This window comes from Biomphalaria glabrata, chromosome 3, assembly GCF_947242115.1.
Source record: "Biomphalaria glabrata chromosome 3, xgBioGlab47.1, whole genome shotgun sequence".
NCBI lineage: Eukaryota > Metazoa > Mollusca > Gastropoda > Planorbidae > Biomphalaria > Biomphalaria glabrata.
In genome coordinates, this window is record NC_074713.1 from 7940378 (window position 1) to 8084556 (window position 144179).

The 144179-nt window shown below is 34.7% G+C and overlaps 10 protein-coding genes and 1 non-coding gene across 25 annotated transcripts in view; 5 read left to right on the top strand and 6 right to left on the bottom strand.

The window, feature by feature from the left end:
• Nucleotides 1-249: 249 nt before the first annotated feature.
• On the bottom strand, nt 250-23053 carry LOC106055944 (ankyrin repeat and SOCS box protein 3-like). Its single transcript, XM_056023167.1, has 9 exons — nt 22885-23053; nt 10973-11119; nt 10296-10394; nt 10052-10204; nt 8472-8614; nt 8248-8362; nt 7648-7828; nt 5154-5932; nt 250-3463 (listed from the first exon to the last, which is right to left on the bottom strand). The coding sequence occupies exons 2-9, from the start codon at nt 11070-11072 to the stop codon at nt 3291-3293; spliced, it is 1743 nt and encodes a 580-aa protein (XP_055879142.1). The 5' UTR covers nt 11073-11119; nt 22885-23053; the 3' UTR covers nt 250-3290.
• Nucleotides 16424-21885, bottom strand: LOC129925036 (uncharacterized). 3 transcript variants are annotated; one of them, XM_056023164.1, is made up of 5 exons: nt 21339-21885; nt 17189-19649; nt 16996-17060; nt 16750-16831; nt 16424-16639 (listed from the first exon to the last, which is right to left on the bottom strand). In XM_056023164.1, exons 2-5 carry the CDS (start codon nt 19638-19640, stop codon nt 16443-16445), a joined length of 2796 nt encoding a protein of 931 aa, XP_055879139.1. In that variant the 5' UTR covers nt 19641-19649; nt 21339-21885; the 3' UTR covers nt 16424-16442. The 3 variants fall into 3 exon arrangements, with proteins under 3 accessions (XP_055879139.1, XP_055879141.1, XP_055879140.1); XM_056023166.1 differs by having other exon boundaries at nt 20499-21885; XM_056023165.1 differs by having other exon boundaries at nt 17189-21885.
• A 1976-nt stretch (nt 23054-25029) lies between the features above and the next one.
• Nucleotides 25030-41414, top strand: LOC106071077 (menin-like). Its single transcript, XM_013231118.2, has 6 exons — nt 25030-25458; nt 26262-26414; nt 26562-26746; nt 28857-28897; nt 29958-30182; nt 32932-41414. The coding sequence occupies exons 1-6, from the start codon at nt 25050-25052 to the stop codon at nt 34193-34195; spliced, it is 2277 nt and encodes a 758-aa protein (XP_013086572.1). The 5' UTR covers nt 25030-25049; the 3' UTR covers nt 34196-41414.
• Nucleotides 41415-56250: 14836 nt separating this feature from the next.
• On the bottom strand, nt 56251-64183 carry LOC106068667 (uncharacterized). 5 transcript variants are annotated; one of them, XM_013228126.2, is made up of 4 exons: nt 64024-64182; nt 63357-63490; nt 62061-62226; nt 56251-61913 (listed from the first exon to the last, which is right to left on the bottom strand). In XM_013228126.2, exon 4 carries the CDS (start codon nt 61910-61912, stop codon nt 60746-60748), a length of 1167 nt encoding a protein of 388 aa, XP_013083580.1. In that variant the 5' UTR covers nt 61913; nt 62061-62226; nt 63357-63490; nt 64024-64182; the 3' UTR covers nt 56251-60745. The 5 variants fall into 5 exon arrangements, with proteins under 5 accessions (XP_013083580.1, XP_055879143.1, XP_013083581.1 ...); XM_056023168.1 differs by having other exon boundaries at nt 62588-63490; XM_013228127.2 differs by lacking the exon at nt 62061-62226.
• A 3611-nt stretch (nt 64184-67794) lies between these two features.
• On the bottom strand, nt 67795-83658 carry LOC106068664 (SNW domain-containing protein 1-like). The gene is made up of 14 exons (XM_056023555.1): nt 83581-83658; nt 79507-79585; nt 79313-79384; nt 79005-79166; nt 77770-77969; nt 75128-75232; nt 74801-74870; nt 73907-73972; nt 73683-73799; nt 72792-72933; nt 72125-72224; nt 71360-71483; nt 70861-71018; nt 67795-70181 (listed from the first exon to the last, which is right to left on the bottom strand). The coding sequence occupies exons 1-14, from the start codon at nt 83595-83597 to the stop codon at nt 69971-69973; spliced, it is 1623 nt and encodes a 540-aa protein (XP_055879530.1). The 5' UTR covers nt 83598-83658; the 3' UTR covers nt 67795-69970.
• Nucleotides 83659-84964: 1306 nt separating this feature from the next.
• Nucleotides 84965-85036, top strand: Trnap-cgg (transfer RNA proline (anticodon CGG)). Its single transcript has one exon. It is a non-coding gene; the product is annotated as a tRNA-Pro (tRNA).
• Nucleotides 85037-89702: 4666 nt separating this feature from the next.
• Nucleotides 89703-97125, top strand: LOC106068666 (tRNA 2'-phosphotransferase 1-like). Its single transcript, XM_056024730.1, has 8 exons — nt 89703-89772; nt 90640-90742; nt 91753-91922; nt 92356-92454; nt 93473-93545; nt 95699-95755; nt 95934-96049; nt 96847-97125. The coding sequence occupies exons 1-8, from the start codon at nt 89749-89751 to the stop codon at nt 96970-96972; spliced, it is 768 nt and encodes a 255-aa protein (XP_055880705.1). The 5' UTR covers nt 89703-89748; the 3' UTR covers nt 96973-97125.
• A 4841-nt stretch (nt 97126-101966) lies between these two features.
• Nucleotides 101967-107403, top strand: LOC106068665 (uncharacterized). Its single transcript, XM_013228123.2, has 5 exons — nt 101967-102422; nt 103232-103376; nt 104857-105032; nt 105319-105763; nt 106734-107403. Exons 1-5 carry the CDS (start codon nt 102147-102149, stop codon nt 106802-106804), a joined length of 1113 nt encoding a protein of 370 aa, XP_013083577.2. The 5' UTR covers nt 101967-102146; the 3' UTR covers nt 106805-107403.
• A 436-nt stretch (nt 107404-107839) lies between these two features.
• On the bottom strand, nt 107840-122097 carry LOC106072473 (fibropellin-1-like). The gene is made up of 9 exons (XM_056024270.1): nt 121594-122097; nt 120195-120314; nt 117031-117141; nt 115723-115941; nt 114468-114578; nt 113830-114024; nt 112913-113056; nt 110169-110318; nt 107840-109775 (listed from the first exon to the last, which is right to left on the bottom strand). Exons 1-9 carry the CDS (start codon nt 121697-121699, stop codon nt 109465-109467), a joined length of 1467 nt encoding a protein of 488 aa, XP_055880245.1. The 5' UTR covers nt 121700-122097; the 3' UTR covers nt 107840-109464.
• Nucleotides 122098-125488: 3391 nt separating this feature from the next.
• LOC106072475 (uncharacterized) lies at nt 125489-138167 on the top strand. Its single transcript, XM_056023192.1, has 10 exons — nt 125489-125708; nt 125984-126077; nt 126775-126956; nt 127753-127911; nt 128579-128793; nt 130643-130789; nt 131667-131891; nt 134089-134185; nt 135558-135749; nt 137468-138167. Exons 1-10 carry the CDS (start codon nt 125628-125630, stop codon nt 137708-137710), a joined length of 1635 nt encoding a protein of 544 aa, XP_055879167.1. The 5' UTR covers nt 125489-125627; the 3' UTR covers nt 137711-138167.
• The window catches only part of LOC106072474 (uncharacterized), a 29547-nt gene continuing 23331 nt past the window's right edge, over nt 137964-144179 (bottom strand). For all 9 annotated transcript variants that reach the window (XM_056023182.1, XM_056023183.1, XM_056023190.1 and 6 more), the window contains 3 exons: nt 143158-143334; nt 140065-140214; nt 137964-139443 (listed from right to left, as the gene is read on the bottom strand). In XM_056023182.1, coding sequence (XP_055879157.1) covers nt 138466-139443; nt 140065-140214; nt 143158-143334 — 1305 coding nt within the window. In that variant the 3' untranslated portion in view covers nt 137964-138465. The remainder of the gene's footprint in view (nt 139444-140064; nt 140215-143157; nt 143335-144179) is intronic.

Below are 144179 nucleotides of genomic sequence, written 5' to 3' on the forward strand. Positions count from 1 at the left end.
ACAAAGGCATTGAATTCTTCAGTTTCACTCTTTATTGCTCATGTAGGCACATTCTTAATGTTGCATTCAGTATAGATTTTTAAAATAGCTGAAAATTTAAATCTATTTTAGTTACAAAAATGATCACGAGAAACATTATTTTATTTGATAATAGGCCACAGAAACTGATGAACATTACATCATCTGCCCTATAGACTGAAAGAGGAACTTTACCTTTACTTTAATAGGGTTTCTGGTGATTCCATTCTATTTGTTTTTACACTCAAGATTAGCAACAGGAACATCTTGCTTAACTGAAGATTATGTTAATTTCTTTCATACCTCTACAAAAGATGTATATAAATAACTCTTGACAGCAGAAATCAATATCTGCACTATTCAGGAGCCAACAAAACCTGTTGATTGTGACTATTTTTCTATTTAAAAAAACAACAACTTTGTCATACCAAATAAATACTGAAAGTTATGAAAGGGATTTAGATCTAAGTTTGTATGCTATAAGAAGCTGCACACGTAACTTTGTGGTAAAATGGTGCAGGGTAGTGCAAATGTTTGCATAAAAGTTATGACATTAGAGGAAAATGACATAGAAGAGCCACCAATAAGATTGCTGATAATGTGGATTTTAATCTTATTGTTATAACATTTCTAATTTAAAATCCACTAGAGGTCTTATTTGTTTTGGTACATGTGGTAGTGTAAGATAAAGTTAAAACTATGCATCACATCTTGGATCTAATAACCCATCATCACACTAAGAATGTGTAGGGGAATATGACAAAGTACTAAGACCTTGTACAATACTACACAAAAGTGTACAACGACAAACTTGTCAAGTTTCAACAGACAGATCCAAGTTTGGCTGCTTGTTGCTTTTATTATTATAGCTTTTATATAGCGCTACTTTCATGCTTATAGCATGCTCAGAGCGCTTTTGGTCCAATCTCATTTGTGGACCAGTGGGGGGAGGGGGTATCTAGGAGTTGGTTTTCCGTGCTGCCTTTAGGCGCTAAGCAAACACAACTCTGCCTGAGTCAGGTGTCAAACCTAAAAAAGTAGCTAAGCCAAGTTCAAGCGCACTTGGCCTCTCGACCACGCTTTAGCAACTATTTCATGCTCGTATACTGCACTTTCCTCTCATTCCATTGATAGATGATTATTGTGTCACTGTAATTGTTTCAGGATCATGTCTGGATTATCTAAACCTGATTTTTAAATGTTCTAGTTGTAATTAAAATTTGTAATAAAACAACTAATTAAATATCAAAAAAAAGCTTTCTAATAAGAAGTTTTCTATCTTGAAAATTATCAGTTACAACAATTTAAAAAGAAAATCAAAACATTTTTTAAAAAAATGACAGTCAAGTTCTATTTACAAAACAATTGAAAGGAGATTCTAATGTCTCAGAAATGTAAAAAATGAAATCAGAAAACATTCAAGTTCATTATAAGCCATTATAAGGATGTAGCCTAAAAACAAACAAGAAAAAGAAATGAATAAATTTTCATATTGCCCAAAAACACAATTTTAGAATACACTTACAGCACTAGCAATTAAAATCATTTGCTAAAAAGTTGACATTCTGTCAATAAAATTGATTAGCTAATTCATTTTGTACCCTATCATACTTATGATACCTGGACCATACTTGACATGATGATTATATTTAGACCATTGATCAAACAATATATAAAAAATATAAAATTTCAACAAATCATTCAATGTGATTAATCAGTACTTAGCTAAGGAAATCATAATATCATTTTAAAACATTCAATTATTTATTAACATAATAATCCAGATTTTTGCCTAGAGCAGGACACAGCTGGATGAGGCGACACATTTTTAGGAAGATAAAAAAACGGAAGCAGCAACGTGTCATTGTGGAGTGGCACCATAGAATTAAGAATATATAATTTAAAAAAAAAATAACTATCTATCTAAAAACAATCCCAACACACAAGAAGTTTGCACTGTTGATCTATCAAGTGATTGCAAAGTTGAACTGAGCCCAATATTACTATTGAATTTAAAATGCAGGCAGGTACCTGACATTAGTTGGGGAAAAGTAAAGATGGTTGGTCATTGTGCTGGCCAAATGACACCATCGTTAGCCATGGACCACAGAAACAGATAACCTTTACATCATCTGCCCTATAGATGGCAAGATCTGAAATGGGAACTTTAAGAGATTAATTAATTAATTTTCATCTTACTATTAGAGTAAAAACTAATTTCTGTATGTAGAGCATGAGCAAAAATAGAATAATATCAAACAGAAATCTTATTCCATATCATTCAGATTATTTGCTATCACAAAAATTATCAGTTATAGTTAAAGTTGGGAAAAAAAAAAAGGGGGGGGTGGGGGGTCTTTGGTTGTACTTGTCAGACATACATACAAAATATATGTCATTTAAACAACAGAAATAAAAATCAAATGTATCTAGATGAAAAGTAAGGTCATAGATCTATTTCTAAAATAACCATTCTTTACCAAGCCCTCATACCAAACCTAACTCTTTAACACTAATCACATAAACTAAACTCAATCCAATATAATTCTAGTTCTCAACTGGAGCCTAACACTATCCCTAAATTATTACTAGCAATGAAACTAAAACCAAACACCAATATTTAAATTGAACAGATTCTAAGGAAAATTTTGAATGCAAATTGTAATGCTGTTGTCCTGGTCTTACTTGAAAAAAAAAAAAAAAAAAAAAAAGCACTTTCTCTATTTAGCAGTCTAGTGTTTTTGTAAAAAAAGTAGTCTTCAGAGTACTCAATTGTTGGATTCAAACATACTGCATAGAACTGAGAGGTTGCTGTACTGCTCTGAATGGTTTTTAAAATTGGTACATCTTTTTGATGAACCAAGTTGAAAATTTTACTATTGACAACTTAAACTTCAACAGTTTATGGTTAAATAAAGGTCAGTATAAACCTTTTTTTTTTAAAAATAGCCTAATTTGATGTGTATAAAAAACTAAAACAATTGAAAAGCAAGTAGTGCAGAGATATTGGTTTACCATTTTAAGCAAGCAATGCTCAGAAAGTTTTACTATATTAATGAAGTCATTTCAAAGAAGATACAAAAATGTACTTGTAAAAGTTGGACTGGAATGATTGATTCTATTATTCTTTAAATTTCCTTTAAATCTTTTAAATTAAAACAGTTTGATGTTGTCTGCCAGTGCAGGAGCATCATCAAAAAAAAAAAAAGACAAATTTACATACATGAAGTAAATGTAGGTCAATAATGTTCCTCTAGGCCAACAATAATAAATTAAAGAATCCTATCTTGAAGGGGGAGCTCCAGCTCTTCCATGAACATCAGATAGTCATGTAACATGGAGGGTATTCGAAGGTTTTCCACTGAAGAACGACTGTATTTATTTTCCTTACCCAAGTTGAGAACAATAATTCTTCGACAACGATGAGACAGCAAGTTTGTTTTTTCTGTGGAAAAAATTAGTAAATAAATACACATTTTAACCATTTAAGTAGATTTTAGTAAAATTAAAAAAAAAAAAAAAAAAAACAAGTGAAACTGCTTGTCTATTAGTTACAAAGTAAGACAAATGTGTAAGCATATATATATATAGAGAGAGAGAGATCTAGATCCAAATGCTTTTTTTTTTTACAAATTTCATTTTAATCAACATTAAGTAATTTTTTATTACAGATGCATCCCTTCTTTTCCACTTAAATTTTATTCCTCCTCCTCCCCCCCTCCCCCGACACACACACCTGCTATATCCAAATTTAATTCTACTTTTTTTATACTTTTCAGTCTAATCCTGGCCACTGATCATTGTTAAAATTGTTTAACATAAATGTTTTCTACTGAATTGTATCTAAGTTCTTTTTTTTTTTTTTTTGTAATGCGTAACCTAAGTTACATTATAAGTATAACATTATTCTCTACCAACAAGACTAAAGGAGCATATTTTGGGCTAAAAGTTTACTGCAATATTTATACCAAAAGGTTAAAACCATTTTAAAACAGTACAAATTACTTAATTATATAATATATAGAATGATAGTTGAATGATAAGGTGTAGAAAGCTACATATGTCCTCTCAAATATTGATATTAGTACTGGTTTAAATTAAAACACACAGTCTCATCTGTTGCTAAAAGGGTTTTGAAAAAGTCAAGTTGTGTGTAGTTTCAGATATTTGAAAAATAATTAGTTGGTCCCTTGATGTTTGATCTTAATAAGTTTCAATTTATTTCATAAGATGTTTGCAACATTGTACATCTACAATAACTTTGTGATGAATTTAATTACCTATTTACTAAATAGGAAATGGTTAAGATAAGATTAGAGGTTGTATGAAAAAAGATCAATAAAGGATGGAAAGGCTTTGTAAAGCTGTAAATTCAATTTACATAAGTTACTACAATAAACAATGGTCCTACTCCATCTCCTTGCCACCCTGTGTGCAGAACAGTAAGTCATCACATGATTCAACTATTTTTTTTAACAAGTCACTCCCAAGAACATGAGAAGCAGCAGGATGATTAAAAGATTTAGAAAACCAAAAGACAAATCTTGTGAAAATCAAGATTTTCTCTTTTGAAAGGATGTATAATTTATATAGCAGATGTGAGCTTTAACATGGACTGACTTAGTACTGGTATGAAAAAAATATTGTCAACATGAAAAATAGATGCTTAATTTAAAGCCCAAAACGTGTTAACAAGAGAAGCTGAAAAATCAACATTCAACAGTGCATTCATTAAATATGTGAAAGGGAATTTGAAATTTATGCCTATTTTTATCGTGTACTGGGTTTTATTGTAAAAGATCAGAAAAATCATCTGCACAAAGATAGTAAATTACTAAATTAAAAATTATTTTTTTCATGGATTTCCATTTGAGTTCATTTCCAGTAGTTTAGTTTTTACTTAATATTAGCAGCTAAATGTAATTTTTTTTATTCGAAAAGATACATTTTAAAGTCGTTTATTTTGAAAGAAATGGATTCTTTTCTAATTTATAGGGAGTTAAAAGGTCAGTAAATAAAAAAAAATCTTGCCATAAAGAAATACTTAAAATGTATATGCCTATTTTGCAAGGACATATTGTGAAATTAAGTAGATAATAATGACCTTCAGAATAAAGAATGTAGCATGTACTTACCAGCTATGTTTTGTAACACCTTCCTTTGGTTCTGTTCAAACTGTGCAAGAATATGACGAGGTAAACTGGCATGATCACTAATACACATCAGCAGTGCAAGGACTGGGACTAAGTTCTCCTTGCGGTGAAACATGTAAAACATTAATCCAAATAAGTTTGTGATTGCCGGACTGCCGCAGTTCTCTCCATTCATGGGATCACAGAGGTCAAACAAGGAATGAGACTCTCCACCCGCTAAGAAAAGCTGCCAGATGTAAAAAATCTGAAAATTGGGCTGTTTAGAGTTCCTCACAAAGGCAGACAGATCACGTTCAAGTTCCAAATCTTTTTGGAAGGCCAGAAGCATGGCCACATTTCCTGTCACATTGGTATGATACACATTCGGGGATGCCCCATGGCGGAGGAGCAGCTGAAAAAATAAATCTCGTTTTGTCCACAAAGCTACCAGCAGTGGCGCAAGTTCATCATCAGTATTAGTTATATTAGGGCTGACCCCATTCTGAAGTAGATACTCTGCACCAGCCAAGGGCCAGTCTGATTCTATCAAACAAAGTAGAGAACAGGTTCTAGCTGGCACTAGTGCACTGGCCAGGTGACCTAGTTCTAGCCTGAGATAGGATGGGATGTTGGACGTCCGATTAATGGTCAAGTGACCATGTAACAGTCTGAGTATTGTTGTATCCTGATGTTTAAGAGCCCGGACAAGAGGGTGCATGGAGTCAAAATCTCCTGTTTCAAACACAGTCATATCTGTGTAGGGAAGTAACAACTCTACACAACTGAGGAGACAGAGAATACACGTTTAGATCAGTAACACTTTATATTGTATAAGGTAATGTTAACTACAAATGCATACAAATATACAACTTGTTTAGTCACAATGAGTTTGGTTTAGTCATTCCCAAAGTGGTCTATATAGACCCTCAGGGGTCTATGACAAAATCCAGGGGGGTGTATGTAAGTGAAAAAATGAATTGGGGGGTCTATGGAAAATAAACAAGGGGTTTAATGATAGTGGATTGCATTTAAGCAGGTTGTGATTTTAATTTTGTTTTCCCATTAATAGAATTACACAAATATATATATATGATTAGCACTTTATGTGGATGAGTAATCTTGCCTCGTAATGAAATATCATAACTGGCATATGATCTTTTTATAATGGATAGAGAAATCCATGAAAAGCTGCTCTTTGTGAAAGCTTTGACAAATCAGTTTAAAAAAAAATGATGAATTCACAAAGCAGGGATCTACAGGAAACCAGAAGACATAGCAAGGGTCTAAAAGACAAAGAAAAGTTTGGGAACCACTGTTTAAAAATGTAACTGAAAACTTTGCACATGTAGGTAATTTTTACATTTAAAAAATATCTAACCCCTAACCCTTTTTATTTTCCTTCAAAGACAACATAGCTTTAAAGGGTTAATGCTACAGATCTATGTCTATGGTAAGGGTTACTTTGGCACCTAGAAGAGGGCAAAGCTTTACAAAGGAGAGCACAATGGTAAAAAAACTAGATAAAGAAATCTTTAAAAACTAACCACTGATGAAGCGTGTCAGGAAATCAAAGGCTGTAAACAATACAGTACTAAACTCTCTTTCTGGTGAGTCTATTTCCTTTTGGCCCACTGGGCATTGATCAGAAGAAAAAAAATGCTCTTTCAACTTTAGCATTATGCCCAGATATAAAAATCAAAAGCATCTTCAGATGTCATCAGTAACTGGTTTCTCTTGAGAAGCTTAGAAAAATGAACACATTTTCAAGAGGGAGGTTGTCCGAAAATATATCTTTCTGCTGTCTATGACTGAGTTTGTGTTTTTAATCTTAAAGAATTTGAACTTGACGGATAACATCCTTTAAAAAAAGCCAGACATTTTTCTCACTTTAGACCAATGCCTGCCACAACCCTAAAAAGGAGGTTACATCCTCCAAATGCTGGATGTATGATAAACTCTATCATTAATTTTATGCATATGTCTGCAGTATTGTAATTTGTTATTTGGCACATCACCACTTCTCACAACATTCATGTATGTATATATATATTTCTGATATCATTACAGATACTTAAAACCAAAATTAAACAGCATCATCCTTTTGTGATAAACACACCAAATAATAAATATAGTGCTAAACATTTAACACCATTGTCAGGAATGAGTTGTATTCATTTCACTTGCTTAATTCACAGGAAGGAGGGGGGGTGTTAGGAAGACATTATTAAGAAAGGAGTTAAAAACGGGAATAAGTAAGTAATGTTTGGTTTGATAAAAGAAGTATTATTAAAGACTTTTTTATTTTTTTTATTTTTGGTTTTAATCAATATAAATAATAAAGAAAGATAGAAAGGAAAAAAAAAAAGTCAAATAGCATTATAGCCTTGAGTTTGATTCAAATTCATTTTGAAGTGAGACAAGTGTTTAACTATTAGAACAAAACTTAATTGACAGTCTACTGATGCTATAACAAAATACAAACAACAACATAATTTACCGATAGTGACCGTTAAGCACTGCATACTGAAGAGCCACTGCGTTCTCTCCATCAGCAGGGATATTCGCATCAGCACCATAATGAAGGAGGATGGCAACAATGGCTGCATACCCTTCCTGGGCTGCTATCAGCAAGGGTGTAGCATTGTCTGAGGCAGCAGCATTGACAATGTGCATGACGCCTGAGGTGAAAGGAAAAACTGTAAGTAACTTACAATTGTTTAATTAAGGAAAACAAAGATGAAATGCCCTAGTGAACTCCACATGCCCATCCAGGAACAAAGATGAAATGCCCTAGTGAACCCACACATGTCCCTCCTTTTCTTTTAGTTGTGCCCCATTTTTCAGTACAAGGACGAAAGGAAATTGCTCCCTAATGAGTGCATACAAATGAAATACTTCACTAAAAAGAAACATGATCTCTACCTATTCAAAAATTATTCAGATTAGCTTGCCATTCTTAGTAAAAAGATTTCTGCTATATTTTCATACACCTTTAACCTATGTTATGTTTGCTAACAGAACTATATAGATTAAATTATCAATAATTATTATTGTTGTATTACAAAAGTTTTCTTATCAAGGCTTTAAATTCACTAACCTCTATCTTTAGCAAATTTTATTAGAAGTTTCACACAGTCTGTGTGACCTTTATGTGCTGCTAAAAATAAGGGAGACAAATTATGATCAGCATAGACATCTAGCTCTGCTCCATGCTGAAAAAAAAACATCAAAAAGCCAAATTGTAATATGCGTAAATACTAATGTTTAAGTAAAAAGCTTGAGTCTTTGTAAAGAGTGATTCTCTAGAAAAAAAAATGTTACCTGAAGTAAAAGGCTGACAAAATGAGCCAGTCCTTTCTCTGCTGCTAAATGTAATGGGGAGTAACGAGTATAGACTCTTGCATTGACATCTGCTTCTTTTTTAATTAGTGTGCGGAAACATGGAAAGCTTCCAGAATTGATAGCTAAAAAAAAGTTTTGAATTATGACCGATTTAGAGTACATTGCTTGAGACCTCAAAATTATGAAGTAGATGACTTTGAAAAGTCACAATCTTAAAAACAATTATTATTAACATGTAAATAATATTTTCATAAACATAAAAAAATGTTTTTACATACAGGAACATTTCTATGAAGGAGAAAAAGTGATTATTATGACCAGTTGAGATGATTATTTCAATCATATACATGTGTAGGAGGCGCAGTGCTAAGCGGTAAAGCGATTGGCTGCTGAACCGGGGTACAGGGTTCGAATCCTGATGAAGACTGATTTCTTATTTCGTGTTCTTTGGGCGCCTCTGAGTCCACCCAGCTATAATGGGTACCTGACATTAGTTGGGGAAAAGTAAAGGCGGTTGGTTGTTGTGTTGTCCACATGACACACTCATTAACTGTAGGTCAAAGAAACAGATGACCTTTCCATCTGTCCTATAGACCACAAGGTCTGAAAGGGAAACTTTACATTAATATGCATCTGTCACCCAGTTTGTAATGTAAATGTTAAGATGTTAAGTGCTTCTTACTAACAATGAAGCAATGATCAATCGAAAGTAAACTATCTAAACTTAAACAGCTACTTTATTAGTGTCAAAATAATTTTATTAAGTGGGTGATTTCCTTTGATTTTTTTACAAAAGATTAGCAGGGGGGAGAAATTTATATTTAGAAAAAAGGGAGAGTATCTTCTATGATTGAAATGTATGTATATCCAGGACCAAGAGTTCCATTCCCCTGTGTACACTTAAAATCACCTGTTAAACAGTAATGATAACTTAAAGGACTATTGTAGCTGAAAACAAAGTTTTAATTCAAAATAATTGTGTACCATTTTTATTTATAAAAATATTTCCCATTGTTTGTTGTTTTAAAAAAACATACTGTGAGACAACATTTTTGCTAAAATATTGAACCCTAAAATGTGTACAATTCTATTTTCAAGTACTTCAGTATGTAGGTTTGCACATTGGATATAGGAAAGTGATAATTATATATAAGTACATTTTAATTAGATTGCAATTAAGATGAGTCACAAAACATCTGTAGTAAAAAAAAAAAGATATATAGGCTTAGGGAACTAAAAGAGATGCTCAGACAAGGTTTACTGATGGGCAGTGAATGAGTGGACTTGAAAAGTTTAAAAAAAAAACAACACTGATGACTTTACAAATAGCACTTTATAAATGACAGTCATGAGATTAATAGTAATTTTATTTACTATAATGAATATTTTCTTATTTTTTTATGCAAATGTAAATATTTAGCTCTAACAATTCTATAAACTTTAGACCTAAATAGACACAAAAAGAAAGAGAAAAGATTTTCTAGATTAGCCAGAAATTTTAACTATTCCAACTAACATCTCTAAAACTAACAACAACATATGTAAATCTGTACAGCTACCTTCCCATAAAGGTGTGTATCCCTCATTGGTAGTAAAGTCAATATCAGCTCTTGCATTGATTAAGGTGTTAAGAGCATCATGCTGGCCTTGCCTTGCTGCCAAAATTAAAGGTGTTTCTTTGGCATGCGTTGTCCAATCAGGGTCAACTTCAGCTGTAAAGAAGAAATGAAATCAAAAGAACCGTTTATTTACCTACAAGTGTGGATTATTATATACATCAAATCACATAAACATAAAACGTACGTTGTCTCAATAAGAATTCCAAACAACCAGTGTTCCCATGATATGCTGCTTCATGAAGTGGACTCCATCCTCTGTTGTCAAAAACATCTATTGGTCTCCCTATAACAGATATTAAAATAATTTTTTTTTTTGTTGAAAATTTTTTATGCAAATGATATTCTAGAAATTTAAAATAAAAATAAATAAATATGAATTCTGTAGCCAAAACAACAACAATTTAATGTAATAATATTATAGGATACAATGACATAACTGTAGAGTGATGATTTAGTTGTAGATAGTGATTACTAAATCAAAGTCTTTAAAACCTCATGGGATAGGTATTTTTACAGAACTTTTTAAGATAAACCATTTTAAATATGGATGTCTACTATTGTGGATCTGAAAGCAATTGGTTTTAGTGCTGAACCAATAATATTTTTATAAACATTAAAGATACTTTAAACATTTTTTTTTTTTAGAATCTCAATTTCCTGGCTAGGATGGATGTTTAAGAAGATCCTAGGTACAAATGAAGAAATTCCAAATGGGCCCAACAATGACCTTCTGGCCATAAATAGTCAAAAAAATGGGCAAGCCAGTCATTTGAAATATTTGACAGTGAAATGAATATCCAGAGCAAACTACAAATAAGCATCATTACAAAACAACATGAAATCAACTACAAACTGACTTACCATGCCAGACCATTTCCTGAAGTCCCATAAGATCACCCAACCTGGCTGCAACCCCCACAGTGGCATACTTGTGGGGGTCCTGTTGTAACTCTGACTGCATGTGGTAGTCTCAAACTTCATATAGCATCCACTTAAAGTACAAACACCCTTAAATGGAAATAAATATTGACAGAAATTCAGTATTTTTTAAAACTGGTATAGTTTCATAATATCCACCCCAAGACTTCTCTACTAAGCAAATAAAATAAAAAGATTATAAACACTGCTGAGATACAGCTCCTGAACCAAAGAACAAACAAAACAGACAAAACAATATCAAGGCATTAGTGAGCATTAGAGTAACATTCTAATGATAAAAACTTTGACAACATCAATGAATAGACCAATCTCTCTCAAGGAAATATCAAAGTAAAGCAGAAACAGCAGCATCATAAAATGGGGGAACCACTTTTCCTTTCCAAAATCTGTGAATGGATAAGGGGTACATAGTTGGTGACCCACAAAGAGACAAAATTCTAAGTTTGTTTTGTTGTTCATGTTCCTCACTACAGTTTGGCATGTAACGAGACAAGATCAGAATCTTCTAGTTTTTTTTGTTTGTCCCATTAAGAGCTACAACCTTTGATTGTCATAAAGTTAGCATTGTGTTGTCTTCAGCCGGACTTTAGAAATTGATATAAAGATTAGAATAGTCAGGTCAGAGAGTCAAAAGGAGAATGTCTAGTGTGTATACTGAAGTCTTTTTTGCTAGCATTACATCTAAGTTTTTCAAGTTCAACTGGCAGTTCAATAATAGTCAAAAGTTTGTACACGTTATTTCTTCCACACCCAATCTCAGATCTAGCTGAAATTTTGCACATTTTTTTTCTTTTACCTGACAATAAAAGAATCAATAATAATAAAAAAAAAACAACAGTTAACTACTGGTAATAAATTATTTTGTTTGGTATCTCGAACAAGGGAAAGAAATAGTGGTATAAACTGAATTAGTCCCCTTTATAGAACGTTATTAGAGTCTTAGTAAACACAAACCTGAAAAATAGGTCTAGATTATAGAAACAAATAACTATACAATCTTCCATGTTCATAAGCTCTACACTAAAAGAGTGGTTACCATCTTGGCTTGAGAAGCCTGAGAAGGCTTGAGCCATGAGTTTGAATTCAGGTTGTTTCCCCTTTTAAAATATTTTTATTAATGCTTTTTTTATTGTTAGTCTATATCTATTACAAATTTAGTTACATGACTAATCCAAACTAATTGATATAAATACGCTTAATATAAGCTTTGTGATTTTTTTTTTTATTTTCTTCTTTTGTTTTCTGAAAGCAAATCATTTAATTTGTAAAATTACAAGCAGTATTTTCATAAAAATACACCAATATTACAACTATTCACAGTTTTTTTCATAAAATACACCAATATTACAACTATTCACACAGTTTTTTCATAAAATACACCAATATTACAACTATTCACACAGTTTTTTCATAAAATACACCAATATTACAACTATTCACACAGTTTTTTTCATAAAAATACATCAATATTACATTAATAATATTACATCAATATTAAAACTATTCACTATTCACACAGTTTTTTCATAAAAATACACCAATATTACAACTATTCAATATTCACATAGTTTTTCCATAAAATTACACCAATCGCACACAACACTACCATATTTAAATGAACTTTTTGAACAAAATATGTAAGAAAAAAATCGAAAAAATCTTTGAAGACAACAGCCACCCGCTCCAGCATAACTATGCTAAGTCGTCGCAAAGTGGGCAACTTCTGTCAATCAAGACTAGAACCAAGTGATACAAAAACTTTTTTGTTCCTTACTCTGTCAGACTATATCAATGCCACTCATTGATCAGGATCAAGATGTCTGTGTGTATTCACTCAATGAACTCTTTATGTTGTGTCTGTTCTATTTATGTGAATGTTTGTGTTGTGTTGTCTTTATATGAGAAAAGAGTCCTTGTAATCAGAACAAATTTACATAAGGATCAATGAAGCAGTCTTAGTCTTCTTCTTTGAGGCCTTGAATTAGAGATTGACCCTTTATAAAACCAATAAGATGATCATTCAATAACATCAGTTAGGCCAGGGTCACTTTGAACCATATGTATTCAAAACATACTGTTCATTGAATAGATATCGATATTAACAATGTAATAATAATTATACATCACTGTGCCCTGTGGTATCATGCCCAAGTCAGCCTAACAATACAATAATATTAATATCAACAACACATTTAACACACACGTCTCTTCTTTTGTGTAAGGACAGAGATAAGGTTGTGGTTGTTGATAGCTTGTAGTTCTTAGCTTCTGATATTCATGCTGAAAATTATTGAAACCTGCATATTTACCTGCTTTAATGGGGGCAATTCTGAGTTTGTGTTTTCACACAAACTATCTTTGTAACAAGGACATTGTAAGGCTTGTTATTGTCCAATAAGGGCTGAAGAGTTATCAGATAATCAAATGAGATATTCCCTTTTTACCATTGCCCATCAAAAAATAATCAAGTATTCTAGATCTAGACATTTTAGGGTCTAGATCATAATATAGACCTAATAAATTATAATTTTACACATTATTAAATTATTACACACATATTGAAATATTGATTTAATTATCATATAATATGCAAGATTTAAGACACAGAAAAGAAACTAGAATCTAGTAGACAGGAGTCTGACAGGACTATATCTATACAGGATAGGACAGGACTATACACTATACAGTATACCAACACTATTAATACTATCATGATAATAAATATAGATCTAGTACTATGGTCTAGGGGATGCGGTGGCTGAGTGGGATCTTTGGGAGTCTAATCAGCTCTAATGGGTACCTGTCATTAGTTGAGAAAAGTAAAGGAAGTCAGTCATTGTGTTGACTACATGATACCCTTGTAAACCGAGTGCTATAGAAACAGAAGACATTTACATCATCTGCGATGACCTGCCCCACATTTACAGATTGCAAGGTTTGAATGGAGAACTTTACTTTCTTTACTATGGTCTAGATCTATCTTATCTACACATTACTCAGTACTCTAATTCTAAGTGAAGACTGAAAATGAAGTATTGAACTGTATTTGGTGATGTATTACTTTAGAGTGACTAGACTAGACCTAGAATAATTTCTATAGAAATCTAAAAAATCTATCATCTAGATTCTAGTTCTAGCTAGTGATTACAATGTTCAGACTAGAATCTAGTCCAGTGGCGTAGCTAGGGTGGTGGGAGGAGGGGGGAAGAATTTGAAATCCCCCCCCCAGCCCCAAATGAATGTTTTTTACAATAAAAATTGAATATATAATATTACAAAAAATGCAGGGGCTCCTAAAGAGCTACGCCCCTCATCTAGTCCTAGTCAATTGACAGATTGACTCAATTACAGAACAGTCATCTAATCTAGTAGATAGAGTACTTTATGTTATTCAAACACCTATAGGCCAAAAATTCAAAGTTTGACATTGACAGCGCATTATTTGATAATGGTTTGACATAGAAAAGAAAATGAAGTATCAAAATCTTCTTTAGTTTAAGGAGAATAAGGATGATTACTTTTATTTGTGCCCCAAACCTATATTTGTTATTAAATTTAATGTCAAAGAAGCCATGTGTTTTCATTTAATTCAAACTAATTTTGTCACACATCATTTGATCCCAAATACCAACATTTTTTCAGTCTATATTTTGGCATCAATAAACTCTGATTTTAATTCTATATTGATATTAACTAAATTTTAAGATCGCCAGGCATAGCCCCTCACATGAAATCATTAAAAAGATGTTTTCAAATTATGCATAAATACGAACACAAAATATAAAAATATGAACACACTTATTCTACCAAAATTAGGTCACTGGGATAGTGACTTCTACATCGACTTTTAGAAATTTTATGTTTGCATGATTAGATGTGTGTTGAATGTTTGTCTTTTTTGTTTATTCATTTCTAATACATATGATCTTTTGTAGTATAGTACAGGCCAGGATGGCCATTCTTGCCTAAATAGTTGAATATTCTATATTCTCTATATATAAATCTAGATATATCTAGCAGGTCTAGATCTAGGCATTTAACTTTAACTCCATTCAATGTATCAAGCTCACCCCAAACATTTGCCCATTTATTCTCTATAAAAAACAACAAAAAACAAACGAATACAATATATATTATAACATCATTAACACTGATGTCCGAAACTGGCTGTTTGAAATAAATTTTGGTAAGAAAATCGTAATTTAATACAAACACCCTATTAAATATTTTTTTATAGAATCAAACAACTTGGCTTATGAATCAAATAAATCAGCTCCAAAAACAGAATAAATATTGCCTGGCTCATTAGCATAGACTAAGTCTTAGCCAGTCTTAACCAACCAAAAAATATACTAATATAGTCTTAGTCCTAGGAAGAGGTAAAGTCATCCTGGTAACATAGGAAAAAACAACAACCTGACTTACAAATTTGAAAATCTTTTTTCTTACATAAAGACAGCTAAATGGAAGGAAATTTAGTCAGAATCATTGGAAAATGGACACGCACATAATACAGCATGCTAGTTTCATATTAAATATCAAAATAAAGATGTAACAGTAATGACCACAAAAACAGTAAATTGGATTCATGTAATGTCCGGAATAAATAAACTACTCTAGTTAACTCTAGTCGAGTCTAGTAGAGTTAAATTATTTATGAGTGTTTCTCCAGTACTGGTGCCAAAAAGTGTCACATTATGCTAAAAATTAAAGTTGAAGTTTTTGGTTTCATTTCAACTGTATTCACTTCTTCAACCAGTTCACTTTAAGAATTTATCAATAGAAAATGAATTGCAAGATGTAGATTTTGACAGCAGTGTCTATTCAAGGGGTACCCCCTTTTGCGTCACAGGTGCATCACCGGGACACCACTTGATAATTTAAGAACTACCAATTGATAAATTCATTGTATTTTAGCATAATATAACTGTCTTTATTGTTACTAGTCTTTAGATACTGAAATTTATGCTTTTGTATAAAAAAAGTGGATTTGAGCTCAATTCAAAAATTGGGACACCGTAGCACCTGTGACACTACAAGTTAAAGTTTTTTAAAAAGATATTCTGTGAGAATATAGAAATTATTTTATTTTTGCACTAGAGTGATCCATTAGACTTATTATTAAGTTCACTATTCTAGTCATAAAGTACCCATTTGTAAAAATGCTGCTTCAATTTCACAAAATGTTGCGGGTGCTTCATGGGACACCATTTTTTAAAATAATGTTTAAAAGTTTAAATTTTTGTTTTATCTGTGCACAAGTAAATTGTCATTAATATTTTTAATGATTGACAAATATATATTTTATATGTTTTGTTAGTTTTAACACACAGAAAAAGGTTTAAAAAAAAAAAAGAAAGAAAAAAGGCATAAAACTGTACACAAATTTTATTCAGAAATCAAAACCTTCCACTCTCCACTCTCTCAAACTATTGCCATTTGGTATCAACATCACTTCAGTAACAATCATGTCTGCATACACTAATTGTATGTCCTGCACTTCTGGGTATACAAATATATCTCTTTTATTTCTGTGCCTTTTTAAAAAATTTATTCTGCGCTGATCATCCAGGACTTCTGTCACAACTCCTGTTAGAAAAAATTACCAGCAATGTTGAAAAAGTTAATACTTCAATCTAAAACATACTTTGAACTTGTTTATTGAATGTAAAAGGTACACAGTACAAAAAAAATTATACCTGGATAGAATATTTCCCCATACTTGACAATCACACAGCTATTTACAATGTACTTTTGATTTGTGGAGGACAATGTTTGGGCCTGAAAAAACAACAACATGGGGCTGAAATACTTAAATTCGACTGAAATGAGTCAAAAATTATTTAGCAGGGTATATTATTAAAAAAACAACTTATACAATACAGGTAACATAAGATTCAATGAAAAATGTTAAAATGCTTATACTGTATGTAAAAGCTCTTTACCTTTGAATTTGAGCATATGGGACTGACATCCAAAGAGGATTCAAGATTTGATTGAGATTGCACCACTGAAGAAAAAGAAACAATTACATTTAGAAATCAGTTAAGTAATTTTAAAAAGAATAATATGTTTTCTCGGATAATTGTAAAATGGCTATTTAAAAAATAAATAAATAAATAAAAGTACAGTACTTACCATTCTGTTTCTGAAGTTTGAACATATTCCAAGATCCACATATTTCATCATGCAGGCACTGACTGCCATCTGAATTTCTGCAAGGAAAGCAGAAACAGCTTCTTTTTCTGTAGGCAATATTGTAAGGTGTAATACCTCTCACTGCATGGACTGACCTCGATCCCTGAAGGCTTCGAATCTTTTCGTTGGACCTGTCAGGCCTGTCTCGATTGATTTCTCCTTGTTCCACAAGGAAAAATGTTCTTTTACTTGTAGGCTCTGCCTTTGTCATGTATTCTTTTGCCCAAAGGAATAGCCCCTTTGCATCAGAAATAATGGCCATTCTTCTTTTAATGGCCAATGTAGCATTTTTTTTAACAACACCTATTTCAGCATCGCATGGCCCTTTTCCATGGCGACTACCGAAATAGTGCCTCTCTATGGACACATTTGTATCTTCCTTTGAGAAAGATAAGTCTACAAAATTTAATTTTCCTTTGTACTGTGCTGCACATCCATCACTAAAACTGATAACTTTAGTGAAAGCATGACCACGATTAGCTAACTCATAAATCACTTTCATTTGAAAGTGTTGTGATGCATGGCCATCATGTTTTAGGTCATTTGATAAAAAAACCATGCTTTCTTTGACTATCAAATCTTTGTCTCTGTAGTAGCTCACTACTGGGTGAATAGTGACCTCTGTTCGAGCCCAGTGTGCACCTTGGATTTCATCCTGGTGGTGGCATGTGAAATTTTGACCAAAATCAGAAACTAGCAAAAGCCAGTCACATGGTAAATCTTGTTTCAAATCTGCAAACTGCTGCTGTTGCCAGTTAGCTGTAAAAAGATGAAGGCTGAATTTTTCCAAATCTTTCTGCATTGATGTTACTAGGTCATTGAAAGGGCCTTCTTTATTTACTGGTCGCCACTTTATTACCTTTCGCAGTGTACCATCACTCTGAACATACTCATCTGTCATCTTTGACCAGATGCTCCATTCTGCTAATTCATCCATGCAATTTTTTAAAGGCTCAAAATACTTGTTAATTAAATCCACACCACAGTTGCTACATGATCTTTCAATGCACTGCAGCTTATGAAAACAATTGGCATTAGTTCTTGGGCATAGAGTTAAGTCAAGTGATGAAGCTGGATTTTTTAATGTCAGCTCTCTGTGTCCTTTTTTGATTAGAAACTTATTAATGCCCTCCATATAAAGAAAAATCTTCATACAGAACTCACATAAGCAAGACTGCATCTTATTATGTTGAGTAGCTTTTGTCATAAATGGTTTCAATTTAGCAAACTTTGAGAACGATACCTTTAATGTGGGTGCATGAGTACTCAATTGAGTATATGCCTCCTTCAGCGTTTTCTGCATGAAGCGTTTAGGTTTTCCAGTTCGTGCACTCACAGATGATTGAGATGGATCAGTTCTTGAGACATCCTCTCTGCTGTAAAAGTTGTGAATTGTTTCCAAGGCATTTTGTGTAATGCAATCACTTCGTTTTTTTCTTGCTATGTTTTGTGATTTGCACTTGGACATAAAACTTCTTGAAAAACCAAAATGTTTGAAATGAGTAGCACAACCTCTGAATTTGTTATACTTAGTAAGGATGTTGCAGAGTACTTGTCTGCGAGCATTAGACATCTGACTCCTTTTTTTGCTGGTAGAGTGTAGATAGGTTTTGATGCTTTCATTAATGTTGTTTAGAAAGATGAGCTTTCTTCTCTCAGGTAGACGCAGAAAGCCTATGTCTTGGAGAGCTTTACTTCTTCTTGGGGAGCGTATTTGTGAGAGACCTTCAACAACTGCAGCATATTTCTTAGGTGATCTAGGTAATTTCATCAAAGCCCTTGAAACAGCCATTCTTTTTGCCACTGGAGTCTGGAATCCAGTACCAAGTGATTCGCCAACCTCTGCAGAGTTGACACAAAGGGGACTATTAGCTTGTGGACTATTAGCTTGCTGTTTTCTTTCTTTGCGTTTTCTGTTTATCCAGGCTTTTTCATGTGGGCTTAACTTGGCCCTGTATGCAGCTTTTCTCAACCTCTCTTTTTCTCTTCGCTCTAAAACAGCAGCACGTGTTTCAGGTTTTACTTTTTTTTCATTAAGAGGGAGACCTAGTTCTTTCTTTTTTTGTCTGCATTTTTGTGTTCTTAAATTACTTAAAAGTCGAGCTCTTTCTCTCTTTTCTGGTGTAATATTTTGTCTGTAAAGCACACTTCGTTTTCTATCCTTTTCCTTGAAAGCAGCAAATTTTTCTGGATCAGCTTGTAGTTTTTCCCTGTGTCTTCTATACCTTATAGCACTAGGTGTCAACCCAGAAACATTATTTTGAGTGACATTTTTTAGCGACACAGGCTCTGGTACTAGTACATTTAGAAATGACTCAGGCTCTGATGCTTGTATATTTAGAGAGTCTTTCTTGGCTTGTAAACGCTTTGAAACTCTAACAGATAGCTCCATTACTGAAATCTGTAATTGATAAAAATTTATTAGTATCAAAATAATTAGATCTATTATGTACTAATAGCACTCGTAAACATATAATATATATTGGTGCATTATTTAAATCTAGTCTAGTAATGCCCATAATTGCTTTATAGGGATAGACTCAATGGTGTAGGACTAGTACAGTTAATTCATATTATATAACTTAAGTTACAATCATTCAGTGGTAGACTAAAAGAGCTGAATACAATATTCTGTATAAAAAATACAATGGAAATTAAGTTAAGGTTAAACCAAAATTTTCTAGATACAATCTACATTTCAATATAGGTCTATAAAAAATACTATAATATAGAATTATAGATCTAGATTATTCTAGAGATACTTGTCTATTGAAAGAAAGAATCTATTATTTATTATCTATAATTAGATTCTAAATCTAGTCATTAATGACCTAGTCTAGAGTCACGAGTCTAGATTCATTATAAGATCTAATCTAATTCCCTAATAATCTACTTATTTCCACTATCTAGTCTAGATCTAAAGTCTAAATCTTGATAATGAATTACATAATTAGATCTAGGTTTAGAGTAAATCTAGAATAATCTAGATAATGAATTACATAATTAGATCTAGGTCTAGAGTAAATCTAGAATAATCTAGATAATGAATTACATAATTAGATCTAGGTCTAGTCTAGAGTAAATCTAGATGATGAATTACATAATTAGATCTAGATCTAGGTCTAGTCTAGAGTAAATCTAGATGATGAATTACATAATTAGATCTAGGTCTAGTCTAGAGTAAATCTATATGATGAATTACATAATTAGATCTAGGTCTAGTCTAGAGTAAATCTAGATGATGAATTACATAATTAGGTCTAGATCATTAGGTCTAGATCTAGACTAGATTAAGTTTTAAAGACAAGTGTCCGAGATGCGCCTCAAACGGAAAATCAATTAGATCTAAATATTCTTTACAGTATTAAGTACAAATTTTTAATTATTTAATATTTCTTAAACACTATCGTTTTATTTATTTAATGTAGCTAATATTATCTGATACTGTAAAATCTTTAACAAAATATCACTAAAATCTATTTGGACTTAACAGACGCAAACTAGGACACCATTTGTAAACAAACGAAGTGTTGTCCACTGAAACGCCCCAAACGATGATAAGTAAAATTTCAAAAAAATATATATTGAAATATATCAAAAAATGTTCATTTAAAATTATTAATTATGAAAATATTTTATTACATACATAAAAATCATTTAATCTTGATTGAAACTTTCCATGAATAAAGAAAACTTAATATACCCTGAACTCGTACTAGACGCTACACGTGACGTCATAATTTATGCATGGAAAACACCAACACGGGGTCCCATGGAACGCCTCAATGCCTAACCCAATTTACTTCTCAAAATAAAAAAATGTAGATTATTTTTAATTCTTTCACACGTCTACTATTACATCAACATAATTGTTTAGGAAATATAAACTTTTTGTTTAGTAACAGGCTTTAAAATTGATTAACTTTACGATTTAAGACTAAATTGTATTCAAGACGCTTCACGTGACGTCATGATTGAATGGCTAAATCTAGTAACCTCGTTCTAAAAAAAGCACTTCGATTAGGATATTGCAATCAAACTTATTCGTAATAAGCTTAAATTTCAGTAGAATAATGAAATATCTACGTACCTGATGGGTTGTTGTTCCACAAAAGATCACAAAAAACAGTTTAAATGAGATGTTTGTACAAGATTGCCGGCGATTGATCGTGTCGACGCTTGGGGCGCATCAATGGTTAATTGTGGGACACGCTATTGTTTAAGTACTCCTGTTAATTACTACGCTAGTATTTCCAGCGGAAGCGGCACTTTTTTTGTTCTACACAATACCTGTGATGCTCAAAAGAACTCTCATTCATAAAAAGTAGTGTCGTGGGAAAAATAATCCCATTCTTAACACACGCAGCACAGGCGCTTCATCTGGGACGCCTCGACCTATTTTAAGCTCGTTATGCATGTTTAGAAAGCTTTTAACAAAAAAAATACTTTAAAAGAAATCTTTAATGCTTGTTGTAACAGAAATGCAATGTTGAGCATATTATTTATTTCTTGTTTACAATTCATAGAGGATTGTAATTCCGTATAAAGTGGGACACATCGCGATGCGCCTCAAACGCCTTTTTGTGGCCGTGTTTAATCAATACTTTGATAACCTTGAGAAAAACTAAATAATGACATTGAAACATGAGGATCTTGTTAACATATCCCAACAAAGATGGAAGTTTTATGCCCCTTGGTTTTAGTACGATATTAATTCAATCATACTATGGTGTTCCGTGTTACATCAAAAGCCGCCATTTTGGGTAGTAATTTCACACATTTTTTACAATTTCAATATTTCCCTAGCACCTTATGAGCTCAAAATATCAAAATTTATAGATTAACCATTTCTTAATGCAATGTAATGCAAATTGTCATATTTGAATAACAATCTTATGAAATACAGACTTTTTAGTGAACCAACACCTAGTTGTAACCAGTACTGGAGAAACACTCTTATATCTCTTGACTATTTTAGATAGTTACAATAGACTGAATAGAGCCTAGGGGATCTGCTTTGAATTTGAACTTCATACTCAAGTCCCAACTATTTGAACTAAATTGTCTAAATCGTCTTGCTAAGTGACACTAAGTCTGATAGACTAAGTCTAAGGAAGGAAGAGTTACCTTCTACTAAAATTAAGTAAAAAATGAAGTCCTAAGACCTAGATCTAAGATCTGGTCTACACTAAGTCTAAGTGAGTAAGTCGTCTACTAGATGATAGATCTAATTTTAGACTAGATTCTAGATTAGATCTAATTAAATCTAATTCTAAACTCTATTTAAGTTTAAGTAAGACTAAGACTACTAGATAGATCTAGATTTTAAGACTCATTTTTAGACTAACTACTCTTAGTTAACTCTGACTCTGAGGCCTCTACCTCTAGCTCTACTAGCGGCTAGCCTCTCTACTCTAGAGTCTAGACCTAGTATTACTTAGTAGTTACTTAGTAGTATAATAGTATTAAAGTAATATTAAATTGTCTTAATTGTTACTAGATCTACTTGTAAGACTGAGTGTGAGACTCAGTGAGACTAGTCGTAAGTCAGTAGTGAGTAGTCTATCAAAATCAAAAATCTAAATAAAAAAGTCTAAGAAGTAAAAAAAAGAATCTAGATCTGCACTAACACTTACTTAAATCAACATTAGATCTATGTCTAGAAACCTAGTTAAAATTCAAACACAAGGTAATTCTAGATTTAGATAATCTAGATCTAGAAATCTAGATCAATGCTTTGATAAAGTTTACAGTGAAATATTTGTCTGTCTTCTCACGTTCATTTCAGTGATCAGCACTTACTGACACCGGAAGTTTGTATAAGGAATGAAAAACGGTGAATTATAAGTATTTTGGCACTGTAACAATTGACCTACGGTACTAAGATAGTCCAAAAAAAGTGACCGGAGCAGACCCATGTTTAGTTGCTAGATGGATGGAATAGCTGAATATAATAATTATAATAATAATAGGCCTAATATATATAATCTAACACATTGCATAAGTATAGCCAGTGCTTTTTAAAAAAAAAAAAAAAAAAAAATAGGTGCCGGTACTCAGTGATGGATTGCCTAACTTTTAAATACTAATAAATTAGTAATAAACGTTAAAATACGAGAAATAAAACACGTAATACCATTTCCCCACATTAAAAAAGTGCCGGTGCGTACCATATAAAAAAAAAAGCACTGAGTATAGCTATTTATCATTGCTAATAACCACTTTTGTAACAAGCCAATGTATTAATTACTCATTACTTAGATTGACTTATAGGCCCTATATAAATTTAGGGGGATTCGAGAATTAAGAAATATTGGTCAAAAATATTATGCAGAACTATTTCTAGAACTGGATTTAATTCAACCATATTATTAGTAAGGAAAGAAGTCGACTAGATCTATATAAGTGGCAAAGCAATTTCTAAGCAGGGTGCAGCGTGCAAGGTTACCCAAGAACTCGACTATAAAATGGGCATATACATTGTTTTTTCTTTTAATAATTAGACTTTAAGTGTTTGTCTTGAAATCAATGCTGCCAATTTTCTCCATTCACAGATCCTGCTTGTTTTGTGTTTTTTTTAAATAGATCTAGGCCTACCTATAGCATGTTGACTTAAATTATATTGTGAGTCATAAACAGCTCATCTTTGACAAATACTTGTCTTTGTAATGCTCATGTTGAATGATTCGAATCACTTGAATTTGTGCAAATGAATCAATTATGAATCCTCACCTATACATGTATTACTGTACCATTTATTAATACCTGTACGATCAATAGGCCTTGATATATGGATAACTATAGCATTATCCACCGGCTACGCAAGCCGGACATCCACCCCAGCCACCAAGCGATTCCCTGCATTCTAAGATGCAGATAGATCCATGCATATAATGCATAATGCAATATATAAGGCAGAATAAGTAGCACTGATTACTTCAACAGCATCTAGATTTTAACTATAAAATAGGGTATACGTACTATAGATATTTTAAAAAAATATTGCGATTGATGCAGTATTTGAACTGTGTATATATATTATATATGAGCTGACTTTATATTATTAAAGTAATTTAAATAAGCTTTTTTTTTATCAGCATAGACTTCATAGAGCAATCTAGATCTAGTCTGCTATATATATAGCCTATCTTATCTTCTTATCTTATGTAATACAGAGAGATTATAGTGTCGTGCTAATAGTAGGCCTATTCTAGATCTAGACTAATTTGTTTTAGCATTAGAGCAGTGAGATTCATAACAAACGAATATTCACACTTGACTAGAGTAGGCCTATAACAAACACCTTTAGTAAAATCACTAAATTTAGAAAGCATTCAGGATAGAAGACTCAAAAGTAAAGTAGCAATTAGACTCTATATATAAAACACCGAACCATTTTCTTCAAATACAAAAACAAAATTTAATAAAATACTCAGAAAGACACAAAGATAAACGCACATTCCTCGTCCCATATGCTAGGACAAATTTGTACAAATACTTCTTCTTCCCCAGTGCTATTAGAGCATGGAATGGGTTGCCTGAGCTAGCCAGGAAAACCAGTGATTTGGCAGAATTTAATGTATTTTAATTTAATATGCATGACTGAATGCATGACGCTTAGGACGTAATCATCTTTTTTTGAAGTAACGTCTGTATTATATAAGATAAGATAAATACCGTATTCTGATTCAAACGAATAGTTGAATGAGTCGTTTTGTGAGAGTTAGATTCGGATCATTTTAAATCGGTCGCCTAAATTGAATGCATCACTTGCCACAACATTTATTAATCAGCATCAAAGATGGCGTGCTTTCGAGATAAAGTAAAGAAACATTTTCCGCTCACTGACATTAAAAGTGTAATTAATCTTTTCAAAGAGCAACTTGAGTCAAACGAAGAGCCAAATCTTGCCCTGCTTTCCATTGTATTAGGTTGCATAGAAAACACATTGACTTTGAATAGAGCTGTCCCAACTAACGATGATACTAAGTTGCTGCGTCCAATATTTCCAATTGTTGACTTCAGTACAGTGGATGCTTTGTATACCCAATTTGAAACATTGGTCAAAGGTTCGGTTGACTTAACAAAATACCCCAGTGGATATTCAAATAGAGATTTAGTGAAAAAAATTTCGGATGTCATATGGAGCTCTTTATCAAGAAGCTTCAAAGACAAAGCTCATTTACAATCATTGTACAGTTTCCTGACAGGTACTGGATTATAGTGGATAGTCACTGTAGAATACTGTAGATTAAGATTTAAGATAGAATCTAGGTTCTAGATCTAGACTATTCGCTATTATTTATTATAACTAGATCTAATCTAGATATCTATATATAGAGTCTATAATTTAAATGATAGATCTAGAGATACATTTTTACTAGATTCTAGATTTAACTCAGAAAGACACAAAGATAAAGGCACATTCCTCGTTCCATATGATCATATGCTAGGACAAGTTTGTACAAAAGTTTTCAAAAGCTCCTTCTTCCCTAGCGGAAGCTGGAAGGATTCAAAATCAAAACCATCGTGATGACACTCTTATAACACAACATACTTAGATACCATAGGACCTGACAGCCATACAAGTGACTCGTTACTACCTTCCATTATAAATAAAAATAAGGCCTGTCTTCGAGTCCTAAGATTAGTGAGGAATGCAGTATTTTCTGTGGCTGTGCAGCCCCAGCTGTGACCTCCATATTTTGCCACATCATGGGCAAGCAACCTGAACCTTCCGTTATAACTTATTTTTAAAAGTTACTGGTCCTGTTGACAAATTTTTCTAAGTTGTACAGTAACTATTTCATTGTACACTGGCTAGTGATTAACTTTTCTATTAAATGATTTATACAAACTTTTATTTTTACTATGGTAAACAAACATTTTTCTAGAAGTTAGCCATGTGTAAGGATTAAAATGTCAATTAAAAGTTATTATTTTATATTGTAAGTACAAAAAAAGATATTGTAAGTACAAAAAAAGATATTTGATTATAATTGATATTTTGAAGGAAATAAACTGGACTGTTTTGGTGTTGCTTTTGGGGTGGTAGCTGCTGCACAATTGTTGGGTCGCAATGACATCCATTTGTCACTATCTGAAGATCATGCATGGGTGATATTTGGAGAAGATGGAACAGATACTGCAGAAGTCACATGGCATGGTAAGATGTTTCTAAATTAATTTATCTTTTTTAATTTCTTTCCCCTTTTCAATATTATGTTATTGTAACATAAATTATTTTTAAAAACTCCATTATAAATAAGTGATTATGAATACTCTGGAACTTTTTTTTTCTAATATGGCACAGGTAAAGGCAATGAAGATAAAAGAGGTCAGTCTATTGCTTTGAGTGTGGCAGAGAAGTCTTGGTTGTACCTCAATGGTCATCCAGTCATTTGTAATCGTATGATTGAGGTCGCCGCCATTGTGTCTGCAGCAAATCCATCCATCAATTTTACAACAGACAGTATTGAAATGGGAGCACTACAACAGGTAATGTAACTAACACTTTGATTACGTATGTATTGCTTTATTTCTCGTTCAACTAGTCCATAGAAATGCTGTTAAAAATAATAGTCATTAGTTTAACAGACCTGCCTACCGTTACGCAAAATGCGTATTCGTTAAGTAAAATCTCCCAAAAATGACCGTCAGTACGCAAATACGCATTGAACCCGTCGCGTTACACATTTCGTATCTTTTTTTTCCCTCTCTTGACTAGCTTACGAGTGGTCACGGAAGTCACGCTAAGCTGTCCTGTGGGGGGGGGGGGGGGGGACAGAAAAGGTGGGGGAACACATTGTGTCCAGATCTATACGTTGATTGGTTCTTAAAAGCAATTAGATTTAGTCTAGAAATGAAGAACGCGAGAGTGAGGGAGTGGCGGGTTGGTACCATCAGTTAGCTGATACACCAACGTGACTTTTTTTTTTTAAACTTCATTAGTAGAAATTAATTATGTTGAATCCCTGATTCCCGTATTCATTTGTATAGAAAAAAATATCGAAGTGCTATCGATTCAAAACACATTGAGTGACATTGTAGATATCTAGTCTAGATCTAGATCTGGATTCTAGATCTAGAATCTAGATAACTTGAAACTTGTTATACAGGAGTAGATCTAGAATCTAGAGTCTAGCTAGTCATTACGCTATGTCATGATTCTCTACATTACTCTACAATCTAGATCCAATTTAGTTGTAGTATGATTTAGATTAACTACATCTAGATCGATAAACATCTACTACCATCTAGTCTAGATCTAGACTAGATATATATATATATATATATATATATGACTATTATGTCAAAATAGTGGATCGCGTAAGTCACAGTAAGTGTTACGCATTTAGGTGCCAAAATATGCATTTTGACCATCAGCGTTACGCATTTGGACTTTTTTTGGTAAGCAGGTCTGGTTTAAGGTTTAGATTTTATATTTTTTAAAAGTTTGCCCTGCGATGTTGTATGTTGACCATATTAATTAGCAACACCTCTTCTTCTGCATTTTCATTTCCATGTTGGAGAGTTTAGATAACCAGTTCTAAATCTGAAATGGACTGGTTTCCAGATCAGGGAGCTCTCCGTACAATATTTTTTCTAAAGTAGTATCTTGGGGCCAGTGTCTTGTTTGTGCCAGTCTGTAAAGTAAGCAGCTTTGAAGCATGTGGTCAGCATTCTCTGGAGACACCTCACGCAGGGCATATTTCCCTAGATCCCCTTAATAGCTTCTCAAACATTCTGTTGTGCCCTGTTTGAAGGAGAAAAATTATTTGTCCATTATCACTGAAATATCCCATTTGTATCGATAGCATCATCATCACAAAATTTTTACAAACACAATAAAAATATCCATTATACCATATGACACCTTTTGCTGTTTTCTTGGCCCTATGTTAATTACTTACTTACTTAGTACTTACTTAGGTCCTCCCGCGCCGTTCGGCGCATTGGGCGGCAAGCTGTCTCCATAATGATCTGTCACTGGCAATGTCTGAAGCCTCTTCCCATCTGGTGTCCACTGTTCTGAGGTCCTCCATGAAGGTGTGTCGCCAGGTAATACGAGGACGTCCCTGTTTGCGCTTTCCTCGTTTTGGCTTCCATGTTATCGCAACTCTTGGTGTGCGTAATTCATTTTGACGTAGAACATGTCCCGCAAACCTCATGCGACGCTCAGTCACAACCTCACTAAGTGTTCGATTTCTGTTACCAGAATGTTAATTACAACAGAATTTTAGGATTTTATGTACCTGAACAAGATGTACCTATTCCTTTTAGTCCAGACTGTGTTTTAATATCTAGGACAATTACAGAAAACCTTGATATATGATGACATTATCATTAAATTTATTCCAAATGGCAAAAAAATGTTTTATCTATGCTTCTTATAAATGACATGAATTTCAACCATTGGATTCTTTCCAGGCATCTTCTACTACCTCCTTACAGTATTTTTAACTACAGGAATTATTATCTTCAGTCTAAAGGAGCATGTAGACAGTTGAAAACATAACAAAATAAAAGCTTAACATTAATTAATAAATTTATATTTTTTGTAGCCAAATTTGTTATTATTTTTTTTATTTTTTTTATTGCTTTTTAGGAGTTGTTATGGCTCTTATATGATAAAGGACATCTCTCCAAGTAAGATTTTTTTCCTTAACAAATATATATGCTTTAAGATTATTAGACTTAAGCATTTCATTTTTGGTATTTAAGCAAAAATTCGGATGTAATTTATGGAAAATTTTTCTTGGTTATCAAGATAGAACAAAAGACATAAAGAAGAAAAAAAAATTGTATTTATTCAAATAAACCACAAAAATGCAAATTTTTTATAGTCATCACCTGTCCCTAAGTCTGATGGACCAATGATCCACACATGATCTGTTGACTTGTTCTCTCCATTCCTTTCTGTTACCAGAATTAGTCACTTCCATTGTATAAATGGGATTTGTGGCCCATTGTATAATCTATTATTAGTTTTTTTTCTAATTTAAACGCTGTATATAAAAATAATTCTAGATTGTAGCCTACTTGCAAATTCAGCGTTGAATGCGCCCTCATAGAGGGGTTAGGATTAGCTAAGGCTTTGTCATTGCCCTCCATGATAATTACAGCAGCTGGCTTGTTTAGTCTGCACATATTAATACATTATCATCAGTTGGTATCCCATGATGTTCTAATACTGAGTCTGATTTTCGCAGCAATTAGACCAGTTCCAGTAGGCATTCAATTTGCTAGAATATTATTCCCCAAATCTTATGCATCATGATGTGCCACAAACCAGACTTGCTGCAGCAGTTAAGTCATTCTAGACCTGAAGCAGCTTATGGACTGCATCTAGTAATGTTTTGGTTTTCACAAGACTTTAGGTAGAGAATATATATCCCATAGCAATCAATTTTCAAAGGTTTTCTCTAAGATGTTCAAGTCACTCAATCTTTAGAAACTTCTGAAGCATATCTGGATTTCTGTCATATCAGATTTTTAGCGATAATGCATTGAATAGGCTATGTCAGCATGTTATAAAGTAATATAATGAAATTAAAAGAGCAGTTATTGAATAGAAAGTACATTTAGGTTCTTTTTTTTTTTTTTCAATTGTTGTGCTGTGAAATCAATAATACCTGTAAGTAAGCTCTTTTATAATAGAGCCCTAATTATTTATACTATTATTTGTGTAACAAAATGTTTGTTTCAGATATCCCATGGCTCTAGGTAACTTGGGTGATTTAGAAGAAATCTCTCCCACTCCAGGCCGACCACCACCTCTGTGTATATTCCAAGAAGCCATCACCTCAGCCATTAAACATTATGACAATCATCATGTATACCCTTATACTTACATGGGTGCCTATCTTTACAGGAAGCGCTGCTATAAGGAAGCAATCAAATGTTGGGCTGAGGCCTCAAATGTAATCAGGAAGTAGGTCCATTCTTTTCAATCCATTTTTAGCGGCCCCCGAAAGGGGAAAAGACGCTATTAGTTTTGTGTGAAATGTCTGTCCGTCCGTCCCGTTTAGATCTCATAAACTAGAAAAGATAGTGAAAATCCGACATCACAATATTTTACACCATTCAAAGTTGTTATGCAACGAAAAATCTGATTTTTTAAATCACTTATGCAAGCAGTTTTTTCATAAAAATACACCACTTTTACAACTATTGACTATTAAACACTCAAACACTTGAGGCTCTTTATTAGGGGAGACGACAGTTTTCCATATTTTTAACACATTTATGCAAACGGTTGTAGATTTTTTGTCAAAAAATTTTGTTTTTATAATTGTATTGTTAAGTTATGTAAGTTCTGTTATACTAAGTACTATATTTACACACAAACAAATGTTTACTATTTTTTTAAAGAGAAAAAATCTATTTAGTATGCATTATAAGTTAGACATAATTTAAAACAAATAGTAATCTTGTAAAATGCATTTTCTTGTCCCCCTTTTTTTTTTTTCTTCTATTTACGGAAACGTCTTTTTCCATGAGGATTCGAATAAGAGATTGAGCCTTTTAAAAACAATTACATCAATTATAAAACTTCAGTTAGGCCGGTAAAGCACTTGGCTCCCGAACCGTGGGTCCCGGGTTCGAATCCTGGTGAAGACTGGGATTGTTCGAATCCTGGTGAAGACTGGGATTTTCAACTTTGGAATCTTTGGGTGCCTCTGAGTCTACCCATCACTAATGGGTACCTGACATTAGTTGGGGAAAAGTAAAGGTGATTGGACGTTGTGCTGGCTACATGACACCCTCATTAACTGTAGGCCACAAAAACAGATGAACTTTACTCTGTCCTAAAGACCACAAGGTCTGAAAGGGGAACTAGTTAGGCCAGGTTCGCATCTAACTTTACATTCACTTTCGCCTATCCTTTGATCTGCTGGACCGTTGGGGCACTAAACAAGATCTGTCAACCTTCTTTCTCCATTCTTATCTGTCATTTGTCTTTGATATGATTTCATTTGGATGTTCTTTCTGAAAATATTGAAGCCTGCCTGGGTGGACCACTTTGGGGGCCTATTTTGAGTTTGTTTTTCCACACAAACTGTCTTTGTAACCTCGTTATTTAAAATTCATGGTTACAAACATTGTCTTTTAAGTGGTACTAGTGTTTCTGAATTAATTATTTTGCCTTTCCTTCAACTAGTTAGTCTTTGGTCTTGTTCATGTTGCCCTAAAAGTATGAAATAATAAAAAGACAAGAAAAAGTGTACAATTTCATTAAACCACACTTCACCTATCCCTTTGTTGGGCACCACTCAAGATCTGTCACCCATCCTCCATTCCTCTCTTGTCTTTTGCCTTGGATAGAACCTCTTTCAATGGCAAGCCCGTCCATTCTTTTATGATGTCTTCCCTTCGCCTTTTCTGTCTGTCTCTTCTTCTTTTTCCTGGTGCTGTTCCCTGAAGGAATGTCTTTGCAATCCCCTAAGACCTTGTAATATGGCCATAGTTTTTTTTTTTTTTTTTTTTTTTTTTTTTTTTTTTTCAAAACAATAATTAACAGGTCATTTGTGGTGGGTCCAATCCTGAAGTAAACCTGTCTCTATTCTTCTCTAAGAGAAGAAAAACCCAAAACTTAGAAAATATTGATTTTTGCTCCATGTTGGTATAAAAAGTTACAAGACATCCTCACAATTGCAGTTTTAATTCTATTGAAAATCATTTAGTTGTTTTTCAACATGGACTCTTTCTCAACACACATCTGCAATCCTCCTACTTGTTTAGGCATATCACACCTGACATCTGCACCTGCAGTGATTTTATGTTGTTACTTTATTGACTTTAAGTTTAAATTCCCCTTTCATACTTTGCTATCTATAGGGCAGAAGATGTATGATGTAAAGGTCATCTTTTTCTGTGGCTGTTGTCCTATGGCCAGCATGACTAACCATCTTTACTTTTCCTCAACTAATGTAAGGCACCCGTCAAAGCTTTATGGACTCAGAGGGGCCCTAAAGATCCCAAAATAAAAATCCCAGGATTTGAACCCGGGACTCCTGGTTTGGCTTAATGTATCTTAACGTATTGGCTTAATGTATCTAAAATATAGACAGGGTCAACTTGTTGTCCACCATTTCATTCAATAGACCAATAACTTTCCAAGGTTTGTGTTGTTTTCAAACAAATACGCATAATTAAAACAGTTAACATTGTAAGCAACATTGGGTGAGAAAGGCCCTTATAAAAAAAAAATTCTGTATTATAAAAAAAATAAATTTGATATTTTTAGAGCAATAGCAATTCAAACCAGGCACACAGTACTAAGTTTTCAGTGAAAAAAAAATTATTATTGAGCACAACTTAAAATGGATTGTAATGTGTTTTCACTCTCTTAATCTGGATATGAATTTATTTTTTTTTACCTAGAATAGGTCATAGCAATTCTTGAACTTGAAATTAAGCACAAAATGATCAAAGTTGACCAATATTCTCAACTTTAAATAAATAATAGATGGAAAATGTCTGACAATTATTTCATACTTTGTTGGTAATATTCATGCTGTATTTTCATTTCTTATTTGCACATTTAAGAAATTGTCCTTTGTTAAGTTCTTTTTATCTGTTGAATAGTTTTTGACGAAAGTATATATTTATAGATTTTAGTTTCCTTAAAAATCATGTTTATTTATTTTCTTCCAATTTTATTTTCTCAATTCTACCAGATTTAACTACACAAGAGAAGATGAAGAGATTTACAAAGAATTTTTGGAAATTGCCAATGAGCTCATTCCCAACATAGTGAAAGCTGTCTCTTTAAACACGCTGGATCGTGCTCAGATGAACATTTTATACAACCCTGAAGTTTATGCAGATATCCTGCGCTTCTATGACGGAATCTGTGAATGGGAGGAAGGGAGCTCTACCCCAGTTTTACATGTTGGCTGGGCACAACACCTGACTTTTTCTTTAAACAAATTTGATCCCAGAACACGTGCTAAAATTGACGTAGGAAAAGATGAGGATGATGAGGATAGTGAAATGGATGAAAATGATGAAAATGACAATGAAAGCAACAGTAAGTCTAAGGATAAGACCAAGCCTCAGAATGGAGTTCCAGTCTCAACAAATGATGGAAAAGAAACTTTAAAGTCGGCACTTGATGATTTGAAAAAAGGTGATTCTACAAATTCAACACCATCACATTTATTGGGTCAACGGGTGACTGCTAAAAATCGTAAAGGGCAGCGCAGGAGAAATTCAAATGCATCTAAAGAGTCCAACATTAAAACTTCTTTAAATGAAACAGACAAACAAGGAAACTTAGATGATAGCAAGAAAGCTGAAGATAAAATCAAATGTACCATTGAGGAATTAGCCACAAAAGTAAATCAGGAGGACAGCTCTGGGAACTCAACAACCAACCCTAACATAACAGCTCTGGCTCAGCAATGTAGTCATAGTATTCTCAATAAAGATTACCTTTTGGGTGCAGGTGAGCCTTTCTCCACATCTCCCGCAACGCTGGCACCTACAACAGATGAAGCTTTTATCAACACCACTAGCTCAACTGGTCACTACACTGGTCCAGATGCCAGGCTTGATGTAGATGAGTTCTTAAGTTCAAAGTCCAATGGCACTGCATTCATCGGCCTAACTATGGACTCGATGTTGAAGGCTGAGAGTCCCTCAGAAATGATGTTGACCATGAAACGACCAGAAGAATCAGCACGACCCTTGCCCCTGCCATCCCCTTCTCCTTCCCCAACTGCTGAAATGCTTGCCGCTATTGGAACAGTCTTTGTGGATCTCAAGAGTGAGAAAATGAAAGGTTTGAAAAAAATGTTTCAATCTGCTAAACTCAACGCGAGTGCCATCAAGCTTCAACTAACAGCTCAGTCTCAGGTCCATGTTAAAGACTCAAGGTTCTTGGATTTTTGTGAGCCAATGGGATCAGCAAGAAAACGACCTCGTCGGGAAATAGTATGAATCCAATTCCAATTGCTTTTGGAAGCTATTTAAACAGGTTATTAATAGTTTTAATACATGCAAATTGTAATTGTTGTTTTTTTTTTAAATAGCCCTTTGCTTTTTTTTTTTTTTTTTTTTTTTTTTTTTTATCTCTTGTAAAATCTAAATATTGTTCTAAAAATTCCATTTTTGCATTCTCATCACTACTGGGTACTGTAATGAGAAAATGTACAATATGTATGAGAGGGAGATAAGTTCAAAGCCCATTTTATTGCCATTTTGTGTTGGTGTTGCAATGAAAGAACTGCCTTTATTATGTTATCTTAATAGAGTTTTGTTACCTCATTGGGCTTTCTGTGTAACTAACATTGTTTGACTACAAACTGAAATGGTTGTTTGAATCATATTTGCTTTTAGCATCTGTTATTTTATTGTTATTGGGGAAAAAAAGCTGAAAAAAAAAAGTCTTTTTTTTTTAAATTCTTTGTTTGTTTTAAAAAGTGCTATGGTATATTCTTAATTAATGTTCTTTAGTAAGCACTTTTTTTTTTACATTTTTTAATGAATGACACTAGAAATGAAACCACCTAGTTCTTATTTTTTTAAAGTTATATTTTAAATGTTGAGTATTAGATCTGTGACATGAACATTTAATACAAACTTTTTTAACAAAATTTCTTTTCTCTCTACTTTGCTGTGGATTCTGCAGCATTAGGTGGGTGCTGGTGACAGAAATAAAAAAATTGAATGGATAATGACCCTTTTCATAGTACAACCACTTAAAATTAACTGAAGATTTGTTTTAACGATGTCAGTCAATCATTTCAGCACTTGTAAATAGTGCCAGCTAGCATCGCGGAATGTCACTTTGTTTTTAAAGGAAATGTTTAACAAAATTGTGGATCAAATTTGTTTTATCATGTAAAACAAGAGTATACTTTTTTTATCCCTTTCTATTTTCTAAGTGGTCTGGCTTTTCCCCCGGAATCTCTGTATATATGTGTGTAGTCTCAGTATGTATATATTTGTATAAAGAGACATAAATGTTTTCAACATATCCAGTAACCATTTCCTGTTGTCCGAGAAGTTTGGGAATCTTTCTTCTTGTTGTTTCTTTCCATCATGTCTTGTATTCAGGACAAGAGGACACATTGTGCAAGTCGTTTGTTTGACTTGCAGTCACTTTTATGTCCATGCTTTTTAAACAGAGGACATGAACGCTGTACATATTTTGTATACCTTCTATTTTTGTTGAAACATTTGTTATAGTTGACGTCCTGTTGGCCCGGTGCTCTCAGATTCGTTTGTTCTGCTGTCAGAAACATTTTAGTTCACTGTCAACTTATAGCAATATATTTTTCCTCAAATTTTGATCACTACATTTTTAAGGTCCAAGTTTTTAAGAACATTGGGATAGAAAAGTACTTTTTCAAACATATAGAAAAGAAAAAAACACTCTATTATCACCTATTATAATGAGTTAATTTTGTCAACTCAAACTAATTGAAATGTTTATCTACAATGTACTGCTACCAGTACTTGAAACATTTTATCATTTACTAATCTGTGCTTGTCATTCTTTTAATGGTTGACTTTAGTGTCCATAGTATTGTCTCCCTTGCTTCAGCACAGAATTGTGTAGTTTTCATATCTGTTTTCAAAATCTAATGACTGGCTAAAAAATAGAAACCAACAAAATTATCTGTCAATATTTGATGTCTTGTTTACTCCACAAAACTTAATGCTCTACTGTTTGTACTTGGAGTAGAATGTTGAGGACATTTTGAATTAGAAGTATAAGACTAAAATCATCTGAAATTCCCACAAGTTATCACTAGCACCACAGTTGATTATCTGAAGTTAACTTAATTTTGAGTGCAGAAAGAGATTATCACTCAAGGATTTCTGATTAAGAATATATATATATAATGGTTCTCCTAGTAGCAATATCGGCAATTAATAAATGAACAGTTAGGTGTGTGGTTTAAAAAATAATGAATTCTCAGCCAATCCATCTGCCACTTGAGTATCTGTAGCTGAGACAATGTTTTCAAAGATTCTTTCTGTAAATTGCAGTGATTCATTTTTTTTTGTAGCATTGAAATAGTATGCTCTTTAACTGGTTTGTTTCTTTGTAGTCAATATCAATCTTCAATTTCTTTCATTCATATAATGCATGTATTAACAAAAAGGCTGTTGAAAAAAAAAAACTAAAAAAAAAATAGTTTCTGTTTACACTAAATAAATGTGAGGTTTATTAATGTCTCTACAATTATGTTAGTTTGAAAAGCTTTTCATTTGCCCTTGTTTTAGTGAAATATCACAGCTTACTTGATCATGTTTTGTATTTCAGACTTAAAGATGTTTTTAATAAGCATGTGTATAATAAATATTCAGTTACTACGTCCAAGACTCATTTCATTTCATATAATAGAACCATTCAGTAATCTGTTATATATATTGTATCAGGAGTTAAGTAAAAACAATGAAAAAAAAAAAGGTTCATTGGTTGGTTACATTTTATTTAACTAGGTTTTATTGTAACTTAAGCCACACACTTAATGTACATGTACATTATACTGTACAAGTAAAAAGTGGCTCATTCTCTTGTTTTACACTTGTCTTTGTAATGTTGACCACTACAGAATATTCTCTTGCCTGGACATGAACAAATCCAAACTATTTTTGTGTATCTGTGTAATTGTTACTTCAAAGTTTAAGCTAGTCACTTGTTATTACCAATGGACTTTGTCTATGTGTCTCAGCTGTTTACATTGAATCTATCATTGTTTATGCTTCATTTGAACATTTTGCTTCTTTTCCTGTTGCTGTTCTATCCAAAAAAATACAATCAAAAAATGTATTCACTGGTGGTTTTTTTTTTTTTTTTTTGTTTTTTTTTTAAAGTTGAAAACAAAAAATAAAAAGTTAGTTTGATTAATACATTTGGTAAGCTTAATGACAGCACTATTCAACTCACGGATACTGGTCTTGCTATTTCTTTATGCTAGTGACTTTCACTGTTTAGAAATAAGTCTTTTTGTATTTGTTTCAACTAGGATTAGAAGTGTCAAAATTATATGTTCATTATGTTACTAACATTCCGTTATGATAGTAGATAAAATTGATGTATCATATTTTTGTTTTAGGAAAGGGACAAACTTTTGTTGGCTATTCTGGCTAGTTTTTTTTTACCATGATTCCATCTTTTATAAATAAAAAGAAAAACCTTTTTGAAAATAGTTTGATGAATATCTTCCATATTTTTCAACTTTCAGTATAATCATATAAACATAAATATTAACTCAAGGAAAATTGTGTCAAACTAAATCAGACAAAAAAAAAAGGGAACAACTTTCCTAATTTCATTACTAACCAGAATGTACTCATCACTTATCAGGAAATTTTAGACACAGTACATTATGTCCTTTATAGTGGGTACAACTCATTTCGAAATGTGTAAACTTGAAGAAATAAATGATCAAATGTCAGTTGTTGTTTTTCTGAATTGTTTAAAATTGTTAACATCTTTTATGGTCCTTTTATTTTATTTCTTCAAAAACATTTTTCACTTTGGAGTTGGCAAGGGAGAGAAAACAATTTTAGTTACGGGTATTTCCATTCGTTAATATAATTTTTCTTGTTTTATTCATGGCAAGTAGATTTATATTGATTCTTATCTAGATAAATGAAAAGGACAGGATTTTGTAACCTGTTTGTAAGTTCCAAGATTGAAAAGAACTTCACTTCTCCTTCCCTTGCTTCACACTTAAGAGTTGCCTTGAGGTCATCAAGGTTCAAGATAAACAAAAAAATATAAGAAATTGTGGAATCCAAATACCAGTAACTGTAGAGGAAACAACTTACTAATAGAGCTAGACACAGTACATTATGTCCTATATAGTGGATACTATTGAACATTTAAATAATTCAGACATCAATATTTTATAATTTTGACTGTATATATGTATTGTTTTTTTTGTTTGTTGTTGTTTTCATATCAGTTTAATAATATGAACATTTGTCTTACAATTATATGACACTTTTACCAGATGTTTTGTCTATTGGATTTACCTAAATGCCAACTCAGAGAAGTTATTGTACATATTGTTTAGTGTTAATAAGTTTTCATCAAGATTTTTGTCATGCTTGATTTTCAGATTCAGTTTGTACCTACTGCTTGTCTTATTATGTGTCCCTGGTGTAGCAAGTGAATGGTACACAATTTGAAGGCTTTGTTTTCTAGAAACTCTCATAAACCCTGTAACTTCTGTCTAACCTTTTCCAACTCTATTTTTTTTTCTTTGGTTGGCAGAAAAGCTATTGTACTGGCAAACCATCATCTTGCTTATTTTTAACTCCCCTCATGAGAGTTCCATTGCAATACATACTTGAACATAGTTTAGCACAAGGTCCATTCAACACCACTTGCACTACTTGTTTATCTAGTCATACATGTTAGTGATTATTTCATTATGTCATTGGTTTTCTTGGCTTATTAAAACAACCCAAGACGTAGTCAGGTTTGCATCTTATGGCAGGGTTCAGTTATCCTTCTCTTTCATTTAGTGTCCCACTTTTGTTACACATTGTATTGTGCTGGTCAGTGAGGGTTCTGTTTTAGTTGTTTTGTTCTGATGTGGACAAAAATAATTAAATTTGCACGCAAAATGTTTAGTACTCATTGGGACATGACTAGCTGTACAAAAAATGAGCTGGTTTTCTTTTTGGTTATGTTACGGTTACACTAGACAGACTAGTAACGCTAACATTCCTTCAATGCCTCCTAATAACCCTCATTGCATTGAGTTGAACCTCTGAGTTCTACACTAACATCATAACCATGGGCAGTTAATCAATATTTCACGTAGTGAAGTAGCTGACACTAGTTTTGCCCCTTTTATCTTCATAATTTGTTGAGTTCCTGTTTTTGTTTAAGACATCACCAGTATCTGTGATACGAGTTTGTTTGTTTTTTTAAAACCTAATGTTTTAACTCCTCAATTGTGGAAAAAAAACAAGTCCAGCCTGTTCACGTTTTGTTGAAGTAATCAAATATTTCTTAGTTGTTTGTATTGTACATCCAAAACATTATCAATTTGGTTTTTTTTTTTTTGTCATTGCATACAACAAAAACACAATTCAATCAAGAACTTACTTTTTTTTTTTAAGTGAGCTACTCTTGGTTTCTTATTATTGCTGGGTTTTTTTTAATAAATAAAGTAAGTTTTTCTCCTTGATTTGTTCCAACACAATGTTACTGTGAATGCTTATCCTTCTTTACCTGTATATAATGGTTGAATGCTGCACTATTCTGTTCTTGTTTAAAACAAAATGTGTTAATATTTCTCTTTTTTTTTCTTTTTCTGTCATTTATGTCGTTGGTTGTACATTTATTTGTCTTCTGATAACTTGAATTCTGGGCTATAGACGTAGCGCCACATTTTTGAATAATTAATCTTGCGAGCATTTCTATTTTCCATTATGTAGAAAGCCAATAGCACCCACGATGACATTGCTCACCTTTTGAGTGAGGTCAACACGTTTTGATTTACATTTACTGTATATTGTTTATTGTCATGCATGAAGCTTGTAAAAAAAAAAAAAATTTCCAGAATGAATAACCGTTGTAAGTTTGTTGATGTAATAACTAAATATCTCAATGTGTCTATACATTTGATAGATTTTTAACATATTAACTCCTCAGGTAGGACTTTTGGATACCTGATACTAAGTAGGCTCTAGATGTTATATGTTTTATCCCCTCCCCCCTTTTTTTATTATTATATTTAAGTTTTAACTTCAATGTTGACTATATATCATATTGTCTATATTCTCTATTGCATGTTTCATAGCCAAGGATTTTCTGATCTGATTATCAAGATCTTGTTTGAATTTACATTGTTTTCAGGGATATTTTTTTGATAATGCACACAGTTAGAAGAAATGTTCTTTATCTTTCATTTATTAAAAAAAAAGGATTCAATATAATATTGTAGGGAATGACATCCCTCCAACCCCAAAAAACTACAGAAAGCTCTATTTTATTAATCATCTTTTAAGAATTTTGTTGAAGCTCCATGGGATGGGATGGAAGTCTGCAAAGTTGAGTAGATGTTTTTTTTTTAATTTGACTAAAAAAATACTAGATACTTTTGGGGCTTTTAGTTAAAATGAAGTTTGTGTTATTGAATAGCAAACCACACACTCATAAGTTTGTATTTTCATTCCATTTTCTTCTCAACAGTTACATTTTTGTTGACATTTTCATCACAGACACATGACAGTGACCTGAGTTAAACATTTTCATCACAGACACATGACAGTGACCTGAGTTAAACATTTTCATATTGACTCAATTTGGTCATGACTTCAGTCTCATTCCATGGTCTACACACATTTTTTTTTCATTGTAACATTGGATGGCTGCCCTGTGTGTGTGGTATGCAGTCCACTGTCATCTTTGTGGTCCCTAGTTCAAACCCCCCTTCTATCTCCCGACGTCCAGCAGGAGGTTTCCGGTTCGGACATAATAATCTTCCTATCTGAAGGAATGTCTCAAAACATGTTAAACTAAGACTAGTTACTGGTAAATTAAAAAGATGACTCAAATCTAATGTTTGTTTTATCTATGTTGATGTTAGCTTTAATTTGAAGGTCCTGATCTGTATGTAGCCCTGTCACTAACTAGTGGGTCATCTCTTGACTTGTTAGATCCATCCTTAGAAGTGCAATCAGTCTCACAGAGTATTGCTTTGTTATTTTTACTTAGTGCAATGTGTCAGTTAACATAACAAAATAGAAATTCTATTAGAAATCAAGTGTATTTTCTTTTGTTTTCTATTGCAGTGCTTTGAATGTATTGAACTGGGTATAAACCTAGACATTTAGTTTTCTTTTACTTGAATACTGTAACCAAAAGAATAAACGGCACTTGCATATATGTTGTTGTTTGTTTGTTGTTTTTTTTTTGTTTCTTTTTATATTGGACACAATCTCAACTTTTATTATTTCATGCACTCTATACCTGCATTGTGTAGTCTAAATATTTAGTGCTTGATAGTTTGAATGTTGTCAATCTGGTGTTGCTTAAATTTGTTGTTGTTGTTGTGTGTCTAATGTTTTTTATTCTCCTCATCTTTTTGAAAACTTGAGAACCTTGTATGATTTATTTTTCTCCTATGCTGGGTCATCGTGACAAGACTTGAATTGCAAGTCATTAAAAAATACTCGTTGAGCTCAAGTTTTATTTTTCATTCATTAAATTTTTGTTTTTTGACAAAGTTTGTGTCATCAGTTTAATAATAGCCTTAGAAACAGGTGAGATGGACAACACCTGCCCCCATAGATAGCAAGGACTGAAAGAGGTACCTTAAATAATAATCTTTAGCCTTATGAAAATGTGTATTACAATTGTGAATTTCACACGACACATATAACTAAACATTATATCACTTGACTCATGGTAAAACAGTAATAGTTTGGATGGTTGTCCCCTGCCAGTCACATGATGAATTCTCAATGTGATTACCAACTTCCCCTATTCTATTAAAATGTGTGAGCTAATTAAAGGAATTGTAACAATAAAAGCATGTTTAAAATACTATTTAAAACAAAAACAAAGCTGATATTGCATGTAATTGTATCAATTAGTTTGGATAAGTCATGTGGCTAAATTTGTAATAGCCTATATAAATACTCTGGATGATAGGGCTCTTCTGTAGGCTATACAGAGACCATGGGTGCACCAGACATTGAATGGAAACGAATGCATTTTATGTTTTTTAAGTTAGGGGCCCTCAGCGTCCTACATAAACTGTGAGCAAACTCCTTTTTGGTCCACATATAAAAGAGAGGGGGGTGGTAACTATAACATCGATATTGCCCATCGCCCCTCTTTTTAACATTTACAAATGATTCCTGGATAAGATAATTTTATTGGTTGAAACAAATGGAAATTCAGTTTCTATAGGCCACCTGTTAAAACTGCTCTCACCAAATATGATTTTTAGATTGTGGAGAGGGTGTTACGCATAACGCGAATAGTGTAATAGACGCCATATTAAAATAATCATTCAAATATCATTAAGTTGTAGGCCTATTCGCTGGTATAAAAAAAGCAGTGTTTTATATATATATATATCATAGACATAAATAAATATAGACTGGCCGATACAAGAGTTTTATGAAACGAAAATTTGTGACTTGCAATTTTGTGTACTTTATTATACAGCATTTATGAGCAGTATAAAAGTTAAGTATTCATATCTATTTCAGCCGTAACCTATATAAGTATTACAATATTTTCACTTGTGTTTTTTTTTTTTATCTCTAAGACTGAAGATCAAGCAACTTTTCAGAATTCGGAAATCCGACAACAATAGATATACATGTTTTCAAGTTACATGAAGTTACTTCCTTTTGCCAGTCTATATTTATTTATGTCTATGATATAAAGATATAAATGATTCACTGGCTTCGTCTTGAGACAGAGCAGAATCTGGAGTTACTGATCAAGCCAATTCTGAAGCGGCCGAGTTTGCCACAGTTCGTGCATACACATGGCCTATGCATCTGTCCTTGGGTTAACTGACAGTGCAGCTTTATCCAGCTGGTGCTATCGACAAGATGGCTCCGATTTCGAACTATGTCATCAGGAGACATGGGTTATGACGTAATTAATTCTCATTTATGAGGCAAGTCTCTGAAAATGTACACAAGCCTATCTTGTTATAAGAAAACCAACAAGCCCTTCCTATGCTCGAGTGGCGGAACATTATTCATTATATGTATTGATAGGGCAATACAAATTGGAGTTAATTAGGTAGGCACGCAAAACAGTCTCACGTCTAAAAATGATTAACATACATACACACATATACCTACACACACACACACACACAGAAAGTAAAAGAGGATATCCGGATTCTTTTCTTCTTTTTTTTTTAACCCCGAAACTCATTCTCACGACACAGTCAAAAGATTCAGCAAAGTTACTTATCTTAAAAAGTGCACTAGTTTATTTTTGTAAACCATGTTTAGTAAGCTTATACCGCGAATAAAATATCTTTTAATGTTATATTAATTTTTACCACATTAAACTGTGAAAAAATAGTATTTACCGCGTATAAATTGTAAAATTTAATTACTTTTTGCCACTTTATCTTTTTACATATCTTTTTTCTAATTATTACCGCTTATTATGTAGAGCCTACATACCTTTACATATTTCATTAGTTTTTACCGCATGTAATACATCGTTGAATGTGTTTATCTGATCTTTATATGTTCAATACGTTTTTACAGAATTTAACATCTTTGAATGTTTACTCGTTTTTTGTTGTTGTTGTTTGTTTGTTTTTTTGTGTGCTCGACTTTGAGTATCCGATATGTTTATTTTATATTTATTTATTTATGTCTATGATTAGAAAAATTCTTAGGAAAATCTATGGTGCCATACAGGATGAAACAGGGTGGAGGACACGCACTAACCATGAGTTATATCAATTATATGAAGACCTACCAATAGTGAATAAAAAAGAACAGACTACGTTGGGCAGGTCACATTGAAAGAATGTCAGACAACAGAGGGGCGAAAATCGTATACAGGCAAAAACCAAAAGGCAGGCGACCCAAAGGCAGACCCCGAATGCGATGGATAGATGACGTGGAAGCAGATCTGAAGCAGCTTGGGGTTAGGGCGTGGAGACGAAAGGCCCAGGAGAGATCTGAATGGAAGGATGTGTTAAAGCAGGCCAGAGCCCTCCATGGGCTGTAGCGCCACTGGGATGGATGGATGGATGATTAGAATATAAACAAAGTTATCTTAGCACTATTATGCAAACTCCCACAGTGGGCCCGGGGAAGGTTTGAGGGATGTAATGAAAATAAAAACACATATAATTATTACACATTTTTTCTGTACATATTTATTATAAATATGTTTGGAATCTTAATTTATGTAATCAATGTTCATTTACGTATATCCGTTTGTTTTTTTTTTGTTGTTGTTTTTTTACAGAAAAAGTGTTTCGTATATAGAATTTTTTAAAATTTTTTGCTAAAAAAAAATATTTGTGGAAATAGTATTGGAAAGGAAGCAGGTTTTTCCCCCGTCCATTCAGTAGGCCTAAAAGGGTCTGGGGGGGGAACGTTGTAACCTCCTCCAGTGATATCCGGGGATAACCCCCGACGCCAAGCGTCGCCCTGCTTGCTGATGCTCAGAAATTCATTCTCTTGGCGTCTAGAATGTAGTTTGTCTCATACTTTTCATTCATAATTAAGAAGAGTTCTTTTCAACAACAAAAAAAAAAAAAAAAACTACTAAAAAGGATGAGACGAGCCAACAGTCCTGTGAGAGAACTTTATTTTGTCAATGAATATCAAATTTACTTATTTTACAAACCAATCAACGTTGTTCTTTCTGCTTTATCCCACAGTTCAAAGACGTAGGCCAAACTTTGTTTTAAAGTTTCCAAACGACGACCCTGAGACTCTATATACGACACGTCAACATCAGTCTAGTTATTCATCGTGCACATTTTAGGGTTAATTATGAAGTTCTACAGCGGTTAAAATTGTTTGTCACACGCTCATCTAACAGTTAAATTATGGAGACACATTTGAAGCGTAATCAGACGTCTGAAGAAGAGCGAGAAGGTAGTGGGAAATAGTGGCAATGAACTGAGACACGATGCCGCAAGGGAAGCAGCAGACAAAATGGCATAAATATGCTCCTGAATATTTACAATTCGTATTTTTACGAAACATATGCAATCAGCCACAATGTGTCATATGTTTCATTGTGTCTTGTTGTTTAAATGTGTCATTTGTTTGAATGTGGTATCGAACGAAAGTTTGAAACCTGCTGAACTTAAGCGTTGTCTTGTAACAAATCATAATTAACTGAAAGAAAAACCAGTTGATTTCTGCAAACTTCGAGCAGAAGTGTATGCAAATCAAAGAAAATTATTAGCGATTTGACAACAGAAAATGAAAAAGCTCTTAAAGCTTCATATATTATGAGAATGCGCACAGCGTAGAGCAAAAAAAAAAAAAAAAGCCTCTGAAAGAGACAGTTGGAGAGCTCTCACAGAGGTTGCGGGATAAGCATTAAAGACTCAAAGAAAAGCCACTATTGAAGACAGGCGCAGAAGATGGAAAGAAAACTTAAATAGGACGCCAGCGTGCAACGGCTTTGTCTGCTCTAGAAGTGGGAAAATATGCATGTCGCAACTGGGTCAACATAGTCATGTGAATCACTGCACGCATCCTTAATCTTCGGAATCGAAGACATCGCCATTATTATTATTATTACATTCTGTGCGAACGTCATAACTGGACGATCCCTAACCCGGAGCCGATAACCAACCTATTCAGACTTCCGGATCTCGATCGCCTGAGTTAGCTTCTATAGATCTAGACTGCAATTAATGTTCTCGGGAAATACAATTTTACTAGGAAGCAGGTATAATATAGGGAATTTCCATTGAGTCAGGGCTTAGGTTTCTGTAATCAACTGTAAAATGTTACTAAGTTTAGACTAAAGAAACACGACGACTTTCAAAAGAAAGGGAAAAGACTCTTGGTATATATATTAGTATTTATAGCGCTACCCTTGTTCCCAAAGATAATAAAAAAAAAAAGCTGGTGTCGCGTGCAAGTCACGCACTGAAACAAACATATTTCCAATCAAGGTGAATTTTATTATTATGATCATCATTGTAGGAATGAACTAATATTCATTCTCTGGCATTGCCAGGAACGATCTTCGTTATTGGGAAACACATTTCATTGTAGCGCCCTAATTTGGCCCTCAAAATAGTTAGCCTTTCTGGTGATGTTGCAAGTCTGGTCTGCAGCAGAAGTGAAGAATATGGTTAGCGTATAGATATAGTCATGTGAAACACTGCACTCATCCAATCGAAGACATTGCTATTGTTACATCTCATTTTAGACAACTTCCATGGCCACTTAATTTCTAGGCTTAGGTTTTCATATTTTGTTCATTTTTTCTTATATTTTGTGATAGTGCTATCACGATGACCATTGCAGATTTTTTTTTTGTCAATAAGAATATTATTGTTTTTATGTTAGGGTTTAAAAATATATATATTCAGAAAGGAATATAAGTTGTATAAAATAGCCTACAATGACTTAAACTCTGCTAAGTCTTTGGTTTTCCTGGCTGATCCAGGCAACCCATTCCATTCTCTATTGGCACTAGGAAAGAAGGAGCACTTGTATGAATTTGTTCTAGCGTATGGAATGAGAAATGTGCCTCTATCTTTGTGTCTTTCTGAATATTTCATTAGGTTTTGTTTTTCTATTTGTAAATTATGGTTTAGTGTTTTATTATAGCTACTTTACCTTTTATTCTTCTGTCCTGAAGTGTCTCTGGAGTTTAGTGGTTTTGCTAATGGGGTTAGTCTAATCAAATTGGAATATTCGTTTGTCATAAATATCACTGCTCCATTTTGTATTTGTTCTAGTTTCTTTATGTTTCATTGATATTGCTGAGGCCTCATATTGAAGCTTCATCTAATCTCACCTTGTCCCTTGACTTTCATCGTAGGAGTGATGTGACAGTTAGGTTTTCTTTAAAACAACCCTTTCTTCGTGCTTCCTCCGCTGTAGCTTGAAGAATGACTTTTGACAGTTAGTCACGTCTTACAATAGGACCAAATCAAATAAGCTGTACCGTATGACTTTTGACAGTTAGTCATGTCTTACAATAGGTTTGATTTGATTTGATTTTGGGCACATCGGCACAATTTAGGCCATGTCGTGCCTGCAGTCCATCAAGGGCCACTCTCCCTCCACACAACAAGGGCCAAATTCCATACCTTACAATAGGACCAAATCAAATAAGCTGTACCGTATTACTTTTTTATCCATAATTTATTGTAGTAAAAAAAGACCATTAAGAAGTAACAAACTATATGTAAACTGTAATCTTGTTTGGTGAAGTATAGATCATCTCAATCTACATTCCGTCAAAGGGAGCAGAAGGCCACGGATAACGAGAGTGTCATGTGGGTATCACAACGACCAAAGTTTTTCAAACAAATGTCAAGTAGGCCTACCCATTACTCAATGACGTTATTAAAAATCTCAAAGTTTCAAAATAATATTCTTTCCATGGATTAAAACTCGTGACTCTTTACCGCTTGGCCACTGGCCCCAGAGGATTTCCTTTTAAAAGAAGGAAAAAGTCGCACATTTTTTATTTATTGTTACCCATAATCTCTACCATAAAAAAACACACATACAAAAAAAACCCCATCTATCTACATGTCCTTAGTTAAAGTAAAATAAATACCCACCCCCCGGGCTGCCTTTTCAGACCTTGCGATCTATATGGGACAGAATAACGACAGATGATATAAAGGTCATCTGTTTATGTGGCCCACGGTTAACGATGATGTCAATGAGGTCTAGATTCGTTAAAGGCAGTTTCGTTGATTTCTAAAGTTAAATTTGGCAAGAAAAAATGGTTTATGAAAGACGACAAGAAGGAAGGAATATTAATATAGCCTATACAATCTAATTATAGTGTATAACCTAATAAAACTTTTTAAAAAATGAATGCATTTATTGTTTAAGTTAAGCATATCAGCCTTAAGACCAAACTGATGTTACTGTTAAGAAGTACAGTTATTATTTATAACTCAGAAAATCAAAGAAGACAAAAATGTAGAAGCCTGAATCTCTCTGTTAACCGCGAGTATGAATCACGGTGGGTGTTGCACACACTATGACGATGAAGTGAGACACAGCGCACTCTAGCGGCGTCTAGCCTCTCTACTCCGCGTCTCTTTACTCTGACTCATAATGTTGTGGTTGCTTTTTAGTCTATGTCTATAAAGTATGCTGAGATTATCTGTGGTGAAGAAAATAGGCCGAGCAAGATGACCAATGACTATTTATGAAATTAGAAGAGTAAGTTTGTCTGAAGAAAAAAAAAGCGTGTGTGTGTGGTGGGTGACAAAGTACAGATAAAACAGTGTCCGAGGAGAAATATTTTTACTTTTTTGGCTATATTTTACTCTAGTAAATTGTCCCATCAGACCTCGTAGCCCCTGTGTGCAGCTTTGTTCTGTTTTGAACTTCCTATCCCAAACCTCTCACAGCACTGCAAGGGATGGAAACGAACAGGGTTTGAACTCTGGACCATCGTGACGACGATGCACATGCCTCGCGACCAGCATTCATTATGTGGCTGACGGTTAACGTGTTGTGATGCGGCCAGCATAGCGACCAACCGTATATACTCCCCCCTTCCCAAAATAATGTCAGCTAGTCTACCCATTATAGGGACTTCGTGAGCCATCGGCTCGATAGCAAAGCGTTTCACCACCCGGTCGGCTAATATATATATAAACGTAACTTTAGCGGTAAAAAAAAAAGGGGGGAGAAGAACAAGTAGTATTCACCCGTCACTAAATAGCAGGGCCGGAATTAACCATTGTAACCAAGAAGTCATGAAAAGATCACTCTTTTATTTCTGCAATTCGGACTAGAGTTACCCCACGTAACTTTCGCGGCGGAAAAAAAGGAGGGAGAGAACAAGTAATCTACTCTGTATTCACCCGTCACTAAATAGCAGAGCCGGAATCAACATTGTGGAGCCCTACGCAAAACGAATTTCGCGGGGCCAAGTTTGGGTAGGGATACGCATAATATGTGAAAATTAAGATTTTGTATTAGAAAATAAATTCGTCTTTGCATTTTATTCATTCTTGACTACATACAGAATTACTTTACGAGCATTGCGTGTAGCGTATTCATACAGTATATCATAAAATTTATGTTTCCTACATAGATCACGCTCAATAGCAAGAAATACCGAAATGGTTCAATCATCAATCTATCTTCGAGAATTGTTAACTTCAAATAATTCTTCATTTGTTTCAGGCGCGAGAAGCTTCTCTCAACCAATTCCACAATTACGGGTATTGCATAATGCCGTTTTTTTTTATCGCGCGTAGGATTGACGTTTCCATATTGAATGACACCCCAAAATGACAATTTTTTTCTATATATATAAATATATTTCAGAGATTTGTATGAGTTTTCAAAAGATTTTAATAATTTCCTGTACTTTTTCGTTTATTTTGGAATTTCATGAAATTTCCAGGAGCTCCTGATAAATCAGGAAACCGCGGGAAATCTTTATAAGTTATAAAATGATTTAATGTAATAACTTACACCTAGAATTAACGCGGGTCCTATGAAAGTGCGTGGCCCACTGCGGACGCATAGGTAACAGTGGCCTAAGGCCGGCCCTAGAAAATAGGCAGCGTATGTTACGCCGTGGGTTGACTAGTATTAAAAATACCGGTAAATGTATAAAATATTGTTACAAATGAACAGTGATAGGTAGAGGTCAACGTATGACCCCGGCGAGATGACACAGCAGCGAGTGTCCTCTGGAATCTACATGTACAAACAAAGACAGGATGTGACGTGCCCTCACGTGTTGTTCCAGGGGACGAACAGATCTAAGTAGGGGGACAGTTACTAATGAACAGTGACAGATAGAGGTCACTACGTGTGACCCCAACTTGATGACACTGCAGCCGATGTTTTCTGGAATCTACATGTATAAACAAAGACAGGATGTGACGTTTCCTCACGTGTTATTTCAGAGAATACTAGCCGTGTTTGTGCAACTTTGGACAAGCGATTAGGGACTCTATATAAGCCAGAGAGTTAATGTGAAAGTCAGTCGTATGGAGTCGTGAGTGAGCCGTTACAGTCGATACAGACTATGTAAGACGTGTGCGGCTCTGTGGAAGAGAAATGTGTACGACTCGATGCAAGTTAACTAGGGTAGAGTTAACTGGAGTGGACTACTGTCGTTAAAGTCTATACAGCGAACTACAGTGGACTTGAGCCGTTACAGTCGATACAGTCGATGTAAGACGTGTGCGGCTCTGATTCGGTAGACTTGAGTACGACTTGGTTCAGCTTTGGGAGACCTGGAGCGACACTGGGAAGTGTGTCGTTGGTCTGTTCTGTGGAATACGGCTCGAGGAAAGTTGAGAAGAGATGAATTGCAACGAAGTGAAGAGATGAATTGCAACGAAGTATAGCTAAATGTAAACTGACAGATATTGTACAGTCTTCTACGCTACATGTTACAGTAACGAATTGTTAGAGTTAATAGTCATTAAAGTTATATGAAACTGAAAGTTTAGTCGTCAAGTTCTTTGCTGTGTTTTTATTTGTGTGCCTACTAATACTTCTAGCCAGAAGATTCAGAAATACGTAACAATTGGTGTCAGAAGTGGGATCTTTCTGGCTAGAATGTATTCCACCAAACTTCTTAATGAACTTGACATGAAAGAACTTAGACAAGAGCTTCGAGAAAGAGGTCTACATCTTAACGGAAATAAGGAAACGCTAATAGCACGTCTAAGACAAGCCCTGTTGGAGGAAGATGAGAATCCGAACACTTGCCAATTTGAAATCAAACCTAATACGATGGAGCTCCTGAGAACTTTGCAATACAAAATGAGCTCGGTGAATGAGAGCATTAAGGAGATAGAATCAGAAATCAACACTCGATTTTCTTCATTTAACCATTTGATCAAAGCCATGAATGAGAATGAACAAATAGTTACCAAGTCCAACAAGACAGAAGAACAAACAGATACGATAAAAGATCAAACGATAATCACTATGAACGAGCTGCTGAACACCCAGCAGGGCCAGATTGAGTCGACAGATGAAAGAGCTACACCATTGATGAACAGCAAACAATTGTCCAACCAACGATGTGGCGATACAGACAATTACGATAGAGATGCTGGTGATGGTTGTGCTGTCTGTGACTGTGATAGCAAACCAAACGAATGTGGCCCACAAGAAATGAAAAGAGACGATAGCTGTTACTATTTCAAAGAAAAGCAGAATGAGACCGCTGAAGAAACAATAGAAGAGACCTATAGTTTGACCGAAGCTTTAGCTATAGATATACCTGATATGAGTACCGCAACTAGCCAAACAGATCAAGACAACGTTGGGTCTGCGTCCAAGCCTGTTGCTGTGGGCCTTAAAGACTTCTGTCTATCTGCCAGTGTCTACGAGAGGAACTCGAAGCTTGATTATTGCACTCATGCGTTTGACAAGAACTGTACGTACGTAGCTATGCAAGAAGACTGTGAATGCCAAGAAATACACCAACAAGCTCTAGACCTAACAGAAGCTTGTACAGCTATCAAGGTAGGCGCGAGAAGCCCTGGTGATAGTCAAGGAATTACAATAGAAACTGATGCTGAAGTTGATGGACCTTTGCACGTTGAATGTTATCAACCTGCCCCACAGTCGAGTCATCCAGACTCGGATAAAGGTGCTGACGTGTTTGACAACTTGCCTTCAAGTGGACTTGCAGCTCATTCGCAAAGCACCCATCGAAGAATAATGCTGAAGCAACTTGTTAGATCAACAGTCTTGATGACTACAGCTATGAAATGCCATACCTTCTTATGTGCTAAGAGGCTGCCATCAGCATTGATCGACAAGAAAGCAAGCCAACGACAACGACATCAACGCAACCAAAGAAATATCAAATTGAGGAGGCGGAGAAAGCGACATATGCAGAGTGCAACGTGGATGGCTCCAACAAGATCAAGATACAAACCCACCCCTTCTCCCACTGATAGACCCCCACCTGCATTTATGAAACTCCATAGCCCATGTTGTTAGAAAACAAGCCCACCACTTCTCCCACTGATAGACCCCCACCTGCACTAATGAAACTCCATAGCCCATGTTGTTAGAAAAGATTATGTCCGTGACCATCAAACCAAAGTAGAAAGCCTTACGAATCAGTTGAAAGTGTGAAGCCACTAATTAATAATCTAAGAACATTCCTCATGAGAATAGGTTGATGAAGTATAACAGAGGTTTTAGAAGAACGCTAATTAAGTCAGAAGCAAGAAGGACAGAAAAGAAGTAGTTTAAGATGTCAGAACTGTAGTGAGTAACCATCTGTGACAGAACTGTACAAGAAGATCAACCCAACAGGCATCGTACAAACCCAAAGTCAGTTGCTGTTGTAAGAAGAACATGTGAAAATTGCTGTACTGTAATGAACCTGGTCATCTCTGAAGAAGCTCTGGAAAAAGCCCTAACCCATCTGTAAAAAGATGCTTGAAAATGTAAAACTCAGCCAGTGAAGCACAAACTCGTTAGAATGCTGATGAATTTTCTCGACAAGAGTGCCCAATGTCGTCATCTAAAGGTCGATGTTTCCATACCAAGATTGATGAAAACATTTGTGAGGAACTGCTGAAAAATGAAGATTTGGCTCCCATTCTTCTATGGAAAGAAGATGGACAACTGCCAGATTGAAAGAACATCTCTGAGAAGGGGGCAACCACCAAAGCTTCCTTCTTGATCGTCGATCGATTTCATCAGTATCGTGGTGAAGTAGAATCTGTTCGGGACGAACAGATCTAAGAAGGGGGCAGTGTTACAAATGAACAGTGATAGGTAGAGGTCAACGTATGACCCCGGCGAGATGACACAGCAGCGAGTGTCCTCTGGAATCTACATGTACAAACAAAGACAGGATGTGACGTGCCCTCACGTGTTGTTCCAGGGGACGAACATATCTAAGTAGGGGGACAGTTACTAATGAACAGTGACAGATAGAGGTCACTACGTGTGACCCCAACTTGATGACACTGCAGCCGATGTTTTCTGGAATCTACATGTATAAACAAAGACAGGATGTGACGTTTCCTCACGTGTTATTTCAGAGAATACTAGCCGTGTTTGTGCAACTTTGGACAAGCGATTAGGGACTCTATATAAGCCAGAGAGTTAATGTGAAAGTCAGTCGTATGGAGTCGTGAGTGAGCCGTTACAGTCGATACAGACTATGTAAGACGTGTGCGGCTCTGTGGAAGAGAAATGTGTACGACTCGATGCAAGTTAACTAGGGTAGAGTTAACTGGAGTGGACTACTGTCGTTAAAGTCTATACAGCGAACTACAGTGGACTTGAGCCGTTACAGTCGATACAGTCGATGTAAGACGTGTGCGGCTCTGATTCGGTAGACTTGAGTACGACTTGGTTCAGCTTTGGGAGACCTGGAGCGACACTGGGAAGTGTGTCGTTGGTCTGTTCTGTGGAATACGGCTCGAGGAAAGTTGAGAAGAGATGAATTGCAACGAAGTGAAGAGATGAATTGCAACGAAGTATAGCTAAATGTAAACTGACAGATATTGTACAGTCTTCTACGCTACATGTTACAGTAACGAATTGTTAGAGTTAATAGTCATTAAAGTTATATGAAACTGAAAGTTTAGTCGTCAAGTTCTTTGCTGTGTTTTTATTTGTGTGCCTACTAATACTTCTAGCCAGAAGATTCAGAAATACGTAACAATATTCTTGATTGATTTAGCTATTCATATTAAAGGGAGGTAAACATTTTAGAAGAGGGGCTATGGAGTTGAGTTAATTGCTCTTTTCTAATTGAAAAGTTAATTTACTACACTAGTATAAGGTTACCAGACACAAGCACACCCAGAGGAAGAAAAAAAAGGAGGACAAAGCCTTACAAAGGACACAACGAAAAAAGTCAACTTTAAAAACTAGATCTAGATTGTATACATAGACATAAATAAATATAGACTGGAAAAAGGAAATAACTTCATGTAACTTGAAAACATGTATATCTATTGTATTCGGATTTCCGAATTCTGAAAAATTGCATGATCTTCAGACTTAGAGATTAAACAAAACTCCTAGACATAAATAAAGTACACAGAAATGCAAGTCACAAATTTTCGTTTCATAAAACTCTATTATCGGCCAGTCTATATTTATTTATGTCTATGATTGTATAGAATGAAACATTTCAGCAAATCAAAGGCTTGGAAGACTAGGCCACTATATTTTGTATCCTATTTCTCAGCATTTTCCCAGCAGTACATCATCAGCACAAGTGTACGGTACTTGTGGAGCTCCATGCACAATTTGTTGTTTTCAGATTGTACATTGCGAGAGAAGTGCATCTCTGGAGAATGTAGGCCTGTTCTAGTTTTCTTGAGGGATACCAAAACAAAGGGCGCATATGCTAATATTGCATTTCTGAAGTCAAATAGTATATAAGAATGGACCTCATTCACCAATCGTAAACAAACAACATTTAGTCACGTGATCTTATTGATAAAACAACGAAAAAAACTGTCACGTGACAACCATCATGAATTAAACATGAGATCGTAAATTATATAGAAGAGATAGAGCACCACGTGGCTAAATGTTGTTTGTTTACGATTGGTGAATGAGGTCCATTCATGTATTACACTTTAAGAGTAAATGACTGTATAGTCCACACTTTATAGTCCTGAGTGGCTACTTTTAGAGTAAAGGACTATGTCGTCTACACCCTATAGTCCCGAGTGGCGATCATAAATTTGGACGAATAAGTCGGCTCCAAACTTAGCGCGAACGAAACGATTGATAAGATTATCATTTCACAATCCACCATAGCATTTTACATTCTTCGTCTTCAGGGAGTACACAGAAGCTTGATGCGCAATGCTTTGTACTTTCTGTATACAATCTCATTTCACAATCCACCACACAATCACGCTTCTTACTTTCTGTAGACTTATCACAATCATGCTTCATACTTTTCTGTAGACTTATCACAATCATGCTTTGTACTTTCTGTAGACTTATCACAATCATGCTTCGTACTTTTCTGTAGACTTATCACAATCATGCTTCGTACTTTTCTGTAGACTTATCACAATCATGCTTCGTACTTTCTGTAGACTTATCACAATCATGCTTCGTACTTTTCTGTAGACTTATCACAATCATGCTTCGTACTTTTCTGTAGACTTATCACAATCATGCTTCGTACTTTTCTGTAGACTTATCACAATCATGCTTAAATGTGTGAAGCGTGAACATCAAGCTATTATTTTTGTTTGTGTGTGTGTGTCTCAATGGTTCTAATAATTATGCTGTAAATCAACACATTTTCCATTTCTTAGAATAAATAAGGTATTCGTTTCTGAATGCTTTAGATTAGAAGATAGGATTACTTGGCCAAGATTCTCAGTAAAATTGAAGATGCCGAAAATGTGAAGAAGAGGTGAACAACAGAATCAGGTGGACCTATCTTTAAAGGACAAGTCCAAAGTGCGATCCATAAGTGCGGATCCATGGGTACAAGATTTATTTTCAAAATGCAAAAGTCTTGACAAGACCAGGATGTCAGGGCACTTTGACATAGTATTGGACCAGGCTTGGGCTTTTGTCGAGTGTACGTGCAGGACCTCCAGCTCATAATGGGAAAAAGGGGGGGGGGGGCATGGGCTCGCCTGCTTCTCCAAAATATTGAGAACGTATCTCTGCCCCTTGCATCAGCTCCTACTTTCAGTTTGAAAAGGGAGAGGGGGATAGACAAGCTTTGAATAGGCCTACATAAAGTAGAAATAGATTCTAGTATTCGCTTTGTGTTCAAGACACCCTGGTAGCCAGCATTGTGTCTTTAAAAAAAAAAAGTTGTTAATCACTAACAGCTCTCAATGATTGGCATGTTCATTGTATTATTTGGAAATACTTTATTTTCTTTTGCCCCCTCCATTTAAAAAAAAAAAGGCCTGTATATATATATATATATATATATATATATATATATATATATCTCCGTTACATGTTCGCAATCAAAGCGTTGATAATGTTAGCACAAAATTATTGGTTTCAACATACCAACTTTTCCCAGACCATCTCGGTCTAATAAATAAAAAAAAAAAAAAAGAGGTCAGAGCTAGGCTAACACTGGGACAACTGAGCTAGCTCGCTACGAGTGGATTTGGCAGCGCACATTTCGTTGCAAACATTCAGTGTGCGAAGCTCGCCTAACGTCCTGTGTCAAGGAGGCACAGGCCAGTGAAGCAGCAAAGCGCGGGCAGACTGGCTTTGATAAAAGGGAGGCTAACACTAGTCAAGATGGCTGGCAAGGGGGGAAAAAATGTGTTGCTGCTATGGTGTGGAAAACAAGGGGAGGCAATCAAAACGAATAAGACGAAAGCTAGTGCAACATTTTAAAATATTTATTATTTTTTGGATAAATATTGTAATAATGTATCAATGAACCAGTGTGTAAGTCCTGTACCGAGAGAGACAAACATTGCATTTATAGGACGTTGAGACCAAACAATAACATCAACAATAAATAGATTGCTTACGTTCCAAGTCAACAAAACAGTAAACAATCGTTGCTGCCTTAGCGGTGAATCATGAGACGGACTAGTATTCCAACGAATGTCATATACCACGTGATCACCGGACATGACCAGCGAATACATTTGTCAAAAGATCTGGTTGGGGGGAAACAGAAATGCAATGGCCAAAGAAGAAATATATAATCACAATAAAAATTAATTGACATTGAATGGTGGTCCACTCAGAACAAAGTGAATATAAAGAAATGACCAACTTCGCGTCAGCTATTTAGTGTCTAAGCTAATCAAGTTCATTTTCAAACTACCTCCAAACTTTCACTCAATGTTTACAGCTTTAAAAAAACAAATTGCATCTATTTGGCTAAACTTTGTCAGAATAGAATCAATTCATAACTAAGGCAAGGTTTTAATTTTTTTTCCAGGTCTTCTACTTAGGCAAATGCAGGCAAGGTTTTTCTATCACTTACCACATAAAGGTTTATCCACTTTAATAAGGCAAAAAATACGAATATGGGCACATTTTATGTTAAAATAGAATATGTGGGTCTCTATATAAAAAAATTTTTAACATCAATTTCTAACTGCACCGTACTACTATTCCCATCCAGTACACATCTTATCCAAACCAACTTTCATCTCACCAATAACTTAGTAAAAACCATGTAGACTACTGTCTTACTGTGGGCACATAGGTATCTCATAGAAGAAACTAGGAAAGTCTAAAGTACAATGTCAGGGTTTATTTGCATAATAACAGAACTCAGCATAAGACCAGGAGACAAACTGGTCTTGGTACATAATCTCACCAGTCAGGAAGCAAGACTAAAACAATGGTATTTGTGAACAACGTCAAACTCAGTCATGACATCAAAATATAGTGTTAACACTTTTTGTTTTTGGTCCATCTTTACATTTTTGCTTACACACTATAACAAAACATTATATATAAATATATAGCAGTTGACATTGCCTTTCAGGACGTGGCCTTGATATAAATTAAAAAAAAAAATGAGTAATATGTTATAAATTTTTTCAAACAATAAAATCAATTCACACATTTCATTATTTATTACATTCTTGGGCCATACTGAAATAAATAACTGTAGAAAAATCACAAATTCAAAGAACATATGTAAGATACAGTTCATCAATATTGTTTTCTAAAAAGTTCCCTTTTTATTTTCTGATCAAAAGTGCCAAAACAAGCATGAAAAAAAAATGTATTATCTGTAAATGCAAACATATTAATGAATTTTTATTTTTAAAATATTCCTTGTATTGAGCTGTTAATAATGTGTGATCATATCATGGATTTGTTCAAATTATAAAATGACCTGTCAAACAGCACCATCTCATAAAAAAAAAAAAGAAAAACAAACCTCTTTCTAGGATTTCCCAAAAAAAAAAAAAAAAAAAAAAAAAAAAAAATAAAAAAAAAAATGGAATGTTGAATAAAGCCTTACAAATGTCATCAATCTCATGCACCACTTGTCACTGAATAGTGTTTTCATGTATGTACAGCATCATTATTTAGCAACAAATTCAAACATAAAAAAAAAAGTAAAAAAAAATTTGGTCATAATAGTCTTGTACATTTGTATTTGTTATAACTAGAGAATCTACCCAACTTCCGTGTCAATTAGGCATCTTAAATACTTTCACCATCCTAACAATGTTTTTCTGATGCAGTGAGACTTAATAAGAAAAAAAAAAGTTATTTCTACATTGTAAAAATATATGTATGTAGCTGCTATCTGTAGGTTAACACAGAAACATCATCAACTTAATAATCAGTGAGCAATTTATTTCCCCTAAATGCAAAAATTACACTTTTGATTTTGCACAACAAAAAATCTTTGACATCCAAAGATCTCGCAAGCTTATTAAAAGGTACAAGTGACTAAGAAATGGATATATTTAACCCTTTTCTACTCCAAAGTCTGTCACATCTCATACACATTTTGGCATTGTGTTAATACCAAATTTACAGGAGGCTGTAAACCTTTAAACATAAATTCATTTTTTGTTTTGAGATTTCTGTGTAGAAAAATATATTAATAAGCTATATACAAATGCTGATTATGCATTCACACTTTTTTTTATTGTACATATTGTTAGCAACAGTTACTCACAAATGTGACCGCTTGGCACTGACCAGCAATAAATGATATTTTACAAGAATGGAATAAAAGCTCTTTAAAATAATCTTTAAAAATTAGTCCCCAATTGTTTATTTCACTTTGTCAGTAAAAATGTGTTATACCCTTAGCTGCACTATACAAATATTAATAACATATTTCTGTAGCCCTGGAAAACAAAATGTTAATATTAAGTATACACATATTTCATACTTTACTTGAACAAAGCTACCACTGATCTACAAATATCTTGTTCTTATCTTATAAATTACAGATGTCCCTCCCAAGAAGACTATCAATATTTTGACTCCAAAATATTAAAATGAAAAAGATAATTAAAATAACGACCAGAATTTCACTATGACTAAATGTAAGGACAAATTCAGTTAGTCTTATCTTATCCACAGAAACGGTACCAGTCCTAACAAGAGTAATACTACTTGCTAAAAAAAAACATATAAGAGCAATAGATTTTATGTTAAAAAAAACAACAACCAAAGTCTACAATATGCTCACAATTATATAAATTATCTGAATATTTGTTAACTTTATTTTTTTTTATGTGATTTATTAATATATATCTTTAAGATTTACCTTTTTTTTATATAAAAAAAATACACTTTTCCAAAGTAAAGAAAAAATTTGGCAAGACTATCCAGCTGTCTTTAACAAATTTTTGCTAACAAACTGATCTTATTGAATTAAGAACTATCAAATATATCTAATAATTATAAATGCACTAGTTATGAAGTGCCTCTAACTTGTATTTTTTTTTAAAGTGAATTCTCTTAACATCTTAATCCACACAAACTAAAATAATGATTAGATGATTTTGGACAATTATAAAAATTATGAAAAGGTTTAATAAATGCATAACATTAATAATTAGCACTTGCTGAGAATTACAAGTAAAAATAAATCTAGACAGCTACCAAAATTCATACAACTTTCAACAACAACATACTAAAAATGCATGCCTTTCTCACAATTCATTTGTTTAAATATGTGCATATTATTTGAAGAAAATAATTTAGAAATGGGACTTTATGTACAGGAGAAGATAACGTGTACTGTATGCATGACCAATGGGCTGATACAGATCTCTAAGAATAGCAATTGAAGTGACTGAAAGACAAAGGTTTGCAGAGAAATAGAAACAGTGTTCTTAGAAGAGGAGAAGGAAAAAAAAAACTATTACAGTCACCCATTTGTGTGAATTACAACCTTCATTTGAATACAGAATCAGTTCAACTTAAATAGGACTTCAAGATTTTTCTAGTAATAGAAACAGGTGTATAGTGGAGGCCTAGCTGTGAAAACCTTGAAAAGGAGTTAGAAACAAATAATTTAATTTGAATTAGATATAAATATGAGTGATCAGCAGAGATATATGAAATAATCACAGCCAAAGTATACAAGGGAGAAAATGCACATATGATTATGTATGTATGTTTTAAAGACATGAAAAAACTCAAGGTTCAGCTCCAGCATCCATGTCTCTGAAGAGCTTTGCGTAACAATTCTGTTATCTACATTTAATTTTGGAGACATAACAATACATGTATGTGAAAAGAAAAAGCTTTGTATTTTATTAATATATATGATTAATATGTATATCACACATTTAATGTATGAAACAGTAAAATAGTCATATTGCCTCTACTGAAGGAACACAATATCACAAGTCATTGTGGTTGACAATATCTTCACAGTGTTGCCAAATTTATGGCGTTTTCACACCTCAATAGCACATTTTAAAAAATGTAAAAAAAAAAATTAAGTGTTTCTTTTTTACTTTCAAAGTTTTAAAAAATGTTTTAGATGAATATAAAGTTTATGTTGAATTTATACCTTTTTATCAAATTTAACTTTAAAAAATCTCACAGCACAAGCATCATAGACTTAGTAACCACCTCAATGATATGGCAACATATAAATAATCATCAATTGCTAAGTTTCAACTGCTCTCCCTGAGGATCTTGACAGCTACAAGTAATGGCATCATTTCTTTCCTTGGACCAATTCACTTTTGGTACACAGCTGTATTAAACTTGTTTTTAAGGCATACACAAATAATTTAACATAAGAGTCACTGACTTCAACAAGGCTAATGAAGACTTGTATACATACCAGGTCTGCACCCTACCATAAATTAAAGTGTAGGTCTTATTCAGAAGGCAAAAAAGAGCTGCTACACAACATGATAACAGTTAAAGGTTGACTAGCACTCTGACAAGACTGTTATCGTCTACGTTTGGCGGTGGTTGATCATTGCGGCAATAGCTGGAACACTGACTGTTGGCGGTGGGAGTGCTGTCACATACAGTGGTACCAGAGCTTTGTAACGAGGAAGGCACATAGAATGACTGAGATGGTTGAGATGCTTGCTGTAAAGGTAAAGCTTGAACTAAATCTTCAAATGACATGTGCTTGGAGGAAACAGTCATGGCAAGGAGAATCTCTAGCTCAGACTCAGACAAATGTAAGCTGCCTAAAAGTTCATCATTTGAAGCAGTGCTGAGTCCTGAAAATGGCTGATTTGTGGTCGATAAATGGGCAGTGGATACTGGTTGAGACCCAGATGATGATAGTTCTGTAAAACTGTTGTGGGATTCAAATAGTGATGTAAAAGACGGAAGAGGTGCACTAGACGTTTGGAATGCCAGTTCAGAGGCCAGTGAATCGAGTGAATCATTAGAGGGCTGTAGCGAGGCACTTGACAAAAAACAGTCAAGAACACTAGTGTCACAGGATGGGCTCCAAGGCCCAGAGTTATGCAATGGAGAGTTTTGATCTTGCCATGGGGTTTCTACATGCCTAGATAAGCTATGTGATTCCCAGTGAGTTGAATGGTGTTGAGAAGTGTTCAAACCTATTACACTGGTACAAGGTAGCAAGTCATGAACTATTTTCTCTTCTTCAACTCCCTCCATAACATTATCTTCAGCGTCCATATAAGATGGTATACTGGGCTCCAAAGGGGTAAGATTAGCATACGACTGAGCTCCAGAAGATGTCCAGCCAAAAGAAGCAGATGTTTGTTGATCAATGGGTTGAGGGTCTAGCATAATATCAGTAAGCAATTCTGACAAAGGAGGCAGACCTTCAAAGTGGCCAGGATCAACACTTAGATCCTCACTGTACTCCATCTGCTTTTCAGTCTTCATTTCTGCTGACAGATGTTTCATAGTGTTTACAATGAGAACATTTCTGAGAAGTGGGACTTCGGTTCTTCTGCGAGGTGGACGAGCAGGATTTACATACCGCAGCTTTGAAGTGCACAAATCCATAATGGATTGTTTGTCACAGATTTCTGCATCACCAAAGGACTCTGACCATTTTCGTTTTGCTGACAAAGTCGCCATGGGTGGCATCATGCTGAAAAAAAAAAGGATTACAAGATATATACTTTTTTTTAATTAAAGCTATTTTGAAAGCAATAAATACAAAAGGGTTCACATGATCATGATCACAAATGCAATATTTGAAGAATTTGTACTACATAAAACATCAAATGAATCTTACTTGCGTGCTGTATTATTTTATAATATAAGAACAGCAGCTGCAGAAATGACATTGTGCCGAGTAATTGAAAGTGCTTGCTGGACATGGTAATGTCTCGTAGACTTGTGTGGGTATAGATCTTTTCAATTTTAAGAATAAATCCCATTTGTGAATGCTAGGGGCAAGGCTAAGAAGTAAAAGAGTGTTTATGTCCATCTCTGATTTAATGATGATGATGTAAAAAAAATAGTCAAAAAGAATGAATTGATAGGGCATGTGAAGTGTGGATTTTTAATTAAACAGTTGAAATGCATAGAAAAAGTGTGAAACAGATTTAATATTATACTTATTACTAATAAAGTCCTGAATAGAATCTATAGATTTAACAAGATTTCACAAATTATAAAAGAAAAATAATAGATTATCTATAGAATAATAGATTGTATCATTTTTTGTTAATAAATGCCTGGCAATCCCAACAAATTTGCCATATTAATTTAGATCTCTAATTTATATAACTTGTGACAATAATCATAGTGTAGGCATACCATTGTAATAAATAGTATTATAGGTGGATTAATAAATGACACATATATCACACATATCAAGATATGTAGATGTTATACTAAAGTATAGATCATACTATACGAGTAATAATTTTGCTATTAGTATCTTAGAGTCTAGATTCAAATGATAACTCAAGTGTCTAGTCAGTAGACTGTGTAGAGTCTAGTAACTCTAACTCTAGTAGCACAGTTTATTCTCTAGTCAAATTAATCACTATTAATTATTGTCTTCTTTAGACAAGCAATCATATTTAGATATATTAAATATTAGTATAGTATAGCATACTATAGCATCTACTCAGTATAATCATATAATGATCCCATCATAATCATGGATTCTAGATTAATCTAGATTATAGATCTATCTTAGTCTTGACTGCTATGGACTATGGAGCATTTATACAGCAAATCAAAATTGAACTATGACTATAGTAGTATAGTAATTAGTATAGACTATATGACTATAGTAGTCTATACTTCTTATATCGTGTGTATACGACTGTCACTATGACTTTAGGTAGAATATTATATCCTAGATCTAGATTCTAGATCTATCTTCTTATCTTTAAATCTAGACTCTAGAATACCATGAATAAATCTAATGATTCAACTGATTGGCATTAAAATAGATTTAAATTGTATGTATCTCATATTTAGCACATTTGAATAGCAGAGCATAGATCTAGATCTAAAACGTATTAAAAGATTGTTAGGTTTTGTAGCCATGGTACCCATGTCCCTGTTGACCCACTTTAAGTTGTCTGCTTTCCTCTCTACATGCTGTAAAATCCAAAGCAACTCGGTCCGAGTTAGCGCGAGACACGATCACGCTGTACGTAGGTGGTGGTTGGTTGCAAGGATTGGCTGCCGACTCGAATTTTCCAACTTGCAAGGGAGAAAAAAATCAATATCTGATGGCAATGATATTTAATAAATTCAATAGATCTAAATGTTAACACAAAATATTAATCTAAGTGGTCTTTGCTTTTATTGGTTTACACAATAGGATGTAGCGACTAATGCACTCTTCTTGTATTTAAAAACATTTTAGTATTTTTTTTAAAATTTAGGTCAACTAAGGCCAGTAAATCGTGGTGTACTGCTAAAATGAGGTTCGAAGATTTTCACAAAAAAACACATCATTCAGGTAGACTATAATGTTTAATAAAGATTTAAATCATGCACAAAAAGTAATAAATAAATAAGGCATCCTTCTTTGTCCAATTATAGATCTTGATCCAATCATTCATAAAGATTTAGAGAGCTACATTATTAAGATCTAATAACCCATTTTGCCCCAAATCCCCGATTCTTCTAAGTAAGCGAGTGACTTACTTGAATAAAGGCCAAGTTAGATCTACTGAATAAGATTGGAATTTGTTTTAGGATAGTTTGTGTTACAAAAATAATAAACTTACCTTAGATACTCTTCAACATAAACAGATTTATAACATTGTTTAACACAACACACAAAATAAAATCGAACAAGAAATACTCCAAAATCAACACACAAAACTGTCGTTAGCCTTCCCTGTACTAAACATGAAAATCATCACTAAAAGATTGCTGACGTCAGAACGCGGACTACCTGAAAAGTCACAAGCCAATTGGTGGAATATCATTTGGGGTTAAAAAATAATTTGTAATTAATGCGACACAATTTGGCCGGTAAAAATAGTATTAATATATTTTTTTTTTCATACCTTGTAATAAAAATAGTTTACATAAAACCCTATAATAATTTTATTTCTTAAAAAATCACATTATTATTCACTTCTGACGAGATATGTTTTCCGGCTAGATAGACCTAGATTTAGATAGTAATAATGGCTTACACTATCTTACACGACAAGTTTAATTTATAATATTTAAATTAACTTGAAATAAAAATTTAAAAAAAAATTTCATATTTAAAAAAAGTCTTTTGAGCTTAGCAATTTGAGTTTTGTTGAGAGAACGTACAGAGATGGGCAAATATATAAATTGTAGGCCTATATAACGTATATGATACTATTATTATGCGTAGGTCTTTTGAAGTTACGTTTGTAATAGTAATATATATAAGATAAGATATAATATTATTATTAAAGTCTATTACTCTGCACCCTGGTATTAATCCTTTAAAAAAAAAAAGAATAAATCAGTGAGGGTGGCTTCTCCGTGGAACTAGAGAACCAATAAATCGCAGTTATAGCTTTTAAAATAGAGGGCCTATTAATTTCCTCTCAAAAATTCTTTGAATAGTTTTAGCATATTCATGTGTGAGCTTAAAATTATATTGTGTGTGTGTGTGTTTGTGATTTCATGTATCAATTAATAGATCTAGATCTATAGTATTCTATAGTATAATATATTTATAGGCCCCAACTAGCAACAGCGTCTGTTGATTATACAGATGCCCAACCTGTAAACTAAAGTCACATAAGAGGTTGCAATGGGAAAGGATTGCCTCTTGAGACGTAAAAATGCCACTCATGCTACAAGCACTACACACGCGACTGCGTCCCTATGATTTGTTCCCAGACTATATATATATATAAATTCAATAAATTAACGGGCTGCATTTTAACGATCTCCCAAACATAGCCTATTGTACCTTTTACTCCCCCTGACATAAAGTTTTGACTTAAATTGAATCGATTTGTTTTATACCCCCCCCCCCGGACACAACAAAAAGTTCTAGCTACGTACAATCTCTGAATTTAATATTGAAACATTTAATACAGCGGCTACTCTATGTTGCCTTTCTGATAGACGCAGCTCTTCTTTTGTGGTCTATTTATATTTATGTTTTATATTTAGAATGCGGCCTTTAGGGAAAATACCAAAAAATAAAATATAAAGATTTAATAGAAAATTTGCGTTTTTTTTCGAGAATATCGACGTCCGGGCTGCGAATATGTCAACACCGCGTATTAGCAAACACAATAGGTAAATGGAACCTGTGTACACAATTTCATGCGAATCCGTTTGATAGTTTATGAGACATCTTGATAGCCTACATAAGTAGGCCAATATCAGTCAGTGAGTGGTATTTTGCGCCTATAGGCCTAATATAAATTACATTTTATTCGTGTATTGGTTGCCTTCAGTCGTAAAGCGACTATTGCTCATCTCGTAATGCAGGATAAAATGAGAGCTTAAGCATTGGCTATGATCGCAACCATATCGCAGCAGTACCCCCTTCGAAAGGAATGACACATTCCCGATACTATTAGGTAATAGCAACGTCGTAGGGTCTACCAGAGTGCAGCGATATGTGCTACAAACTGCCTAAGATTCACCAGCTCCTGGTTTTATCGCAGGGTTGACTTCCGAAACTGTTCCCACGATTGTATTCATCCTCAAGGCAGCGGAGATTGGATTCAGTATACCCTCTCCCAAGTGATTATCTTTAAAGCAAGGCTAACGAGCCCTTCCTTTCCGAAACTTTCTGGTTTAGGCACCTACATTTACTCACTTTTGCCTTTACTTTAGTCAAATTGATCGTAGTGTGCAGTTCGAGGCATGATCCAATCTGACTAGAACGGACCTGACATCTTGAGACTCGGCACCAGTGCCGCCTAAGGCAAAGGCAACCTAGGGGCTCCGATTGGTGGGGGCCTAGCACAGGATTGAACACAATTTTTTAGAGAAGAAATAGAGAAACTTGTCCTCAATGTTATTGTTAGAGTACACTAGGTTTTTAATAAATTGCGTTATTTTAGTTTTTTCGCTATTTTTTTATTTATTTTTCTATTTCATTTGGGGCAATCAAATCCCCTATGCCAAGGACCTCCAATTATATAAGGCCGGCCCTGTCGGCACCAACAAGTTAAGAGGGCTTTTTCTGACAAGCCTGGATGGAGCTTAGCCAGTTTGATGTGACTAGATGGTCATTGACTCATGTGTTTTGAAATTTTATTTTTCGAGTGAAGTTGAAGGATCAGCAACACAAACCCTTCGTCTTCCTAAATTGTAGGCCTACATTATCACATGGGAGGCGCAGTGGCTGAGCGGTGAAGCGCTTGGCTTCAGAACAGGGGGTCCCGGGTTCGAATTCTGGGATTTTTAATTCGGGATCTTTGGGTGCCTCTGAGTCAACCCAGCTCTAATGGGTACCTGACTTTATTTGGGAAAAGTAAAGGCGGTTGGTCGTTGTGCTGGCCTCGTTAACAGTGGGCCACAGAAACAGATGACCCTAACATCATCAATAGATCGCAAGGTCTGATACAGGGACTTCACTTACTTTTACAAAATCATTAGAAAGACTGCCGACAGGAAAATGAAAGAATGGATGCGTTTGGAGAGATTCTTTATACCCATCAAGATTAACATCTTAGACTCATTTGCTTACCCATCTAGGTATTCATAGTTAGCCTAGCGGCCCTAGCCTATACATTTTTCTTCTTGAACAAGTAATGAGTGATTCTGTCAGGTGCCTAATCCCGTCTGGCTTGATATGGGGATGCCAAAGTTGTTAGAGAACTATTGCACACTTGCAGTTGTTGCATCTAGTCATTTTGCCAAGCCTGTTACAATTCTGACACCAGCATTATTATCATAGCACAATTGACAAACGGGTGAAGGCTACTCCTCTTCCAATCCAGCTGAAGCGCACCTGCTGGATACAGGGATACATGTTTTCAAGCTGATCTGTTTATTGAGTATGGGACTCCATGTTAGTTTCAGACAAGTTTTCAAGTCTCCAATAGGGTGCGGTCTCTCCAGTAGTCCTATTACACAAAGTACTCAGGTAATTTTAGTGTAATCTAAACGACACAGTTTTCTGAAGTAGGTCTAATTGATTAGAACTAATACAAGTCTCCCAAGAAGTTGTTCATCTCATAACTAGATAAGAAAAGGGGGCTCCTCTATACTAACTAAATCTGCAAAATCTGTGTTTGTTCAATGAAATTCTTTCTTGTTTTCTTATTTTAGTTTTCGATTATTCTCAAACCTAAATGATAAACAACACACTCACATTTGTGTATACATAGTGCATGCACATATGTAACGAACATAAGATTTAGTAATTTAATTTCAAACATTTTAAGACTAGAAGGGAATTTCGAGCGCTTTAAAAGTAGTAAAGGGAGGGAATTTAAACTTCCCCTATATTAGTACTAAATATAGCCGAGAATTTGAGCTCCACTGTTTAGTTTCCCAAAATGTTTTATTACAAATGAAACCAGAAAATGTAAAACATGGCCATCTCTATGAATGTATTGATAGTATATGGGAAGTAACAATAACGTGATTAAATGAGACATTCATTCAAATACAAATACACATTCAAATCGGTTTTGTTAAATGAAATATTAAAACATATACATTATTATACAAAAAAAAAAAAGATTGAAACTGCTATAGGGACTCCAGTAAGGCCCTAAGCCTAAAAATTGTTTTATAGTGATGGCTGCCTGGTCGTGAGGTATGCACACTTGACTGTCATTTGGTTGTCTTGATGGTCCCAGGTTCATACCCTGCCCGCTGCCATCCCTCATCGTTTGGACTAGGAAATAGATTATCTTCAACTCTGAAGGAACATCCGAAAACATGTGAAACATTTTACAAACATCCCTCTGATAAAATGACCAAAACTAGCATCTAAGACAGTAAGGGAAATTGTATAAATGAGAATCTTTCAACATTGCCATAAGTAAATATCTATAAATCTGTTGCCCCAGTTGATGTAAGAACATTCATTTATAATCAAATATTTGTTTAGTACATGTCTTCAAATTATTTTTAAAAAATCTAATAACATTTTCAACCAGGTAGATAATGCAGTTTGGTTTATAAAGTACTGCAGAGTCCCTTGTTGTTTTTTTTTAATAAGGAAAAACACCAACTGGATTAACAAAATACATGTCTTAAAATGATTAAAGAGTAAGGGCAAGCCACTCCCTATTATTAGGACTGTATAATATTGACTTGCATTCTTCTTCTCCTAGCCAGCTTTATTGCTGCTGAGCTGTGAGCTCTTTTGCAGACTGCCAAGGAAAAAAAAGTGTGCTGTTTTGCAATGACTTGCATAAATGATGGACTATCAATGACCAGATTGTCACAAGATGACTGCCCACCTGCATGATCTCTAACCAGTCTCAGAATGCAATATTGAAATAAAAACTAAAAAAACAACAACCTTGTAAATGAGAATAGAACTGGAGACATTCTTTACAAAATAATTCTCACAGTAGAATCTAAAAACATTTGAAAAAAAAAAATTAAATTGAAAATAAAGGAAATAAAAAAACAAACACTTTAAAACAACCAACAAATATGTTTCAACTGTTTAAATTAATATCCCTAACGAAGACGTAGTAAGCAGGTCGTTGCACCTATGTGTCAAGTGACAGTGATAAAGTCAACAGAAGAACAAATAAGTTCATTTTGGTGGTGCTAATATGTTACTTCTATTCCCTGTATCAAATATTATAAACATGCAAGTTATTTTCAGTAAATTCAGAAATATTGTAATTACTAAACTTTTAAGTATGTGTAAGACTAACAAGAGATTCACTTCTGCTGGGATGGGAAGATATGACAACTGGCTTTTGAAAAGACTTGTTCAAGGATCCTGACAAACCCCAACATTTCTTACACAATCCACAAAATGTATCTGCTGTAGTAATGCTAGGAGAACTTGGTCAATGTTGGTATAACCTTTTTTTTACAGCTATGTAATATCTTCCTTCTACTTTGGACTCAATAAATTCTATATTCTTATAACTTTTGAAACTCTTCTATTCCATTAATGATAACTATACTTGCATTTATAAACAAAGTGAATTTATAAGTCATTGAGTATTTACATTTTGTTTAATAAACTATTTTTTTTGTTCTTCAATTTGTTTTATGTCATTTATTCAGATCCAGTGAGCTATTTTTGCACTATGACTGCCTAATTTTATTAATAAAATGTATACTAAATTAAACCTATCTCTTGGCATCAACAGAAACTGTTAGAACTAGTTGAAAACAATAGTCCTTATGTAGTTTTCAAATCCTAGAATCTTTCATTTCTCACAAATGTAACTTAAGTCTTCTTAAAAAAAAAAAAGACTAGTTGGACATAAAACTTTCAAACTGAGTTCTTAAAAGCAACAAATCTTAATTCTTAATCATGTAACATGTTTCAACCAACCATAACACAATGTATAAAATAAAAACAATAACACAATGTATAAAATAAAAACATTAAAACTCTTTATGAAAAAAAATACATTGCAGAAAAAAAAATGAATATGTAACTATTTTCATTTATTTAATTGATTTATCAACAATATTTTAAAATATCATTGAAAAGAATGTGGCAATCAAAAGTCAGTCACATTGAAACCTATGCAACAATCACACCAATTTTAAAGAACTCAAACTGAACTATTCACGTCTTTTTTTGTTACTGCTACTTTTACTATCATAGTCCCTAGAAGACCGAGAGTCATCACCAGTTCTCTTTTGACCTTTCTTTGCATCAGTAATGAATTGATCCAAGTTGAAAGGATCTTCTTCCACATCTCTTGTGAACTGAACTGGGCCTTCTCGTCGACGATTTCTGTCAGTGCCCTCAAAGTCTTTATCTGGCACAAATCTGAGATACATTCAAATACATGACAATCAGTTATATCATGGCCGCTTTTATCTAGACATATTTATTGGGAAAAAAAAGTCATGCTTCTTCCCTAATTATCTGCTTAGAGAAATGTTAAAACTCTTTGTCTCCAGATCAACAGTTTCAACACAGATCTTTTGAAACTCATGTTTTGTTTTCTTTCTATCCTAAATGTTTTAATAACTTAAACTTGAATAGTTTACCTCTATCAAATATTCAGATTATTTAAAAAAAAAAATAGACCAATATGTTTAAAGCAGGTTAAATTTTGACCTTTTAAAATCTTGATTTTTTTTTCAACTGTAGTGACATTGGATAATAAGCACCTGATTTGGATTCAATTTATTTTTAAGTTTTTTTTTTAAATAATAGATAACTACAATTAAAAACTAATTTTTAAATTAGGATCATAAAATATTCCCTAGATCTAGTCTAAAACTTTTAAACATCTCCAGTCAGAGTGTTTTCATTATTTGATTTCATAATCCAACATACATTCTATGCCAAATGTAATAATTTTTAAAAGAATAAAAAAAAATAATAGTAGTTCAATCCTATCATGGAAATGCACTACAAATGATAAAGTGAATAATTTATACATGGATTAACTCTTAAGTTATATCTTGTTACTTGTATTTGCAAAGAATAAAACTAAGACCTTTTGGTTTTCATTATTGCTTCCAAATCATCACCATAAAGATCATTGTCCAAATTTTTGGAAGGTCTGTAGATTGTCTTGGAAATAGTTCCTTCTTCCCTCCAAGGTCTATCATAGACATTGTAAGCTTCATCATCACCAAAACCACTATCCATTCCCTAGTGAAGAAAAAAAAAAAAAAAGAATTGAAACTCTTGAAGAACAACAAAAAGCATAGCTTTCTAAGAGCCATGTTTCATGAATGGAGAACTGGCTAAAGAATGTAATGATTAAGAAAAAATGATCAAATTATTTTAAACTCGTTCTCTTCACAACTTGGTTTAAAATATAGACACAAGACGAAAGCGAAAAAAAAAAGTTATATATTATTATGTATACAATTAGTTCGTTTAAAGTTTTGACGGTAGAAGAACGGCACTTGAACATCAGTCTCTACATACGAAGAAAAAGATAAACAAAATATTAAGATACAATAAGATAAAAAGCTAATAAAACTTACTTTACTCATGTTAAAGAGTCTCTGGTCAAACTGTGTTTCTTTACTGCCTCCTGCTCCAGTATTTGGCAAGCCAAGAGCTATTTTTTCACTGATGTCTCTTTCTTTATCTCTTTGAAGACGATTGCTATAAAAAAAATTCAAACAATCTACAGCTGCAATTACATGAAGGGTTTTAATAGGGTTTTTGTTAAATCTTAACTATGGAAAAATATAGAGCAAAAAATAAATAAATTTTAACAATTTTAAATGAAATAATTTGGATTCTTCCCAGAAAGATGCAATTTTTAAGAATACAAAATAGTCATTTGTCTCAGTGTAAGGGAGATAATACTAAAATTGACAGAGAAATCCAATGCTCTGGTACGTACCACATTTTTTGTCTTTATAAAGAAAACAATTTCTAATTAAATTATAAATCACATCCTTATTTCATGAGCATTAGTTGCAAAAATATATTAGGATAAGTCAATAGCCAAAGTAGAATCTAATTTGTATTACAAAGGTCTTTGAGCACAACTTTTTCGCAAGCCAGACAGGACTACAAAAAATGCTAGTTACAATTTACTATGAGACAAACAAAGATGACGTGGAAGCAGATCTGAAGCAGCTTGGGGTTAGGGCGTGGAGACGAAAGGCCCAGGAGAGATCTGAATGGAAGGATGTGTTAAAGCAGGCCAGAGCCCTCCATGGGCTGTAGCGCCACTGGGATGGATGGATGGATGAGACAAACAAACAGCTGAATCAAAGTTAAAGCCCAAAACTTACCGTTTATCTGGAGCAGCTCGTGCAATGTTTCGCTCTCTCTGTCTTTCTTTGGCTCTATCACGCCTGACCTCATCACGCTCAGCAGCAGACTCATCTTTCTCTATAAGATGGCAAAAATAATTTTTGCTAAGTAATTTTTAATGTTATGGAATTTTACATATACATTATTGCTAATAATAAACTTTCAATTAAATCATAGTAAATTACTGTTCTCAATTATTATCAGGTGATTAGATGTACATAAGTCAGCGTTTTTAACTAGAAAGGTAAAAAGGAACATACAAATTACTTGGTGATTGCAGAATTAACAGAGTTAAGTTATACTTAGGAACCATCTTGGTTTTCCCACTATTTAACATACATTTTTTAAATGTTATGAACAACATGTGCAAACTAGGTACAGTACCAGTCTAGGTTAAAGCCTCATAGCTTAGCTAAATTATATTTTGACCATTTTCCTACATTACATTAAAAATCTGGCTAAGAACATTAAGCTACAAGATGGTGTCCTGCTGACCAATTCCTCACATGATTAAGAGACAGTACAGTAAATTGTATTTGTTTTAAATCATTCATGTCCATTAATTTTGATACCTCTGTTACAATGATGTTTATCTTAAATGTACAAAAGTAAAAAAAAATAATCTGAATATGTTTTCTAAATTACCAACAACTTCCTCCCTGCGAATGCCAGCTCGCTCTTCCCTAGCTTTCTGAGCTAGTTGTCGTAAGTTTTGTTCCTTTTTCTCCTTTATAGTCTTCACTTTATTCTTCTCAAGTGTGACACGCATTTCAACAGCTTCTCTAGCCTGTGGGATTCAAAGGAGAGATTATTGGGCAAGTGCAGGAAAAGTGACTAAAAAGAAAAGGATTTAAATGTCCCAACCATTACACACAAAAAAAAAAAAAAAAAAATAAGCCAGCAATTGTAAATCTTTAATATGTCTAGCTGTATCATTTTATATCAGATAAATATTTTTCCATAATGCCAAGATTGAAAAGTATTATTAGTTAATTTCTGAAACACCGATTTTCTGGATTTTTCAAGAACAGGGAAAATTGAGTTAAAATATTGTAATTTCATGATAATATTTTAAAAATTCTTTTATTAGAATAAACGACACATAAAGGATGGTGAATTAAATTGACTTATCATTGTCAAACTAATGGTTCAATAAAAAGTGGCTAATAATTCCAAGACAAATGCTCGATTCAAGGATTAAATTTACAAATTATAAACAAAAAAATAGTAACTTGTGATAATTAATTAAAAAACACAACATCTTTTATAATAATACTTATTTTCGTTGTAATTACTATAGCATTCGAAGTATATAATCTCACTCCAAAATTATTATTTTTTTTTACAAAATTTGGACTTTTTCATTAATAAATATAGTGAACTATGAGGCTGCTATGATTACCAAATGACAGCTACCTAATACTAAGTATACTGGGCAAGTAAACTATAAGTGTTAAAAAATGTAACAAAATTAATGCCCAATTAGTGTTTAGGGCTTTTTTTCCATAGCTTAATAGAAATTTTAAATAAAATTACTTTTCTGTCTGCAATATACAAAGCTTCAGCCAATTTAGCAAAGTTTTCATTGATGTGAACACCCTGAAGTCCTCGGCCATCAGCTGCCAAACGTTTGTCAAGAGGTATCGTATAACCCTAAAGAAAAAGAAAAAACTAGTACAGAACACAAAAAAATTAACTCATGCAAAGCTAATTATAAATTCAAATTCTAACAATAAAATGTAAAATAGATGACTACTTACTCTGTTATTTTTCCAATTTGAAATACAAGGTGGGATCTTCCAGTCTTGTTGTTCTTTTACTGACACCTGTAAACAAAATCAACTAAATTTGACCAAATTTAATAATGAAAATTAATTCATGAATACACTTCACATGCATACTTTAAACACAAATGTTTAAAACAAGATGAAAAGGAAGTTCATGCTATTCAAGAGCGATTCAAGACCTGACAGATACTCCAAATAGATTACAACCGAAGTTGACAAAGTAACTCATTTTTCACCCACTTAGTCTTTTTATAATTATAATAATGGTCTAATACTGGTTCATTCAAGGTCAATGCATGTTTTTGTAAGTAAACTGACCTAGAATCTCACTTTGTCACCTTGTTTTGTTTTATTACAATGATGTATTAAGTCAACATTCTGGATGGCAAAAAGGAGGAACTCCTAAACTGTCAAGAGACGAGAGCTGAGCTGGCTTGCTCACACAGAAAGACATGACCTGTCAAAAGTCATCCTTCAAGGTACATTGGAGGGAGCATGAAGAAACGGTCCAGCTCTCATCATATCGTTCTAAGAACAACTGCTGACCAGGAAAAGTGGAGGGATCTGGTTAAGAGAACTTTCACAGCACCCTTTGACAAAAGTCAAGGGACAGATGAGACGTATTACAATGATGTTAACAAAGCAAAATGCAGTTTCTTCCATGTTAACTAAATATAAATGCAAGAGACCAATTTTTTTCATGACTACTCTCAAAATGTAACTTACAAATATTTCATTTAAGACTAAGTGTAATTAAAGAATTATATCATGATGATTTGACAAATGAATACTGGTGTGGTAAGGAATCAAATGACAACAATTTAATAGGATATACTAAACATATAATGATTCCCAACTAATACAAACCTTTCTATTAGGTGAATGCATAACAGGTGCAGGAGGAGAAGGTGGGCCTCTGGGAATCTTTTTGTTGACTCTGTTCGTTAAGAGAACAAAAATTTAACTATGCACATTATACACCTGATATAAACAATGCTCTTTTATGTCTACAAAAAAAAAAGTGTTTTGGATTCAAATTTTCATATTTTTTAAATACAGAATCAAGTACTATTTTTCTATTAGTATCTAAGCTACCACACTTTGACTTGTTCTATGTGCATTCACTTCAATATATCTACTAAAATGCTTTAACAGAATAATAAAGGTAAAAATTATTACTAAATAGCATATTACTTGAATCTGGGAGGCTCCATTGGATCCTTTTGTGTCTCTACCATTCTAATGATTCTTTGCTTAGCTCCTGAGTTGAATGCCACACCTTGCTGTGATGGAGTATACCTGTAAAACAAAATTTAGTTACAATACCAAATTGAGGTGTCTTGCCAGTGAACACAAAAAGATGTCTTTAACTAAGGTAGGGCCCAAGTTTGATAATGAGAATAGAATTACATGTTTACAATGTTCAAACTAAGTTCTAATTTTAGGACATGTGTGTACACATAGTAAAGTTGAGGCACCCCTTCGAGACCTTGTGATCTATGGGGGGCAGATGAGGTAAAGCTCTTCTGTTTCTATGGCTCACGGTTAACAAATGTGTCATGTGGCCAGCATAACAACCAATGTCTTTACTTTCTCAACATATGTCAGTTACCCATTAGAGCAGGGGTCTCAAACTCATATCAGCATGTGGGCCACAGTGGAAAGTAACAATCAGTCAGTGGGCCACACCACGAAAAGAGAATGTTTTTTCATTAAATTTTACAAACACTACTGTCACTGCAGTTAAATGCTAAAATAAAGTTTTTATATAATTATTAATTACATTTATTGTAGTTTATACATGCACAGGCAGTTTAGTTTACTAAAATAAGTTGACGTTGCCTCTGTCACTAATAAAAACTGTAGTTTCCCCCCCCCCCCCCCCCCCCCCCAAAAAAAAAAACTATAATTACTAGGCCTACTGCAGATGGCTCGTCACTCATGTTTCTGTCCACTTAGCTGAGAGCGTTTGGCAGAGACCAGACCATCGACGTTAGGCCTGAAGTCGCGTGTAGTGGCAAGCCGCAAGGTTGCTCTCAGATGCAGATGCAATCTTGATCGTAATGCTGTTTTGTTGATCTTCATTCTGGAGAAAAACTGTTCGCAAACGTACGTACCCCCAAACATTGCAAGAATTCTAGCAGCTGCGCAAAATAAGTTTGGAAACTTCTCTCTGGGATGAAACTGGTAGAAATCTGGAACGCCAACATCAGCGTATTTTTGCTACAGAACAGTGTCACAATGCAGGTCCAGTAGTTCAATCTGGACTTCCACTGGAACGTTTTTCATGTCAACTGCGAACGGAGTGGCAACAAGGAAAAACTGTGGTTCGAGAGCAGTGAATTGCTGAAAGCGGTGTTCAAAATCTTCAAGTAGTCTAAAGAGGATGTCTAATTAGTCTTTCAGGCACTGTTGTTCAACCGTTATGCTCTGTAGAAAAGAGAAATGAGCCAGGTTTCCATTTGCCAGCTGAGTGGCCCACAAAGTCAGCTTGCATCTGAATGAATCCAATATCACGGTAATCAACTGCTTTGTGCCCTGTATTTGTGAATTAATTGCATTGAGATGTTGCGTGATGTCAGTAAGAAAAGAAAGATCCAACAAAAACATTAGGTCACTGAGATGAGGTATGTCTCTGTCTTTCATTGCCATGAGGAATGCTATTTCCCGTCTCAGTTCAAAAAATCTCTGCAGCACTTTTCCACGACTCAACCAACTTCCGTATGATACAGCAACTCTTCGTATTCCGTTTCTAAATTAGCTAGACATGACACAAACTGTCTGTGGTTGAGACCCCGTTCAAGTATGAAGTTCGCCGTCTTTACGACAACATCCATCACGTTCTTCATTTGTAGACTTTTGCCACAGAGTGCTTCTTGGTGCAGAATGCAATGTATGGCTGCAAAAGGTCCCGCCAAGCTGAGCTGATTCTGTTTCTCTAACATTAATCCAACAACACCAACCTTCTCTGAACACATTGCTGGTGCACCATCCGTAGCTACTGCAACAAGTTTTTCCCACGGTAGCCCACACACCTGTCATTACAAGCTTCCAGTTCTTGAAACATGTCACGTCCAGTCATCATTCCTTTCATGGGTAGTAAGTCCAATAGCTCTTCAACAATGTTCAAGTTTTCGACCCCATGAATGAATACGGCACAGTATGTGGTGTCTGTTACACCAATAGACTCGCCCAGTGCAATGGAATATGCTACAAAGTCTTTTGCAGCGGCACTCAGTTACTGTTGAACATTTGTCGCTGACTCGGTGATCCTGCTTGCAACTGTGTTCGCAGACAGACTTATGCCTTCGAAGGGCTTCTTTTTCTCGGGGCAGATATTTTCACACGCCTGTAGCATACACTCTTTTACAAACTGGCCTTCAGTGAATGGTCGTGATGCCTTTGCTATCATCTCGCTAACAACAAAGCTTGCTTTCACAGAATCTTGACACATGTACCCCATCCCTCCCCATCTCCCTTTCTTTCTCCTGTTTCGCTAGCCGCGTGGCTTATCAGGCCAAACGGTCGGAGCAGTGATATAATGGTGGCCAGATTCTAGCCGCTATCGGCCAGCGGTAAGAATCAGGCCACCGTTCACCCAGCTGAAAGCCTAAGCGGTCGGTGGGCGACAGTGACACCCCATTTACTGATTTGTGCAGTTGTAAATCATTTCACAGCTTATATGTGGTCATTGTAGATTTTATCTATTTTTTTAATTCGCGGACACAAAATAGTTGTGGCCTGTGGGCCACGTGTTTGAGACCCCTGCATTAGAGTTTGATGGTCTCAGGGGCGTCCCAAAAATGTACATCCCTTACTGTACACATAATATTTACCTGATATACTGTGCTGGGGCAGGTTTTTCTGCATGACGTACAGGCATAGCAGCACTGATTTTGCCTGAAATTAATTTTTCTAATGCCAGCCTGGTTTTTTCTGTATTCTCTTGTATTGCTTCTTCAGATGGCTTTTGTAAAGCAGGATCATCCTCCTCAATAGGTTTAGGTAAAAGATCTTGAGGTCGTGAATGTATGACCTGAAAACAAAAATATCTATTATATTTTACAATATAAACCAAACTGAATTAACTGATTAATTTCAAAAAGGTAAAAGAAACTGGTATATTGATTTTCACTTATTTTACTACAATCTTTATGTTAATGAATAAAAGATTTCCTTGCTCTAGTCTAGATCTAATAATTTTTATACAATGGTCTAATTAAGCAGTTATGTTATCTATCTAACTCTAGACATCTATTACCATCACTTGTTGATTAACATTGATGCTCAGGCTAATGCAATTTTTATAGTTCTAGATCCTTTAAGAAAGCACACAAAAAAACTAATCTTTGAGACCATCAATATTTCTAGCATTATAAGGTTAAACTCATACAATTGATATAACATGATCTGACATAGATATATGTTTTGAACAATTTGTATTACATACATTCTAAATAAAATGATTTGCTCTAATAATGCTAGAAGGCAAGGAAAATGAAAGTTTTGATTTTTAGGGAACATGATATGATTCACAGGCCTATAATATTAAAAAAAAAATAAAAATACTGATTAATCAATCAGATTTAATTAATCATGAACATGAGTAGAGAAAGGAGATCTATATTCTATATAGATGTAGAAATATTGAAACCCCTAATTAAAAAAAAAATAAATTTTTAATGAGTCCAGGGTATCCTGGAAAACTAGCACTCCCACTCCATATAAGCTCATATCCACTTGATGAGCTCTTATTCTAGAAGCCTACAAACTAAAGCCTAGTCCATTAAAAGTAGCCCTAATCCAAAAGAAATGTAAGTGTTAGAAAAATAGTCAGTTGTTTTTTTAAAGACCCCTTCCCCCCAATCAATTATCATCATCATCAAACTCTATTCGAGTGAGGGCTTGAAAGTTTCAAACCCTCTCTTGCAAAAGCCCTGGACAGAAACTCTGTTGTTATGCATACAGGTCAGAATTTGTGCTTTTCAAGACTAGCCAAGACAGAGATCAGCAAGTCTGGGGCAAGCGAAAAAATATATGAGAAAATACATAAAAATGTATATATACACACCTTGTCTTTACCATGACCCTGTCGAGCAATAGCATCATATTTAATTTTCCCTTCTGCATCTAACTGAACTGCTAGAGCATTTGAAGTTGTCTGCTTTCTTCCCATACCTAATGGATACTGAGCCACAGGAATCTCAGGATATGCTCCTCCATCGCCAAAATCCTAAAGATGTAAATATTTAATTAAGGCTTCTTTCAACTAGAACTAAATAAAGAGCATGTAGCATTAAAAAAAATATGTTTGTAAAAGTGGCATAAGGAAACTTGCATAAATTTTCAATTTTATGAAATAGGTTAAAGCTAAACTACCTCTTGTGTTCTAGGAACCCATCCTTTCCTATGTCCGTAAGGAGGTGCTGTACGACTTGTAACAGAAGTAATCTATAGATAGTAATAAAAAAAAGATGAATGCTCAGTAACGCATTTTTTAAAATAAATTTTATACTGTAAAAAAAATATATTTAAAATATCCAAATATGGTTTTGTAATTATGCATTTCTAACCTGTAGTTGAGAAACAGAGGATCTGAAAACCTTTTCTTCATCATCCCTATCAAACCTCTGAACTGGCACAGGTAATATACTGTAAAATTTAACAACTGTATATTAAAATGTAATGCAAGATCAAGTCTAAATAGAAAATTATTTGGTAACTGTATCAAAAATATATATTTAAGCTTTGAGAAGGCTAACCTTTATTAAAGGATGTATAAATACAAGATTTATATAAATCCTTAAAAAAAAGTATCCTTCTAGACTCAGATATGTCCTATTTTCACACTGATTTTCTTTTATCAAAGTGTTTGTTTTTTTAAAAAGCTAACAAGCTCTCAATACAAGGAGAACATGATGAGAACAGACTTTGCACAAATTTTAGGAAATTTTCTAAACCCCCGTTTTTAAACTGACATGTTGTGCAAACCCAAATAAGGAGCTGCTGAACTCTTTGAAAATATGTACAATAAATTATATTGAATGTTTTATTGTGCACATGTACAGAAGATACTCACAAAAAGCATACAAGACACTATTGTTTGTGCATTTAGATGGGACAACTTTTGAACTCTTTTTGAAGTAGGTCTTGATCTATACGCATTTTATTTAACTTAGAATTTTAGATCTTAGTCATTATTGTCAAAGAAATAGATCTATCAATCATTTTGAGTAAAGTCACCACCATATTTAGCATTTTATAGCTCCATAATGGTTAGACCTAAAAAAAAAAAAAAAAAAAAAAAAAAAAAAAAAAAAAAAAAAACACATCTGCTGTAAACTTGCCATCTATACAAATAATAGATATGTTGTAATGTTTCACAACGGCCTACACAGTTAATAAATCTGATGTAAGAGAGAGAGAGAGAGAGAGAGAGATGTGGGGTAGATAGGCGCCAAAGTTTCTTCCTTCACTTATAAACCACATTGAACGTTACATATTTAAAAAATGTTCTAATCATCTCATTCTTTCATTTCAGATATTTTCAGGTCAAACATGACATAATTTTGTATGTGGATGAGTAAAGAAAGGATAATTTGCTCTTCCGTTTTTTATTTATTTATTTTAAATGGTCGATGCATGTAAACTACAAATAGATTTAACAATGGCAAGGGGAAGCATACTTATTATAAATTATTTTTAATTGGTAAGGGAATGATTTTTAGGTACTAAAAATTCATGAAGTATAATTTTCTTTTAAAAATGAAAAAAAAAACACATTAAATGAAAAGACATGAACACTCAAAAAAAGCATAATGTTCAATGTGGTGATATTTCCAGAATTGTAAACTTTATAGATATGGCACAGAAAGTAGATGTAGGTCATGCTCAGCTGATGCATATTTGTGCTTTACAACAGTTTCATCACCTAAATACCCTCATTCATAGGTATAAGGTCAAGAAAAGGACATATTCATACAGTGTACATTGATGTCAAATGGAACTATGCTCTTGCACAGAAATACTAAACTGTTTTTAGAAATTTGAAAAATAAGAGTGTGAGTCAATTACCATTGTATTTGGCATAACCATCAAAATTAGGCAAAATAAAGACATATGGTGAGGGTATCAATAAGGGAGACAAAACATATGATGAATTTGTAGTGTAAAGACAGAGCTGTATGCTTTACTAACCAAATCAGTGTTTGTTTTTTTTGTTGCCTGAGGGCTCAACATACAACAAACAAAATTTTTTCAAGTACATACTACAGTAGACTAGGCTTACACTGACCAGTTTGTTAACTAAAATCAGTCGTACACACAATCTATCTACTTTTTGGGCAGTAAAAGTAAGTAAAGTTCCGCTTTCAGGCCTTGTGGTCTATAGTTCAGACGATATAAAAATCATAGATCTGTTTCTGTGGCCTACAGATAACAAGGGTGTCATGTGGCCTGCACAATGACCAACCGCCTTTATTTTTTTCCCAACTAATGCCAGGTACACATAAGAGCTGGTTGAACACAGAGGTGCCTAAAGAGCCAGAAATAAAAAAAATCCCAGTCTTCACCAGGATTCCAACCCAGGACCTCGGTTTGGAAGCCACTGCACCTCCTTTTGGGGCATAGAGGGGATGAAAATGTTTTGTTTTTTTTCTCAAATTAATAATAAACCCTAATGCTTTTAGATCTAAAGAAATGAACCAATGTCTGCATGTCTGACTGATTTTAATAACCTGGTACACATGTAGGCTTTGTCTACTAATGTATGTAATCTACAACTCTGTTGCCATATAGAAACTCTGTAAAAAATCTGACTGTTTGGATGCGCAGAAAAAATATGTAAAAAAAACAACAACACAACATTATATACTAAGTCTGAAGTATTATAAAAATATATAATATATTTAATAATTCATTATCTGTATATAAATATGCATCATATAAAAAAAGTAAAAACAAGGCCTCAGAGTTTCCCTTTTACTTTAATGACTTTAGTCACACTTTAGTGCTTTACAGTACTGAGTGCACTAGAATAATAAATCTAGATTATTCTAGATTTTGGTGATTCTAGGCAATCTAGAATCCAGTGTTACATACTAGATTATAGATCTAGATTCTAGTCATATTCTAGTGATTCAAGACATTCAAGTCAATCTAGAATCTTGTTTTATACCAGATTATAGATCTAGATTTTAGTCAATCTAGAATCTAGTGAAGTGTTAGATACTAGATTATAGATCAAATCTAGATATTTAGAAGCTAGATTGACTAGATCTATATATAATAATAATATATATATTCTAGACTATCATACTATATAGTCATAGTATATAGAGTCTAGAGTGATTTAGATCTACTAGTTAAACTCTGTCACTCTCTTAATTCAACTAAAAACTTAGTTTAGCAGTCTACAAGTGAGTTACAACTTAAACAATGAACATAATTTAGCAGTATTAAATTTATATAAAGATCTAGATTCTAGAATGTCTAGATTTACTTTAGTCTTTACTACTAAAACTCAAAACTTGGATAAAAGCCTAAGCCTAGATCAATCGTAGATTCTTATATCCGAACACTGACTTTTGGGAACTGGGGGAAATGTTTATTTTATTTTTGTATTTGTTGAAGGTTTAACACACACAAAAAAACAACCTGAAAGTAGATTCCTCTTCTTCAAATAATAGACAATAAAAATAGTTGTATTCATATGTATTACTACTCATAGTTAAGATTTTACTCTAAAATAAATTGGGTGAGTTCATTCCTCATAAGACCTGGACCTGGGCATTAGCTATTATGGTCGGAACGATGTTGCCCACACATCAGAATCAGTTCCACTCTCTCCACACATAGGATAGATCTAGCTAAAGAGAACAGCTAAAGGAAAGGTAAATTATGTCAATACATTTTGGGATCAATGGCTGACAGAGGCAGAGGTGTCGCAGGCTCTGCCAGGGTGTAACACTGACTGAGTATTGCAAACTACATTACTACCTAAGCATAAGCCCTTTATCTAAGTCTAAGACAGCAAGGGTCTTTGTCTCCTGACTCTGTGAAAGCCTTTCACATGGAGGGAGGGTGGGACTATCTAATGAAATGGTCAACAAATCATCAGGTCTAAACTGACTAAGACTAAGCCATTCATTATGATTCATTACTTGTATTACTTGGCAAGAGTAAACTAACCAACGGTAGCAGACCTAAGCCTAAGGCTAAGGGCCTAAGTAAATAAAGTCTTATTAAAATTTTAAAAAGTAAAAAATAAAAAAATTGGCTAAAGAACTGATCTAATTCTAATCTAGATCTACTCTGTAAACCACAGGACATTCACACTATTCATGACCAGATCTAAATCTAATAGATCTAGATCTATCACTGTGAATGTGAGGCACTGTGACAATTCGCAGTCGAGTCAGTGACTCAGTCACATAAATTTATAAAAAATAATAAAAAAACGTATTTTATTATGAACGTCGTATTATTTAAATCTATTATTCTTAAACCTAATAACTAGATACTTCGAAATTCCAGAAAAAAAGGAAAGGCTCGTGATAAATGTAAATTATAAGCAAGTTTCATTTTGAAATTTCGATAAATAAAAAATGCATTTAGATTTAAATGTTTAGAATGACAATAATCCAGACCTCGATAAGGAAGCCATGTTTGATATCCGATTTTTTTATTCTCACCGGATGGCGCTGTTATAAAAATAATATTTCTTTTAATGTTTTCAAAGTAGATGAGTTCTCTTGTAATGTGCGATCAGCAGTTTTAATAACTAGATTAGATTTATTTTTAGTCTATATCAAGTATTCTTTTTACCTATGCAAAGCAATACAAATTACAAAGCATCACATTTTGCAAGTGTTCGAAAGGGCGAAAGCAAATCCAAGTGATATTCTATTGAAAGAAACTCCAGAAAGGCACTATTTCTTCAGACTCAGTGGCTTTCTCCCACCAAAGTTCAGTGGTGTCCAACCCTTTTCGGAATTGCGATACGAGCCGTATCACCGGAGACAATTGCCTTTACCTCTGCTGCTTCATTATGCACTTAGGGCAAAAGTTTCGAGAGGCCGGTTAGCACAGCTTCACGGATCGGATATGGCACGCGAACTTTAGGTTGGACATCACTCCTCTATTTAGGCCTATCTGTGAAGCTCGGTCATCTACATTAGGGCCTATATATTGATGGAATCTCGACTTCCCCCCCCCCCCCCCAAGCACTACCCATTTCTACTTCAAAAAGGACATTGAGTTCAAATCCTGTTAGGCAGTGGTAGACTTAGAGATTGAAATCTGTAAATATGAATCATTGTCTCATAGTATGTATATAAAGCTTCAATAGACTGCTAGCTCATAAAAATACAGTCGTTGTGGAAAAATGGTGACCTAGCTAAGAAGATGGAAAGATGATTTCTACGACTGTACTGTAGCGGCCATTGAGCCAACATTTTAAATTAAAAAAACAACAACAAAAACTTGGCTACAATACTAGTTTTTTTTTTTGTTTTTTTTTACATGATTCATTGATAATGCGAAAAATGAAATGGTTAGCCTTCTCTCATACCGGATACCGCTTCCTATTTGGTAGAGGTTAATCGAATATGTCTACTTTAGATGAGTTGCAGCTGGTACCATTTTCGATTTAAAAACTCTTTTGTACAATTCTCCTTGTAACCAATATAACCGCTCTTCACTCTGATGAGAACATTTTTAACCTCAGTACTTGTTTGCCACCATTTCTTTTTTTTAAACAAAGTTTTCAGTTGTCCCCATTTAAAATTAGGCCTACATTTATCGGGTTCGGATTCTTACTTAATGTGATATAATCATACATAACTGAAGGATCTAGATTCTATAAGAATTGATAAGATGACTGGGTTTTGATTCACTAGGAAATAGGAAAACGCAACATGAGTTTGGTGACTATAGGCATATAAGTACAATCTGCTAGTACGCCATGAAAATAAAATCTAAAAATATTCTAAATATAACCAGTTTTTAAATTACTATCACAACGTTATCGTTGGCTCGTTGGTCTAGGGGTATGATTCTCGCTTCGGGTGCGAGAGGTCCCGGGTTCAAATCCCGGACGAGCCCATTTATAATTGCTTTTTATTTTATTATAGTTAATACGATTTATATTAGATCTTATCAAAACTAAAACATATTCACGATTTTTATTAGCCTACATATTAGGCTATCAAAAGTAGACCTAAATCAACAGACTTCTATCAATTACACTTTTTATCAGTTTTAGTGACCAATGTACAGAACAAAATGTAGGTTTATTTATATTTTATGATAGACAGCCGTCATTTGCACAGGCGACAAAGAAAACTTAGACCTCTGGCGGACAAAGGCTTTTTTTCTGCATCATATGTGACGAAATATGCAGGTCGCAATCAGGTGGGGATCCAGAACTTTTGAAAAGTTGAGGCTAACCCTAACTATAAGTATGTATGTATGTTTGTGTATCATGTATGCATGATGTAGGCCTACAAACAGCAAATAAAGAGGCCGATATTAAAAATAGAGCTTTTTTTTTTAAATTTACTTTTGGCGTTCTCCAGAAGGCAGTATTTCATACTTTTATTTTCCCTCCCCTTAGACAGCTTAAATTAGTGTATGGAGGAGCACTGTAACTTAGAATAAGTTTCCCGTGTCAAGTATTGCATTCTGAACTGTTTAAATGTAGGCTATTCCCCGGTATCTACAGGGTATAAAAAAAAAGACAGTTTAAAAATTTCGTCAGTTATAGTGGTGTCCCCTAAAGGGGGGGGGGGGCAGGCATGGGCCGATACTGGATGGCGAGGACAAATCGAGGCACAGGTAACGTAAGTTCTTCTCTATTTGACGGGATCGTCATAAGATCATATTAGGCGTCTTGTAGCCGGAGTGTTCTGGTCAATGAAACAGAGGACGTCAATAAACCATAGTTCGACACTTTAAGACAGTGATGGGCAAATTACGGCCCGCGGGCCAAGTTTGGCCATCGGAAAGGCTTAATCCGGCCCGCCACATATTTTGTAAAAATTATAAAAAAATAAATTCCCCCATAAAGTAAAAATTCAAGCTTCTAGGCTAATACCAGTTGAAACTTAAGAGTAGCCTAATATTAGTTTTAATTTGCATGATACAACACGTGATGCGTCTATTGATTTGAAATTCGCACTAACAAACCAATTTTGTCCACAATGTAGCCTATGAATCAAGTTAGCGAAGTCCAGATCTTGAAACTGTAAGTTTACCTCGAAAAACTTTAACATCTAGATTTGAATTTAATAATTAGTAGATAATAAAATTACCATCACAGTGACCCTCAAAATATCTAGCACTGAGTAGCAATGTGAAATATTGCACTCCTCCGCTAGATCTCGTATAAACTTAATATAAACGAAAGTATTGACTTAAATATGGCTGCACAATTCGCATTATTTATATATATATATATAAAAAAGAAACAGCTTTTTTTTTTAAGACCTCAGGCCCGGGCTCAGGGGGGAATAAAAAAGCTTTAAAGCTTATATACCACCACTTTAGTCAAGTACTATTTCTTTATCTTGTTATAGTTATCAAACAAAGTAATTTATTACCAATAGTTAAATAACTAATTGGTTAATTGTTGTTTTTTTTAAATTGATTCTTGTGTTGTCAGGTAAATAGCGTGTACAAACTTTTAGCCAGACAGATAGACCGACAGACGCACAGAGTTGATATAAGCTTTGTAAAAACACTATTATATAGGCCAGGCATGTCAAACATTGCGTTCGCGGGCCGCATGAAAAAAAGCATAACAGTCAACTTCGTTGAACTTATAAAGTATTCTTTAATGATCAAGTTTATAAAAAAAAAAATTCGGAAATTTATTTAACAAGCAATTAGATGTGGTAATTTAGTTGTTTTTTTTTTAACTTCGAATTATCTTTCAATTTGTCTTTTAAGTTTAGTGTTGATTTGTTAACTTTTAAATTATTTTTGGTGTTAATAATCAAATCATAAATCAAAGCCACGAATTTGATACCTTACTACACACTACTACACAGAAGTCCGCTGGCTCTCCTGTCATAAAGTATTGAAGAGATTTTTTGCACTGCGTGAGGAGATTGTATTGTTACTGAACATGAAAGGTGAATGGGTTCAGGACTAAGCATTTGCAGTTGATCTCACTGGTCACCTGCAAGACTTGAATTTGAAACTTCAAGGTAAAGACAAAATTGTCACAACTGCATGTGATGATATGAAGTGCTTTCAAGCAAAGTTCCGACTGTGGATAAACCAAATATCAAGAGAAAACCTTGTTCACGTCTCAATGTGTCAGGAACTAAAAAAAAATGACTGCAACATTTGGTAAATATGTCTCACACCTGGAATCGTTAGTAGATGCTTTCAATGACCCTTTTCGTGACTTCGTTTCATACGAGCAAGAATTTTCGTTGTTTATATCTCCATTTTTATTTGCTGATAATGTGCTACTAGAGTTAATAGAATTGCAGTCTGATTCTATTTTGAAAGCGAAGTAGGCTATAAAGACTAAAGATGTTGCTGTGCCAACATTTTTACAGTTATTTACCTGAACGGAAATTTGAAAATGACAGTGGCAAACTTCTGACATTAATATAAACTTGTATCAGAGAAAAAAATGTCAAGCATCAGGAAAATAAACGAAAATAATTTTAATGCATAGTAATAGTAATTTTTAATTAACAAAATAGTACTATAAATGTAACTAACTAAGGGACAGGTCATTATGGTCATTACATTAATTTTTGTATACTATTGACTATTGTATTGTTTTTAATTTATATAAAACTACTAGATCTAGTAAGTTATTTGCATATATATATGGTTATTTGTTTATACTCAGTATTTGGGAGTAGCATCCCTTGAAACTGTTGTTTACAAAGCTGTGAGGGTGTTGTGATAAGATCTACTTCATTTAGGTCGAGATTAAATTAGATTTACACTATTAGTTTAGTGGTTACTAATTAGTGTTATAGGCAAGGCTAGATTTAGATTATTTTAAATTTATATTTAATCTATGTTATATAACTTATTATAAGGGTGGCATTTGTCACTTTGTGTCTGTGACTCGTCTCTTGTTCAGTTGTTGTAGTGGCTGCCTTAAATTCTGCCAAGTCACTGGTTTTCCTGGCTAGCTCAGGCAACCCATTCCATGCTCTAATACTGCCAGTGAGTAATAGCACTAGAGAAGAAGGAGTATTTGTACAAATTTGTCCTAGCATATGGAATGAGGAATGTGCCTTTATCTTTGTGTCTTTCTGAACATTAGAAAAGAAAGATTTCATCACATCATCATTCATCATGACCAATGATCATCTCAATCACCAGAAGTAGAATCAGTATTCAGTGAGACAGACTTGTGACAAGTCTTGTCTAATCATATGAATTATTGAATATGATGATACTCCAACTCAATACTGTGACTTAGACTGTGTCAGATTTCATCGCATCTCAGTCTCTTAGACATTCAACACATTGAGTTTAGAGTTTAGTTTAATGAGACAGACTTGTGACTTGTGTTTAATCATGCCATAATTCTAGATCTAATAGCTATAGATCTATATACTTATAATAATTATATTGTTGTAATTCTCTAAGGCAGGCACTCAACGAAAGACAGGTCGGCAACAGTAAACGATGTATTTATTTATTATAACTAGTATAAGCATCAACAAATAGTAATAGTTACTAGTTAGACTTGGACGTCTGCTATAAAGTCACAGGGAGTAATATGTCTAAGTTCTAAGAGTCCTACTTTATACCAGAACACAGAACAGACCACCGACACACTTCCCAGTGTCGCTCGAGGTCTCCCACACAGTTTCCTAGTATCACACAGGACAGCACTCAGTACCAGACTGTTCAGACTCCCATGACCCTTTAGCTGGCTCACAACAGTCCTTCTTCCTGTCTCCATATGTCTTTCACTAGTCGTGTTCAGTAGTGCTCAGATGCGCACCATTAGTGTAGCGCGGGAGCGGGGTTACAACAATATGTTATATATCTAGTATAGAAACTATAATAGTTTTAGAGTAGATTAGTAGATCTATCACCCCCGCCCCTTTTTTCATGAAACCGAAAATAAAAGTGGAGATCTAGTCAACTACACTAGATTTAGAATATTCTTTAGTCTATATCTACATATAATAGAGTCTATTTCTAGATCTAGAATCTATAGAAATGTAAAGACTAGATGATAGTCACCGCCTCTATCACCGCCACTCATTGATCAGGGAACATGAAATGCACCAAGATACCTGTGTGTAGTCGCTGAATGAACTCTTTATGTTGTCTGTTGTATTTATGTGTATTTTTCTGTTGTGTTGTCTTTATATGAGAAACGAGTCCTTGTAATCACAACAAATTTCCGTAAGGATCAATAAAGCAGTCTTAGTCTTAGTCTTAGTCTTAGTCTTAGATGTAGATAAAATTCTAGAGTTCCATTTAGATCCAGTTCTAAATGAATGCCTGGTCATTGCTGGTCGTACTCACTCTGGACTGCTTACTGGATGACCCTAAATCTGAAATAACAATCTAATTTATTTCTAAATAGGACAAAGTGTACTTTATTTTCAAGAATTATTTTATAGATCCAAGAATAAGGACTAACTTTGAAGATCTCTCAGTGTTATAAATAGAAACATGCGTAGGACATAATCAACTTCTTTTTTGAAGTAACATCTGTATTTCATAAGATAAGATAAATAAGTAAAGGATGGCTTTACTGCATTCATTTTTAGCAGCCTTTGACATATGATTGTGAAGCACATTCAAACAGGATCATAACAATGGCCAAGGCTCACAAGCCCAAGGTATGATCCAGATATATTAGTCTTTCAGTCTTCAGTCTTTCACATTGTATCATTGTCTTCATTCATTGTAACATTGAATTGACTGATCAGGTGTTGTTCACTGAATAAATCCTTTTAATTTCATTAATAAATCATAAGCATACAAATGCCATTATTTGATTAAATGGTGGAAAAAATGTTAGATGTTAGTGCACTTGTTGACTCCAATACGGATTGACTGGACATTTGGCATTGGGCCTTGATCTGTAGTTATGGTTTATGTCTCTATATGTAGTTATGATATGAAAGAATATAAGAAGAAAGGATGAAAAGTATATTATTAAAGAAGGAATAAGGCAATTATTGAGATCTGTCAATTCTTTTCTTCTAGTCTGTCAATACTTCATAATCATTATATTTATTTAGTTTATGGTGCATTTAATACCATTATTTAATTTTTTTTTTCATCATTTAGATTCATATTGTATTCTGTTGATTGCATAAAAAAAACTTCAATCACTTAAAGTACTGTGTCACTACTGTGTATGATTTAATGACTTTGCATGTGTGCTGTTGTAAACAAGATATAATAGTAATATTGTAATAAATACAACAGCAAGTTGTAATAAAAAAACAATGTCACAATAGCAAATCCAGTTTTAATGATGATTTGAATGATTTGGCAAAGTATCCTTCAAATTTGTTCTGCCTTGAAGAAAGATTCCTATTAATTTAAAATAACTATCTTTACCCAATAAAAAAAGCTATAAGCTCTGGGTAAACTATAGAACATTATCAGTCATCATGATTATTTTTTTTTTAAGTCTGTAGACTTGAGTTCAGAAACTGTGAGTAATTTTAATAGCTCTGATCCCAAATTTCTTTTAGAATGACAGATCAAATACAACAGACTCAGTGGTAAAAGTTTCCAAAGCACTGTCTTATTTATTAAGACATGGAGCAGAAAAAAGAGGTTTAAAACTACTGCCAGGTAAACACAAATAACTTACCCCCATTTTTTTTTTTTTTTTACCAATTATTTACTTGTTATGGATTTGTTCTAGAAATGTATGATTTAACATACAGCACTCAAAGATTGCTAGTTGGATTTAGGCTTTTTTATTTGATCATTTCTAATTAGGGAAAATGTTTTTTTTAAGACAGAGTTTTATAAAATGCTGGAAATAGAATGTGAGAGAGCAAAGCAATGACCCCTGGGCATTCAGTCCTGGGAATGGGGGTTATTCAAAGAAGTTTAAAAAAAACAATTTGAGATGGTTCCTTATTTTATGGGGCAATATCTCCATATAGATAAATAAAAATGTGTCTAATATATTTTCTCTGTCCATGTGTTTGAGGCATGGGGTAAAGAGTTAATCTAAAGGACTGTGAATGTGTCATTGGATGCTTCTAGTAAAGTACAGGGGCTTTGTTTTATGGGAAAGCAAACGTGCATCTTGCATGTCCCCTGTCAATGTTATGGTGAAGAAAGTCTTGTTAAATGAGAAGGCAAAGATATGCATGTGTTTGGTGTGGCAGGCACTATTTATAACACTGTTCATTATCAGTTTACAAAACATTTGCGGAACATTTGGTTTATTCTTTCATAATTTGGGCACGTAATATGCTTCTCTTAAAAATGCTCCCCCCCCACACACTTTTCCCCTAATCTAATTCTATTTAAAAAAATTTCAAAGTTAGAATAACTTGAGCCCTAAAATAATAATAATTATTAAACTAGCAAACTTGCTTTATTGAAGTTGTATAGAAACACACACTTCTATGACTAAGGGAGGCCAACAGCTAATAAGAACACATTCTTGGCATCAAGTTGGACAAAATTTAGAATGGGACAGACATCTGATCTGAAAGTTTGCCCTGGTATCCAGAGAACTCTGAACATCCTTGTCATTTATTTACTGATAGCTAATATCAGCAGAACTTTGTTTTTTCTGCTCCCAACAAAATAAAAAGATACTAATTATTTTATCTATATTCCAGGTGGATTCCTCTTTCTTGATGACATATTGCAACTTCAGGATTTTCATTCTGTAACTGTAGATGAAATAAAACATGTTGTAGAAACCAATGATAAGAAAAGATTTACATTAGAAACAGACTTAGAGTCTGGCAAGTTAAGGATAAAAGCTAATCAAGGACACAGCATCAAGGTTTGTATATATATAATTGTGTAAACAAGATGATGAATGATCTATAATTTATAAGATATATATTTACAAAATCATTAAGGAAGCCATGCTGCTATTTAGTAGTTACTTGCTAATCAGAATTAGGATATTTGTCCTGAAGCTCCTGTAGTAAATGCCCTATTTTCAGACTTATGTTAAAGTTGCTGAGTAGATAAAATTGTGCTTGTTTTTGCAGGCATATTTGTGAGAAAAAAGCAACTTGATAATGTCAGAAAAAATATATAATTAACATCTTATATTGGATAAAAATCCTATCTGGACACAGTCAATCAGTGTGAGAACTAGTAATTTACAAAATATGTAAATATAAATGTAAACAAACAAAGAAAGAAAGAAAATAAATCTTCACACAGACACTTAAAACTTCCTTTTTTTTTTTTATTGTTTGTCTTAGGTTGAAGATCTTGAACTGCAGCCTATTACAGATGCAACAAAATATCCAATAGTTGTTCATGGAACATATGTACGACCATATAAACAAATAGAAAAAGAGGTTTGGTGCTGAATTTTTATTGGTGAAAGGCTACATCAGCATTTCTCAAGCTGAGGGGAGGGAGGGGGCGTCGCCCCATTAGATGTCCCATCAAGGGGAGGGGGAAAAGTTTACTATTTACTTCTCAATGGACAAATTAATGTATTTTCATTGTGGTTATAAACCCAGGTTTGAATATTAACTAAGTCATATTTAAGTAAGTAGACATTACAGCTTCTAAGTTGGACCTTTAAAAATGTAGACTGTTTTTAGCAGAGCCATCTGCAGTAAAATTGACTCAAAACATTTTGAAGAAGACATTTCAAAACAATATTCTTCTTGACTTTTTAAAGCCAGAGCAGTCAAAGTTAACAAGACTTATGAACATCCTTATGTTACAAAAAAAAAGGTTCAAAATGTCTTACTTACTTACTGTCACATGAAAATGATCTTAGGATGATCACACTCATTACAGACATACATTCACTATATTGTTCTGCATTATAGCATGGCCAGTGCTACCTCTTTCTTTATTAGACTTAATTTGACATGCATATTGGTCTGTTCAAACCCTTTTAAGCAACCTTTTTTGACATGGAACTCTTCTTACAAGAAAGTGAATTGTAGATAACTTTAATTCAGATAAAAAAAAGACCAAAGGGACACATTTGAATTCCAAACATATTGTAAAATATGTGCAAAATTGTGTTATATGTTTCTTTTCTTTCCTTACAACCTTCCTGGACCTCATTGCAGGAGTGTTCCTCCAGACCCCAGCTAGCTTAGATGGGGTGTGAAAATTTTTTGTTTGGGTACTACTAGTAAAAGCTTGAGAAACACTGGGTTACATTGTAAAACCTAACATCATATGCTCTGAAGCAGAAATACATTATAATGTCTAAGTCAGCATTGGAGTAAATATTTGTATTTGTACCTTATGAAAACAAAATGATTATGTTAAAAAATAAACATACATTAAACATGCTATAATATTAACCTACATTCTGCAAGGAGTATAAATTTAATGATAACATTTCAGGGTCTGAAACCAATGGGGAGGATGCATATTCACTTTGCTCCTGGTGAACCTGGACATCATGAAGTTATTAGTGGTAACTTTTTTTGTGTGTCTTTTTCTTTCTTTCATTCAATACTGAACCTTATTTTCACATTTTTAACAGTCACTTTCTCAATTGGTTCTAATCATTTTACACTGTTATTGTTATAAATTTATTATGTAACAAGGTGCAAGTGTTACATATAAATAGTATCATTGTTTTTTTTTTTTTTAGCCTTGATTCGTCTGCCCAGATCCTTAAAATTCCATGCAACCTACGTGCTTAATAATAAATAATTAATGAGATGTTCCAAAAGGAAATATAACATTTAATGAGATGAAATTATTTACGATGAATAAAATGATGACATAATTTATTATTGAATTGAATAATATCACAGTTGCTGTAATATATGTATGTATGTTAATGTTTAGGAAAGCATTCTGCACCTTGCGGGTTACAAGCCCAACACAACACATCAGTACATATTTGGCACTCTAGACAACAAACGGCACAACACTAACCCACAGCTGGCTCAAGTGTAGACTCAATCTACAATACCATCACTAGCCCCCTGTACGGATGCAAAAAAGATAAATAGGAAAATTAGTCTACCAAACTTTAGCAGTGAAACAACTCTGAGACGCTGTAATAATTTAAATACTCACCCTAAACAGGGGTGAACCAACAAACAGCAAATGAAAGGTTAAAGAGCTGGCAGATCAACATTTAGCATAATAAATGAACTGGTGCTAGAAAAATATAAAGTATGGACAAATAGACAAATACGTTGCCTGGACATATGCTATATCATTTTGGGATTGTCAGGCTTTGTTAAGGAGTAGTGTTGTTATCTTTCAAATAATGTAACATATGAGAGAAACACAGTGTAGAATATATGTTTCTTGAGTTTAATAGCTTCAAGCTCAATCAATAAATTTGTAATCCAGCAATGAACAAAGTTATATAAACCAAAAAGCTTTTTTATTATATGATGAATAAAATAACTTGACTCTCAAATAATATTGTAAAAAAAAAAATGAAGCACAGTGAAAATACAGCTCATTTTAGCTAGAATTTACCTTTACATCTTGTAAAACTTACTTAATAATGTAGTTACTTGTCACATGACATGGATTATACAGCAGGGGTGAAATGGGAAATTCCTAAATACTTACCTTAGCAGTTTAGACTCTTTCAACAAATTCAATTTTATTATATTGGATCATAGTATTCAGAGTAACGTCTATGCCTGTTTATACTACATATTGTGTTCAGTTAATAAAAGTTCAAGCTATTGTTTAAGTTGTCTTATAACTTACAGAGGTTCCTTCAAAGAAGAAGATAATTATGTCATTATATTTTTTTTATTAAATCATTTTTTCATTGCTTGTATTTTCCTTTTCAAATCTGCATAGCATTCAAGAAGGAATTGATAACTGTGAAATTCACATAGTTAGGTTTTTTTTTGGGTGGGCTTTCCATTAAAATGAAAAAAACACAATGAATACATAAAATGGGGGGATTTCTTGTCTGGTATAAGTTGTAAATAAGTAACAAGATGTCAGATAACTCCAATAGAAAGTCTGTATGCTGCTTTAAAAATCTTTTAAAAAATTCAATCATTGTATTTATTGTGTTACTCCCAGTGAGTAACATATAATGAGAAAATACTACATCTTTAGCATAGCAGTATTGACAGTAAAAGTGCTTAGCACTCATCTTTCTGTCTTGTTGATTCTCCTGAGGGTAACACCTTTTTTTAACTTCACATTCATTATCTTCCTCTAACTTGTTTCTGTCTATCAATGGCTGGTATCAATGTCCTGGACTTAAAGATGATATTTGTTTTCTTAAATAATACGCTGCATTTCTACATTCTCAATCTTTCTTAATTTTATCTCATGGTCAGACATGTATCAGTGATGTCTGAACACAGCCATCAATGGCTGGTATCAATGTCCTGGACTTAAAGATGATATTTGTTTTCTTAAATAATATGCTGCATTTCTACATTCTCAATCTTTCTTAATTTTATCTCATGGTCAGACATATATCAGTGATATCTGAACACAGCCAAGGATAATCATTCATTGGGAGGTTAAAATTAAACCACTTACACAATTGAAAAGAATTTATTAAATTGATTATTAGCATAATTCAGAGTACAGGTTGACATTTTCATTTTGACATTTGATTTATTTTAGGTATGAGAAATTCCTGCACGGTTCTAATTTATTTAAATTTACAAAAGGCTATGCAAGGTAAACAATGGCATACATACAACATACAGCTTGTTTTATTTTTAAAGATTTTTTATTTTTTTATCAATTGTCCTAGTTTTAATTCATTAAAAAAATAAACTAATTTAAATTTTATCATACTAAAACAATTGAATAAAAAACAATGTAAATCTAAAATGTTATTTTTGTTTTTTTACAGATGGCATAGAGTTTTTTCTGTCTCCAAATAAAGTGATACTTTCTCCTGGTAATATAGATAAAGTCATTCCACCAGCTTATTTTGACAAAGTTATTAACAGAAAAACAGGAGACAAGGTGACAGTTTCAATTTACATTGTTGGTGGTTGCCATACTTACTTTGAGTTGTTGTTTTTTCAGCTCATAAACGTTTTATTTTTATTCATTTTGCCTAAAATTAATTCTTTGAATTTGATTTTTTTTGTATTTTAATAGAACTTTAATTGATGATCCTTTCAGAGCTTTTATTTTTTTATTTAAATTTAATTAAACAGCAATTTGTGTTTAGTTAAACAGCAATTTTAGTCTAACTAAACAGCAATTTAGTTTAGTTAAGCAACAATTTAGTTTAGTTTAACAGGATATTTTTTATTTTAACTTTTTTTTTCTAACTAGTCTTTTTTTTTTCCCTTTAATTTTATCGACATACTTTTCCTACTTTTGGGGGTGCAGTGGCGGAGTGGTTAAGCGCTTGGGTACCAAACATGGGGTCCTGGATTCGAATCTCGGTGAAGACTGGGATTTTGAATTTCTGGATTTTTAGGGCTCCTCTGAGTCCACCCAACTCTAATGGGTACCAGACTTAAGTTGAGGAAAGTAAAAGTGGTTGGTCGTTGTGCTAGCCACATAACACCTGGCTTGTTAACCGATGGCCACAGAAACAGATGACTAAACATCATCTGCCCTATAGATCGCAAGGTCTGAACGGGAAACTTTACTTTTTCCTACTTTTGTGTAAATAAGATCTATTGCTTCACTGGCTGTCTCTCCCCTTCTCTCCTCTAATAATTTGCTGTTTCTGAACTTCCAACTTTGTGATGATTTCTTGAAGTTTGATTAAAGTTAACAGTCTTTTGTTTCCTTTTTTTTTTCAGCTTTTACAAGATGGAGTTCCCCTAAATATTGAAAAAGAAGAACTGGAATCCCAATCTAGTATTGTAACTGCTGAAGATATCGCCAATGAATTTGACAAAAAGAAAAACAGGAGAAAAAAGAAATAATGAAGTTGATATTTAAGTTTTTAAATTGTTATATATTATTTTAATCTTTTGTTTTTACTGCCACAGTTTTTATTACAGCCTTTGGTAAATCCATGCTTAATACTAGTAATTTCATGAAAGAAAAAGAGAAAGGAATAAATTAATATATTAGCATAGATATTCATGCTAATTATTTACTGGAAATCTTTTGTAAGATATGTTTGCAATTGGTTTTTGCCTTAACTTACTTACATACTTGCCTATACACACACACTGTTATGTTTGCTTTTGAAAACTTGACAATCATAGTAATAAAGTAAGTAGTTATGTAATTTTTCTATTCACAAATTTAATTGGAAATTTTTTGTAATATTTTTTTTACATTCTAATGATATACTTTGATTTTCTAATACAATGCAAACTTATATGATAAATATTGGTAACTTCTCTATATGTAGCTACATTTTAAGAATTAGCAGAGAAGAAAAAAAGTAGTCGTGCAACTTATTGGTTTTAAGTGAAAAAAGACGCATCACAACAGAGTTTTAAAAAATCTAGTTATTTCATCCTCATATTGTTTTTCTTATTCATTTTGAATTAGTTTTTAAACATTGTCAAGCCATTAAAAGCTTTTTTTAAAATTATATAGTATACAAGCTTGCTAACAATTTAGAGTTTATCCTCATAAGAGAAAATAAAAGATAAACAACAGAATATGATGTTAAGACTAATTGAACATTGCCTTCAGCACAAACTGATTGAGTGCGTACTATTATTTTTTCCAACTATTACCGTAATATTGTATGGGGAACATTTCAAGGACTGATATAATAATAATTTAATAATTAATTAATCCTAAATTTAGGCAGGACAGAATTAACTAAAATGCATCAATTATCATGTTAGATAGCTAGTTTAGTTAGTTGGGTGGCGCACTTTAATGTACTGACAGTGAACGGATACTTTAGAATGACGACATAGACTTTGGGGTTAGAGGTTAAGATTGACTTATAGAAATCAGTCAAGACTAGACTCTTGAGGGGATAACATCTTTTCATAGTGACAGACTAGACTGTGGAACATTCTGTAATAAATGTTTGTTTGAAGTTCACCTTGAGTCAACTTGGTCATTGAGTCTGTGTTCCTGTTTAGTACCTGTTCAATCTTGTAACATGATGTTCATGTCCTGAACTCGCAGTCGTAATACACTCAACAAGGTATGCACGCACTTAGTCTAAATAATCATCTTTAGAAATACTTCAGCTACATCTGACTTACACATGCATCCGTTACACATATAAAGTTTATGCAAACTAAATCCTCCATTACACATATAAAGTTTATGCAAACTAAATCCTCTAACCTAACACTGTAACAAAGAAATAATCTTTTTATAAAACTAATGAAGTTAAGCTTGTCTTTTATTAAAGTACTTATACGCAACCAGTAATTTGTGAATTCATTGAAGTATTGACTAATAGTCTTATGTTTATGTTATTGAGTAAACTGTGTTTTATTAACTTTGCTTGATTAGATCTTGTTGTATTAAATAATTTGTCTTCATTTGCTTTGTCACAGAGTGCTATGGGTTCAAATCCTGGTGATGACTGGGTTTTTTTATTTCGGGATCTTTAGGGTGGCTCTGAGTCCAACCAGATTTAATGGGTACCTGACTGTAGTTTTGAAAAAGTAAAGGCGATCAGTCATTGTGCTGGCCACATGACACCCTCGTAAACTGTGGGCCACAGAAACAGATGACCTCTACATCACCTGCCCCATAAATTGTAAGGTCTGAAATTTTGTGAGCTCGTTGAAGTATTAGACTAATAGCCTTATGTCTAACTTACTTCTAAGGAGGCTTTTGGTATTTCCCTTTTCTAGAGAACACAATGCCAAACAAACAAAAAGTAGCGTGGGTGACAAAGGACAATTACTAGGGGGCTTTGGAAAATACAACCTTTTTTCTTAAAGGCCTGAAACTAAATGTGTGCAGTGTCCAATATTGTGTATTGCTTGCCTTACGATTTAATGATTTAAAAAAAAAAATTCTGGTAAAACTAACAAAAAGAGTGATATCTAGAATTCAAGGGCCAAAAACTTTGTGGTCCAGGGGAGGGTCGATCTATTGAAGGATGTTAAAAAAAAAAAAAGTTAGGTAAAGTCATTATAATGGTTAGAAAATAATTAAAAATTAACAAGATTACAAAGACAGTTTGTGTGGAAACAAACTCAAAATCGGCCCCCGAAGTGGTCCACCCAGGCAGGCTTCAATATTTTCAGAAAGAACATCCAAATGAAATTATATCAAAGACAAATGAGAGATAAGAATGGAGAAAGAAGGTTGACAGATCTTGTGTAGTGCCCCAACGGTACAGCAGATCAAAGGATAGGTGCAAGTGAATGCAAAGTTAGATTGAACCTTGCCTAACTAGTTCCCCTTTCAGACCTTGTGGTCTATAGGGCAGATGATGTAAAGTTCATCTGTTTTTGTGGCCCACGAGGGTGTCATGTAGTCAGCACAACGACCAACCGCCTTTACTTTTCCCCAACTAATATCAGGTACCCATTGGAGCTGGGTGGACTCAGAGGCACCTAAGGATTCCGAAGTTGAAAATCCCAGTCTTCACCAGGATTCGAACCCGGGGCCCCCGGTTCGGAAGCCAAGCGCTTTACCGCTCAGCTACCGCGCCTCTCCTGGTCTTATAAGAGATGTAATTGTTTTGAAAAGGATCAATATCTTATTCGAATGCTCAAAAAAAAAAAAAAAAAAAAAAAAAAGGAAATATTTCCGCAATAAAAAAATTGTTCACGAAAATGACGTTTACAAGATTACTATTCTTTTTAATTTAGGTCTAACTTATAATGCACACTAATTAGCTTTTTCTCTTTAAAAAACTGCTTGCATAACTGATTTTAAAAATTAGATTTTTTCGCTTTCAGAAAAAAAAAGAGCCGTTGCATCAGAACTTTGAATTGTGTAAAATATTGTGATGTCGGATTTTCAATATCTTTTCTAGTTTACGAGATCTAAACGGGACTGACGGACAGACATTTCGCACAAAACTAATAGCGTCTTTTCCCCTTTCGGTAGCCGCTAAAAAAGCTCAGATCAAACTATCCAGAATTTATGAATATGCGTTTTTTTTTAAAATTCATCTGTAAAAAGGTTGTAGTTAGTTTATTTGTGTGTGTGTGGAGGGGTTGTTCTATTGGAAGAAAAAAAAACGTGATGGAGGACGTAGTCATGCGTCACTTTCCACTGATAAAGTGCATGGTAGGTTGAAGAGGAGAAAACAGAAAATCTTATATATTGCGGGGTAAGGGAGTAATAAAGCTGGGAACCCGAGAATGTAGGTGTTTTAACAAAGTTTATATCAACTCACACTGTCTGGTAAACCCATGCTCGGATCAAGTTGAAACTTTGCACACTGATTCATTGTACCTTACAAGACATGAATCAATAAAAAAAACAAAAACAACTAACAAACAATTATTTAATTAATTGTTAGGAATTAATTAATTTGGTTGATATCGAAATGAGGGTAATAACAGCTACTTAATGAGAGATGTATATATAAGGATTAAATCCCCTTATTACGTTTTGACACGCTTTTGTTTTTTTTATCCCACTTCCCATTCTCGGATCAAGTTGAAATTTGGCATAATTATTTATAGTCAATGATAACACGAATCAATCCAAACATTAACCAATTGGTTCTAATTAATTTTGTTTTATATGGCAGAAAGGGGGCTAAATCTGCCATTTTCAGATACATAGCAGTAATTAACAGTTCTTTGTCTTATATAAACTTTTTTTTGTGTGTTTTTAGACTAAAAACGATAGGCCAAGGAAGTGAGTGTACAAATGCAGATACTAAATTAGGGAATTGTGGACCATTTGAGAAAAGGATGAAAGATTAAAAAAAAAAAAACAACAACACTGTGGGGACTGATAAAGTACATGGGTCACAAAAGTTTAGCAATGCAGGCCTTCCAATGTGGATGACAAAAAAAAAGAGAAATATTCCGTTCAAAATAAACATATATCAACTATTACAAACATAACGAAGCTCCATACACTGAAAACTCCCATTTACCGGCAGTACTTGTGGAGGAAACACAAACAACGTTTTAGCAATCGATACCATCGTTAAATATTAATCTTAAAAATCTTTTTCCCCCCCAAATTTTAATGCATCACGGTCATGGGCTGTGCCAAGTATTTTTCAAACTCATGCAACATGTCTCGTGTCATTATTATCAGCCAAAGACAGTGGAGTCAACAGCTGCCTGTAAATCATATGATTCAGGGTCAACTTTAGGGTGTGCCTATACTAATTTTGAAGACGCTATACTTGAAGAGTCACCAAAACTGTCTCTTTGTGCACTATCTGAGCGCTTTGCAACTTACTGATACGTTGAAAAAAGACTCAATTTTGTATACAAAAAAATAAACAAATTGGCCATCATCTGCATTCAGAAAAGACAAAGCAAAATAAGTTTTGTAAGATGGTACGAAAAAACTGCCTTTAAATCACGCACATTTAAGCCCACAGATGCAGTAATTGAACGATTAATCGGAGGCCCTATTATAGGTAGCCTATAGATGCCTACTTTGCCTATGTCTAAGGCCGGCACTACTAGATCTATGAGTATAGAGGTGCAAAAATGTAAGTCTGTAAATTATAACGATAAAAGGTATAAGTAAAGTTCTTCTTTCAGACATTGAGATCTATAGGGCAGATGGTTAACTAGCAGGTTGTCATGTGGCCAGCATAACTACCAACCGCCTTTACTTTTTCAACTTAACTCCAGTACCTATTAGAGTTGGGTGGACTAAAGGGCCCCCTAAAAATCACTAAAATTCAAAATCCTAGTCTTCGCCCAGATTTAAACCCTAAGGCCTGGGGATCTTGTGACATAGGGTCGTAGGTCAAGATATCGTAAAGTGTATTTAGTATATAAATCGAAATATTAAACAAGCATCAGTTTTTATAACATGAAAGAGGGAGATAATTCATGTCAATTTGTGTAGATCTACTGTTTACTCTGAGTCTAGGATTGATAACTTGTTACCCTGCTTTGTATCGTTGGCACTTCCCAATACAGATTATAGTCAATATAGAAAATCTAATCTAGATACTATCAGACCACTCTGGTCTTACAGTGTCTGTGCTAACTAACTTACTAAGACAATGAGACCCGACGAACACAAAAGAAAGAAAAACGAAGCATATAAAAGGAAACACGGCATAACTGGCGCATCGAAATCGAATGTTGACAAAAGTCTCAAAAACAAAGATTCCGATGATAAAAAGAAAGGCAAACATAAACACAATACTGTCAATGAAAAAACGGACACAAATGCCCAACAAACACAGATAGCAATTAAAAAGATAGAGACTGCATCACAAGAAAAAAGTATACAATCTTACTCCTTATCAGGCTCATCTGATTCAGAAGAAAATGAGGTAATCTAGAATATAATGATTTGTATCAGCGCTTTCACTGACTTTCAGTTTTCAGTAGCTTATCCAAAACATGAAGCTTAAGTTCTAAAGTGATTGCAATACTAACTCTTAAGTGAGCTTTTCAGAGTGTGGAGCAAGTAGTGAAGTACTTTGTTGACAGTGGCGTCAGTGGCTACCACATTACATTTTTTACAAAACATAGTTAGTTACTAAAAATTACTTTGGCTCTTCGTCTTGTTTATCTACTAAAACTTTCATGAACCTATTAAAATATGAATATTAAAAAACGTGTTTAGGGAAATCTGGACACATGGCCTCCCTATCCTATACTATTAAAAAAAAAGGTACTCATTTAAAGTACGGGGTCTTTAAAATGGAAGCAGAAACATGACATAAATTCAAAGAAAAAAATGATATGTTTCGGTACTCTAAACATTTAGTGTTGAAGATGACATGTTTTAATTATAAAATATAAATACCTTATTGTTAACATTCTAGTCACAAGAAACAGTCATTTGCTTTACATTAACATAGTTATATTACTGTTAGATAATGAACATGGAACAAGTTGCTGGAATGACTTCTGTATTGTAAGTCTCAAATGGACATATTTGATTAGGTTAGCACAAGGAAACCTTATCTTATAATTAAGGGCTTACAATTTGAGCACTCTTTTTTTTTAAAGAAAATCCTGTCTTCTTCCCATACTTTTTGTGTTGGCTACATAATAATATATAATTATGTAGAAAGCTATACTATAAAAGTAATTGTTTTCTTCTTTATACTAAAAAATAAAACTTTGTCCCCAGAATGCAGAAGTTACAAAAAGTAAAAAGACTTATAGAAGGCGTCAGATTGAGAGTAATTGGCAGAAGTATGAATTGGACCCAAGTGCTGAGGAGGAACGTGTGACATCAAGAGGAGAGAACTTTGACAAGCTTATGAGCATGACAGGTAAAAGAAACATACTAGTACAGATTATTTGGCTGGTAAAGATTAATACAGTATATAATTGTTTATCAGAAACATCTTCATTTAATTTTAAAAAGATTTTGCACCTGAGTTTGTTGAATGCATCATCAATAAAAATTGAGCTATATAGTATCACTTTGATTGTAAAATGGGATTAGGGCAGGACAAATAAATGTTTGGAGCGAAATCGAATAAATGACAGTTCTGGTGACATTTTAGTTTGAAGGGCCTATTTACTAAGGAGTAATTATCTTCTGCTTTGAAGTAACATCTGTAATTGATAAGATAAAGAAAGAGACATAAAGAAAATACTATGCTCTTTGTTTTGGTGTGACATTAAAAAAGATATAAAAGTCTGTCACTATTAGCTACCAAACAAAATGGTGGTAATAAGACATGATAGCTGATTGGTAAAGTGCTTGGCATCTCAACTAAGGGGTCTCAATTTTGAATCTCGTGAAGAATGGGATTTTGAATTTCTGGATTTTTTAGGATGCTCCCGAGTCCACCCAACTCTGATGGGCACCTCACATAAGTTGAAAATAAAGGTGATTGGTTACTGTGTTGGCCACATAACACCATTATTAACAGTCCTTCATGGCAACAGATGGTGTTCACATCACCAGGGTCTAAAACGTTTACTTCCCCATCATTACTTTTCATTTTGAACAAATGTACAATCATCAATATTTTTATAAACATTTAACAATCTCTAACAGCATGTTGATATGAAATCAAGTAAATTGCTTAATGATGTTATATGAATCAAACATCCATGAAAAGCTTAAGTGAACAAAATTATGAGATTTGACATAAATATTACTCAGATAATTTTAATTAAGGATAGATTTCAGATCAGATTTCTTTAAAAATTCATTTTAAATATACAATGATGAAACCTTGAATGAAATCATTTTGGCCTCTAACTGTCAAGTTTTTGCTACCAATTTCTGACTTTATTGGTTGAGTTTTTTTTTCTTATCAAGATCTCTGCTACTTTTAGTTTAACTCCTTATCAAGATTCCATTCTAGTGGATTAGTTGACCTTTAGTTCAAAAATATATTTTTGACCTTTAAAGCTTATGGTTCACTTCTCCCTGCTGAGCAGTTAAAGCCTGGAATACCCACTTATTTTTTGTGATTATTGCCACAGCTGTGTTGGCCCCAGTTTAGATCATTCTACCATGGATAGCACTGCTAGATTTATCACCACTGTGAGTTGTAACATTGTTAAAATGCATGTGAAATTCCTGTTTTTTTAATTGTCTGTTCATTTTTTGAAATTCAAATGTGTGATAATTGGACACATGAATATAACAATTTATTATAATTTTATTTTTTTTATTTAACTGTATGAAGATGCATTAGCGTTTGACAAAACAAATACACATTTCATATAGTTTTAATAGTGTAACATCATTACACCTAGCCAGACATAATTTATTATTGCTATTGGTTTCAGGGAAAGCTTTATCACATTTCCGTTTCAAAGATGAATTGGAATGGGAACATGATGTGGTTGCTGATGACTTGAGAAGCTCCCATCAAATTCTAAATATAGATTCATCTCAACTTTCTCAATATTTGTCCTGCATCCCAGTTCACAAAGTTCTAGGCATCAGCTCTGATATATTTACAGTAAGAAATTACAGTTTTATTAACATTCTATAGTTTTAAAATGGAGTAAAAAAAATCTTCCATTTCCATTACACAACACTTTGAACTAAGTTAAAGAAAATGCAAATATGTACCACTACTAAAAAAAAAAAAGCATGCATGGCATTTTTCACCCTGCAAAGTTTGGTAGTATGGTTATGTATCAAATGGATATAACACAATTATTATTGCTAGGGCCACCTGACATCATGCCAGACTGAAAATAAAACTTAAAAGTCATAATAACAATACATCTCTTTATTTGCAGCCGTCTCAGGTGGAAGAAATGATTGAAGAGGCCAAAAGAAATGCAGGTGTTTTGTCGCATGATACACATGAGACTAAAAGCTTGCAAGATGAAATGAATAGGACAAACCATGCTCCTGCCACAAACCTTCATAAGATTGATCATCCTGTTTCTAATTTGAGTCCATTAGAAAGTACAACTTTACTTAAGACTGTAACTAAGCCACATGTAGAGAGGCCTACAACAGAAAACCAAGTGACACATGAGCCATCACTTAATTCTACTTGTATTGAGGTTGTGGGCAAAAAAGCTGCTTTAGACAGACTGAGCTTAGAAGATGAGGATTTAGATTTACTACTAGGTGACTCGAGGGCTAATACAACAACATTGGAGGAGCAGAATATGTTGAATACATCTCTTTCAAGTAAATTGTCAAATATTGTAGACACTACACATTCAACACCAGGTAAATTTTTATGTTTTAAAGTTGTATCTTTTTTGCAAAAATCAATTTTCTCTTATCTTATAAAATTAAAAAAAGTAACTTTTTAAATATGAAGATTTGTATATGCAACAAAAATTATGAAGCTTAAAGTTAATGTAGTAATAGTTAGCAAAATTGGACTATTGCGTATTTACATCCGTTCAATATAGTAAACTCTTTGCCCATAGTGTATGCAGTAAGAAGAAAATCAAATGATTATTTATAGGTTTAAAAGAAAAAAGTTATACATTTATAAAATTATTTAAAAAAAATTATACATTTATAAAATATTCATCTTATGTTTTTGAAAAAAATTCTAATTGTTTTAAAAAATGTTCATGAAAAGTAATTAATAATAATAATAATAATAAAAATAATAATCTTTATTATCCGTAAGGAAATTTGTCTTACAATTTGTGCATTACACCAAACAAAAAACATTATAACTATAAGAAACCAAAGTGTACATTCACACCAGACTCACTCATAATTTACATGTGACAAAGTTTATACTAGATTGTTCTTATTTAATGATTTGATTGCCAGGGGAACAAAAGAGTGTTTGTGTCTGTTTGTCTTTGCTATTGGTGTCTTGTATCTCTTTTGTGATGGTAAAATCACAAAATCCTGACACAAAGGGTGATTCTTTATTTCGAGGATCTTGTTAGCTTTTTTATAGATGTTTGTCTCAAACAACTGCCCAAATGGGGTTTGTTTTTTGCCAATGATTTTGCCAGCAGCATTTAGGATTCTATTAAGTTTATTTTTATTTTTAATGCTCAGATTGCCATACCGCTAAGAAATATTATTTTATTTCCTGATTAGACAGAATTTTATTTGTTGTAAAAAAAATTTTCACAAGAACCTAAAGAATTTTTATGCCTTTAACAATTGTTTTTTTTTTTAATTGTATTATTTTAATACATTTTGTTTTTTGAAATACTTTCTTTAGCACCACTCAAAGTATCATCTAAAGTAGAAGACAGTTTAGAGGACTGGCTGGACAGTGTTCTGGATGACTGATCAATGAAACACATGTACAACTTAACATGATATGAATCATTTTGTTTTTGTTGAAAAAAAGTATATATATGTTACTGGCACAGTGCGAAATGTCTAAGCATTCTATAGAGACGTCCAGGCAAAGTGAGAAATAATTTCTCCATTTCCTACTTTGCCTAGGCATTGTATAGAATGACTACAACTGCTTTAGGCAATGCTTTAAAATTTAAATGATGATTGAAAGTATTTTATTAATAATATAAATTTCTCTGAATAATATTTCTACTCGCTAGTAATGTAAATAATTTAGTCTTCCTCTTTAAAGTGTGTAGTTTAATTAGGACTGCCTAAGTGTGCTTTGTACAACTTCATTGTACTAGGTCAAAAGTTCATACATAAGATGTTTCATATTGTGTTGTATTAAAGGCAAAAGAAAATATGTCTATTATGTAAGCAAGGCAAATAAAATTACTAAGTAGGAACCACTTGAATAGATATTGACAAAGCTGGAATAGAATTTAATTTATCATGTTAAACAAGGCTTCAGTGCGATTCATTTTTTGTCAGAAATATTGACACATATTTGGCCATTGAAAATAAAAGTGCTTTTATTTTCTGTCCTCCTTTGTAAGGCTTTCTCTTTTATTATCCATTATGGGTTTGAATGTTTCTGGTAAGCCTCAGTGGGTCTCATGGCGTTTTTTCTCAACATAAGATAATTTTTTTAGGCAAAGTAAGAAATGATTCTCCATTTCCTACTTTGCATAATTATTTTATAGACACCTTTTCAGGGCTAGTGTTCTGTGGAACACAGTCTGGGAGACACTACATTAAGTCATTAAGGGCTAACGTGTTAAGTCTCAAGGCATGTACAAAAAAAATCTTGCCTTATATTCACATATTCGAGCTATAAAATTCAATTAACTAAAAATCTTGCTATTTATTCATTATTTATTAATGTTGGCTATTGTGGAATAGATGTTTATGTTTATATTGAAATTCATAAAAAAAAAAAAGGAATTAAAAACTGTGATCAATTAGTTCATAGTTCAATTTTAGTCTTGATCCCATAAATCTTCATGAACTCAGGTGTTGTTTTTGGTAATTCCTTTTTAATACAAATACCCTAATCTAACAATAGTACATTCTTATAAATCTACATACACAATACAAGAAATAAATACATTAAAAATGAACATCTGTTGCTATTATTATTGGAAAAAAAAAAGTCAACTAATTACAATATTTGTAAAGAAAAATGTGTACCCAACAAAAACTGTGTGAAAAATGAACACACATTTTGTGCATGACATATACAAGCCCCTCTGAAGTGGGTTGAAAAACTGAAGAGTACAGGATGACTTCATTAAACGTGTGAATAGATAACTAACAAAAAAGATTGTAAATGCAGTTTGCCACACATTGAATTATGCATCTAAGGTTCTATTATTTTGATGAAATTTTTCAGGATTTTTTGCTTACAACACTTGATCCAGACTTGAGGGTTCTATTATGACAATAAAAAAAAATGCATTTGTTTGAGTGAAGAGCTATTGGTGGTGGTCCTAGGAGGGAAAAAAAAGATCTTTTAAACTCCAACAATAATAATACGTCGACACTTTGCATAAAGGTATAAATCACAAAGATGATGTTTTAGGATAAAATATTTTTAACTCTCAACTCTGGTGTTCATTTAAAAAAAAATGTAACTTGCATAGAAATACCAAGACCACATTAGTAATAAAAAGTTTAAACCAACTCAGAATGAGGTAAATTCATATGAGGTAAATTCATGTTCAATCTAACTACAAATTGTATACCATAATAGATAAGTATTACATCTAATTTATAAAATCTAAATCTTTACACTTACAGACAAAGCATTTTGTGTGGTGACAATCATGGCACACTGTGTACACATGAAGATGGTGGCATCCTGAGCTTATTAAATATTTAAAGTTTTTTTCTAATAGAATTTGATAGCAAAAAAAAACTTATCTTATAAGAGGAGCTCCACATTTACAGCAATATATCTCAATGCTAAAATATTTATTTCCCTTTTAAATATCAAAGAAAATTAATTAATTACTACTATTTAATTATTTCAGTTGTTTATTTTTTTTTTTTTATTGATTCATGTTTGTTTGGAACGATGAATAATACTATATTTATGCAAGTTTTCAACTTTCATTGGTTGAGTTACTAGTTAAATAACGTGTTCAAAATTTTGTACACGAGTGAGTTGATACAAGGTTTATAAAAAAAATATAATAATAGAGTGTAAACTACATTCATAAAGTATAGAATCTAAATGATTGATATTCTAGGCCAAATTATATATGTTCTTTTTAGATCTACAAAATAAAATGAGATTGTACTGTTAATTTCTCATGCTACAAGCATGTTTAGTTCATTTTGGTCCTATCTCTTTTGTGGACAAGTGTGGTGAGGTGGTCTCTGGGAGAAGGTTTTCTGAGCTGCCCTTAGGCGCTCAGCAAATACAACTCTGCTCGAGTCAGGATTTAAACTCTGAACTCCCTTGATAGGTAGCTAGGCAAGATTTGCTTCTCAGCCACACACCCCACTGTTTGCTATTCAACAATAATCTTTCAAGTTTCACAAACAACAACAAACAAACAATGATAGTAACATGATAAAATGGCAGAATAGAAATCCAGACATTAATAACGGAATGCTGATGGAGTATGTAAAAATTCATCATAGTCCAGTATACTGCCATTTTGAAACCTTCCAGAGCTGGCACTGCTTCCTGCTGGGGGAAATTGTTGGTAGAAAGATGACGGGAGAGAGAAGCAGAAATCTTGAGGTCTGTGTATGTGTCTCTTTCTTAGGATGATTCCGGACACCCCAATGATTGTCCCAAGAGCCAAGAGGATCCCCAAGATGCTGAAGAGTACCGTTGGATTCAGACGCCCACTAAAGATGATCAATCCATTTCTAGAAATTTCATTGGTTGAGTTACTAGTTAAATCTGAAGATACAGTTTGGCATTCAATTAAACATTTGTGTATATTAAGTGATCACTATCAATTGATAGAATAAAAAATACTTTTATCTTTAAAAGTAAACAAAAAGCTTTTTATAACCTGCGTTAGACATGCGCTAGAATATACCATTTTTTTGTAAAGAATAACCCTCCTGTATTTGTAAAGAAAAAAAACTTTTCTGAAAATAAAATTTCTATATTAACTGCTGGAAATTACTCTAAAGACGTTGCTACAAATAATAATAATAATAGCAATGTCTTCGATTCCTAAGATTAAGAATGAGTGCATTGATTCACATGACTACGCAAACCCAGTTTCGACCTGCATATTTTCCCACAGCTGATGCAAGGGTGTTGTGCTTTAACAAAAATACTTACTGACAAACTGGCAAGACAAGCCTGAATATTGAGGTAAACATTGACAATGAAAACCTTGAGTGGACCTGGACACCTCACACGTCCCGTTATTGTGGCACGGTTGTGATAAACACGGGTCTGTAGACACATCACAGCGGTCACCACTGAAACCTAAAGTTAGAAATTTTATAGTAGAAATTAACCAGATGATTGCATCAACATGAGCAAGATTAAGTTAATTTGGAACGAAATAAAGTTTTAACTCTTTTTCTCCGTAATTATTTTCCAGGTTGCGAAGGAATTACTCATTTTGCTTATTAGTATTCCACTACCATGATTTGATTAAGCATCAATAACTTTTTCGTTTGTTATCAGATAGTGTTTTATTTGGTGTAGACTTAAAGGGGAATGAGTGCTCTTTTTATATAATACAAAGTAAAGCTTATAAAATCAAACATTAATTTAATTTAATGAGGTCAAATCAACGATGGTATCGTTAATAAGGAGAGAAAGAGTTAAACTCTTTAAGTTAATAAAAGAGAGCAATGATGAAATGTAAGCCCATATGTCCGTGACATTATTTCATGCTTTCTTTACTTCTTACATACTTTTTAAATATCATTACTTATACTGGGGAAAAAGAGAAAACACGAACATATTTACTGCATTTAATATACAACAAAATACGGTAATGGCGCATAAATATTTCCTTTCAATTTAAACATTAATTATGCCTAATTGAGCAAGTATAGTAATAAGACTTGTCTTCGAGTCCGAAGATTAGTGAGGAATGCAGTATTTCCCGTGGCTGCGCAGCCCCAGCTGTGACCTACATATTTTGCCACATCCAGGGTATGAAGCATAACCATTGTCCGCAGGTGGTTGATTTAGATTTTCTTTTCGCCGTCTGCGTTTGTCCTCGGCAGCGGATTTTCTGTTGGTCTCAAATGTGTATCCCGCGGCCTTCGTGAGTGACCTCCAGCTGTCACGTTCTGAGGCCGCATGCAACCAGGTGCTCTCTTCTATGTCAGCCAAGGAAAGTTGAAGCAAGTATATAGGCCTACTTTTAAACATTTCTTTTTATTCAATTAGTGTCATAAAGGACTGGCTTGGTCACGTTCGTAGAATGCCACAAGGTCGACTTCAACAAGACGCTATGTTTGGTGATCTATCAGAAGGCAGGAGAGCCGCTGGTCGTCCACTTTTAAGGTACACTGATGTGTGAATACGCGACATGGAGCTCTTCAAAATCGACACTAGCAGCTTGGAGAAAAGGAAGGGTCCCGGACTGTAGATGCCAAAACAGTAGTAGAAATAAGGGTGATAGTACAACGGCGCCTGGTGACTACAGATACCCAACCTGTGACTGTAGCTGTGTATCAACGATTGGCATGTCACACAAGAAGTTGCAAAGGGAAAAGATTGTCTATCGAGACGTAAAATGTCACAGAATAATAAATGCATTAAATATATACACGTTTTCCTCTTTTTTTTTTTTTAAATCACCGTATACCTACTTTTGTAGCCCCATGTATTTCAAAAAAGTTTTAATTATCATATACCTCACATTTATCACAAATGTAACACTGGGTCGACCATACTGTTCTTTGAATAACGGTAAAGAGCTACAGCCTAGGGTTCTTATCATATTGGCTGCAAACCCCAACAGTGGCAGAGATTGAGTCATGTATGGAAAAACAAGTAGGTCACATCTGGGTCTTAGAGCCAATTTAAATAGGCCTAGTGCACTTATCCTAAATATTGGGAAATATCTTAGGTAGAAAAGTGCACATATAGGCCTATATGTGTATGAATTGGTCTAAAGCAATAGGTCTGCGTGCTGGTTGGGCAAAAGGCCAAGACAACGACCATCCTTAACTTCCATTACGCATGTCAGGTACCCATTAGAGATAGGTGGACTTAGCGGTGTATACAAATCCCGAAGTTCAAAATCCCAGTCTTCAATAGGATTCAAACTCGACACGCCTTTGTTCGGAAGTCAAACACTTTACCATTGGGCCACCACGCCCAAGAGAGAGAGAGAGAGAGAGAGAGAGAGATGAAGAAAGATTTCTAATTATATAGCCCTATTACTGACTCATTCTCATGAACGAACTATGGCAAAATGTCTTTTTGTTTAGTAACAGGTGATTCTGCTCAACTAGATGCAGTTTACACTACTTTCCCAGACATAGGGAGGAACCATATAACAATAATAGGCATAAAACGCATCACAAATGAAGAGATTAGAGACAGGGTTACTACATCGATTGAACCCTACGTTGACCTGCTAACTAGTGTAAACAAAAACGCAAACTAAAACTCTATGACCATATTACAAGGTCTTCGGGGTTCGCAAGGACCTTCCTTCAGAGAACAGTACCAGGAAAAAGAAGAAGAGACAGAGAAAGCGATGGGAAGACAACATAAAAGAATGGACGGGCCTGCCATTGAAAGAGGTTCTATCCAAGGCAAAAGCAGGATGGAGGAGGATGGTCGACAAAACTTGCGTGGTGCCCCAACGGTCTAACAGACTAAGGGAATGGTGAAGGTGAAGGCATTAAATCTCTCGAGATCAACTTTCTCCCATGCCTTACAGTAATTGAACATTACGACATTAAACGTTTCATAATACCTATTTTTACATGAGAAACTGGTTCAATAAAAATATGTAACCAATCCATTTATTTTATGCTGCGGTGAATCCTTTTACGATCGTTACTAACATGCTCACGGCAAACTGCTCCCACAAGCAGCGTCCATACCTTCTGTACACTTGCATTTATTGCTTCCATCAGAGTTTATCTTGCAAGTACCCCCGTTGTAGCAGACGACCATGCCACAAGACTGTTGTCCAGCCTCGCAGTATAAGCCCGTGAAATGTTCAAGGCATACGCAGGAAAATGATCCTGAAAATAAGAGTGATTGATTCTAAAACTGTGAGTAACCAATTCAAACCAATGACTTATCTTATAATTACGTCCTACATATTTCATATGTCAATCTAGTCATTCATGTTGATCAATGACTTAAAATATGCTAAGTTGCTGGTTTTCTTGGCTGATTCAGGCAACCCATTCCATTCTCTAATGGCACTAAGGAAGAAGGAGCACTTGTACGAAATTGTTCCGGCGTATGGAATAAGACATGTGCCTCTATCTTTGTGTCTTTTTGAGTATTTCATTACGTTTTATTTTTATGTTTGTAAATTATGGTTCAGTGTTTTATGTAGAGTCGTAGACCTATTATAACTACTTTACTTATTGTAAGGTAAGCTGATTTAATACACCTCTTATTTTTCCTTTTCAGCGATTTCTAGCCCACTATAGTTTCCAAAAATGCAGAATAGATTATTTTTTTCCACACACACGCAAGTAAATAAATAAAATAAATTTTGTTTAGCATTTGCCAGGTTGGACTCGAATCACTTCAGAAAAAGAGCTGAATAAAGAAGGAGAAGTGAGAAATCGTGGAGTTTGAAATGGGCGGGTGTTTTTCCCATCTGGCAGTTTCTCCTCCCTAGTTATATTCATAAAACAGAAAGACGTGTTGAAAGGTTTAGACCGAAGTAAACATCGACACCACAGGGACGTGTCTACACCACAAGTTGACATCCGGAGACAGTTTACGAGTTGCTCAGGACTTTGATGGATGGATCAGAACACTTAGTGGGCGTACACACCTTGACTGTCGGGGACACAGGTCCCGTTATTCTGACAAGGCCGAGAGGCACAGGGGTCCCCAACGCCTTGACAGCCCGGAACGTCACAGTCATCGCACACGAACGTTCCCGGCTCGATTGTTCGACAGGTTCCTTGCCTACAGGGATTATTGACGCAGGCGTCAGCTACCTGACTGCAAGTGGCTCCTTGATATCCTGCAAAGAGAAGCGAATGTCCAGTTTGGTAATAGATACTGGTATATGAAAATCATGGATCTTAATAGAACTGTAACAATACAATTAAAAAAAAAAGCAGCAAGCTCAAAAAAAATTAACGGCTTGTAACAGGAAGCATTAAAAATGTAGCCTACTCTAAAAATTTGACGAATAAAGACAAAAGAGCAAACTGCATTGTAGAAAACAACTGAGCATTTCTAATTTACGCTTTTTTATAGCAATGACAGAAGCAATATTTCATTCCATGCAGGGTATTTTAATAGTGCTATTCATTACAAATAATTTTGCATTATCAAGGTTTTCTAAAATTAGAAATAATGGAAAGGAAACACTAACTGAAACGGAGAAATATCCATACAAAAATTATTTTTGTGTTGTTATTTTACCTATATATGTATTACTATTTAAATTTATATATTTACCTGGCCTACATTGGCAATGAAACCTGGCCACAGTCTCATCAGGTGTGCACTGGCCTCCATTGAGACAAGGATTCGAGTCGCAAATATGGACAGCTTTTTCACAATCAATTCCTACAGAAGAGAAAACATTTCATTATGTTTTTCAAAATCTCACATACAATGATATCATAATCAGAATTGGTCTTTTCATCTTAATTCAAGTTTGTTTTTTTTAATACAACACTTCGTTATAAGTACCTACATTTCGATTAAGTTCAAAGTATTTTTTGTTTTTTTACAATAGGTCTTCTCATAATCAATAGCATCATGTTCGATTTATTAATTAAATTGCAAATAAAGCTTATTAACAAAGACCCTAAAATTATATGATACAGATTTCTGACAAATTCTTACACTCCTGTTTTTCTTTTTATTTTTTAAATTTCATTTCGAAAGCCCTATATAGACTATGTTAATGTGTTTATCTAATAAATTACAAGCGTTCCTTCTTAGCAGGCGATAATTACGCCCTACGCGTATCCTCGTGTCGTCTTCTCGTGCAAGTTAATTATTTTAATTTACATAGCTTAATAAAAAAAACATTCTGCGTTAGATGTGACAAAATGTGCATCTCACTAATGTGTCTGTTTGTTCACGTGATGTAAGTGCAAAAATCATACAAATCTAATTGACGCCTTTCTTGGAGTGTGTGTGTGTGTTTCCAAGGTGATGATATAGAAAGGGATTATTGTTGGAGAGATAGATAGATAGATAGATAGATAGATAGATAGATAGAGAGAGAGAGAGAGAGAGAGAGCATTAATTTAATGTTAGTCTTGTAGAATGATGCACGATAAGCGGGGCTGTCATAAGCTGTTTTAAGTACGAGAGACGACTCCAAGCTGACATAGTGTAAAGACATGTTTTTATTGTGAGTTAGATTTGTTTAAAATATAAGTTTATTTCATTTCATCTGAAGTCTCATATATGTATATGTAACAAATGTTATATTTTAGTTTTGTTCACAAAGAAGTTATACAAGTTATTTCAAGTTGTATAAATTAGAATATAATAAGCCTAAAGCGGTTTAGTTGTCAGCTCAGCAGTTTGGTGCTATTAGTCAACATCGTCAACAACACCGCCCTACAATGCTTTCCGTCGGCAAATAAAACAAAAGACTTTCTTTCGAGATTCGTGACCACCGACCCACACAGAACCCATGAAGAGTTTGCAAGATGATCATAAGAATTAAAAAAAAAATAAAGTACAGTCCAACCTGTGTAACCTTCTCGACAAGCACAAGTGTAGGTTCCAGGGGGGCCCTGAGTGCAGGAACCTCCGTGCTGACAAGGGCTGAGGGAAAGGCACTCGTCTATATCCATCTCACACCTTGACCCCCTGTAACCAGGTCTACACTCACACTGGATGTTCCCTGGTCCTGTCTGCACACACCTGCCGTCATTGTGACACGGGGAGCTAGCGCACAGGTCAATCTCTGCAACAAAGGGAGGAGCAGAAGTCTATGCGCGACATTTGATAAATAAATAGTTTATTATGGAGGGAGTCGGCGTGATAGGGGGAACGCACTGGGTGAAACTCTTGGGCGAGAAATGCACAGCTGAAGTGTCTTAAAAAACAGAACAGTTGTCAACTTGATTACATAATATAGAGGATTTTCACGATCAACTAAACAGACTCAAAATTTAACTTCAATGTTGCCAACTAATTACAAAAATGAGCTTAGATAATTGGATTCTGCAGTGCAAAAGAAAAAAAAATTACACATATCATATAGCCTATTTTAAATTTTTCAACACCATAGTTTTTCAACACCATAGCTTTTCAACACCATAGCTTTTCAACACCATAGCTTTTCAACACCATAGTTTTTCAACACCATAGTTTTTCAACACCATAGCTTTTCAACACCATAGCTTTTCAACACCATAGCTTTTCAACACCATAGCTTTTCAACACCATAGTTTTTCAACACCATAGCTTTTCAACACCATAGCTTTTCAACACCATAGCTTTTCAACACCATAGCTTTTCAACACCATAGCTTTTCAACATTGCTTTATTCAGCACACCGGATACACCAAAGCTAGATGTTTTTTTTTCCTCCATAGATGAAAAGCTCTAATGCTATATTTTACTAAAGATTTTCATTGTTCATTTTTGTTTTGCTTCAGACAAATTATTTTGAAACACACAGGTCTACGTTAGCAAAATAGATAAAAACAAAATATTGTTTAAAATAACTTATAATGAAACTTAATCAATGATGGAAGGTCTGCATCATACATGTACAACGGTTTCACATCAAAAGTCACTTACCAGCATTGTGGCTATCGAACTAGAAGACAATACATTAGAGCCAATATGTTTATACCATACACATTTGTCTCATTAGTTATTAAGATGCCTTTTTAACGTCACTAGTTCTTTAGATTTGTTTCGTGGATTTACAGTCGTCATGGCTGTCAATCAAAAATAAGTTTCTCTTTTTCTTTTTAGAATTTTTTTTTTAAATGTCTGAGTAGTAAGGCATCAAGGTACCGTCAAATGTTTGTTGGTCACTTACCGATTTCACACAAACGTCCCTTGTAGCCAGGGAAACACATACACCGGAAGGATCCAATGTTGTCAACACACGCTCCATTGAGGCAGGGGGAGCTGGCGCACTCGTCAATACCTACAGACCAACAGAGAAACTACTGCTAAATCGTGGCCTACTTCACTGATTATTAGAACATTGTTGCAATAGGAATTATGTATGTATGCATTGACCTAGATTAGTTTTGTTGTTTTTTAATTGAAAAAAAAACAAAGTTTTTTTTTTGGGGGGGGGGGATTGTTCCATGGCACACATTTTCTACAGTCATGTTTTTAAAGATGTATTTCATTCATACTCGATCATATTTTTTGGTTTCATTTTAGTCTTTATCAAAATCGAATACTTTTGAATTAAAATTGATCCTTTAACTATTATTCCCTTTCCTGTCTTCCGACGATTTTTTAAAAATAGATTATCGGTAGATATTCTTTTCACTAAAAATTTAAAAAATAAAGTGTCCATTTGAGACCTTGCGATCTATGGGCTGATCTAAATCTCATTTTTCTCTATGGTCCATGGTTAACAAGGGTGTTATGTGGCCAGCACATTGACCAACCGCTTTTACCTTTTTTTCCCCAACCAATCTCAGTTACCTATTTCAGGATCGCCCTGAAAATCCCGAAATTAAAAATCTCAGTCTTCACCAAGATTCGAACCCGAGATTTTTGGAGTTTGAAAGCTCAGCGCTTTACCACTCAGTCACCACACTGGTATATAAGTTTGGTTCAGTTCATTGTTAATGTGGACTTTATGTGACCACCCGCCTCAACTTTCCCCACTTGAGGCTAGGATACCACTCAGTCACCACACTGGTATATAAGTTTGGTTCAGTTAATTGTTAATGTGGACTTTATGTGACCACCCGCCTCAACTTTCCCCACTTGAGGCTAGGATGTCACTCAGTCACCACACTGGTATATAAGTTTGGTTCAGTTAATTGTTAATGTGGACTTTATGTGACCACCCGCCTCAACTTTCCCCACTTGAGGCTAGGATACCACTCAGTCACCACACTGGTATATAAGTTTGGTTCAGTTAATTGTTAATGTGGACTTTATGTGATCACCCGCCTCAACTTTCCCCACTTGAGGCTAGGATCCTATTGGAAGTTGGTTAATCTCACGAAGTTCAGCCTCGATATCTTATCCCGAATAAAAAAAAAAGATGTGCATCTCTATCGAGAATGGAACCAAAGACGTTAACACAGCGGTTCTCAACCTTTTTTGCTTTTAACAATTCCTCACTATGCCCGACCCCCCCCCCCCAACAGTAAATCTGATTTTCATTGCCAAAGCTTTATGTTTAATCATGAAACAATATGTAATTATATTCTTGAAATATATATATATATATATATATATATATATATATACATATATATATATATATACATAAATGAGCGTACATCTTACTATTTCTAATTCATATTATTCACATTACATACACATGTGACGTTTTTCTGTATTTAGACATGATAATGAACAGGCTGTTATGCAAATAATGTATCATTGCAAATTGAAGAAGAAGGTGCAACACAGAGAAATTGGGACATGACTGCAAACACTTGATCCAGATGTGTGAAATTATAGAGACATTTTTCGCTGCATCTTTATTAATGAGTTCAATTAACTATTTCTGTTTCCTTAACATTTTCACTTTCGACTTTCATTGGATGTCTGGCAGGTGCAAATGGGATGTTAAGTAATTTGGAAAGTTTGATGAAATTTTGTCCGCAAAGCATTGGCAAATGGCATCACTGATAATTCGACACAAATAACTTCGCTACAATTGACATACAAACTGATGGGGCAGGCAGAGGAAACATTGGTGACTGTCTTACGAGAGTGTCCAAATGCTGCGGGGAGACAACTGAAGGGTCACTTGAACTCCATGGAGGCTATGAGGCACTACGTTCAACAACAGAGTTTCTTACCAGAGCACTACGGGAGGCCCACAACAGAGTTTCTTACCAGAGCACTACGGGAGGCCCACAACAGAGTTTCTTACCAGAGCACTACGGGAGGCCCACAACAGAGTTTCTTACCAGAGCACTAAGAGAGGCCCACAACAGAGTTTCTTACCAGAGCACTACGGGAGGCCCACAAGAGAGTTACTTACCAGAGCACCACGAGAGGCCCACAAGAGAGTTACTTACCAAAGCACTACGGGAGGACCACAAAAGAGTTACTTACCAGAGCACCACGAGAGGCCCACAAGAGAGTTACTTACCAGAGCACCACGAGAGGCCCACAAGAGAGTTACTTACCAGAGCAACACGAGAGGCCCACAAGAGAGTTACTTACCTGAGCACCACGAGAGGCCCACAAGAGAGTTACTTACCAGAGCACCACTGGAGGACCACAACAGAGTTTCTTACCAGAGCACTACGGGAGGCCCACAACAGAGTTTCTTACCAGAGCACTAAGAGAGGCCCACAACAGAGTTTCTTACCAGAGCACTACGGGAGGCCCACAAGAGAGTTACTACCAGAACACCACGAGTGGCCCACAAGAGAGTTACTTACCAGAGCACTACGGGAGGCCCACAACAGAGTTTCTTACCAGAGCAATACGGGAGGCCCACAAGAGAGTTTCTTACCAGAGCACTAAGAGAGGCCCACAACAGAGTTTCTTACCAGAGCACTACGGGAGGCCCACAAGAGAGTTACCAGAACACCACGAGAGGCCCATGCTTTCCTGCCCTACTACCATTAGAAGTTCATCCAAGGCTCATGTAGTCCAATATGTTATGCATTTCTATACAAAGTTTACATATAACAATTCAAATTTATGGATGCGCTGTTCAACCTTTTTTAAAACGTACACATTTTGGTTCACATATTACAGATTCAAGATTTATATGTGTTGACTATTACATAATAGATTAGGCCATACTTTCGATGGTCTTAACCGACCCCTGACTAATTGTCAATCGACCCCCAAGGGGGTCGTGTCGCACAGGTTGAGAACCCCTGCGTTAACACAACTCTTTTTCTGAATACTTAAGTAAAGAAAACAAAACAACAAAAAAGACAATTTCTATAGTTCAGAAGTCATCTCTTTTTTATACACAGCCCTTCAACAATAATTTAAGCTCTGAATCAATAATAAAGAGAGATAACTGCATTTTACCAAGTTCACAGTTTTGTCCGGTGAATCCAGGAAGACACTGACATGTATACGATGAGCTTTGGGCATGAACTGAGCAGCTTCCAGCATTCAGACACGGTGCACTAGTGCAGGCTCCAACAGCTGAGAGTGCATGGGTATGAAACAAAAAATCAATTTGGGAATGAATCAAGAAGTGATAGATTTTAGGTTAAACCTTTTCTACTGTACTAAAACGTTTTATTTTGTATATCTACAATCTTTTAAATATTTTCTCTGGAGTGGAAGTTTTATTCCAATATTCCAATGTTTTCAGTTTCCAACTTTATATAATACAGACGTTACTTCAAAAAAGAAGATGACTACGTCCTACACGTCATGCAATGACTTAAATTCTGCCAAGTCACTGGTTCTCCTGGCTAGCTCAGGCAACCCATTCCATGCTCTAATAGCACTAGGGAAGAAGGAGCATTTGTACAGATTTGTCCTAGCAAATGGAACGAGGAATGTGCCTTTATCTTTGTGTCTTCTGAGTATTTTATTAAATTTTGTTTTGGTATTTGAAGATTATGGTTCATCTTTATAGTACTTTATAGTAATGATATATGTATATCAATATTAATAAGGAATGGTGACAACTGACCTCTTAGACATCTTTGAGATCCTGAACAAAATACACAGGAAAATCATTAGATAATGCCTGAACGAATTCCGGTCAAGCAGTACGAGAGAATGTCTTTTAGTTCACTTTGTATAATAACAATAGGGACACTTTTCTTTCACGTGCACCGTTTAAAAATAGAATGTAGGCTCCAGAGAATTAGAGAACCTAACAGATACGAAATAAAGTAAAGTTCCCCTTTCAGACGTTGCGATCTCTAGGGCAGAGGACAGAAAGGTCATCTATTTCTGTGACCCACACAACGACTGACCACCTTCATTTTTCCCCAACTAATGTCAGATACCCACTAGAGCTGGGTGGACTCAGAGGCCCCCTAAAGATCCCGAAGTTAAAAGTCCCAGTCTTCACCAGGATTCGAATCCTGGACACCTCACTTCAGATGCCTAGCGCCTTACCACCCAGCCACCGAGGCTACAAACAAGTATACAGGCAAACTTATCTATGTTTGTCTCTAATAAGTTTAACGTACTGATGTGACCATATACGTCCGAGCACGGTGGAGCGCATACTCTGAACCTTATATTTAAATAATTAATCTATCATAATTGCTTTAATCTGTAAAGCACAGCTTGGTCTGCGTAGTCACTTAACTTAATGCTATGCTCTTTAATCTTAGAACTCAAAGACTGCATTTAAAAAAAAATTATTAGTGCATTATCTGATCATACTTGTAGCATGCATTTTGTGTAGACTAATACAACACTATCCTCAGACATGTGTCTAGGATATATAAACACGAACCTTTCAACTGTTGTAATTGTCGGGCAGAAGTTTCGGACTCTCCAGCTTGACACTGGTGTAACATACAGACTACAATCCACAAGAAATTATATCTTTTAATATCCATTGAAAACAAAGAGTTAAGTATATAGACAAAGCGAGATAACTCTAACAGTAACACGTATGTTTTAGGATCCAGTGAGCATTAAAACACTCCAAAAAGTAATATCATGAGTTATCGTTCGTAGATAAATTTATGAATAAAGAAGATCATCTTCCAGACGTCACGTGATGAGTTTAAGAGAAAAATACTAGAAACAAAACTCGTTGTTCAGAGAAATCATTCGAATCCATTTCACTTGATTGTAAAAATGTTTGTAAAAGTTTTCACGGTCCACTGAGCATTAAAAAAAATGTATTGAAATAGAACACACTCTATATGATTTGTAAATGTATAGGCCTAAACTTTGTTTACATATTCCAATGATAACACAGCAAATGTTTTGGGCCGATTGTTAAAACACAAACATGACTAAAACACATTCTAGATAGTTGTTTTTTTTTAGTTAAAGAAACTGTTTTAAAAAAAGCAAGGAAAAAATTATCTCTTTGTTTCCATTTGTTTTTGTTCTTCTTTTGATGTTTGCACGAGACGTGTACTTGTCAATTAGTGGCCGTTAAGCACAGTAGCCAAGACCAGGTCAGCTTCTAGTTCCTGTAACTCAGGTAAGTAGGAAGTGGTCAGCCCCAATTCGTCTCAGGACCTCACGTAAGTGACCCCCAAGAACGTGATTCTCGCGTGTTGACAAAGTTGCACCAAGTCTACTGTCTCAATGTCCCTGGGCGGCGAGGAATAAGTGTAATGGAGAAATCTCTTTCGCATGTCAAACTTCACGCTGTATTTGTTTACATTGATGGCTTTAAAAAAGAAACTAGGAGTTCTCTCTCCCCTTTACTCAACAGGAGATACATATATACGCTTATAACCGGAGTATTATGCAGCTGTGAACAGTGAGGCAAAACATGATGGCGACCGAACAGAACAAAAAAAAAATTAAATTAAACGAGAAGCTTGCTTTAACTATCCTTTACAGCAGTGTTTCCCAAACTGTTTCACGGAACCCTATTGTTCCGCCAGGCCTAAATAGGTGTTTCACAAACTACTGGAATAATTAACTAGTATGCCACCCGTGAATTAGCCTCTCCTAAAAAAATAAGCAAAGTGTTCCACTAAATAATCAGAATATGTGAAGTGTTCCGTTAAGGAAAACAGTTTGGGAAACACTGCTTTAAAGGATGAAACAAACATGAAGGCCAAACAATGTGACAAAAGAAAACAACAGAATTTGAAGCAATAATATCAATTAAATGAATACATGCAGACAAGAAATTGATGTGTGATCATGGTTCCAATGACAAACTCTGCCGCTTCAAAATTGGCTTGATCAGTCACTCCAGATTCATTGGCTTGATCACTCACTCTAGATTCATTGGCTTGATCACTCACTCCAGATTCATTGGCTTGATCACTCACCCCAGATTCATTGGCTTGATCACTCACTCCAGATTCATTGGCTTGATCAGTCACTCCAGATTCATTGGCTTGATCAGTCACTCCAGATTCTGCCCCGTCTCAAGACGAAACCAAAGCCAGTGACTCATCTGGGCGCATCCATTGTCCATAAACATCCATAAGGAGCCATATATATTATATTACATTGTTCCAATGGTCCAAATTTGTGACACGTAAGTACTTAAAGTGATACGCCATTATTACAATTACTTCACCTCAAGACAGTCTAGGACAGATTAGTAAAAGCAAATAAAAATAACTTAACAACACAATACATTAAAATACAAACACACACAAATTATGCTAAGACCAAGAGCTATTTAAGTGAAGTGTAGGACGTAATTATCTTCTTTTTTTTTTTGAAGTAACGTCTGTAATAAATAAGATAAGAAATGTTGGAATTAACCATAGAAACCAAAGACGTAACAAGTATTAAATCTACGATTAAATTAACATGAACCAATCTTTTAACGCTTTGACGCATATCTTGTTTGTTTGTTAATGTGTAAGTTCATTCAATTCCGCAGAAAAACCAACGGATTAGTGGCGTGCTCACAACACATGCCTTGTAGACCTCCATTTCGGTCATTGTAGTAAGCTTCCGGTTTCCCCCAAACTCCTGGTGTGAGTCTAGCGAAGTCTAAGCAGCCTTCTCTATACGTTTTCAAAAATCTCTTCAAGAAACACGGTCGTCTTGAATTGAATTGAATCTCAGGCAGCCGAATTCTTGGTCGAGTCGAGAGGCCAAGTGCGCTTGAACTTGGCTTGGCTACCTAGAAGGGGGCTCGAGGTCCGACACCCGACTCGGGCAGAGTTGTGTTTACTGAGCGCCTAAAGGCAGCACGGAAAACCAACTCCTAGGTACCCATCCCCCCCATCACCGGTCCACAAATGAGATTGGACCAAAAGCGCTCTGAGCATGAAAGTAGCGCTATATAAAAGCTATAATAATAATAATAATGGCATTTAGTTTGTTTTCATCAATGAGGATGGAGGGTGGTCTATCAGGTGGCTTCATCAAGTTTTTTTTTCTTCGAATTATTTCGAATAATTAGCCCATATTCTTGACAGGCCGAGGGAAGCGGGACAGTGTTGAATTAAACTCCTACTGTGTGTGTGTGCCACTACCTCTCAGTCATTCATGTATAGCACATTAGCACATCTCCATTAAGGGTGGTTCATTGCCTTTTTTTTTTGTAAAAAAAAAAATAGATGCCGGTACTCAGTGATGGATTGTCTAACTTTTACTACTAATAAGGCTAGTCTTCGAGTCCGAAGATTAGTGAGGAATGCAGTAATTCCCGTGGCTGCGCAGTCCCAGCTGTGACCTACATATTTTGCCACATCCAGGGCAAGCATAACCATTGTCCGCAGCTGGTCGATTTAGATTTTCTTTTCGCCGTCTGCGTTTGTCCTCGGCAGCGGATTTACTTTTGGTCTCAAATGTGTATCCCGCGGCCTTCGTGAGTGACCTCCAGCTGTCTCGTTCTGAGGCCGCATAACTTTTAATAACTAATAAATTAATAATAAACGTCGATAGAATGCAAGAAAAATATATTTGGTCCCCACAGTGAAAAAGGTGCCGGTACCGTCACAAAAAAGCACTGTATATATATCGTTGATTAGATTGAGATATCTTGCTTCAATGTTTAGGGTTGAGTCTGAATTTTAATGAGATAATTTGAAAATGAATAAATCTGTATGTTTTACCAATACAAATCTTCAGCACCAAAGAAATATAAAGAAATGTATTCAAATCTTATGAAGTCATATAAAGAAAGTTATTGAAAACTTTAGAGTATGAAAGGAAAAAAAGAAAGTTTCAAAACATGCATGATGAAATTGTGCTGTGAAGAATTCAATATTGTAGTCCTTTTTTTTTATTCGACAGTAAAGAAACATTCTATCTCAAAGTTAATCGACTATGTTATTAGCTCGATGCAATCATTGTACCATCTAAAACATTACAACACGTTTGTGAGAGTGGAAGGACTTCGTTGTTCTTTCTTCATTCATTACTGAGTGTGAAAAAGATCAGACTCAACCCTCTGTATAAAAACAAAGTTTATTGACAAACTTGAAATGTTTAGTTTGTATTATCTTCAAGTCAAACACAAAAGTACACAGAGGTACACGAAGGGTGGGGTCACCAGAAGAACGTAGTTTTATGATTGATGGACATACCTGTTGACTCAATCTACCTGCGCCGTGGACATTTCTTGTACCTGGACATCAGGATGACATATTTCGAGCAACATGCCTTTGTCGCCCCCTATCCCCCATTCCATAGACAATCCCGTGTAAGAACAATGAAATCACCCCCCCCTCCCTAATCTTTCAGCCGATCAAGGTAAATAGTCGATAGGTTTGAGCTAGGCATCGGCCCATACAGTATTCAATAATCTGAAGAATCAAACAGCTTGTAATACACAAAACAACAAAGTACTTAGTCAATGATGTATGACTTTCAATGATAAGTTGAATGAATAATGCTTACTTCATTGCCAAATTCTGTGAGGATCAAATTTTCTTTTTGTGGGAATTAAAAAGAAGTCTTGAAAGTGTAAGTGCATTTGTTCTATTGTTAATAGTGTTTTTCTTATTGAACTTATTGACAATGTTCAGACCATGTCGTGCCAGTTTTTCTCAGCAATCAATGTCATTATTGAAATCAGTAAGCCTACTTTGGCATTTCTGTTGTTAGTTTTTATATTGATAGGAATGCGAAAGTTTCATGTGAATTTGAGGATTATAATAGACTTCTTATTTACTTACTTATTGTACGTGAGACATTATCCATTTAGTATCATTCTAAAATTACATTCTAACGTCTCATAGAGTCTAATGGAAACAATGATTGTACACATCTTGGTGCTTCTCTTGGCAATAATGGACCATGCTGAAGGGAGATCGTCAACCAATACCATGTTAAGTAAGATGTAGACTTAGATTAATTGATTCCATTCTTGGATAGTCTAGAATGTAGACTTAGATTAATTGATTCCATCCTTGGATAGTCTAGAATGTAGAATTAGATTAATCGATTCCTTTCTTGGATAGTCTAGAATGTAGACTTAGATTAATCGATTCCATTCTTGGATAGTCTAGAATGTAGACTTAGATTAATCGATTCCATTCTTGGATAGTCTAGAATGTAGACTTAGATTAATTGATTCCATTCTTGGATAGTCTAGAATGTAGACTTAGATTAATTGATTCCATTCTTGGATAGTCTAGAATGTAGACTTAGATTAATTGATTCCATTCTTGGATAGTCTAGAATGTAGACTTAGATTAATTGATTCCATTCTTGGATAGTCTAGAATGTAGACTTAGATTAATGGATAGTCTACGTTTTTTTGTAACATTTATGACTTAGAGTCAGGTAAAATTAAAGAAACACACGCACACACACACCCGCACGCACACACACACGCACGCGCGCACACACACACACAAGTGTTAAAATGGTGCTTGTATCTGTCCATTCAACTTTCCCTCAACTAAAAACAAAAAAAGCAATTTTACTTACCATGCAACATGTAGGCCTATACTATTCAAGTATCACTAAAACTGGACTTCAATTTAGGTACATTTTATCCTTTGAGCGTTTATTTTATTTCCACAAGATCCGTGCGACAGGAAGTGGGAGCTGATTTACTCTCACGATGAGCTAGGAGCCTCAAAATATGGCAGCAAAAGAGAGCTGCTAGATCTGGCCATGAGCGCTAACTATGTCAAGGTCAGCCTCTATATGCCAGATCACATCCTGATCTTGCCAGCAGACAACATTTACAAAAGAGATAATGAGGTAAAAATGTTAACATTATGGATATAACCTTTTTTAGCGTTCTTCTCCAGTGTCATTGGTGAAATTGGTGTTAAACATTTTAATGATATCCTTGAAAAAACACTAGGTTATTAGAACTGTGGCGCGAGGCTCATAGAACTGTGGCGCGAGGCTCATAGAACTGTGGCGCGAGGCTCATAGAACTGTGGCGCGAGGCTCATAGAACTGTGGCGAGAGGCTCATAGAACTGTGGCCCTGTAGGCGCGAGGCTCATAAAACTGTGTCTTATGCTAAGGTAAAATACAAATCGGCTAGTAAAAATTAATAAAAATAATATAATAATATCAAAACTCTTGACTGTCATACACACAAACATAAACTATTCTTATTCGAAACGCTAGAACAAATTCGTACAAGTGTGTGTTAAGAATTATTATAACTTTACAGTAAGGCCGAGAGATTCTGTCTAATACTATTAATATAGTACATAGTTTACATTGCATATGCGCATTATAATATAGATGTAATTAAATGAGGAGTTTAAGCTTAATATAAGTTTAAAAAAAGTTTGACTAATCTTACGGGTATTTATCTAGTAAATTTCATAATTAGCCTAAATATCAAAGAAACATAACAGCAAACTTCAATTGTCACAATGTGGGCTTGAAATCTTTAAAACTGTGTTTTCATTATTTTGGTTTCTTGTATTAGGCCAAATATTACTTCGATTGAATACCATATTCTCGTCTACAGCTTGAGATATTTTATTAAAACTCTTTGAAGGATGAAATATGTTTTTTTTCCCCCTATTACTCAGATCTGTATGCAGTCTCTAAAGGCGCTAGCAACCAACGGTACCCACGTGGACAATGATGACCCCTGGCTTTTCTTCTTGGCGTGTAGCACAGGTCACGTGACAGAGCTTAATATCGCCAACAGCAGCACCGTTCGAGTGGCCATGGACTGGTACATTAAGGTCAGTTTTGAAGTTAAATGGCAGAACATTCCAACAATGTTTCTGTTTCCAGTCAATCTTCAGATATAGCTCGTGTATTTGATATTTTAGAATACAGGTACACATTTCTGCTTCATTGTCTTGACGAATTGTTTAAAACAATGGCTGGTCTGTCAGCGCTCAGGCCAAACAGAAAAAAAGTTATTGTCCTTTCTGTCTGTCATTTGAAACTTATTATGTGATATTTTGTTTATATTTATATAATATTTATATATATATATAGTATCACACACACACACACATATATATATATGGGATATATAGGGGCGCTGTGGCTGAGTGGTTAATCGCTTAAGCCTGGGGTCCTGGGTTCGAATCTTTAGTTGCGTACAGTAAAAGCGCTTGGCTGTTGTGATGACCATTTGACCCCCTGCTCGTTAACACCATCTGCCCCTTAGATCGCAAGGTCTGAAAGGGAAACTTTACTTTAGTTTCCCAAATCCTCTTCCTCCTGCTATGTCCTTAAACACGTCTGGCTGTAAAAACGCCTAAAACACAAAATTCTACAAACGTATTGGTGCTGAAAAAAAAGTAGTCTATTGAAACCAATCCAGGGCTAAAATCTGCCCAGCCATTGAAAGAAATAACATTGCGAATACCAAGGTCTCTTTAATGTCTCTCTCTCAAGGATATATCGTTCAGCTCTGAGCCCGTCTACTCCAGCTTCTACGACGGGTGCCCAATGCAAGAGTCACACCTGGTCAGGCTCCACGAGGCGGCCAAGAAGATGAGTCTGTTTCTGGCCATGAGGGACAAGCCGTACGTCTTTCCCCTCCACAACGTGTTCCATGATACAGCCACAGGAGAGGTTGGAGGTCAAAACCTTCTACATTTGGGTCAAAGGTCAGTTTACTACTGGGCTTAGATACTGTATATATTTATATTTATAGCTTTTATATAGCGCTACTTTCATACTTATAGCATGCTCAGAGCGCCTTGGTCAAATCTCATTTGTGGATCAGTTGGGGGGGGGGGGGGGAGGGGGTATCTAACATTGGTTTTCCGTGCTGCCTTTAGGCGCTCAGTAAACACAACTCAGCCCGAGTTGAGTGTCGAACCTCGAGCCCCTTCTAGGTAGCCAAGCCAAGCCAAGTTCAAGCGCACTTAGCCTCTCGACCACGCTTTCCACTGTACTAAAATAATGGGGGGGGGGGGGGGAATAGAAAAATAATTTTAAAATAATTTTAGATTTCTGTGTCAGATTTTTTCTGGAAAACTTTACTTCAATGTTAGGCCTATGTTGTAATCGTTTTTTTTTTACAAAGATTATATCAACTCACTCTGTCTGTCTGTCTGGTAATAAGTATGTTACACGTCATTTTTTCCACACCCATAATCGGATCAAGCTGAATCTTTGCACAATTATTCATTGACATTGACAAGACATGAATACATAAAAAAGTAACTAATTAGACAATTAATTAACGTAATTCATTATTTTGTTTAATAGCAATAAGGGAAACTAATACTTCAGTATATATACTTCAGATATGGCTAAATTTGTTGGGTTTAGTCCCTCTAAATATTTATTAACGTCATTTCTCCGTCACATATTCTGCGATCAAGTTGATACCTTAAACAATTTATTTAGTGTACCTAACAAAACATGAATCAATAAACAAAAATACTCATTAGTGTATTGATTTTTGGTAATTATTATTTTTTGTTTGATATCGAATAAGGGAAATATTTTGTACATTGGTTTATATAGTTTTAAGGATGGAGTTCTTCCACTTTAGATAAGCTTCGTTCTTTTTTAAAAAGGATTTCTATATTTATGCTTGTTTTTTCAAGAAGCGTCAATTTAAGTTTATTTATTTTCACGATATATTTTTAACGCAGGACTCTCCTATTTGTTTGAACTTTAATTTTTATATCCAGTTTACATTCTTAACACTGTTAAATACAGTAACTTAGAAAAAGAAGAGAAAGTGATATAGAGAAATGTGGAGGTGATATAAAGAAACACAAAAAAAAAAAAAAGCGTAAAAAAAAGAGGAAGATTGGGAAATGTTTTGAAATAAAATAGACAGGACACCATGTTGAAAGATGCTTTTGTTATACATGTTTCCAATGTTTTTCAAAATTTAAGATTATTTCATCTTATCGCAAACATCCCGCAGGACGGGGGTATTGGCGGTTGGCAGGGTTCAAACCCTAGACGATCGAGTTCAGAGCGCATACCGCACGACCAGGCAGCTATTCAGCTGTTACCAATAAAATAATTAGAACTAGTGTTTTATTTTGTGACGGTACGCACCGGTACGGCGTACCGGCACCTTTTTCAATATGGGGAAAAATGGTTAATTTTCTTGTAATTTTAACGTCTATTATTAATTTATTAGTAGTTCAAAGTTAGGCAATCCATCATTGAGTACCGGCACCTATTTTTTTTAAAAAAAAAAGCACTGGTTAAAACAATTAGTTAATGGTACAAGCGAAAGGATTTAGAAATTGAATGTTACAGTGCTAGAAAGTGTACAAGAACGTAGAGCAAACATGTTTAACTACAGGACGTAGGACGTAATCCTTTTCTTTTTGAAGTAACGTCTGTATTTCATAAGATAATATATTATTTATCTACACTTCCTATATTCTGTACACCGCATACAACAAAACAAAAAAAGCTAACAATGTATAATTATCCGCTGAAAATCTCCACATTCAAAGCTAAACTGTATTGTTTCTTCAGATATGAGAAGGATTACATTACCTTCAACGACATCCCGTACAAATGGTTCTCCTACTGGTCAAACACTGGACACAGGGACAATGCCAGATGGGCCTTGCAAAAACATAAAGCTTATAAGCATAATGCGGACACAGCTGCCGTCGACTGGTAAGTAAGGGGAAAAAAAGACTAAAGAGTCTCGAAATATTTTCATAAAGTCAACATCTGGACATTCTGGCAGACGTTTGGCTCTTTCAAAGACCACATCCCTGAGCATAAATTTAGGGGCGTAAGAATAAAAACGCAAACGTTAATTAATTCATGATCATTTTTTATACCAAGCAGTACGTGCATGCCTAAGATTTTTATTATCCCATCAACAAGGATACAATTCTAGAAAATATTATAATAAAAAAAATACACGACATATGCATCTCAAAGTATATTTATAATTTAAAACCTGCATTAAAGTTACACTTACGCTGTCTTCGGATTACTAATGAACCAAAGTCATTACTGGCAGCAATGTTGCCGCTCTATTATTATTGACCATTGTCATCCTGTTGTCTCTCTACAAAATGACCTTAGCTAATTAGTAGCGTTATTGATCTAAAAGAGGCCATAGCCATCCTGTAATATTTAATTTGAGAAAATGGTCATGACCATCTAGGAACGCTATTACTCTATATCCATTCTTGGCCATCGTGTATTTTACAAAACCTTATAGCAACTCACTCTGTCCGTCCGTCTGTCTGTCTGTCTGGTACAAAGTTTAAACACGTTCTTTCTCTTACTTCCTATTCTTGGACCAACTTTGTAGCATGTCTCATTGATCCTAACATAACATGAGTCAATAAAAAGAAATTAGTTAACTAAGTAGTGGTCCTTAATTAATTTTGCTTGACATCAAAAGGGACATAAATCTTACAGTATTGAGGCTGCAAATGTGAAGTTCTTCTCTATAAATAAGCTTTGTTTTTTTTTAAAAGTATTTTCATATTTTGCTTGTTGCTATTTCTCTTTTAATACGATAACGGACATTCAGGTACGCTGACATCTGCTGGCGCCCTATTTACACTAACGACATGTTTGGCCTCAGTGTGTTTGGGAGCTTGGACGACCTTTTGGACGCCATTAAGAGAGGTCATCGTGTCCGGGTCAGGTTCGACAATGTGGCATTGGAGGTGAGCAATATGAGGGTAAAGAATCGAACCGTGGCCGCGCAGCTCTTCAATGAGGTCACTATGGTCAGTGAGCCTAATGGAAACAGGTAAGCACTGTCTTTACAAAGCTTATATCAACTCTGTCTGTTGTCAGGGGCAGGTATGGCGAGAGTGAATGTGTTATTTCTTTTTTGTTTTGTAAGAAAGAGTTATATCCCTTTGTTTATATCCCCAGGTATGAATGTGAACAGTATACACTTGATGTTTTTGAATATAAGTTTTCCTTACATGAAAGAGAGAACTTGGTAGCCAGTTGTTTCCTGGACTGGTGTTTGTGTTAGTTTTTATAGTAGAAGAGGACGGATTTTTGTTTGTTATTACTGAGTGTTTCTATATAATTAATAAAGTTGTGATTTCTTGAGAGATAAAGTTTATCTGGATTCTTTTAGAAATATGTTTTTCATCTATAAGTGTTTACTATAGATCTGCAGTAATCATTCGTAAGTAGCCCCTTATGAGCCAAGAAAAGAACCTGACATCTGTCTGGCCAAAAGTTTGTACACGTTATTTCTCCCACATCCAATCTCGGATCAAGCTGAAATTTTGCACAATTATTTCTTGTACCTGACAAACCAAAAATCTTGAAAAAAAAAAAAAAACCAGTTAGTTTATTATCTATTGACAATTATCAATTCATTTGGTACCGAAGATGGGAAAGAAGTATACTTGACTGATGTAGTTGAATTAGTCCCTTTTAAAGAGAGAATTAGGTCGTCGCTTTTAAGTTTGAGACTAACAATAGATAACTATAAAACCTATTTTAATAAGCACTTTCATGGCACAGTGGTTAGTTTACCCACTTGATGAGGTTTCAGCCCTCTAGATCGAATTCTGATCGCTCAACTTTTTTTTGTTAGAATTGCCTTTAAAAATCGATCACGGACAGTAAAATTCACCCACACACACCCTTCTTTCTCCCCTTCAGCCCTTTCCCAACTGGTCCATACAAGTGATGGGGTCATAGCATATTGAGAAAGGTAAAAGAGCGAAATAGCGCTTAACAAAAACAATCGGTAAAAATATTTCTAATCGCACAGATTTACTATTGTTAGTCTAGATCAGTGATTCCCAAATTGGTCTATATAGACCAACCAGGGGTCTACGAAGACTTCCAAGGGGTCTAAGTGAAAAAGCGAATTAGGGGTCTATGAGATGTTGACGAGGGTCTACGTGACCTTAATTTTGATATCCCGTGAATGGTAGTACTTCATACAAACATTTATGATTTGTACCTTAGGAAATTCTTTAAATTTTTATCCTGCTGCTTGATATTGTATTTAATTTAATAACTCTATTTAAATAGCGAATTTTGTCTAATTGTAACTATCACAAAAAGAAATGTAGACTGTGCAGCGCTATGTATTTGAAGTTGGACTTCATTCATTCCTTGTCCATCAAGCGATTTTATATGAGCCTATTTTTATAATGCTATGAAACCAATTTAAGTTCGAGGATCATTTGAGATGATGCCACCCTGATATAAAATCAAAGTTTGAGATACTTTCGAGCACTCAAAGATAAAGTTCATAATAGACCCGCAAAATCTCTATCGACATCATATAGTAAGATGAGTTATTAGTAAAGGCTTCTTCTTCCTGGTACTTATAATTATGTTGAAGGATTAAGATGACCAGTATCTGAGATATGAACTGCGCAGTTTCCAGATCTGGCAGCTCTCCATCGAGTTTCTCTTCTATGGTGGTGTTTGGGCTGGTCTCTTGTTTGGGCTGGTCTCTTGTTTGGGCTGGTCTCTTGTTTGGGTTGGTCTCTTGTTTGGGCTGGTCTCTTGTTTGGGCTGGTCTCTTGTTTGAGCTGGTCTCTTGTTTGGGCTGGTCTCTTGTTTGGGCTGGTCTCTTGTTTGGGCTGGTCTCTTGTTTGGGCTGGTCTCTTGTTTGGGCTGGTCTCTTGTTTGGGCTGGTCTCTTGTTTGGGCTGGTCTCTTGTTTGGGCTGGTCTTCAGTTTTGAAGAATGACATGGGAGCAGATGAAGAAAGCTGCTCAGAACCGAGTTCGGTGGACAGGTGTGGTTGCGGCTCTATGCTCCCCTGGGAGTGCACAGGATTAAGGTTAAGGCAGGCAGTTTTGAAGAGCTTGGTCAGCATTTTCTTATTCCTTCCATCTCCTTACTAACCCCGAGCTTCGTAGCTTTAAATAGATCTATTACTTAAAAGCTTTCCAGTATTGGTTGTGATATTAACCTATGCATTGTTTATTCCGCGTGTACGTGTGTGTGTATGTGTGACAGGTTCATCCAGAATGACACACGTGTCAGATTAAGTGTTGTACACACTACAGGCAGAGTCCACACTTATGACTATCTAGTTGGCAGCACTGAACGTAAGGTACAATTTTTCTCTCTTGTCACAAAGCTTATATCAACTCACTCTGTCTGTCCGGTAAAAAGTTTGTACATGTTATTTCTCCCACACACAATCTCGAATCAAGCTTTTTACCTGACAAAACTAGAATCAATAAAAAAAATTAACCAACAAGTTAATTATTTTGCTTGATATCTCGAACAAGAGAAAGAAATAGTATTTGACTGATAGCTCGCCACTTACTGTAATCAAGATACTATAGGCAATATCTTTTAATATACTGTAGGCAATATTTGTTAATGTAAGAGATATATCGCAGGCAGTATCTTTTAATGTATGCAATCTAATGTAAGAAGTTTCTATTAATTAAAGCAATTTACTGTGGCAATATATATATTTATATATTTATTATATCTTTTAGTGTGAGCTGTACTGTAATTTCTTTAAATGTAGCAGTAAACTGTAGGCAATTTCTATAATGTAAGCAATCTACTGCAGGCTATTTTGTAAGCAATGGCTTGTAGTAATTTTACTGTAGACAATATCTGTAGGCAAACCCTGTAGGCAATTTTCTGTGGTTAGTCTCTTGGTAGGAAATTTGAGGTCATCAATTAGGCAATTCCTAAATGGCGATCTCTTGTAGTCATGTACTATTGGAAACGCCTTGAAGGCAATATTCCGTTGATTCTCAAGCGAGAATTTAGGGTTTTCTAAACATTCATTACAGCGACAATTTGTTTTATGTGCATCTCTAAAATCCTAGACAACGTCAACTGAACTAAACAAACAATTTCTGATGTACACATATTCACTGAGGTACACTGGTCAAAAGACTTATTGAATATCTTGAACGTAGTTATTAGACATCGATTGGTCTCCCTTGGAAGTAAAACCTCTTCAGCTTTTGTCTTTCACCTCTGAGATTGTAACAAGTTACGAATCGCATATGTATATATATATAAATTTCTATGTAATAGGTTCAAACTAATCATACCATAATTTACCAGCTATGATAAGGTGTAACATAAAGTTCAGGTTTTACTACACACACGTATAAAATTACGAAGCAATAAAGAAATTAAAAATAAACATGATGAGATGGCTACTTTGTTTAAAAGACGAATATTTTTAAACCAAACTTAAATCATAATTCAATCACTTGTCATTGCATATTAATCAATTAAGGCTTCAGAATAGCAAGCTAGTAGATCGCTCTGTGCTATCATGATACGTTTTCACAACTGCTAATCTCTTCTTATTTCTTTTGTATTTCGGCTCAGAATAGTTGTATTCTATTCCTGCGCGGTCTCTTCTGATGATTTTTCATAAAGTGATTGTTTCATTATATTGATTACTTAGCTCTGAAGATACATATTATCTTTAATATTCTAAATAGTATTCAAATGACAAGAAAACGATTGAGTGGATGATTGACACTAGGCCATGGTCAGTGGTACTTAAAACTGTTGAACCACCAGGGGATGCTGTCGTAGGATCAGAGTTCGATCTGCAGGCGGCCATCATGGGCGGAGCATCGATCCGGCTGAACATTGAGCTAGATCCATTGGCAGGTTCCTTTTATACCCAGGTAAATTAGATCCTCTTTTCATTTTGAAGCACTATATTAAGCAGCCCAGAGTGCTTTACCCTTTGATCACATTTTTGGAATAAAAATTCAATCTTCAGTCAAATACGTTTTGAAATACCGCACAATGTAGAGTTTGTAGTCCACACACAATGTAGAGTCTGTAGTCCACACACAATGTAGAGTTTGTAGTCCACACACAATGTAGAGTCTGTAGTCCACACACAATGTAGAGTCTGTAGTCCACACACAATGTAGAGTCTGTAGTCGACACACAATGTAGAGTCTGTAGTCCACACACAATGAAGAGTCTGTAGTCCACACAAAATGTAGAGTCTGTAGTCCACACACAATGTAGAGTCTGTAGTCCACACACAATGAAGAGTGTGTAGTCCACACACAATGAAGAGTCTGTAGTCCACACACAATGTAGAGTCTGTAGTCCACACACAATGTAGAGTTTGTAGTCCACACACAATGTAGAGTCTGTAGTCCACACTCAATGTAGAGTCTGTAGTCGACACACAATGTAGAGTCTGTAGTCCACACACAATGTAGAGTCTGTAGTCCACACACAATGTAGAGTGTGTAGTCCACACACAATGTAGAGTCTGTAGTCGACACACAATGTAGAGTCTGTATTCCACACACAATGTAGAGTGTGTAGTCCACACACAATGTAGAGTCTGTAGTCGACACACAATGTAGAGTCTGTAGTCCACACACAATGTAGAGTGTGTAGTCCACACACAATGTAGAGTCTGTAGTCCACACACAATGTAGAGTCTGTAGTCCACACAAAATGTAGAGTCTGTAGTCGACACACAATGTAGAGTCTGTAGTCCACACAATGAAGAGTCTGAAGTCCACACACAATGTAGAGTGTGTAGTCCACACACAATGTAGAGTCTGTAGTCCACACACAATGTAGAGTCTGTAGTCCACACACAATGTAGAGTCTGTAGTCGACACACAATGTAGAGTCTGTAGTCCACACACAATGAAGAGTCTGTAGTCCACACACAATGTAGAGTGTGTAGTCCACACACAATGTAGAGTCTGTAGTCCACACACAATATAGAGTCTGTAGTCCACACACAATGTAGAGTGTCTTGTCCAAACTTAAGTTTTTGCGATTGCTTTCTCCTAATAATACCATCCTAGGTGAAGGTCTCTGCACTCTTGTAGTCTTGGTTTATGAAAGCAGCTGAATGAAAAACCAGACGAGCTAACAAGCAAAGAAACAAACAAACAAAAACAAACAAAAAACTAAGCTATAGACTAAATATTTGGTAAAAAAGGCGACTCATCTGTGTGTGCCGAAGACTGGAATCACGAGACTACTCTGCGATTTTAGTATCCCCCCCAAAAAAAAATACAACAACAACAACAATAAAAAAAAAAAAAACCCGTCAGTCACGTTGAAACTTCAAAACTAAAAGTGCTATTGAAACTCGATTTGAACGTCAACTGTATTGTGCTCAAACTATTGGAGACGATCGCTTTTTGCTTCTCTGGAAGCGAACTCTTTTGTTTTTAAAATAAAATATCCTTACTGCCACTTTTCATCACTAGCAATAGTAGTTAGTCTGAAAGTCTTATGAATTTGAAGACATGTCCCCAAGAAGTATCGGTGCATTTTGTTTCACTGCTTGAATCTATTTATATATTTATTAAGATAGCTACCCTTTTTAAGACACCTCGTTTAATGTCTTCACTAGGCTAATAATATAAGAGTCGATCTGCTAACGGAGACCATTTACGCGCAAGCCCTGGACCACCTAAGTGACGTCAAGTCTAAAGTACCCTACGAATACGAGCTTCAGAAGTCAATCTACTATTGGTACCTTCTGCTGTCATCAAAAGGATCACTGCGCATGACCGCTTGGATGTATGGCACAGACGATTTTCGGTACGAAGAAATTGCAGACGAAGCAACAATCACATGGTTTGCAAACGTTTGAACAAGATTTTAAAAAATGTATTAAATGCTTTGGTGAAATAAGAAAAAAAAAAGTATTTTTATTTTTATCTTTAATTTCTTGAATTTTAAAAACATATAAATAGAAATATTCCCACAAACAACAATATTTCAATATTTTGTTAATCTTCATTTAATAAAATTATTGTTGACAGTCTCTCATATAACTAGATAATCTAGTGATTATAAAGAAACTTAATTAAAAACAGTACTATAAATAATGTGAAGGAATCATATTAAAATGTGAACATCGATTGTTTTATTTCTTTCTGACATTGATTTTTTTTCATAGCGAGTTATATTCTATGTTGGAATAAGAATAAATGCAACATAACCTATACAATGGTTCGTTATTCTAAAACAAATCATTTTTGAAGATCCCCTATCATTGAAAGGGATTATAATTCTAAAACATCTGCCATAGCAATGCATAATATATATATATATAAAAGAACAAAATACTTATTAAAGAATAAACCCAAATAATTACCTAAAACAAACAAATGTACACTATATGTCATAACAACCATACCAATAGGCCTATCTCTTCTGACGATAATGGTTTAAGTGTAATGATATGTTGATAATATACTTCGTCTTAAAATCAAGTAACCTACTTTAAATGGGGAAAACCCTGAAAGTAAGTTCTATAAATAGATGAAAATGAGTTCATTACACATTTGAAGATAGGCGTGCTCAGGAGTAACAGAGCCTCCCAGTCCCAAGAAGCGCTATATCTTACAAGTTCGCGAACCAGACCACACTAGCCGGTACACTGCGGTGGAAGAAGCGATGGTGTCTGCCCATTTGCCAGCCGGACAGATGGACGTTGCCTGTGGTCGGGACGACCAGGAAGACCCAGAACGGAACGGGGGAGAGCTCAAACTCGTAGCTGCCAATGGGCCTGTCACCCATGACGCGGACGCTCTGGGACACGCTTTCTTCGTCCGTGACGGCGCTGCCGACTTTGGTGTTGTCGGCGCCCAGGTAGAGGGTGCCACTGGTTGAGTCAAACTCGATGGACATGCGTATGGAAGCTGATTTTAGGACGGCGTTTTTCACGTTGATCTTTTGACCCCAGATGACCACGCCCTTTTCGTTGACCTTAAGGATCGTCTCCCACGGTTTGACGTCGATCATCCACGAGATCTTCTGCTTGGTCATGCTGGGGCTGACGGTGGTGGACGTGTTCCGGACAAAGTGGCCGTACTGCCGGAACGTTCCGGTCGTGTGGGCGGTAGAAAACTTAAAGTAGGTGTCCGTGGTAAAGTCGAACTGATCGAATCCTCGTCCTCCTTTTGTGGAGAGCTCATCCAGGAAGTAGGCACTGACGTGGTTGTTTTTGACACGAAGGAAAGACGCCTCCATCGCCCTATTGTCTACCACCACGCGGACTCGGTGGCCGTCCCTGATAGCCGCCACAAGGGATTCTCTCGATCCTCTCAACTGGTTCCCGCTGTTGTCATGGGTGAAGACGTGGCGCCAGCACGGGTCTGCGAACCACTTCAGAGATACATAGTCTGAGCCCCTTCCCCTGTTGGTGACTCCTCCTACTGCCCACCTGGAGCTGTCCCTGCGGCCAGTGGTTGACCAGGAGGAGAACCACATGTAAGGTGTCTGCGTGTTGAAGACGATATCGCTGCCGCTGTATTTCTGAGAAAGATGTTTGTTGCTTTGGCCACACACTCGACCATCAGCATCGGACCAGGCCACAACCTGGAGAGAAAAAAAAATTATTTAGGAGGATTATTTAGTTTAAGATAATATAGCACGCATTTATAAAACACAAGAACAGAATTGGACATGAACATATCTAAGAATTTAAAGAAAAGACAAAAGTATTAATAGAAGTGCGAAGTTTCACATAAGATCAAACCAGATTTCTATATTTCTTTCCTATGGAGAAGACTGGTCCTATATTTTATTCTTTATTTTATCCTTATACGATGTGATGATTTCTGTTTATTTATTTCTTGGTATTTCTAATATTAATTATTGTTTAAACAGAATCATCTTGTCGGAGATTATATAAATGACTTGATAACACACTAAAGAAACATCTGTGTTCTATTAGAACTACTTTAATTAACTTCTTCAGATTACACAGAAGTAGATTTTCGATTCAATAACAACTTGACTTAAATATCTTCATAAAATGAAACTTTCTAAGACTACAACTATAACTGATATAACTTATCACAGTCTACCGCTCAAAAGTTCTGGGTGCTATTAATCCTTCCTGCTCTGTTTTTTCAATATCTCTGGGTCTCCTATTTGCACACAAGTAAATATTTTCAGCTAAGTCATGGGTGAAAAAGAAGATTTCAGTAGAGTTACCTGGAAAGGGAAGGCGTATCCTCTGTCCGTCATTAGGGCCCTGATCTCTTTGCCTTCACGTGCCGCATCGATCAAATCCTCCTTGTTGCCCACTGTTGAGCCTCCGTCCAAAAAGTGAGCGAAGAGAGGTCGGTTGTTGTAGAGGTCATGCTGAAAGAAATAGTTCAGAGTTAAAAAAAAAAAAAAAATAAAAAAACAACAACTATAGTGCTTACTTAATGTTCGTGGGTCTGCAGTACAAGAATACATGATTAGCACGCATTACAACCATAGTTGTGTCTCTTGCAGTTTTATGTCCCACTAAGGGAAAAAAGATTGTCTCTCAATACGTCTAGTATGACAATCCCACAATTCCACAAGTCTCATTTCTGTCTATACTGTAACACGGCTACATAGCATGCCAAGGTGAAGGACGAACTAGACTGGCCAGCTAAGTGATAGAAATGTTAGACTGACGTTTATACAACTAGCTGTAAAGAACTATCGCAAGGCAGAGTTGGGGATACGAAAAACAACAACGTATCTTTGGCAGCGTTCAAAACTTTTTCTATCAACTTTGAAACCAAGGAGTCCTAAATCCCAGATCCCTATCCCTGCTTAGGGATGATTTCTACGTAAAAGAGTGACAAGCTTAGAAAAGCCGCCTAAAAAAGTTCTAGATTTGCATTAAACAATTGCCATAAGTTTGTATCGAAAGTATTATAAGCCTGCATTCTAAGTCTGATATAAGTCTGTACTGAACGACTGATCATGTCAATGCGTATCTAAATCTATCAATATTGAGTCTAGGAATGAGCATTTTGTTCACAAATGCTGACGCTTACAAATTAAACTTATAATCATTATGGAGGAGATGAGTGGAGCAAGAAACAAAGACATCAGGATGGAGGAGATGTGTGGAGCAAGAAACAAAGACATCAGGATGGAGGAGATGAGTGGAACAAGAAACAAAGACATCAGGATGGAGGAGATGAGTGGAGCAAGAAACAAAGACATCAGGATGGAGGAGATGAGTGGAACAAGAAACAAAGACGTCAGGATGGAGGAGATGAGTGGAACAAGAAACAAAGACATCAGGATGGAGGAGATGAGTGGAGCAAGAAACAAAGACATCAGGATGGAGGAGATGTGTGGAGCAAGAAACAAAGACATCAGGATGGAGGAGATGAGTGGAGCAAGAAACAAAGACATCAGGATGGAGGAGATGTGTGGAGCAAGAAACAAAGACATCAGGATGGAGGAGATGTGTGGAGCAAGAAACAAAGACATCAGGATGGAGGAGATGAGTGGAACAAGAAACAAAGACATCAGGATGGAGGAGATGTGTGGAGCAAGAAACAAAGACCTCAGTATGGAGGAGATGAGTGGAACAAGAAACAAAGACATCAGGATGGAGGAGATGAGTGGAGCAAGAAACAAAGACATCAGGATGGAGGAGATGAGTGGAACAAGAAACAAAGACGTCAGGATGGAGGAGATGAGTGGAACAAGAAACAAAGACATCAGGATGGAGGAGATGAGTGGAGCAAGAACCAAAGACATCAGGAAGGAGGAGATGTGTGGAGCAAGAAACAAAGACATCAGGATGGAGGAGATGAGTGGAGCAAGAAACAAAGACATCAGGATGGAGGAGATGTGTGGAGCAAGAAACAAAGACATCAGGATGGAGGAGATGAGTGGAGCAAGAAACAAAGACATCAGGATGGAGGAGATGTGTGGAGCAAGAAACAAAGACATCAGGATGGAGGAGATGTGTGGAGCAAGAAACAAAGACATCAGGATAGAGGAGATGAGTGGAACAAGAAACAAAGACGTCAGGATGGAGGAGATGAGTGGAACAAGAAACAAAGACCTCAGTATGGAGGAGATGAGTAGAACAAGAAACAAAGACGTCAGTATGGAGGAGATGTGTGGAACAAGAAACAAAGACGTCAGGATGGAGGAGATGAGTGGAAAAAGAAACAAAGACGTCAGTATGGAGGAGATGTGTGGAACAAGAAACAAAGACGTCAGTATGGAGGAGATGTGTGGAACAAGAAACAAAGACGTCAGTATGGAGGAGATGAGTGGAACAAGAAACAAAGACGTCAGGATGGAGGAGATGAGTGGAACAAGAAACAAAGACCTCAGTATGGAGGAGATGAGTGGAACAAGAAACAAAGACCTCAGTATGGAGGAGATGAGTGGAACAAGAAACAAAGACATCAGGATAGAGGAGATGAGTGGAACAAGAAACAAAGACCTCAGTATGGAGGAGATGAGTGGAACAAGAAACAAAGACCTCAGTATGGAGGAGATTAGTGGAACAAGAAACAAAGACGTCAGTATGGAGGAGATGAGTGGAACAAGAAACAAAGACCTCAGTATGGAGGAGATGAGTGGAACAAGAAACAAAGACCTCAGTATGGAGGAGATTAGTGGAACAAGAAACAAAGACGTCAGTATGGAGGAGATGAGTGGAACAAGAAACAAAGACCTCAGTATGGAGGAGATGAGTGGAACAAGAAACAAAGACCTCAGTATGGAGGAGATGTGTGGAGCAAGAAACAAAGACGTCAGGATGGAGGAGATGAGTGGATCAAGAAACAAAGACGTCAGGATGGAGGAGATGAGTGGATCAAGAAACAAAGACGTCAGTATGGAGGAGATGAGTGGAACAAGAAACAAAGATGGAGGACCGAGCCGAGAGAAAGAACAGAGTCAGAATGTGAAGTCGCGACCCTGTGCTCCAATGAGCATCAAGGATTAAGTCAAGTAAATCATCATCTACCAAGTGTCTACCTCAAATACAAATAGACACAAGCAGACACACATCCAACAAGCTTACATTGCTGCAGTGGTTCGATGTTAATGCAAGATTGTAACTGTAAGAGTGAAATAGTATGATTGTGGATGTTGGATTTTAGATCTTAGATTATATCAGATACCAACCAGTATTCAATGTAGCATGTTTCAACAAAAGTAATAAGTTTGATATGATCGGACCTCAACAGTATGATCAGAATGACTATTGCATAGGATTGTTCGTATTTCATCTAAGACTCTACAAGCATTCACCTCAAACTAGCCTTAGTGTGTTTTACGTATTCTGACCTGAATCTCCTTTGCGTACCAAGCAATGCGGGCACGTTGCGTTTCCTCGGACAGGAAGTCAGCGCTTTCCACGTAGTACTGGGCAACATGGACACTTCCGGTTGTGCACGGAAGGAAAAATCTCCAGTGGGCGTCTATGACACTTTCAAAGCCTGCTGTGGCCACGTGACTTAATATCTGCAAAGCAAGACAAATATAAAAATACTTTAGAAAAAGAACAACAAAGCTTATACGAAATGTAATAGTATTAGTTAGTTTAGATCAGTCATGTCATTAAATTGGAAATAAATGTAGACCACCAACAATAAATCTGTGAGATTAGAAATATTTTTAACAATTGTTTTTTTTAGCGCAAATTTCATGCTTTTAGATTTCTCAATATGGTATGACCCTATCACTTGTCTGGACCAGTCTGGAAAATGGGAGGGTTTGGAGAAGATAGGGAGATCTGGGTGGATTTTACCCCGTAGCTCGGGCCAACGCGCTAACCAGTCTGCTAGCGAGGTACTTATGAGTGGAGAAGATTGTATAGTTATATATTGTTTGTACCATTTCTTTCCCTTGAGTGGAGCAAGAAACAAAGACATCAGGATGGAGGAGATGTGTGGAGCAAGAAACAAAGACATCAGGATGGAGGAGATGTGTGGAGCAAGAAACAAAGACATCAGGATGGAGGAGATGAGTGGAACAAGAAACAAAGACGTCAGGATGGAGGAGATGTGTGGAGCAAGAAACAAAGACCTCAGTATGGAGGAGATGAGTGGAACAAGAAACAAAGACATCAGGATGGAGGAGATGCCAAACACAATAATTAATTACCAATAGTTAATTAACTAATTGTTTTTTTTTGTTGTTGATTGATTCTTGCGTTGTCAGGTACAAGAAATAAGTGTGCAACATTTCAGCTTGATCCGAGACTTGGGTGTGGGAGAAATAACGTGTGTACAGACCTTTTACCAGACAGAGTGAGTTAATGTAGGCTTTGTAAAAAAAAACACACATTTAAGTGTAAAATTAGAATT

What these genes read in the sequence shown, in the direction of transcription:
- LOC106055944 (XM_056023167.1), bottom strand. Translation starts at nt 11,072, where the DNA reads ATGCAGTCAGAGTTACAACAGGACCCCCACAAGTATGCCACTGTGGGG. An exon ending in GTGCTTAACGGTCACTATCG is followed by an intron (nt 5,933 to 7,647) that starts GTAAATTATGTT and finishes CTGTCTCCTCAG; the next exon opens with TTGTGTAGAGTTGTTACTTC. An exon ending in GGTGTTACAAAACATAGCTG is followed by an intron (nt 3,464 to 5,153) that starts GTAAGTACATGC and finishes TTTTTTCCACAG; the next exon opens with AAAAAACAAACTTGCTGTCT.
- LOC106068665 (XM_013228123.2), top strand. Translation starts at nt 102,147, where the DNA reads ATGAGACCCGACGAACACAAAAGAAAGAAAAACGAAGCATATAAAAGG. An exon ending in TCAGCTCTGATATATTTACA is followed by an intron (nt 105,033 to 105,318) that starts GTAAGAAATTAC and finishes CTTTATTTGCAG; the next exon opens with CCGTCTCAGGTGGAAGAAAT. An exon ending in CACTACACATTCAACACCAG is followed by an intron (nt 105,764 to 106,733) that starts GTAAATTTTTAT and finishes TACTTTCTTTAG; the next exon opens with CACCACTCAAAGTATCATCT.
- LOC106072473 (XM_056024270.1), bottom strand. Translation starts at nt 121,699, where the DNA reads ATGGATATTAAAAGATATAATTTCTTGTGGATTGTAGTCTGTATGTTA. An exon ending in TTGTCGAGAAGGTTACACAG is followed by an intron (nt 114,579 to 115,722) that starts GTTGGACTGTAC and finishes TCTCTTCTGTAG; the next exon opens with GAATTGATTGTGAAAAAGCT. An exon ending in TCATTGCCAATGTAGGCCAG is followed by an intron (nt 114,025 to 114,467) that starts GTAAATATATAA and finishes TTCTCTTTGCAG; the next exon opens with GATATCAAGGAGCCACTTGC.
- LOC106068667 (XM_013228125.2), bottom strand. Translation starts at nt 61,912, where the DNA reads ATGATGCCACCCATGGCGACTTTGTCAGCAAAACGAAAATGGTCAGAG.
- LOC129925036 (XM_056023164.1), bottom strand. Translation starts at nt 19,640, where the DNA reads ATGGAGCTATCTGTTAGAGTTTCAAAGCGTTTACAAGCCAAGAAAGAC. An exon ending in CAAACTTCAGAAACAGAATG is followed by an intron (nt 17,061 to 17,188) that starts GTAAGTACTGTA and finishes CTTTTTCTTCAG; the next exon opens with TGGTGCAATCTCAATCAAAT. An exon ending in TGGGGAAATATTCTATCCAG is followed by an intron (nt 16,640 to 16,749) that starts GTATAATTTTTT and finishes TTTTTCTAACAG; the next exon opens with GAGTTGTGACAGAAGTCCTG.
- LOC106068664 (XM_056023555.1), bottom strand. An exon ending in GGGTTCCTAGAACACAAGAG is followed by an intron (nt 79,167 to 79,312) that starts GTAGTTTAGCTT and finishes TTACATCTTTAG; the next exon opens with GATTTTGGCGATGGAGGAGC. An exon ending in AGGGTCATGGTAAAGACAAG is followed by an intron (nt 77,970 to 79,004) that starts GTGTGTATATAT and finishes TTTTGTTTTCAG; the next exon opens with GTCATACATTCACGACCTCA.
- LOC106068666 (XM_056024730.1), top strand. Translation starts at nt 89,749, where the DNA reads ATGGCCAAGGCTCACAAGCCCAAG. An exon ending in ATCAAGGACACAGCATCAAG is followed by an intron (nt 91,923 to 92,355) that starts GTTTGTATATAT and finishes TGTTTGTCTTAG; the next exon opens with GTTGAAGATCTTGAACTGCA. An exon ending in ACATCATGAAGTTATTAGTG is followed by an intron (nt 93,546 to 95,698) that starts GTAACTTTTTTT and finishes GATTTATTTTAG; the next exon opens with GTATGAGAAATTCCTGCACG.
- LOC106071077 (XM_013231118.2), top strand. Translation starts at nt 25,050, where the DNA reads ATGGCGTGCTTTCGAGATAAAGTAAAGAAACATTTTCCGCTCACTGAC. An exon ending in GATAAAGGACATCTCTCCAA is followed by an intron (nt 28,898 to 29,957) that starts GTAAGATTTTTT and finishes TGTTTGTTTCAG; the next exon opens with ATATCCCATGGCTCTAGGTA. An exon ending in GCCTCAAATGTAATCAGGAA is followed by an intron (nt 30,183 to 32,931) that starts GTAGGTCCATTC and finishes CAATTCTACCAG; the next exon opens with ATTTAACTACACAAGAGAAG.
- LOC106072475 (XM_056023192.1), top strand. Translation starts at nt 125,628, where the DNA reads ATGAATAATGCTTACTTCATTGCCAAATTCTGTGAGGATCAAATTTTC. An exon ending in AGTGAGCCTAATGGAAACAG is followed by an intron (nt 131,892 to 134,088) that starts GTAAGCACTGTC and finishes TATGTGTGACAG; the next exon opens with GTTCATCCAGAATGACACAC. An exon ending in CAGGTTCCTTTTATACCCAG is followed by an intron (nt 135,750 to 137,467) that starts GTAAATTAGATC and finishes TGTCTTCACTAG; the next exon opens with GCTAATAATATAAGAGTCGA.